Source organism: Lynx canadensis, chromosome F1 (genome assembly GCF_007474595.2).
Source record: "Lynx canadensis isolate LIC74 chromosome F1, mLynCan4.pri.v2, whole genome shotgun sequence".
Classification (NCBI taxonomy): Eukaryota; Metazoa; Chordata; class Mammalia; order Carnivora; family Felidae; genus Lynx; species Lynx canadensis.
This window is the reverse complement of record NC_044319.2, coordinates 37,539,693-37,683,871: the sequence shown is the minus strand read 5'-3', so window position 1 is coordinate 37,683,871 and position 144,179 is coordinate 37,539,693. Positions and strand designations below refer to the sequence as shown.

The following is a 144,179-nucleotide window of genomic DNA, read 5'->3' as shown; positions in this document are numbered from 1 at the left end:
AGCAAAAATGAAATGAATCAAGGCTAGTATGTGGGTAAAGCAAATTTATTTAAGTAAGGATGGACTTTAAAGGAAACACGACTTCAAGCAAAATTATCATTTTGCATCACAGATCCTACTATTGCTGAATATTCAGCATGTTTGACCAACATTCAGTAGTACATAATGCAAAGAAAGGCCTGTGCAATTGTTTTATGAAATATTTATTTAGGAAATGAAAGGATAGTTCAATTTACTAATTATATTCTTCAAGTAAGTCATTTGGAAATATTCAAATTTTATTATTTTATCCAAGCAGTCCTGTTCTTTGATCTCACATCTTGAACTATGCCCATATGCGGTACACAATGCTTTTGTTACTACAGACTCATTAGGCTTGTTCTCAAAGTATAATCTACACGGATCTTAGAGATAGCAGATTCCTATTTCTCATCTAGAACCCAAGGTTACCAGGTACCAAATGAGTAAGTTCACGCAATACTGTGCACAGGAACTTGCTGCCAATAATGGAGAGAGTAGTAAGCAGATCAAACGGGTCAGCTGAAAGAACAACCAGAAAAAGGAAGTCCATAAAGTCAGAAAGACATGACCCAGGTTCAAGTCCCCGCTCCAGTACTTACTACCTTTACCCATATTGGAGTGTTAGGAATTATTGTCATTTTAAGACTGTACTAGAGTAAAAGTTGTTAAAGGGACTCTGCACGTGGAGTAAATCTATAAGGGAGGACAGGGCCAAGCGAGGCTGGTTCTCATGATAGGACTCTGGAGCCATCTGTTCTGGATGCCATGCAGAAAATGAGAAGTGAATGCAGGGATCCTGACCAAACACTGTAGTTGAGAGAGTGGGGTTGATAGCAGGTGATGAGAAAGTAGCAAGCTTGTCTTGAAATAGAACTCAATCAAGTATTGACAAAGTCTACAAGGAAGACAGATGGATAGAAACATCTTTGTGAAGAAAGTGTCTAAAAGCAATAATTAGTTACAACTTCTAAAACAATGTAAGAATTCTCACCTAATTAAAATGTTGGCAGGGATAAATCTTATGAACTATTATTGATGCATAAATAAAACAGCAGTAGCTTTTATCATAGAATGAATTTGTTTCCTGTGTATTAGGGGCAAGATATACTCATCCCAGAGTGTTAAAATTTGCAACAAAAAAATGTATAATGTGTGTGCATATGGTTTTATTTTATTTTTCTAAAGTTCTTTACAATTGTGTTAATATTTCACATACTTGTTCACTATATTTCCTGTAATAAATATCCATACAGTCGATACTCTACACCAAACACCATATTAAGTAATAGGGATGAGAAAGCCCATTAACATTGGCTCTTGAGAATCTATGTTTAGCAGAAAGAGTTCACATACAAACATAGACGTATACTGTAATATACTAAGTACTCATAGATTTTTTTTTTGTTTAACATTTATTTATTATTGGGAAACAGCATGAGCATGGGAGGGGCAGAGAGAAGGGGAGACACACAATCTGAAGCAGGCTCCTGGCTCTGAGCTGTCAGCATAGAGCCTGACTCACCGCTCAAACTCACAAACCGCGAGATCATGACCTGAGCCGAAGTCAGACGCTTAACCGCTTAACGGACTGAACCACCCAAGCGTCCCATAGATTTATAAACAAAATTCTATAGGAACACAAATGAGGAAATAATCCTTAAGGAAATAATCCTGATTGGGCAAGAGGGGAAAGAGTTTTAAAACAAATACACAGAGAACTTTTGGTGTGGGCATCGAAGAACGGAGAGTATTCTATTCATTCTAGAGTATAAAATATTACTAGCAAAAATGTTTTAGCAATTGTCTAGTTCAATTGCCTCATTTTAAAGATGGAGACTTGGATCTGTTAAGTGATTTTCTGAGTCATCAAAATAAAAGGCAAAGAGGAGTAAGAATCCAGGAGTTTTGGTTTCCAGGTTACTGGACTTTCTATTTCATACAGGACTCTGTTTCCAAATCAGTGTCTCCTTCACAAATTCCACCCCTATGTCCACTTCAGGTCACTAACTTGCATTCATTATTGAAAAATAAAATGCTTAAACTAAAATCTCTACTTAAAAGAGGCAATGAATGATTGGGGTTCCCCGGGTGGCTCAGTTGGGTAGGCATTGGACTCTTGGTTTTGGCTCAGGTCATGATCTCGGGGTCCTGAGTTCGAGCTCCACTTTGGGCTCGAAACAGTGCAACACCTGCTTGGGATGCTCTCTCTCCCTCTTCCTCTGTTCCTCCCTTGCTCCTCCTCTCTCTCTCTCTCCCAAAATAAATAAACTTTAAAAAAAATAAAGGAGGCAATGATTAAAGCAAAAATCTGGAAGTAATAATTTTAATCACTGTTTTAAGATACTCCTATTTATTTACTTCACTTGCTAGGAAATTTGATATTGTTTCTCTAGACAGTATTTAGTTTGGAACAAAAAGAAGTATAATTACTATTTACCTTTTTATTGACTGCCAGAAATCCTTAAATGAGTATTGCTTATTATTTAAAACATCCCTTGAAGCCCATAACCATCTGATGCCCACTTGCTAGGTCTGGCAACTTTGAATTGGGCCTTTTGCCATTTTGACAGATGTTCAGAAATATAAGTAGCCAAAATACCATATATGTGCACTGATTGTGAAAGTTTTGGGTGTGATTCTAAGCTTAATCACCCACATGGTTTTCAGTGCTGATTTACACAATCATGATGAAAGAGGGGAGCGTGGTAAAAATGTCTCTTCGCTTGGTGGCTAGTTCTAGATGTTCCAAATCTTCTGCTGTTTTGTAGGTCTCTTTATGGATAATCCCATCCAGTTTTAAAACTACAGAAAATTGCATTTTGCATATTTGTAGACTTCCACATATTTTAAGCATGTGCTTCTATTTGGATGTACCTGAATCCCAGAGCAGCCAGACAACAAATTTGGCACTCAAGTATGGAATGGAGCCATGTTCGGCTCTCAGATTGAGTGAGCAGCACATTTACATCATTTAGATTTCTATTTTTCTTACAAGAAATAGGTATTATTGCCAGCTTGAATTTGAAGTTTAAGATCCAGTTGATTGCATTATTGATCAAATTTATACATAAGGTTTTAGCAGAGTAACAAAATGGAGAGATGACTCCTCATATTATTTTGGCCATTTGAAATAATGAAATTAATTTGGCCATATGGTGACCAAATGGCAATTATTAACTGCTCATTAATTAGCTGTTATAATAGCATAAATATAACCATATATGGGTCAATTTGGTGAAGCTATTGAGGCTGCTTCTTCATAATATCACGTATACAGTCTTTTTTAAAGAAGCTGCAAAGTGAACTCAATTTCATCCTCACTTTCAAAATAACTAATATGAATATAGTTAGCCCATTAAGTAAATGCTGATATGGTCATTGGTAGCATTGGATACATTTTAATGTATACTAATCATGTAATGCATACTAATATAATTTTAATGCATGTAAAATGTGTATTTATATTATGAAAATTGTCAATTTTATAAATGCTTCTTCTGGGTTCCATTAAGTATGGTTTTAATTTTTTTTCCTTTTCAACCATTAATGAAAAATGATTTAACGTTTGTTTCAACAATTATTCTGACAGAGAGCACAACAAAATGTCTGGGTTTTTTTCCTACTTAATTCTAGTGCATTGATTATGATTAATGCTAAAATTGTTTTTAGGTTTATTTATTGATTTTTGAGAGAGAGAGAATGGAGGAAGGGGAGAGAGAGAGAGAGAGAGAGAGAGAGAGAGAGAGAGAGAGAGAGAGAATCCCAAGCAGGCTCCATGCTGTCAGCACAGAGCCAGATGCAGCATGCAATCTCATAACCTGTGAGAACATGACCTAAGCAGAAATCAAGAGTCAGAAGCTTAACTGACTGAGCTACCCAGACACCCCTAAATGTTGAATTTTAATTTTAATGTTTGAAATGTTAGGGGATCTGATGAGAAACAAATCTTAGAGTCTTTTATATTTTCTTATTAAACAAGAATTATGTAGTTTTATGATGCATATTACTGCAGAATCTTGTGGGATAATATGTGGTACACATTTAGACAAATGACATGAATCATTAATACTTTCTGTAAAATTACCATACACCAAAGAAAATAACCATACTAATTGATCTTTCCCTTCAGGGAGATGAAGTAGGAAAAATGATTGGTATGGCTATTTCCTTGTCTTCCAAATGCAAGGACAGTAATAATCGCTCACCTCTTCCATTCTTTTCCTAGTTTGAAAAATAGTATAGGGGGAAAGATCTGGTACCTCCTGTGGAATATAAATTATATTTACTAATCTTTCTTCCCACCACCTGCCCTTCAAAATGATCCATTTCTTGATTGGTTATTTGAGTAGAATGGCAATTCAAATGCAAATAGAGATCCTATTTTGCACTTGAACTCACAATGACCCACCTCAGAGCTCTTAATAAATAGATCATAATGTAAATTCTTTAGAACCAAACAAAGAAAAGCATAGACAATCTAGATTTTTGTACACAGCTCAAGTCTTTACAAGCATATACAGTTCAGCCTCCCACTAGTTAGGTGGGAAACAGGATTACAGGAAGACTATTTCATGTTTCAGTCTTTTTGCCTTTGGTTCAGTAGAGGCTACTCTGAAAGGAACACTGGAATAAAACAATTCTTTCATTTATTTTCCTACTAGTGTGTTTTCTTAACCCACTCCATACATCCACTGTGGTGTATAATATGACGTACACTAGACGAGTTTCAAAGATTGACTGGGTTCTCTTGAGAGAAATGAAATAATTTCTCAAAAGAGATATGTATAATATTAATATACATATTAATGTTAATTATATATACATATATCAATTTATATGTTCTCTGTAGTTTGGTCATTTTACTGTTTGAGGGTATAAAAACAAAGGATTTCGAAGCACTGAGAAAGTTTTAAATCTGATCAAGGAAACTTAAGAGTAGTTTTCATAATAAATTTTGCAGCAGAATTGTTGATATATCCTTGTGGGAGTTAATATATATTAAAAAAAAAACAAGAGAAGTACAAAACTAATTATCACGCTAGACCACAATAATACTGTGCTATATTTTATGACAGTTTTCAAGTGGAGGATCTTCAGCTAGTTGCTTTCCAGACAAATAACAAAATAAAGACCTTCTTATTGGATACTGGATAAAACAGAAAAGAAAATGCTTAGTATGAACATTTCCTATTTATTTGCAGATGATCTCTTATGTACTAAGTTTGACTATTTTTCTTATAACGAAAAGGAATAAAGGTAGGGATTTTCAAGGGCCATGGTTTGTATCAGCACAACGAATAACACAGCTCTAAAATCTACATACAAATTTTGCATCTGTGGGATGTTACTTTAGAGTAAAAAGAGAAAATGGAGTATTAATTGGTGATCTTTTAAAAAATCATTCCATTATAGCTTATAACTGTCACATTCACTAGTATTACTAAAATGCCACTCGATAATTTTACCAAGAAAAAAAATGTTAAACCTAGAATAAAAATATTTTTCCTAGCTGGTAAACTGTTTTTTTCCCTCTATTTCCCTATGCTAGAGAAAGCCTTAGATTGCTAACATTAATGCATAACATAGGATAGATATTATTATGAACTTCCAAATAACTGATCTTTGAGACAAGAGGCTTATGGTGTTTCCACAATATATTCCCAGCAGTGAATAACACACACACACACACACACACACACACACACACACACACTTACTTTAAAGAAACAGGTTAGCAGGCTCCCTAAGTTGTATCACAAATCCTAGTTGACTATAAATAGAAAGACAAGTATAGGGGAGGGGGATTACAAAAACCTTGAAAGCCAAACCACCCCATGTTCCCTGATGTCTCCCCATACATTTTTATTCCTTGGATACTCATGTTTTATAACTTAACCAACAGATCTGCCTCTGCTGTCTCAATAACATAACAGGAAAGGCAACCAAAATTTTAAATAAATGAATGGGGGCACCTGGGTGGCTCAGTGGGTTAAACATCCCACTCTTGACTGTGGCTCGGGTCATGATCTCATGGTTCTTGAGTTCAAGCCTCATGTCGGGCTTGAACATGGATTCTCATGGGAGAATTCTCATGGGATTCTCTCTCTGTCTCCTTGTTTTCTGTGCCTCACCCCCTTGTGCTCTTTCTCTCTCTCAAAAATCCAAATAAACTTTAAAAAAGAAAAAAAGAAAATAAATGAATGAATTTAAGATTCTTAACAATCTTAAAACAATTAACAACTTAAATTTATCAATTTAATATTCTAGTCTATTAACTTAAAGTCCAGAGATGAATAATTTTTCATGTTATTGGGTCTTATCTGATAGAGTAACACAATTTAGGGACATCTTACTGTAGATTCAGCATGTCCTTCTTCATAACCCTCTGTATGTATATCTAATCTTGTGTTAGGTCATGCAGTTCCCTGGTCATAGCACAGTATTTTCTATTGATTGGCTAGAGCTCACTGTCACCTGTGACTGGTTGTTAATCTTCTACTAATTAACATCTCATTGTTTGCAGATTCTTGTTTATTGAATTCTCTGTGAAAGTATAACTCCATTTGTACTTGAGTGTATTAATTATTCATTATACTGCCTAATGGGTCTATCATTCCAAATTTTACCATATATTTATGTAGTGATAAAACTCTTCAGCTAAGCTCTTTAATTAAGGTGCAATAGTACAAAGTAATTATCAATTTAGCTGTTGATTTCCCTTTTTCCAAATGTCTTATGTATAAAGAATATGTGCATTGATAATTCCTCTTTCTTTTAAATATTTTATTTAAAAAAAAAGCATTTTGCATCATGGCTCCTGGATGAATTTTATTTATTCTTTCATTGGTTACTTTGTCCTGTGCCACATGTGATTATTCCGTAAGCAAAATTTCTTAAATTTACCTTTAAATAGGTACTGGTATTTTAAACATTTAGATTCAGGAAAAATCCTGATGCCTATGAAAGTGTGCTGTTATGAGAATTGGCAGACATAACTTACATCTAATCAATTTTTAACAAATTCATTTGGAAAACAAGTATGAGTAAATTAACTTTAATCCATGGTTCTCATGCACACTAGACATTTCTGCTACAATGAGATCTTTTGAATTGAACCCCAAACACTAAAACTATGTTTGCTTCTTTTATCATTGTGATGCTGTCCATTGGATGATACACTAGCAAATAGACACTGTCTTTCAGAATCTGGTAGAACGCTTGTGTCAACTTGTAGAATTAATAAATTAAGAAATGTCTTAAATTTTACATAGCATTTCAGGGACTTAACCACAGCTTTTACACAGAAGAGTTGATTTCAAAAGCATGTTGAGAATTAGTCAAACTATTGTGTCTCTTCCTCATTGCCAGCTTTGCCACATTTGGAGGCAAATTTGCCACATTTGGTCCTTTCTGATTGTCCTTGAAGGACATGCATGCACCCATGCCCTGTCTGATTATTTATCAGCTTCCATGGAAAACACACATAATGCTATGTGTATGGGCAAATTTGGCATGAATACTTACATGTACATATAAAGACACATCTGTAGTTTTAACATTCATGAACACAACTGTAAAGCATGAAAAATCATACTCCCATAATATTGAACCTGAAGCAGAAATGGCTTTATATTTTAATACTTGTTTTCCTATCAGTGGGAAGAATCCATATGCAGAGAATTAAACTGCAGAAAGGATTCACATTAATACTGAATTTAATCTTCTTTTAAATGTAGCAAATGGGAGTGAAGGGCACTCATAGAAGAAGAGGGAATGATGAGGCATGTAAAGAGCTTTACAGGCCTTCCAGAAAACCCTTGGCTTTATTTCTTTTAAAGAAGTAAAGACAATCGTTGAGTTTTCTAATGTCCATGCAATGCTTGTAACTACTGTTTTTTGAACCCCTGTCATGTAATCCTAATCAACACTGCAAGGGAAATGCTATTCCTATTTTACAGATGAAAAAACTCAAGCTTGAAGATTTTTCATGATTTGCAAATCTAATACATTAGATAAGGGACATCTCCAGGAAACAAAGCCAGTTTAACTGGGTTCAAAGCACATGCTTGGCCTTCTTCTCCATAATGTCTGTTTAAGAACTATTGTGTTTAAGTCTTTCAGGCTAACCTCGTCCGTGATGTTTTTCCAAACCTCATATTTTTTTCTTGTTTAGATTCTCTTAAGACATTACTCATTCAACACATAATGAATGATTGATCACCTGATATATGCTAGACACTGTGCTGGACCTGTTCTTCTGGCTTGGAAAATGCGTTCTATTTTTAATTCTCCGTAAGAAAATACTAAAGTTAACTTTTGTCGGTCGCAAATTCCTGTTCTTTCAGTATTTTTTGAAATATAGCAATATGAGATAATGAACATAATTTGAGAATACTCTGAATATTTATGACAAAGTCTAAAGAGTACATTTTACATTCCTAGTTGCCCAATTGTGATGCCATAAATCACAATTATATCAAATATTTTAGCCATAAAAAGGGATATATTTGTGTCTATAAGAAGGTAGCTTGTTTCTTCTAATAGAATGATCCTGACAATTTTATTATAAGCTTAGTTACATAAATGACTTTACCCCCCTTTTTCTGCTAATAAAATGCTTTTAGAAATAAATTACTTCAATTTGTGTGTAATGGATGAGGACATTAAGCACAATCTTGTGAACTGTTAATCATGCCTGCATGTCACTTATTTTTACCTAGGAATTATCTCATAAATTTTGAAATTGGGCACTGGCTACTAAATTTAGCTATATTTCTCACTGTAAATCCATAATAAATGGATGTAGTATGCTAAATTAAATGATGAAAAATTGCTGCTTCTAAGGATCTCCTCTATCAACAGTTTTATAGTGTTTCATCCCAGTTGATACCCTGCTTAACCCAGAATCAAACTGGACTATGGATCTTGTTTCAATGAAGGAGACAGGACTGGTTGTAGGTATTTTTGTGGAGACAGAGGTTTAAAAACTATTGCAAGTATTGGAATAATGGGTGTTATGGGGGCCTTCCCAAAGTGATTGACAAAATACTGTGATTTACTGGATGAATTACTTCCAACAGAGCCAGGAAGGTGGGGAATCAGGAGGCTATGGACTACAGCTATTGAATGTGAGGATACACGGACTTTTTGCCATGATATGGGGATTAGAAAGCCAGAATCGGGTCCCAACCTCCACAACTGTTTAGGTCTTGGAAACAGAGTCTAGTCATTGCTGCTAAAATACCATTAACACCCAAGAAGATGGGCACTAGATTGATATGACAAAAATCCTGACCACCACTGTGGTCTCTCTCAACTTCCACAAAATTGACATTGGCATCTCCATGACTTGGCAACAGAAAACAGCCAAAACCATCAGTAAGTTGACTTCAGCCTCTTGGTGCATCTGAGTGGAGGAATCTAATTTTCACTACTAATACTGTTTTGTAGGGAGATGGGAAGGGTAAGTTTTATTCCATACTTTACAGAAAAGGCAAATACAGAGGGAGTGTTGAATACCAATTAACCCCATCTAGCAGAGATCCTGGTAACTAGTAAATCCTTCTAAGTAGTGAATGGAATAGTTTTTAAATAGCACTAATTAGAATAGTGTAGTTATTGAAAAACAGTGTTATAAATTAGACAGGCTCCTTCAATGGCCCAGCCTCTGAGAAGTAGCCAAAAGTTTCTAAACTATTATATATGATTTGAAGAATGTGTGCTTTCATATACATAGGCTGGAATGTATTTAAAACCTTTAGGATTTTTTTGAAGATTTTTCTATTATACGTAAATGTTAGAATGGAAATAAGATCTTTTATTTTGTTTTAACTACAAAATACACGACTGTCTTGCTGCCAGGTTCTCTTCTGTCTCCCCATTTATTCCCCTTGCTTGAAATAACATTTATATATTTTGATTCCAAAATTAATATCTCCATCCCAGATCTCTCCTTTGCATATCAAATGTACAGGCCCAAATCATATTCAGCGTTTCTTCTTATGTCATAGTCATGCCCTGAAAATAAAGATCTGATAATCTCACCAATTTAGGGTAAGAACCAGACCTATTCCTTTTATCTCAGTAACCATCTCAGTAAATGGTACCCCCTTCCATTCAATTGCAAAAGACAGAAACCCTGAATTTCTGTCTTATACACTACATTAAACTCATCACCAATACACTATCCTCATCTGGCTAAAGGGTACTCTTGATTTACTATTCTAAACATACTTTTCCCCAAATTTTCCTCACCGCAATGAATGTAGAGCCAACTACATATGTTTGATTGCTCAGGTCAAAAGCTTAGGAGTCATCCCTGACACCTCTCTTTTTCTTATATCACACATCCAATCCATCTGCACATCCAGAATGTTCTATCTCCAGAATATACTTCAAATCCCTTCATCATACCCAATTCTATGCCTTCTTCTAAGCATTCGTCATTTACCCCATGACCTAAAGAAATGGCCTCCAAACGTGTTTTCCATTTTCTGCTTTTGATCCCTCCAAACCATTCTCCATGCAACCATTGCAAAGCCCTTGCCCCTACATGAACATTAAACTTAAAATCCATTAAATGGTCTTCGAAGCCTGGTATAATCCAACTTTGCCTACCTCTCTCATGCCTTCTCAGTCTTCTCTTCTCTTTCTCTACACCACAGTCACATTGGACTTGGAAAGTTCCTTAAAATGCATCCTTCTCTTTTCCAACTCCTTCTGTTCCCTTGACTTATGGCATCTAATCTTTCAGGGCCCAACCTTAACACTAGCTCCTCTTTGAGAACTTTCTTGACCTTCTTGTTTAAATTAGTTTCCGTCCCATTATTATATTCTTTTATTTCTTTCTGCTTAACTGTTCAGCATCTAGTTTCCTCATCTGACTTTATAAGTGCATATGGACAACTGCATAATATTAATCTTTTATCATTTATCCCTAGTGTCTATCATAGCGGCTAGAACAGAGTAACGACTCAATAATTATTTACCACAGTTTTTCTCTTTTTAAGTTTCTTGATTTATTTTGAGAGGGCATGAGTGGGGGAGGGGTGGAGAGAGAGAGAGAATCTCAAGCAGGTACCACGCTATCAATGCAGAGCCCACAATGGGGCTTGAACTCACAAAACTGAAATCCTGACCTGAGCCAAAATCAAGTGTCAAATGCTTACAGAACTGAGACACCCAGGGGCCCCCATCACAGTATTTTCTAAAATGAAATACCCACATCTGAAAGTATAAGCCTGATTTTCTATTGTTTTCTTAAGAATTAATATATCTATGTATATGCATGTGTGTGTGTGTATATATATATGTACATTTATCATAAAATTCATCATAAAATTCATGCATGTTTACCAGAAATATAAAAATATTGATAAATAGAATAAACTAAAAATCACCTATAATCTCATCATCTAGAGATAACTTCCATCAAACATTATTGTCCTCACACATATACTTTAAGTACATCTTACAAAAATGAGATGACTTCAAATTGATTAATAAATGTTCACGCCTATCTAGAATATCTGTCAAAAAAGCAAGGAAGACACAAATGATAAAAGATAAGTTTAATTTCATCCATTTTAAGTAGCCAATATTTACTAAGATAAGTAACTTTATTAAATGCTTGTTATAGCAGGCATTGTGCTAAATGCTCTACAAACATGTTTCCCTTTAATCCTTAGAATTAACCCATGAAGTAGCTGTCCTTGATTATTCTTGTTTCGCTAGTGAAGAAATTGAGGCTTGGCGTATTGACAGAACTTGCTGAGATCACAGGGCAGGAATAAAAATGTTCATCTTCTTCCATGAATGCAACTTTTCACTTTTTGGACTAGACTTATCTAGAATGAATGTGATTCACATTTGCATTTTCTCAGGTGATAGGCATTTTAATCATCTAGAGTCTCAGAGTCTAGGTGTTCTTACAGAACTTATTTAGAAACTAAAGCAAGTTTTTAAAACAAAATTATTTCAGTCCCATTCAGTTAGTTAACATACAGTGTTATATTAGTTTCAAGTGTACCATATAGTAATTCAACACTTCAGCACATCACCCTGTGCTTGTCACAACATGTGCACTCCTTCACTGATTTCACCCACCCCCCTGCCCCTAGTAACCATCAGATTGTTCTCAGTCGTTCAGAGTCTGAGGAACTGAAACAAGTTTTGGTCTCCTCTATGTCTCAATTCCCTCATCTGCAAACTGGCATGATGTTTTTTACACTTAAGTGTTACTGTGAAGGCAAAATGAGATAATACATGAGAGCCCCTAGAAATGGATAGAAGAACCACAAAATAGGGTTTTTATGTCAAGGGAAGGAAAAGGGAAAAAAAAAAACCACATTCATTTGTGAGCCTGTGGTATAAAAAAAAATTGTCTTGAGAAACTTAAGTTAATTTTTTAATCCTCAAAACGACTCTGTTGGATATGTTTGAGTTGTTGCATTTTAATAGATGAGGAAATTGAGGCTTACAAAAGGAAACTGCACATAGTCAAAATGCTAACCAACAAGGCAGAATCAGTATTCTACACAGGCTCAGCTGACTCTAAGCTCTAGGGATGCCTGATGCTCTTTTGTTTATGAAAATGATTTGATGACAAATCCTAAAATTAATAATAATAATCAATAATACTTAATTTAAAAAATATCTGCCAATTAATTAACACTAACATGCATGCCCATAAACATGCATGCCTACCAGCCCCGCTCAGACCCATTCACGTTTGTAAATTATGTATTTTGTTTATATACTTTTAAAGTCAAGCTATCTTATAAGTCTTGCAGTATAAAATGTTTAAATTTTACATTTTAAAAAGTTATTTAAAAATGTATAAGTTTAGACTTACTCTACTTCAAGGAAAAAAAACACCCTATTTTGTGCAACACAGTTTCAGAGTTGTGAATATCACAAGGGCTGTGATGTGCCACACATACGTATAATTTGAAATCTTCCAAGAAGGGAATATGACTTCATTGTAAATATTTTAAAACACTGTTCATACCAAAATGCAAGTATTATGACCTGGAATGCAAAATTAATATATATTTGAGAGCACAAGACTCTAAAGAACTTCTGGACTTCTGACTACCCAGTTGATTTTATGACCTGGAGAGAAAGGGGTACCCACTCACTTGCCTTCATGGTTAAGGCACTGAATTAGTCAGATTTCACAAGCTCACGCTGCATTACAAACAAGCTCAAAAACTCAGTGCTTTTCCGCAGTAGCTATTTATTGTTCACATTAGACACTGGCAGCTGCAGGTAGGCTGCTGTGTTTTTGCTTCTGGCTGTGAGTAAGGTTCAAGTTTGCTTTTCCCTTCACTTTCTGCTTTGGTAATTAGGCTGCAGGAGTAGCTTTGCTTAGCACATGGTAGAGGTATGTGACTTACTCTGCTTTGATAAACTCCTGCAGCCAGTGCCTGTGTATGAGGAGAATATCCCACCCGCTCCCATTCATTGGCCAAAACAAGCCACCAACACTGGTGGGAAAGAGATGCATAATTCTCTTGTAAGGAGAGGAGGGAGTGAAAAGTTGGGAAAAACAATTCAATCTCCTACAGGTACTTAGGAGGAAAATTTTTGGAAGTCATAACATACATTGTTTAATATTCACGGAAGCTGGTGAGACTTAATAAGAGATTAAGGAACAGAGTCTCAAGTATGTTTAGTGGCTTCCTAAATGCCAGGGTCTCCAACTGTCCATTTTCATAAGAATGTTCTTTCTAGTATACCATAGAGTAAATGGAATACTCATTTTTGTCTACCTTTTAGTACTTAGCACAGTTGCATGCCTATGATATTGGTTAGATTTGATAAAATATAGCTCATTCATTCATTTAGCCATCAAATATTTATTGACAGTTCATCTGTCAATAAAGTGAATGAAGTACTATGCTAGGTGCTGAGGATAAATCTGTGAATAAAAGAAAAGCGCTCTGCTTTTGTTGAACTTTACATGAAGTGGGAAATATTCCATTTTTAAAATACAGGATTTTATCACTTTTTTAAACTCATATTTGAAATTTTCTGATGGATTTACATTAACATAAGTCTCTTTATCAATGGAAAGGAGTAGGAATGTTGTATACCATTGAATCGTAGGGAGTGATGAACTGGGATAAGAGCAGGATGTAGAATATGAGGCTTACGAAAAGAGCATCATGTTCTAGGATCCTTGGGGGTTCAGCCTTCAGAGTCATTTTCATAACTTATAGTATTTCCCCTGTCATTCTATCCCCTTCTATGTGAACCTTTAAAGTTTTAGTCTTTCCAGGAAAGGTGATTAGTATTTACTTTCAGATTCGTACACTTAAAATGGAAGATTAATGATCAATAAAGTAGTTAAATGTTGGTTGTGGTTTGCCTAGAAATGTCTTGTATGTCCTCAGGGAGGCAGCCTGAATCAATGGCTAAGAGCAAAGTGGAAACTCAGGTACTAATCACCACCTTGTTACTAAGGTGCCTTAGGGTCACTTGCTCCGTTGTGGAATCTTTAAATTGGGAAGTAAAGGATGGAGCATTTGTTAAAAGTTCTTAGGTAGTATTGCTAAGGATTATAGGTAAAACAAATGGTCTTTGCGTGTTTCTACCTTTTTGTATGTCTTTTGCACTTTCTTTTCACCACACATTTGCTCTTTCTATATATTTCTTTGTACTGCCACTTGACCTCATACTTTTTTGTGGAGTCAAATTTTGGAAATAAATTACTCATGCTACTTGGTTCTGATGGTCATTAGTCAAACCAGTCATATTCAAAAATTTTACTAGGAATATTTCTAATAAATACTCAACTTAAGATAAAAATAATACAAAAATTTTTTCAAACTTTGAGTAATAAAATCATTTTTTATCTAAAAATCAAAATTTCAGGCAACTTTCAACTTAAGAGGATTTGGAGAAAGGGAGAGGGCAATAAGATTGTCTGACATTTATTGCCGAAGTATCCCCTATGTCACCTGCATATATCTGCATCCATGCTCATCTTTCCCTCTTGTCTGAGAGGAAACATTTCCTCTCCCCCTACTCAAGGTCAAGTCCTCTTAGTGTTCATGCCATGCTGGCCAGCCCCTCCATTAACATTTCCTCTTTGCACGGGCCATTCTCCTCCTCTATAAGAAAATAAATGTAGGGGCGCCCAGGTGGCTCAGTCGGTTAAGCGTCTGACTTCGACTCAGGTCATGATCTCATGGTTCATGAGTTTGAGCCCCGCGATGGGCTCTGTGCTGACAGCTCAGAGCCTGGAGCCTGCTTCAGATTCTGTCTCCCTCTCTCTCTCTCTGCCCCTCCCACACTCGTGATCTGCCTGTCTTTCTCAAAAATAAATAAACATTATAAAAACAAGAAAAGAAATGCAATCAAATCACTATCATCTTTTTTAAAAATATCACATAAAACCAGGAAAATGTCAATACTGTCTATACTTCTATTCTCCGTATATTCCTTTTACAGCCAATCTTCCGTAACAGATCTTACCAATGTCAACAATGATCTGCTCCAGGGGCCTTCTCTGTTTCCCACATGGTGGAAAGCATAAGTGCGCAGGTATCCCCAGTATTAGAAGAGAGTATCTGACGTTGTCTTCCTGTAAGGTAGAAAGCTCTTGCTTTATATTTCACCTGAGAAATAAATGGAACTTTTGCATCATATTTGCACAGGTATCTATGTTTACTTAACTACAAAGATGATTCATACTTGTTATAGAATAGAAAAATGCTGTTAATATTATTCATCATGTCTTAAGATATATTTTGAAAACCAATTTTGAACACTCCACTGGAGATTAAATAGAGAGCAAAATCCAACATGGTCTTTGCCTTCGTGAAGTTTACAGTCAATAGTGGGGGCAGAAATTAGCTAAGTATACACATGCAAAATTACATTTGTAAGTACACGAAGTGCTATGCACAATGCTATAAAAGCATTGTAGATCGGGACACCTGAGTGGCTCAGTTGGTTGAATGTCTGACTTGGTTCAGGTCATGATATCACGCTTGTGAGTTCGAGCCCCACATGGGGCTCTGTGCTGACAGCTCAGAGCCTGGAGCCTGCTTCGGATTCTGTCTCCGTCTCTTTCTCTGCCCCTCCCCTGCTCATGCATGGTTTCTCTCTCTCTCTCTCTCTCTCAAATATAAGTAAACATTAAAAAAAAGTAAAAAAGTAAAAAGTAAAAAAAAAAAAGCATTGTGGATCGAATTTTAAACATCCTTGGTGGCAGATTCTGTGCACCAAAGAGTATTAACGTGATTAATGCTGTTTAAGAATATAATTTGCTATTAGTTATTACTTAAGCTTTTTAAGTTCATCTTTCAAATTTTACTCCTATTTCTATATCTAGCTAATTTGAAGAGTAATTTAAATAGGGCCTCAATTGTTTGGTTTAATTTTTAGTCTTAATTAATTACACTCATCTAAACATTTTAAGCTCCATTTATGTTTATTATATTCTATTTCCTTTTAAAGTATTTCAAGGACACCTGGGTAGCTCAGTCAATTAAGCGCCTGACTCTTGATTTCATCTCAGGTCATGATCTCATGGTTCATCAGAGTCAGATTCGAGCCCCATATGGGCTCTGCACTAACAGCACAGAACCTACTTGGGATTCTCTCTCTCTCTCTCTCTCTCTCTCTCTCTCTCTCTCTTTCCCTCTCTGTCTGGCCCTCCCCTGCTCTCTCTCTCTCTCTCTCTCAAAATAAATAAACATTAAAAAATAATAAAGTATTTCAATTGTGGAGTGCCTGGGTGGCTCAGTCAGTTGAGCATCTGACTCTTGGTTTCGGCTCAGGTTATGATCCCAGGGTTGTGGGATTGAGCCCTGAATCAGGCTCTATGCTGAGGGTGGAGCCTGCTTAAGATTCTGTCTCTCTGTCTTTCTGTCTCTCTCTCTCTCTCTCTCTCTCTCACTCTCCCTCCCCTTCTTCTCCTTTCACACACACGATCTCTCTTTAAAATTAAATAAAAAATCTTTAAAGTATTTGTTGTATAACCAGCAAACCACAAACAAAATCTACAAGCAGTGAATATTTTTTAAATATAATGAAAAGAGCCTATAAATGCGGTGAACCTTATGTTTTCTTAAATGTTTTTTTTTTTTTTTAATTTTTTTTTTCAACGTTTTATTATTTATTTTTGGGACAGAGAGAGACAGAGCATGAACGGGGGAGGGGCAGAAAGAGAGGGAGACACAGAATCAGAAACAGGCTCCAGGCTCTGAGCCATCAGCCCAGAGCCCGACGCGGGGCTCGAACCCACGGACCGCGAGATCGTGACCTGGCTGAAGTCGGATGCTTAACCGACTGCGCCACCCAGGCGCCCCTCTTAAATGTTTTTATATTAAATATGCACTAACACAATTTAATTTTAAAATCCTAAGTCTAAACCAATATTCAATGATACCTTTGAAACTGGTACCACAAGTTTGACTTGTTATAACAATAGGTTGAAAATTCTAAAATGGTATAAATACGTAAGAACATGTTTAGATTTTTTTCTTTTAATATTTTATTGCCAAAAATTAACACCCTCAGTTGTACTATATTCAATTATTTCTAGGCTAACTGGTGAGGGGAAAAAATTATTTCTACAGATACTGAATGCTCTCACCTAGAAGAACTAACAATGTAGCTTTAATGCTTCCCCAACCTTTATAACCTATCTGTTCTTTCTTCTTTGTCTACATGTATATATTTTAATTAATTTCTTGTTTCTTATCCTTTATTGTGTTTCTTTATCCATTCACAGTTTTCTTTATATTACTTATAATTTTTCTTACCAATATTATCTTACAGCCCTGATGGTGATTGCCTTTATAATTCTGTATTTATTTTCTGGAATATTGAAAGAGCATCTCAATAGAGTGAGAAAAAGCAAGCTATGAGATGGATTGAGAATGCAGGGCAGGATACACAATAGAAGAAAGCTGTTAGAAGTGATCTAGAAATCTGCCTAGGAGTTTCTGTTGTTTTGGTCCACATGTTAACTGTGCATGAGCAGAGGGAGATAATGTAAGGTCTGACAAAAGACAAGGGAGCTGTGAGCTGAACAGAGACCTTAGAGACCTCACCATGTTGGGAGGCGTAAGATTTCCAATGATCCAGAGTGTAGAGGACACATGGAACCATCCAAGCATTTAACTGGGTCCCAGAATAGTTACATATTAGAAATAAGGCTACTGTAGTCCTAGGATGAAGTCTACTATAAAAAAACAACTGGCAAGCCTCAAAAAGATCAAGCTTATCTGCAAGTATAGTACCTGCCTTCCAGAACTAAATTCTTGGTGTCTTGAAAAGAAGATAATAATAATCAGACTTTCAACAGTGTATCCATAATACCTGCAAACAGTTTGAAATTACTAGACACGAGAAGAAATGGTAAAATGTGAGTCGCTAGCAGGCAATGGCTTTAAACCTTTTATTAAAATAAGTTTAAAATATAAAGAAGAAGATATACATAACAAGTGAAAAGATAAGGACTCTAAGTAAAGTCATGGAAACTATAAAAATGAGCCAAATGCAAATCCTAGCACTGCAAAACACAATAACTGAAATGAAAAATTCACTAGGTGTGCTTAACAGCAGATTGACACTACAGAAGAAGAGATCACAATAGTAATTACGCAGTGCAGTAGTAATTATTCAAATTGAAACTCAGTGAGAAAAAAAGGCTAAAAAAAGAAAATGAGCAGAGCCTTAATAACCTGTGGGACAATAACAAGCAGTTTAACGTATATGAAATTGAATTCACAAAAGGGAAGAGAAGAGAGACTGGGGCAGAAAAAATTCAAAATATATAAAATATTCCACTTTTGGAATAGTAGTTGCAATAAAAGTCACTTACCACTTCCTCTCTTGTTCTGTCCATTTTTCTTGGAATATTGCCTCCCCTCCCCCCTCAATAGAAAGCTTCCCCCTCTAGTTATTGTGGATAAAGAATTGCCAGAGAGTGTAATAGTTTTTCTTTTCCCTTCTTTCCCTTTCTCTTTTGTTTCTTATCATGTAGGGCCTCCTCTCTGGCTCATGTGATAATCTTTACCGAACTCCTGTTTTAATATGTCTAAGGCCAACATCCGACATGGCAACAGCAATTGAGGTTGCCATCTGATTAAATTTAAAATAGTCCATGACCCATTGCCATTTTCCAAAACTCATCTGCCTTTTGTGTTGGTTAAATTGGAGCAATCAAAGCCAATGTGACAGGAATCCCCACCTGTGCATTTTGCAAGTCTCTGATAGTGTCACTAATCCCTGTGATTTCCCTAGCTGCATAAAACTACTGTTGGTTTAATAGTTTGGTGAAGAGTGGGAGTTCCGGAAGCTTCCCTTTAGACTTGCATAATCAATCTATTGGTTGGAGAGCCAACATGAGGATTCTGCCAATTGCTGAAAATATCTATTTCAACTAAACACTGAGGAACTGAGGATGGGGCTATGAAATGAGTTTCAGGACCCAATGAGCTACTATAATGTGAGCTCAAATAAAAAGGCCATTATTAAAGGACCTTCAGAAGCACTGACATGTGACTGAGAGCCCATGGAGACATTCTGGATCCTCAGGAATCAAAACTACCTCAAATTCAGGGTCCTATAATATCTGAAATTTTTGATATTTTTGTTTTCCCAGTGCAAAATTGTGTGGTGACAAAAGCCAGTTTATTTGGGGGATAGTTGGTGGAAAATTTAGAATATGCACTTTGAATATTATTTCTGGGTCTTTCTTCAGGGTATTTAATTGAAGGAACCATGAATTGATCTGGAAATGGGGTGAGGGGTCAACAATTCTCTATTTTGGCATCTGATCCCGGGCTCTTTTACCAAGCGAATTTTTCCCTAATAAATTAAAAAAAAGAATATTTTTGTGGATTGCCTATTTCTTTCAACCCAAAAGGCCCTCTAATCAGTTATTCTATGCCAATGAGACCACTTTGGTGAGCAGGCTCATCCTGATGCCTATCCTGGTTACCAATCTCACCTGGTGTTAGTGTCTCACTGTCGCTACTTGGCATGATTAACCTCTGTCTTCATGTTGAAATCAACTACGGACTCTACCGTCAACATCTTTGGTATGTAAAACAAATTATTTTTCTAACATGATAATACACCCCTCTTTTCTCTTCTTTCTTTCTTTCTTTCTTTCTTTCTTTCTCTCTTTCTTTTTAGTGTCTGGATGAAGGAAAGGGTATCTAGGTCTTTTAAGAAGGAATACCTTCTAAAATCTTGGGTTTCTTTTCTACATTATTCAGGAAGTTTCTGGCATCTCAACTGTATTGGTCCACTTTTGAATCAAACCAAACTAGCAAACAATTCAAACTGGTCACAACTGCTTGTGCTATTATAAATAGATTCCCTGGTAAGTATATCAAAGTTTCTAAATGCAGCCTCCTTTAAAATTATTTCTCCCTTCTTTACTCTGTCAACTAAGAATTCATTCTCACATGTATTCCTCTAAGATTTCCCTATATAAATCAGCAAATTCTTGCATGTTTTTCCAAGAAGAGCTGGAGATCTGGCATTGCCTGTCTGCTTTAGTATCCATCCAAGTTCTTCTAGGTCTTCAAGTCATGGTTTATCAAAACCCCCAGATTCACACAAATATGTAGCTATAAATGGCAACCATGTTTATGCACACTGTTTTATGTGCTTTGTCTTGAAACCTAAGGACTGATGCTGTAGCCACTGCCAAATACACGGTCTGATGCAACATTTATAGCTTCCTCTTTATAGTTATCAATTAAATATTTGACCTTGTCGCTGTAAGGCATTTTAGAACCCATTATTCATCACTATATAAACAGTATAATCACCATTTCTAGTTTTCTTCATGTTTTTATCACCCCTGGTGTAACGAACGGTTTAATCCTGAGTTAAATTGCTGCAGCCTTTTCTTGCTCAGAAAGCAGAATCTTTCTGACCCGCAGAACAAGCTTTCAAAGTAGCTACTTCTCCCTTAACTCTCACTCTTTTCTTCATCTTATTTGAAAATATAAAATCCAACTTCACTTTTAAGACACATGAGTTTGTGTCATTTAGAGAAGGCCGTCCTTCTCCAAATCTCCATTACATCACATTCTTACCCTGTGCTCCAGTGCATACTTGCTGATTTAGGAAAGTACCATGCTGCTTCCTTCTTCCTTACCTTTGAACATGCTGCCTCAGCTCTCTTGGGATGGTGGATGCCTGCTCACCTTTAATAATCTTACATAATGACATCCCCTGACCACCTTTTAATAGGCAAGCAGCATTGAACACACTCCTTTTAGGTAATGCCATGCTGTATTTCAATTATTTTGTTTATATCTTTGATCTCTCCCGGGTAAGTGCCTATAGTGCACTCGAAATATAGGTATAGAAGGAAATGGCTCAAAGGAAGTGGGTAAATAAGGATTAAGTAAACTTAAATAAGAAAATGAGGATTACACCTTTGTGAGATTTTAGCATTATTACAATAAACATTTTTTTTTTAAATTCAAGTAGAGCTTATTTAACTTCTGCTTACTTTCAAATTCTGAGATATGTTTTAGTCACTTCTGAAATCTAATTCAGTAGGGCACAAGAATGTTGGTAATGTCTTTTTATTATGATGGTTACTCTGTTTGGTATAGCCCCAGAGCCAGACTCCTTTTTCCGTGGAGGGCTTCAGGAAGTTGGCCTCTCTGTAATGCATAGAGGCTTTGTTGCTTTATGTGGGATAGCACATGTATCTATCCCCTTGTTGGCTGCTCCCTGTGGGATTTAGCCAATGGGGTCCACTGGGCAGAGATTGGAAACAGGAGCAGAAATCAGGGTGTTTTCTTGCCCTCTCTCTTCCTGATCCAGGCCACATTCCAGCAGTGGCTGGATCCTCCAAGATTACAGCTCTTGTCCAGTAGCCTTTACCCCTCCACATCAAAGTTCTCTGGGATGTTAACATAATGTCTTCTCTTTAACCCTTGAGGCCAAGGGTGATGAAGTCTTCTCACTTTTGCTAATCTCTGGCTGCTTCAACAAATACTGTTGGTTGTTTTAATTCTGCTCATATCATTTATTAGAGTCTTTTTAAACAATTTCAGTTATGTTCTGTTTCTAGCGTAAGCTGTCACTGACAGAGTTGCCAGTCTGCTTACTGGTTTGTGGTTCACCTTAGGCTAATAGAAAGGCTAATATAAGCCTTTACTTGTACTTCTTTAACACTAAAACACATTATTAATTTATCTCTTTGCTCCTAAAATGGGAGCAAATCTTAATGCAATTAATTTATTTATGACCTGGGGAGATATGAAAATAATTTATAACTCTTCCCCAAAAAATCATGACATCTTTCTCGGGATAGGCGAAAATGTAGATGAGGCTTTTTTCAAAATAATAAATCATAACTTTAGAATATATCTTTCAAAGCTTAAATTATGCTTCCTAAATTACTTTTTTTTCAGTGTTCAATTATGGCATATTTTCCAATTAAACATGATCAGTGAAAACTGTATATGCTCTATTACCCTTGTTGATGCTGATCAGTAGCAGGGTCAGTTAATATTCATGTTTAAAGGTTTATACCAGTAACTGTCTTTAATTTTAGAATATTAATAATTTCCAAAGCATATCAAAACTGTACTTTCTTTAACTGTACTTTCTTTCAAATAAGTGGGATTAGTGATCATTTGGAAACCACTCAGTACCTATGACCTGATAAAATGTACTGAACTTGGTTTTTGATCACTTAGATCAGGAAAGAAATTAATACAGTCAGTCCTTGCTTTTCATGGTAGTGTGGGACTGTAAATAGGACACACAAACAAAATGCACAAAATGATCCTAATAACCAATTGGATAATTGTGACTTTTCCATGATATTTAAAGTTTCTTTTTTCTAAAACATTAAGACCTCTTAGTATTAGTGATTAACATATGGGGAAATGAAAATAGTAAAGTCAATATTTATTTAGAACACTGTAACGCAAAACATTAGAAATATTGATAAAGTGTTTAGCTTTATGGTAAACATCTTATGAAGAGTAGTTTAGATAGTGCGTGCCTCTTTCTTGTAATGTAATGTATCACATAACATAATATACAGAGTGAGCATCTTTTCTATGACTTAGTGATTTGTCATATTCCTTCCTCAGTTTGGATCCACCTCCTGCATTTTATCTTTTGCATGTTCAAAGTCATGAACTACCTCCAAGAATCCCTTTGTTTTGCTGTTGTGGCTTCCTTGGGACATCTTTATCTTCTTTTGCCATCCTTCTCCTCCTTTTCAATTATGTTGATAAATTCATCCTCATGAAGCCCCTCTGGATGCACGGGTGGAGTCTCTTCCCATAGTCAGCTATTTCTTGTATTCTTCCATCTATTCAAATTTCACTGCAAGCATTATCGGTTTTCTTGTTTCTTTCTCTCTTTTTCTTTTTTAGTGCAATTCCATCTTTGTTGTCCAATTCCCTTTATTGCTTATTTGTTTCGTAAAACGTCACCTAGGTTTATCACTAGGAGACAAGGAGGCAACACCACTTCACACTTTCCTGTCTGTGTGTGAACAGGATAACGAGCGCACAGTGACCCATCACTGACGGACTCTGGAAGAGGTAGCAAGCAGGTTTGGTCACTGGACATGATTCGCCTCCATTGTTTACACGGGGATATTTGTGAACTAAAGAGCCAGCAGCAAAGAGTGTACTTTATGCAATCATTCACAGTGAATATGCTGTGGCAACTGAAATTTAAACCATGTCATTTGGAGGTGGGTGTTACATAACTAAACCACGGTAACTGAGACCGGTGCAGAGTGGAACCTTGAGGAATGAGGACTGCCTACATCAGTGTTTGAATTTTGATATGAGAAGACTCTTTTTCATTACTTAACACTGTTGAAGTCCTATTACCTACTGGATCTAGTTTGGTACAAAAGTCACAATGATTTGTGATTTCAGAGAAAATTTGTTCTGAAATGAAAACTAATTAATACCTTTTTCCTTCCTCCAACCAGATATTTTAGCAGGCTATACAACAGCTATTCCAACAAATATTTTTAACCCCAGAACAAAAGACTGGCCTCATTTCCTCAATCCTTGTTTTGGACATTAATATAAATTTTATGTAGAAACTAGATGTGAAAATTGGAGGTAGTTTAGGATTTGCTCTCCAATCATACTTTATTCTGTTCCTTAATGATAATAAACTCAAACTAAAGTTGGAATTCTCAAGTCACTCACTAGAACCCAGAGAACAATTGCTTTCTAAATTCTGAATGGAGCAGAGAAATTTAGTAAGTTGTGAAATTAGAATCACATTCAGACTAGATTAAGCCAATTACTGTTCTTTATTAGTTGGACATAAATTGTTTAAAATAAAAGCAAATTTCTAAATCAATTAAAGTATAAATGTATTAACCATACTTCCAAACATAATTTAAAACCAAAAGCCTAAATCAAGTATCAAAACATCAAAATCCAGGAACAGATGTTGTAATGACATTTTACTTACTGGAGTAAGACTATTAAATTTTATAGCTTCACATACGTCAGAAAGAAGTTGATTGCCTGAACCCTACTATTGTTGCTAGTGGTTTGTGTTCACGCACTAAAAAACCAAATGTTAATAGAAAGTTTCTTCCTCTGTTTATTAATTCATTCACTTGCTCACTCACTAATTCACTCATTTATTCATGTATTTATTCATTCCTTTAGTAAGTATTGCTAATGTTAACATCCCGTATGCTAAATACTGGAGATACAATAATTTCTTAAAAATCTGCAATTCTTTCCCTTAAGGGAGTTAATGCACTGAAGGATAGACAGATGTCTAGCAAGCAAATATATAGTAGGAAATATATTGTTTCTAACTCATGTGGGGAAAAAAGGAACAAAATGAGCTGAGAGAATAAAAGAGGGGAACAATTTAAATAGGATGGTCGGTAATGCCCCTCTGAGAAAGAGACATTTACACTTATGCTGAAACCTGAGGAAAAGATAGCACCTGCCTTACCAGTAGGGTGAAGTGCATTCTGCGCACATCAGAACCAAGTAAAATTACTGAGGTTAGATTTTAGTGCATCTACAAGTACGAAAGGCCAGTTGGCCAGAGGACAATAGGTAAGAGGTAGAAGGGAAAGTGGGTCAAGAAACTGAACATTAAGAACCTTGGAGTCATGGATTTTATTATATGTTCAAAAGGAATCCCTTGGAGGGGTTTCATAAGGAGCATGATATGAACTGATTTACCCTTACCTCATTAACTGGAGTGCATTGTAGGAGTAATCAAGAAGTGTAACAAGCATGTCCATAGTGAGGAAAGAGGGGACCGTGGAGTATAGCACTATGTGATGTGCACTTGGGTCAATGTTGAGCTCCACATGCCAGTGTGATTTTAATAGGGACGATTCTAAAGCTGTTGAACTCAGAACTGGTGACAGTGACCCTGTGCTGAGTTCCTGGGTACAGCTTGCATCCTCGCGAGAAGGGAGAATCACTCAAGGTTTGGTTCCTCTTATTCATCTGTAGCTGCACATGGACCGTCAAATGTAACATTCTCTTACTGTGCTGCACCAGTTACAATCTATTGCTGACTTCCGTTAGTGACGTCCCTGACTCTGATTTGTTGGCCTGTTCTTGTTTGTGTGCATGGATATGTGTGCCTCCTCCACTGCGGATCTTGCTTCCTGCAGCTGAGTCATGTCTCCCAGTTCCAAGTCCATCCCAGCCTAGTCTTCTTAACCCTTGCTAAACTCGGTCCCAAATATTAGAATTCACATGTTTTCCTGGATCCATTCAGAAGCGTCTGGGTAAGAAGTTCAGCTGTTGCCATTGAATGCTTGGGCACATTTGTGCTCCTTTCTCTGATTAGACCCCTTTAAAGAAAACGTAAACTAGCCTTGTCTATCTATCTGTTTATAGGTCAGTCTCCATTTCTCTCATTTTCTCTCTAAACTCTCCTTGATGATTTTATACTTTTCTGTAGCTTTAAATAACACATAAATATAGATTTTTCAATTTGTTATCTCCAGCCGAGATAATTCTAAGTGCCAGACTCATGCATCTCACTTGACATATCCTCATAAATGCCTCATAAGCATCTAAAAATTCACATGTTTATATTTGATCTTTCTCTCCCTCCAGTCTACCACTAAAAAAGCACCCACTTGCTCCCTCTTGAATGTTCTGTTTCAGAAATGACATCAACACAAGCCTGGAGGTTTGGAAGTCAGTTCTGACTCTTATTCACCTTCAGATCCATCAAAGAAAAATCTGAAAAATCTTTTGGTAGTATTGTCACAAATGATCTAGAATTTGTCCATTTTTATCCTTCTTACACCTACTGTCCCCATAATCTTCCATGGAATCTTACTTTGTCACAGTAACTTGCTAATTGATTTACCTGATTACACAGTTGCTTCCCTCCTATAAACCAAAGAAGAGACCTTACCTATGGGGCCTGATCTCCAGAGGCATAAGCAATCAAACACAGCAGGATTTCTATTTACATGGAATGCTTTCCTTTAGTTGATTCAAAATGTATTCAATGCTATAATTAATTCAGAAAGGAAGGAGCCACAAGGAGCCAAACTTGAAATTTCAACCATGTGGCCAGACATCCTGTGAGCCTATGAACATATAAACACTTTTACTTTTATTTTTTCCTTGAGTCTATCCAATACTGGCTGAAAGAGTTTCAAGCCTGAGCATAAAAATATCCTTATAATTATTGCATTTCAATTCTCACATTTGTTACATTTTTGTGTATTTTCAGAGCAGAAAGTGATAAAGTTGAGTATTTTCATTTCCTATGTTCATAGTTTGCGTGAACAACGTGAATCTCTAGATAAATAGCCAACATCAACAAAAAAAAAAAAGATACCTTTTATCTGGAGGCATTATTTGTGAAGATACAGAAATCCAATTATTTATTCTTTACCTGTTAAGTCATAATCTAAGCCTAGTAAACTTAAAATCTTGCCATCAAAGCTACATTACTGTAAATAAACTTTTAAGGAACAAATTATATTTGATTAAAAAATGAGATAATAGGATTGTTTTATGGAGATAGAAGAAACAGACATGCATTCAAATAAGAACTTTAGAAGTCATCTCCCTCATCTGACACAATACAGGAAGCTGTTTGTTTGTTTGTTTCTTTCCCCTGGGGGTGGAGGTTGTTTTATTATTATTTTAAAACATGTGCAGTAGTTTTCAAACTTCTGCTTAAACTCCAAGTGACTTGATAATCATTACTGTTATAGTCCATTACATTTGCAAATCATTCAGATTACGGGAAAATCTATCACTCTCCCCCCCCCCCCCCCGAGTTTGGCCACTGACCTGCCCTTTAGAGCCATGTTGCAATCTGATTTCTCTTTCACATGATCTCTCTCTTTTTCTTTAATGTTTATTTATTTTTGATATAGAGAGAGCATGAGTAGGGGAGGGGCAGAGAGGGAGACACAGAATCTGAAGAAGGCTCCAGGCTCAGAGCTGTCAGCACAGAGCCCAACGTGGGGCTTGAACCCGCAAACCGCAAGATCATGACCTGAGCCGAAGTCGGACACTTAACCGACTGAGCCACCCAGGCACCCCAACACATGAACGCTTTTGAGGAAAGCTCTTATTCTGTGTCTTATTGTGCAACTTTTTTTACTTCAACATAAGTTTTTGAGCTTCTTTTCAATCATTCCTCCTATGATTCTTCATCACTGTGTTCAACATTTTCTAGATATTTATTCTTGGCTACTATAAGAAATTCATATCAAATTTGCAAGTCTACAGTTTCCAGAATCCTTTCATGATCTACCCTTCAAAAAATTGTACAGGGGCGCCTGGGTGGCTCAACTGGTTAAGCATCTGGCTCTTGATTTCAGCTCAGGTCCTGATCTTATGGTTTGTGGGTTTTAGCCCTGCGTAGGGATTTGCGCTGACAATGCAAAGCCTGTTTGGGATTCTCTCTCTCTCCCCAGCCCTCTCTCTGATCCTTCCTTGCTTGTGCTCTTTCTCAAAATAAATAAACTTAAAAAAATATTTAAAAAAAATCTGTTCAATTACATTTCTTCATTTGTATAGCAACATTTCCACCTTCTCTAATTTTTTCTAAAGTTTATGGAGTCATGTTTGAAAGTTATTTCAATGCCTTTGTGTATAATCCTTTTGATCATAAAAATTTGAACTTGTTTCAAACAAGAAGAAATTTCTTACTTCTGTCATAATGCGAGTTCCAATTCTCCTTTAATGGTATTCATCAGTCCTCTCCAGATTAAAGATTAAGTTTAGATGGATGAAAATCTGAAAAAGCACACTGAAACAAAACACACACACACACACACACACACACACACGCACAGCCCAAACCTTTTGACAGGATCACTGTCTACATGCCTTTTGCTCAGCTGAATGAAATGTAAAGTATCCAGACAATCATTTTTTCTATTATTTTATAAGTTGTTTTGCTAATTTGTTCTGCATGAAAATTACACAAGAAAGCTGCCATATTCCAAGTAAAGCTGATCCCATTATTATACATTGTTCTCTCTCCAGAAACAAGTGTATGATTTCATAAAATGCATAACCAGATTTTCAAGTAGTTTAAGTTAATCCATATTTGCATGGCCTCAACTGTATACCATTAACAGAGGAAAAGGGGAAAGGCTATGAAATACATATTAATCTGTAATTTATGACCCTTTCCCATCCTCCACATAATGAAAACCTGAGATTTATTTTCTTCCATAGTTGCAAGAGGTAAGGGAAGCGGCACCCCACAAGTGCAAGCTCACAGTGAATGTTTCACATCACTGGTTAGTAATGCTACATATTAAATTTAACCACCTCATCTTCTTGGTACAGTTACTACGTGATAGTTTCAACAGTTTCTTTTTTCTTCCCCGTGCTCATTATGGAACAGATATTACAAGGGCTAAAAGGGGTCATACATTAACTGGATGAGATCCAATTATGGGAAAAACCAGAGCAGTACTCTTGGGCAAACTGAAAGCTGTACTAAAGTGATCACATGACTACACATTAAAAAGCATGAAAATGTTCACTTTTTTTCAAGATAATTTAATATATGTATGTCAGTAAAATTATGATTAAAGAATCCACTCAGTCAGCTATAGATATCAGGTGACTGAATTCCTAGAAAAAAGAATCCTTGCAATTAAAAAAAAACCTTTTCATTTTCTATATTTGCTATAGAAATGCACATTTGGGAAATATATAATTATTTGAAAATAATTGAAGTATGGTTTTTTACTTTCCACCTATATTTAAAATATTTTAAAATTGAAGTTGCTATTGCTAGCTTTATAGGAAGACCATGTTTTCACACAAACTGCTAGATAGCTGTATTCATAGAATTTGAATTTAAAAATCATATATTGTTTTGGATAATTGCCACTAGCTGAGTAGCAAATGATTATCGCCAAAAGTATATTGATATAAAGCTGTATCCACTTTTGGTAGCAGAAACCAAACATTATATTTTAGATTGGAAGATAACATATGTAGACACTATTATCTCAAGTATAACTTTTCTGAAGTAATTTATTATTTGAAAAAAAATCTCAGCAAGAGGTTAGTCAGAATCCTTTTATTACCTTTGATATTTCATAATTTTTTCCCAGAGTTTTATATACAATTAAACAAAACAAGTAGATATTTTCTGGCAGAAAAATGACACGTTTATTTTCAGTACTGCTTTTGTTATATGTCAGAGTACTATAAATAATACCAAAAAAAGTATCATAATATTTACCTCCAAATTATTTCATTATAAACCTTTTTTTTACAAGGAAATCAGAAAGTATTAGGTTGCAACTCCAAGACTGTTGGAAATACTACCTGGTATGATAAGTGAGTACCCATAGCCAGATGCACCAAAGCACTTGAATAAAGCATCTGAGAATAGATGCACCTGGAAAATAGCCAAGTGACGAGTGGAATTCTCAAGCAACACTAGGGAAATAAAGTAAACATGGGTCTGGTAGACTTGGTAACCACAAACTCATCCAAGAGTAGTCAGAGAAGATAAAGACATTCGATTACAAATGGAAATTCAGTTGGAGCAATCAGTATTATCAGCTACGTACACGGGCAGACTCACACTACCCTGAGGGTAGTGTCTGTTTTCGAAGAATGCGACACCCGGTTCTGATTCTGCTGGTTAACCTGAACACCTTTGCGTGAGCAAGGGCCCTTCTGGGTATGAAAAGTTGGCCACGTTCCACAGTGGGACTCATACCGTGTAGGGAAGGACACCTGCTCAGCCGTTCAGTTCTAGTTGAAATCACCTGTGACAGTGTACAACCACATTGCCCCCAGGTCCGTCGTTTTGGCTAAAATTAAACGCGAATAGCTGGAGAACATTACAATATGCTTCTAATTAGAACAATATTGTGATCTCTAGACAAAAGTGGCCCCAGAGGGGCAGTATCCTAACCTGGGTCATTGGCCTCCTCCCTAGGGGCAGTTATGTCATCACCTTTTAGAGTTTGGATTTAAGATCTAGGGATGGGGCAACGAGGGCAACAGATCTTGATTTTTTTGTCCCTTCATATTTTCTTGGTATTTCCTAACTGGGTGTCAGTGGGGTTAAGATCAATTTTAGCTTTTTGAACTCATATTTTAAAAGCCAGATAATTCTGAATTTTTTCTCTTTTGCTTTGTTTTATTCTCTCCATTCTTTTTGGTTATGAATGAGCTGGAGTCCCTGGGGTCTCCCCCGTGTTCCTCCTTCAGATATCCTCCTTTCTAGATGCTACTCAGGCTTTTCAAAAAAGCCTTACTTGGGTTTTTTGCAATAGAGGAACCCCGACAGTGTCTCAATTATACTAGTGCCTGTCACAACAAAGTAGAGCAAAGAGGAAGTGTGTCAGGCCATCATACTTTCCTCCTTTATAAGTTCTGTGTCTCTGTGCCCCTCACCACTGCTGTGTGTGAACTTCTGGTTTCTGGTTCTTCACGGGAGGAGCTTGGGGGTCACCACTCTATCCAAGCAAGAAATAAAAAAGCTGAACAGACTGAAAAGTCAACAACTCTTCTTGGACCTATAAGAGGTCCAAGGTAGGTCTACCTTCTGGGAGCTAGAGCTGGGGTAGGAAGCTCCATACTGCAATTGACGAATTGCTAGCAGCTCAGTGCAGACAACTTTGAGAATCAAAAACTCCAGGGGGACTTACTCATGCAGAGGGCCCTCAAAACATTGTGTGATTTAGGGGCGCCTGGGCGGCTCAGTCAGTTAAGTGTCTGACTTTGGCTTGGGTCATGATCTCACAGTTCGTGGGTTCATGGGTTTGGGCCCCACACTGGGCTCTATGCTGACAGCTCAGAGCCTGGAGCTTGCTTCGGATTCTGTGACTCCCCTCTCTCTTCCCTTCCTCCACTCATGTTCTTTCTTTATCTCTCAAAAATAAATAAAACATTAAAAATTAAAATATATATATATATATATATATATATATATATATATATATATTTGTGCGATTTAACTCCTGGAGTTCCCCCAGGTTCCTACAGTGAATATGGAACAGAAATACCCTTAGACTTCTGGCAGAGGGAAGGGGAAAGGAAACCATTTGAGGTACATCAGTGTAACTTATTCTCAACAAGAACTGCCCTCATGGGAATCTCCTTAACCAGAGCTTAACCTGCTGGCGGTTATAGGTGCCTAACTGACCCGGGAAGTGAAATGAAAACCTCTAGCTCATTCTAGCCATCCTGTTTCACCTAAGTGCTGGGGAGGAAGAGGAAAAAAACAAAACAAAACAAATAAAACTCTTGTGAAGTTCACAGTCCAGAAGTACAGTTTCACTAAAAGGCTGAGACCTATTCAGAGGACCAGAGAAAGCTTTCTCTCCTCTCATACCTCACTACCACATTACTAAGGACCTATTCACAGACACAATTTATGTCCATTATGTCTGCTTGTCAAGAATAAAAAAAAATTACAAGGCATACCAAAGGCAAACAACACAATTTGAAGAGACAGAGCAAGCATTAGAAACAGGCATGGCAGGGATGTTAAAAGCAGACCAGGAATTTAAAACAACTATGATTAACAAGGGATCTAATGGATAAAGGAGACAGCATGTAAGAACAGACAATGGAAGCAGAGAGCTGAGATCCCAAGAAAGAACAAAAAATGCTAGAGACAAAAACATTGTAACAGAAACGAAGGATGCTTCTGATGGACTTGTTAGTAGACAGGACACAGGGGAGGGAAAATCTCTTCCCCAGGTGCTTAAAGACACATCAGGACAAACCTCCAGGAATAAAGAGCAAAGAGAAGAGTGAGGAAAACAGAAGACCCAAGGACTGTGGGACAGCTACAAAATGTATAATGTATGCCTGATGGGGACACAGGAAAGAAGAGAAAGAAAGAAAAGAACAGGAGAAGTATTTGAGACAATGACTGAGAATTTCCCCCAAATTAATGTCAGACACCAAACCACAGATCTACAAAGCTCATAGAGCATGAAGCAGGATAAATGCAAACAAACAAACAAAAAAAAAAACAAAAAAAAAACCACCTCAGCATATAATTTTCGGGTTACAGAACATCAAACATACAGAAAAAAAATCCTGAAAGAAGGTAGAAGGGGAAAAGGCCCACCTTACTTATAGAAGAACAAAGATAAGAGTTACATCTACCTTCTTGGAAATCCTGCAGTCAAGAAAATAGTACAGTGAGATATTTAAAGCTTTGGGAGAACGAACGCATCAACCTAGAATTCTGTATGCTGCAAAATTATCTTTCAAAAGCGAAGGAGAAATAAAAACTCAGACAAACAAAAATTGAGGGAATTTGTTGCTAGTGGATCTGCTTTATAAGAAATCATATAAATTTGCTTTATAAGATCTGCTTTTTAAGAAATCTTAGAACTTTCTAAAAGCAGTCCTTTAGAAAGAAGGAAAATGAGACAAGTCAGAAACTTAGATCTACAAAAAGAAAGGAAGAACATTGAAAACAGAACAAGTGAAGGCAAAATAAGCTTTCATTCTTATTTTTAATTAATCTAACACAACAGTTCAGAATAATTGCAACAAGTGTTTAGTATGTATGCTTCTGTATATATCTTATAATAAATGTGTATGATATATATGTATTTATCCATGTTTATGTTTACTTATATATAAGAGAAATGAGTGAGAGCAGTGATACGAAGGGAGAGGAAGAAGGAAGTAGGATTATTTGGTTGTTACAAGGTACTCACACTATCCATGAAGTAGCACTGTGTTATTTGAAAGTGGACTTGGATTAGTTGTAAATGCATATTGAAAGCTCTAGGATAACCACTAAAAAAAGTAAAAAAAAAGGTATTAATGATATGCTAAGAAAAAAATGGAATCATATAAAATGCCCGATTAAAGCCACGAAAGTCAGGAAAAGAGTGAGAGAAGCACTGTTGCTGGCAGGGAGTGTTTGGTTATTCCTCAGCTATCAGAAATGCACGGATTTTGTTGGCTCAAGTGACTCTATCCAATAATCTGGAAATTAATGACAGAACCCAATTTGTGAAACTCTGATGGGTGTACCTCTTCTGTCTTTACTGTCTGTGTCCTCAATAGCCCAGTGGTAAGGGGTACTTCTGCTTATTGGAAGTCCTGTTCCTAAAATTGGCCCAACTCCTTCCCATAGTAAATCTATGACTTCTGTCTTTACTGCAGGATTACCAGAATGTCTGTGTGGGCAGACTTCTGCAAAACTGCAGGATGGACCTAACAGTCCCTTACATGAGGAGGATTGGGCACGCTACATGGATGGAAGAGGGACATGTGACTCCTTCCTCTTAGATTCATGTGACTAGGACTTTACCTTAGAAAGAGGGAGAAGCTTCACAAGTGGCCTCATCCCTGCTCTTGTTAGCCTAGTTTTCTTTCCTCATTTTGTCTAGAATGGCTCACACATTCTGCTCACGGACTTGGGTGTTCTTCTTGTCATCTTTAGGGCACTTGAGAGCTTCCCAGAGCTTCTCCAGTGCCTTTTCCACTCTGCTTATATATCACCACTCTCTTCCTTCAGCAAAGAATTTCCTCTGCCACCTTCTCCATTGAAATAAACGAAAGCCAGACTTCAACTATCCCCTCCCATTCTCTCCCTTTCTAATCCACCTTTGGTTCAATTGATAAACTTGCTTTATCTCACTTATTCCCACATCTCCTATACCACCGTATGCCCCAGCAGATCATAGCATTTCCTGTCCTTGTTTTTTTCCTTACCCAGGCACTTGAATCTGTACTTTTTGCCCCGCCCATTCAAAGTATAGGCTGTATTGCTGCACACTCACCATGGTTGTATTGAGTTATCACAGAAAAAAGATGAATTCAACCAGTTGAGGCAATGTATTCATCACACAAAAACAAACGTTCATGTGTGGTTATGCAGGCAGTAGGGGGTATCTGGCCAGCTCAAGGGACCTCCAAGTTTCCTTGATTTAAATTTTTTATTTTAAACCAGTTCCAGGGGCCATTTAGTCAACATTTAATGTATGAAATATCCACCATGTCACCATACTTAGGAACTCTTTAACTTAAGGCTTCTAATCAGAGGTAGTTTTCCAAGTAGAGACTACAATTTTTCATAGTAGGCCTGGCAATGTCTATACTGCTCTCACAACCACTCATCCTAATCCAAATCTTCTCCCTACATCAGTTTAATCCCCACATTGCCACCAGAGTTATTTCCCTAAAAATAAATCAGTAAATTTGGTTTAAATGTCCCATTTTTGCTCAAGGCTCCATGCCCTTCAGGCTCTACATAAACTGTTATAACCTTCTTCTCTTTGAATTTTTATTCTACAGACCTAACTCAGACATGTCACTTACATGAAACCTTCTGCTAACCTGCTTGGAAACTAGTCATTCTTCCCTCTGTGGTGTCTTTTCAGAAAAAAAAAAAAAATACAAAGTTTATTTATTGAGTTGTTTTGAGATGTAACTGTCTCTGCAAGGCTATATTTGGCCATACACATTTCTGGAAATTTTTATAGCATATAGATAATTACTCATAAAAACAGATAACTTGTAGGAAAATAAACCCTGAATGTAAGCAACCACAGTAAGCACATTTGCAGAAATCTGTTTTGAAAGTCTAGTGCAAATGTGAAAACTACCTAGTGGTTGGAATTGAAACCCCGCTGGATAGGCTTGTAGCAGCCAGTTGTACACATCTTCTCCTCATGTGTTCAGTGATGTCACATCAGCCACATTAGGTGCATTTACATCATGGAAATCAGCAAATGCTACAAATCAGGACTCTTTCCTACCTCCTCTGTACCCCTCCCCAAATCAAACATTTTTCAACACTCCACTGAGTAACGTTCCTTTTTACAAAACCATCCCGCATCTGTGGTTTGTAATCAAACCTTCTTTATTATCCTTATTTAAAAATTCTTAGTCTTATCATCAGATTTTATTTTAAAAAGCATGCTTTTGCTTACTAATACATTTCATGGCAGTATGAATTTATCTTTTGAGGTTATTTCCACAAACACTTGACTAGTTAAGCTCTATAGTTGACTCAATCAGCTTGATAAAATAATTCTGAATTTTAAAATCAATATTTTATATCGTTATTATGGGAGAATATTACATAAAAATACAAATGATGTCACCAAAGTTAAAAATTATTTATAAGAATGAATGATTTAAACAAACTATGAAGTATAATGTGATTCTTCTATTATATTTAGCTTGTTTTCATTTTTCCTTGATACTTACATTCTGTTCCTTGCGGCTTGTAGCCTCTGGTGTCTGCTGGCATTCCTTGGGTTCTGGCCACATCATTCCCGTCTCTACCTCCGTCATCATCGTACCTTCACGTGTGTGTGTGTGTGTGTGTGTGTGTGTGTGTCTTTTCTGCTTGTGTCAAATCTCCCTGTGCCTCTCTCTTATAAGGTGACTTATAAATGTGATTACATTATACCCACCTGGAAAATCTCAAGATATTACCCATCTCCAAATATTTAATTACATCTTTTACCATTTAAGGTAATATTTACAGGTTCCAGAGATGAGATTAGAACTCAATATCATCCCACTACATCATTGATCATATTTTAAAAAACCACTAAGTATTTGTAAAAACCTATTCCAAGGGAGCCTAAGTGTTTCAACCATTTTTTTCAGAGGCTTGAACAAAGTTGTCTAGTATTGCCAAGCATTCACTGAACACTCAGGAGTGGCAAAAATAAAGACACAAAAGATCTATCTTATTAATATTTATGGATTATTTTGGTTATTTTTGAACTTCATTCTATGCATGTCATTTTAAAGTTTATTATGTATGAAATACCTTGCTTTCCGCCCCCCCCCCCCTTCATAGGTATGGTACAATCCCGTGTTCATTTTTAAAGTTGGGTTGTTTATTCATGAACAAATATTTTTCAATACTCACCTTGTATTAAGTACTTTTTAATTTCTTACCTGAACATTTTATGACAGGTGTTACCAATGATGTATTTTTTCATAAGTCCCAGCATACATGAATCAAACTGATTTGCCAAGATTCCTTATAATCATGACTTGAATTATAACATTCCCATTGAAAATGTTTTTATTGAATGCCAAGTATGTCTACAGTGCTTTATCATCTTCTCAGAAAAAGAAAAAAACCACAAGCTACTGTTAAGGAATTACAGAGTTTTAAAGGCAACAGAGAGAAGTGAACTAGTGCAGCAAGATCGAGACCTTCAGCCATTTCAGCTGGTTTAAAACAATGTATGAGAGTATTGATTCATATGATCTTATTCTGCCAGGGTTTCATGTTTACTACCTCCTGTATTACATGGAATTTAACAATGGAGAAATCACTCATGAGTTATAGATAGCTTAGAAGGGTGATGGGGGATGTTTTTGGATTCAGACTTGGTTGGTTTCTTGATTCTGGCTCATATGTGGACAAATCATAAAACTAAACAAATCATTACCTTGCTGTATTCATTTATACTAAATGAATAGACATAGTGAGCCTCCCAATATATGATAATGCCTACTAGAATAAATAATGAGAAGACTTATATTATGTGGTTAGAGACTACATGTGCTTATGTGTATGGGATTTTTTTAATGACAATTATTTTTTGAGAGAATAAGAGAAGGCTTTAGGAAGGAAGGTCTTCAACCTTGAAAGATTGAGGAAAGGGATGAGGAGAAAAACGCATTACACACACACACACACACACACACACACACACACGAAGGAGGAATAAGATCAGGAGGAAGAGGATAAAGTTGTGGCAGATGAAACTAACATGGTATGTTTATATGACAGCTGGAAGCATCCCTGACTGCATTAGGGAGAATGTTAGGTAATACTAGGAAATAACGTTCCACAGCTAGAAGACACAGACACTATAGATCTTGAAAATCAGGGGGAAAAATTGGTTACATATGATGAGACAAGAGATAGAGAACCATTGAAGGTTTTTGAGCAGAAGAGTGACATAATGGAAATAGTTGATAATTTGCATATATAGTGAAAGAGTTTAAAGAATACTAATCAAATGAAATTGGGAACTGAGAAAAATATTTCTTCTGAAATAGACAATTTAATGGAAAATTGTGACAGTATCCAAGTAAATAACATAACAAGAAAAAGACTTTGCAGAATATTGATTTAATGCATCACTTAAGCAAGAGAATATCTCAAACCTGCATTATCTATGCTCTATTTCCTTGTACCTTGGACAGCTTATCTATTTACCTCCCTCCAAAGAACAGGCACATTTTTCTACATGAATTGTTTGCTTATGATGTATAGTATTTAACAGTATGATAAACTGCATCTCAAAGAGTATTCAGCACTTTTAGAAGTTATGTATTTGTTAATATGCCATGGGTTAGAATATCATAATAAAAATGACTAAAATTAAATTCAGACCAGCAGAGAATAACTGCCATCATCATCATCTGTTGAAAACATATCACTGCCAAAGAAATCACTTTCAATATGCACAAAAGTTTGTAAATTGCAATTTGACCTCATTGTATAAATTTCAATAGTCATCTGAAACATCAAAAGAACCCATTTAAAATAATTATGTTGATTCTAAATTGTACATTCAAATGATATGTTCAGTTCACAGATTGATGAAATGACAAGAACATATGCCATAAAACCAAGATGAAAAGTTGAAGTTAGTTATCAAGCCTGTTAATTTTTAGATGCAGGTATGGAAAATCTACCTCTTTAAATTAAGAGGTCTAATCTGAAAAAAAAAAAAGAGAAATTGTGTGGTTATATCTATGTAGTTACCATATTAGAGATAAAATTAGCCTTTATTACAAGGAAAACTCTGGAATTCTTTTGGGATAGGAAAATAAATGTCATTCCCCATTAGAATGAAGCAAATGCCTTATTTGGTCAAGGCAGCATGCATAATTTAATTAGATGCCTTAATATTCTGGAAAATGGCATGAAAGGGCAGCTCAAATATATTTAGCAGTTCTGAATTTTAGAGACACAGTAGCTAAAAGAAAGTAGTTACAGAACACTTTATGATAGCATCATTTCTGCTCATGGGTGCAAAGGGTCTTAGTACATTTCTACTTCCCTGAAACAGCAGGGAACAATGGGAACAGGAATGAATGAATGTGAAAGTTGAGAGCCAGAGAGCTTTATGAATTTCATAACAAGGATCTGAAGAGATCAAGGTTTGCAGCAATCTGGAACTGGTAAGAGCTACAAAGGATGTGGCTTTAGGGAGCAGAGGGTAGAGAGAGGAAAGTCCTTGTAATTGAAATTCTTTGGGGGGATGAGAAGTTTGATCTCACTTTTGTTTTCATGAATATAAGCAAATAAGAAAAGTGATATCTTATTATTTATAAAACCCTGAATATTTTGACAAACCCTAATTTAGGGTTGGAAATCAGAATCGAATGAAATACATCAGTGTCATTTGAGTTTCCCTCCCCTGGGAGTTGATTTGACTCTAGTTCAATGAGAGAATCAGTAAACGTGAAATGATGGAGATGAACTCAAAACATTGATAAAAAGCTCTCTCAAAGAGCTTAATGAAAATCGTACCATTTACAGGCACTACAGAACACTCCAAATCAGAAGGAAAGAGTTGTAAGAGATATTTGCAGAGCAATGCTCTTAGTGTTGACTGGACTTTTACTTCCTTAATGTCAAGATTAGTTTTTATATTTTTGGATTATATATAATACATTACATATAATTCAATATATCAAAAGAAGCCTAGAAGTCAATGCCACATTTATTATTTTAGGTGCATTTCAATGATTCTATACCTTATCGCTTCCTGTGAGGTAAGAAAAGTCATTCTCCTCATTTTCATTTTCTCAACTAATGATAGTGCTGGGTAATAGTACATTGTCAATAAATATTTATTGGCTGACTGATTTAATCTTACTATGCATATTATAAGTGGAGAAAATGTTTAGGCCTCATATGGTGCTTGAGGCAAACTTAAGGGCAATTTTGCAGTCACTCCATGGGACTTGAAGTGACTGATAAAAGGGATATGTGTTTTTCTATTCAAATGCCATTTATTACACAAGTTAGAAGGAAAGTGAGGTTAATTTACATATTATACGATGGTTGTGATCAGAAGTTGCACCACACCTGTACGGAATGGATGTCTGTTTCTGTAACCGAACTTTGTCTCGTCTGAATCAAAGGAACGTATGTCTTTGGGGGTTGAAGGAAAGATGGCAGGAAATCCGAGGGTCAGAACATAACCAACTCTTGGGACCGAGACCAGACTATGGCATTATAGAAAATTCAAGAACTGTACTGTCCACATCTGTCAGCTCCTGTGCATCACTCCTAATTCTTGCTGATGATTTGCTTTACTTCCTAGTCTATGGTCTTGCTGAAAATGGACCCTCAATCCTGTATAGTCTATCGACTAACGCTAAAATCTTTTAGTCACAAGTTCAAATTCCTAGTTAGCTGGGCTTAGATGAAGTCCCATCTCTGGACCAACACGTGGTGGGCTAGGTAATAGGAGACAACTGCTCCAGTTGCAGTGTGTGGATGAAACGCTGTGATGAGACTTTCTAGAAAGTATCCAAGAGGCATTTCTGTCTACCTGTAGCTGCTGGCAGGAATTCTCTCAATAAGAAATACCTGACAGTGGGACTTAAATACCTTTTCTCCCTGCCATGCCTCCATATCCTCCCAGGTGTTCTTGGCTAGATATTGGCCACTGCATTTTTATTTGATCTAGTAGCTATCAACCTAAGGACCAGTCTACAATCATCTTAGTATGCTCCATCCATTCCTGCTTTCTTTTACTCATGCCCGGATCTGCAGCTCATATTCTAGCATGCTTCACAGCCGATTGTGCCCACTGTAGAGTCCTTTCTGTCCTCACTAAGAAGCATATTTTTATCACTTGCTTTCCATTCCATGAGCCCATTTCTAGTGCTAAAGCTCAACCCAGAAATTTCCAACATAACAATCATCTGTTAAAGCAGCCCAGTGATGTTACTATCCCCCCTCACCTCCCAAATCCGTACAAGTGGAAAAAATAATCCATTTGGGGAAGGCAGCAGAATGATTCCATTTTCTTTTTAACCTTTCTTTCAATAATTTTTATATAGACAAGAAGGATTTATATATTCAAAGTTTTATATAGACAAGAAGGATTTTTTTCCTGTTTTCAAAGTATTTTAAAATAATATTGAGAAGCACATCCAACAACCCATTTTTCTAACTGAAAATTTCATTGCTTATTCTGAAACTTTAAAATTTCAAGCTTCACTGATAAAACTTTCAGCATAAATTATTAATCCAATTTAATTTAAATTTTCATAAGTTATTAAAGAAGATTGCATGTGAGTAACCAATTTTCAGATTTGGTAAGTTCTAATTCAAGACAGCGCTAATGTGCAGCCTTTGGGTATTAACTTTCCTTAAGTAAAGCATGAAATAATTTCTTTCATCCAAGACAAAATGTGCATGGCAGATGCTTTTCAAAGGGTTTAATTAATTATCTCAATTTTAGACCACCCAAGAGTTGGAAGTAGACTTGGAATTGAGTATATAGATACAACTCAAAAGTAATGTGATGTCTGGTAAGGCTAACAATTTTCATAATTGAAGATCTTAATAGATAATTTGGTGTGTCTGTGAAAGCCATGCACTTACGTAGGTTAAGAAACTAGAGTTGTGGAGTGAATTATTATTCTTTGTGACTTCTTTATTTTATTTTCTAGGGTCAATAAGATAATTTCTTAAAGTTAATTGCCTAGAAGACACTTTCACTAAATACAGTTATCCATTCAGTCATTATCATAGCCTGAGGATTATTTTTGAAGATAAGTAAGAAATAACAGAAAAGAAATTTTCGTGAAAGAGTCCTAGGAAGACTAAATGAGCATTCTTCAGAAGTTTCCATAAATATTTACAACTCCCTAAATAGGGCTGAAAGTACTTCAACCTTGGCATTTCACTGCGTTACTACCATATGGATACTCAATTTATACCAAGGAAGCTAGAACAGCTTAAGTTACTCATATGTGTGATATTAGAAAAAACAAATGCCAAACCCAGAATGCAGTAGATAGCACATCACTTAATGGTGTTATTTAAGGATCATAAAATAATCTCACCTCTTACCAAAATGTTTCCTCTCCAAGTAGTCATTGCCTAAAATTTTCACCACTGGATATCCAAATGGATAAATATCTTATCTAATTATATTTATTCATGCAGGTGCTGTCTCGTGGAACAACACCACTGGAGAATGCTCTTTAACAAAATCAGTCCAACAATAAATTTCATATATTAAAAAAATAATAAATAAAATTAAAAATAAAAAAAAAAAAAGAAGATTAAAAATAAATAAATAAATAAATCTTACCTCTTATAAGGGCACTAATCCCATCCATGAAGACTCCAGCCATATGACCTAATTACCTTCCAAACGCCCTATGTTTTAATATCATTACAGTGGGTGTTAAGGGTTTCAACATATGGATTTTGGGGGGACAGAAGCATTTAGTCTGTAACTGCTATAAATTATATTGGGACTACAGTAGGTATATAGATTAATTTGTGGGGACTTGATAGCCTAAAAATTCATGAACATGGTATATCTCTTAAAGCTTTAATTTCTCTCAGTAATGTTAATTAGTTTTTGGTACATAAGTTTTAACACATCTTTCATTAGATTCCTCAAATATTTTGATTATTTTGGTGCTATCATAAATGATCTTTCTAAAATTTTATTTTCTACTTTTTGTTGCTTACTAGCCACAAATACAATTATTTTGTTTTATAAAAATATAATTATTCTTGTATATTGATTTTTCTTGTACTCAGCAACTTTGCTACATTTATTGTCAATTCTAAAAGTTTACAGATTCTTTTGTATGTTGTCATTCCACAATCATGTAAACAATATCAGTTTTATCCATTTCTTTTCTATCCTTAGTGCTTTTTATTTCTTTTTGTTTGTTAATGTTTTGTTGTATCTGTTAGGGCAACCAGTAGAATATTGAATAGAAATAATGGAAGTGGGCATTTCTGACTTCAAATAAAGTTTTCAATATTTGTAAAAAAAAATCAGTCCAGCAAAATGTTGAGCAAGCATTTCAGGAAAAAAAAATATATTATTTTAAAATTTATTTTGGCATAAAAATATAACAAAAACTAGGCAAAAATTAGTTTTCACAGTTTTAAGTCCCCCCCCCAAAAAAAATTCAAGGACTAAGTGAGATCATACCAGAGTGCAAATCTGGATTAAAGATGACTGTAATATCTCAAATGGAGAAATAGAGTAGCAGTACTCTGAGCAGGAGCTGTGGCATGGCTCAGCAGACATTTTATAGATTCTGCTTGGCTGCCGTGTGGCTGAGGATCAGATAAGAATGTTGTGCCCCTTTTTTAAAGGCATCACCTGGAGTTCAGCAACTGCATGAAACATCATATGCCAAGTGATAGCAAGGTGTGACAAAATGTGGAGGGTGAGGGAGAAAATGGACAGCTGAGGAGAAAGGGGGGAAAAGAAAATGAGAGAAACTCTCCCACTGGAGATAATTAGTAAGCCGTATTGAGTAGTTGGTCCCTAATGCTATGTTCTAATCTAATACTTCTAAGTGGCTTCCAGAGCCTTGCTAATAAAAGTGTCCTCAGCTGACCAGCATCATCAGCATCACAAGGGAGATTGCTAGACAGACATGCTGAATCTAAAACCATGCTCCCCACCTACGGAACCAGCTTTAAACCAAGTCCAAGGTAATTCATGGGCACATTAGTGTTAGAAAAGCATTGCCGTGTGGTAGGTAGATATAAACACTCAAAAGATGTACTGATAAGTGAAAGTAAGACTCTAATGAAATCATTGTTCTTTCACATAAATGTAATTGTGTTATATTAATCTGAGACAAGCTAATGATGATACCTTGTTTTGGTGACTTTTGTTCTAAAAATTAGAGTCTCTGTTTATAGATTGTATGCTGTCCACATAGCTGTTTCCTTCTGATTGGAAGAAACAGAAAATGCACTTTGCTTTTGATCATCGAAGGCATTAGAAGTCGGGAGATTTAAGACAACAGTAGGTCAGCCTACTTCTCTCGCTTGTTCACTTTATGCCAACACAGCCACATGAAAAGTGACAAGCCAAAATAGTGGGGTTTTTACTGTGTTCTACATTAATCATGTGCATATTTGGGAAATCCTCTATGTCTGGATATTAATTTTTACTTGTAGGAAATGTGAACATCACACTCAAGAGAGGGTAATAAACTGAGAAAAATCAAAAGCATTTCAGTCACTTAAAGGTAAACATCTAAGTTCATAAAAGGTTTGTCTTTTACGAAGTTCAAAAAAAAGAAAAAGAAAAAAAAAGAGTAAGAAGCAAACTCTTCAGTATGTTTGGCCCAACTCCCTGAGATCTGACCACACATCCCAATATGTGCTCATTATAAATTCAGAACAGTTGAGAGACTTCCTGCTCAGATATCTCTCATTTTCGTCTGATCCCAATTTTCCCACCCAAGTCTCAGACCACCCATGACAAACAAACAAAATTACTACCAACAGCTAATTTTATAACAAAAAACATTTTGTATGTAAATGTGTGAGAAGCAGAAATTTCTATGTGTCCTTTATTTCAGAATACAAAGTTGAGGCCAAGTTAGAAGGCTTAACATAATCCAATAATTTAATACTTGCATATTTGAGCTACGGAACTCTTAACCTCCTGCCCTCGTATAGCCCACATCTCATGACATCATACCTTGTGTTGCGAGTGCAGAGACATGGTACTGATTCTATGTTGCATTGTTTCTATAAATCATGTAATTTTCCACATCTTAGTCTCTCTGTACATAGTCAAGGGGATAGCAATACTTTTCTCACTGAGTCATTGTAAATATCAAATATAACAGTGGGCCTTAAAGAGCTTTGAAATATAAGATATATCAAGTACATATCAAGTACTGTACATATAAAAGACAGTTACTGGTAAATGTGTTTCTTAAAGACATTTTAGGATTTGTAATATGGTATGTATTCTGGGATTATTTAATAATATGCAATTTAGAAGGTCCAATTCTTCCATCAATGACATTTCATTCTTTAATAGATTTTCCTTCAGAAAGTTGAAAGTATAAATTGAGCTTTTTAATGTAGAAAGAGTATCTTTATTTTTTGTAAATATTTATTTATTTTTGAGAGACAGAGAAAGCCAGGGAGAGACAGAGAGTTCCAAGCAGGCTCTATGCTGTCAGCACAGAGCCTGACATGGGGTTTGAACTCATGAACCTTGAGATCATGACCTGAGCCGAAATCAAGAGTCAGATTCTTAACTGACTGAGCCACCCAGGCACCCTAGAAAGAGTATCTTTATGTAACAAAAATATAGATATACTCTTTTTATTTATTTACTGGACTTAAATAATTATAAAAGCACATAGATACAAATTTTAAAGAATCAGCAAAACATATAAACACAAAACTAATTTATTGGTGTTATTTTAATTTTATTTCCATCACCACTGCATTGGACATTTTATTCAGTTTCATTTTCTCAACCAGTCCTTTGCAGCTGAACATACTGAATGGCTGTTATATAGGATATTTGGAATTTTTTAGCTCAAAGTGTGAACAATAAACACAACAAACTTCAGAAAACAAGGCTCATATTCAGGTGGGGAGAGACATGTGGCAGACAAGTACATTTGGAAAATGATATATTTTCTGGTGATAATAAGTTCAATGGGCAAAAAACAAATCCAGGCAATAAATTAGATTGGATAATAGGTGGGTGTCATTCTATGAAGAAAAGTTTGCCTGAGCAGTAACATGTGAAGAGAAACAGATGATGAGGGAGCCAACAGGTAAAGATCTAGGACAAAGGTGTTCCAGGCAGTGGGGACAATGAATCAAACAGCTTGAGGAAAGTCTGATATATATATATATATATATATATATATATATATATATATGGCAAGGACACAAGCCAGATTGCATAAGTAGAGAAGTGAGAAAAAAGAAACTACAAACAGTGACTGTCACTAAATCATTTAAGAGGTTTACCCAGGAAAGACACAATACAGGATGGGGGACCTGGTACCTAAGGCAAGGATTTTTAAATATCGAAGACCCTTGAGCATCTTAAAATGCTAGTAAAAAAACTTTGTAGGCAAGGAGCTGCTGACAATTTGAGAAAGGTAGAGACATTTAAGAAAAGTTTTCTGAAAAGAGCAGGAGGAGTTATCTAGGAACACTGTAATTGATTTGCCTTAGGTAGGTTGAAAAACTTTTCCATTGTAATGGGAAAGAATAAGAAAAGGATGAATCTGCATTTTGGCAAGTTAGTTAGTTCCTCTAAGGATGGGAAGGCAATGCAATCTAGGGAGAAAGAGTAGAGAGAGAAAAAAAGAGTGGATAGCATTGTGGAAAATGAGAAAAGCTGAGTGAGCAACCATAAGTTTTATACAGCATTGAGTAGTCAAATCTGGAGACTCTGAACTTATAGTCACGTCTTTTATAGATGGATTTGATTTTTATCTAGCATCCCTTGGAAGCCCAGAATAGAGGAGATTATCCTCTTATTTACCCTAAATTGGATTTTGCCTGGTGGAACTGATGGGACATCAAAAGGCAAACCAGGCAAGAAAGTTGGGTATCTTGACCAGATGTGGTATGATGTCATGAAATATGGCTATACTAGGGCAAGGCGTATGAAAGGAAAGGGAATGGAACATGGAAGAGAACGATAGATAAAGAGACAATGGAGGAGCCAGAGAATTGAAGGTATCAGAAAAGGTTGAAAAAGAGGTGTAGAAGGGTGGAAATGGTAGATAGAGAGTAGGTGACTTGGCTTTGCAGTATTAACAGTACACTTTTCCAATCTACAGTTTGTGTGGAGTGATTGTGGTGGGAGTGGAGGCGGCCCCATCATCAGAATTGAGATCAGTGAAGTCAGATATTAGAGTGTTGATTAGATTGCCTGTATGAGCATTGAACTCAACCAGGGTGATGGCAGAACTAGAGATGAAGGGGGAATCTGAGACCCAGAAGCCTTGTGTCCAGTGAATAAGGACTGAAGACAACAAGGAGGAGTTAGGTAACTGTGTGCCAATCTTGCGACCATTAGTTTAAATCAGTGTAAGTGTCCTGTATGATTAATTTAGACCAAAATTGGTGAGAATCTGTGGTCTCAAAATAGTTTCCCTATTTGTCCTCCAGTGTCTGATTCATTTATTTGGACTTTATTTTAAAATATTCTTTTTAACACACTAGCATTATTTATCAGATTTTTTTTTGTGATCTGTTGGCCACCAATGAATAGGTCACTGCAAAACAAACAAACAGCAAAAATTAGTGTCATCTCTACTATGATAGGAATTAAGAGGGATTAAAAATAGTGAAATACAATTCAGCCCTTGAAATATTTACACTATAGTAGAGAAACTTAACAAAAATAGGATAACATAATATTATCACTTGAGTGTTGTATGAGAAGACAGAACTAGCAAAATTCTGGATGGGGTGGCAACAATTTATGGGAAACTAAGCACCACTCAATGAAAAAAAATATTCAAAAAAGAAGAGGACTAAAAATTATCTTCTAATTCTACTTAGGACCTGCATAACCTATTCTAGCTACAACACACTCTAGGAGATAGCAGTGTGTACTTTAGATTGCATAGGTGGTGAGGATGCAGTCATATTTCCTTCAGGAATTGCCTCCAGTCTACAAATAGGCCACATGGAGATGAGGAGGAGTGAATGCAAGTTCCTTAGGCTGGAGGAGGGACACATTCAAAAAACTCCAGGAGGACTCTTGATATTTCCCTAGCAGAAATGGAATTTTTGATGCCATTTTGGAAAGGATCCATGACTTGTCTGATCCTATTAATTCATGGGTTTCAAGCTCCAAACCAGTTGCAGGACTCCTTAAACTCCAGACTAATGTTCTGGGAAAATGCATTCCTTCAACAAATATGGAAGCTTCTATTGTTACAAGATGCTATGGAGGGGCTCTCTTGTGAGGCCCAAAGAAAATATGGCTCCATGCCTGCTACGCTAATGCCTATTTATAGTCACATTAGGGTCACTTTTAATGGTATGGTCTAGGTCTGATCTAAGCACACTTACATGACTGTATATTCTCTGTTTATGCCGAAACATTCAAATGTATTATACCAGAAAGAAAAAGGAAGGAAGGAAGGAAGGAAGGGAGGAAGGAAAGGAGGAAGGGAAAAAAGATCATCTTATTCAACATCATGATGACAATCTCTATACAATGCGTAGTAAAATGGATGAGAATTGGTTTGAATCAAGTGCCACCAACTACCAACTTTATGACACTGGGTAGTATAAACCCCATTTTCTCATCTACAAAGTGGGGATAACAGAATAACTAACCTATTAATAGTTGTAAGGATTGAGCAAGATGATGTGAAGTGCTGTGCACATTACCTCGCATACACAAAAGGAAGATACCTATAAGAGATAACCATTATTGTTTTAGAAGGGAACATATCTATTTGAAAAACAAGGACATGAAATCAGTCAAATATGGGTTCAAAACATGGTAGCAAATTATCTGTCTTTGCCACAGAGAAATGAAAGTAATAAAAGGGACCCTATGGATTGTTGTAATGATTGAATTAAACAAGAGTGATTATGTCTCGGTAGGCACACAAGAAAGAGCGAATTCCTATTCACTTCGCTATCCATTTATTTTGCGTAACTCTGCGGATCAGTGTGAATGGATAGAGTTAGTATTTGTCAGAGACCGCCTTCCTCACCTTCAACCCTAGAAATATGGGATTTGATCATCTCTTGGGTAACTTGTACCCCTAAATCTTTACAAATGCACCAGTGATTTTTAGGAATCGGGTGAATGAAATCATCCTGAAGTGACTGAAAAATAAATTCTGGCTGTCAGTATTATTACAGTTTTGCATTACCGTAAGTGCTAAATTAAAGAATGACTTTAGAAAAGTTATACTTCCTCTCCAGCCCTGCTTAGCTGAAGCCCTTATTTTGATTTCTTTGACATTGTTGCCTTTTAATGTTTTCCAGAGTTATTTTTCCCCCTGCTTTCAGCAGCAACTCAAAAAAGTTAATTCTATTTCTGGGTCACTATTGAATAATTTAGTCTGCTAGTTTAGAACTGCATAAAGCTTGTGTATCAAAATAAAATCTGAAAATTCATGATTGACAAAAAGAAAATGATTTTGTGCTTCCAAATGTGATTGAGTTCCACAAAGGAATGAGATGAGAATTTACTTTCTGTCACCTCCAAAGTTAACTGGGAAAACACACACACACACACACACACACACACACACACACACGTTTTTCTGACAGGCAACCAGGCAAATCACAGACAAAACTGCAGGGCAGGGGGATAAAAAGGAAAGAAAAATCTTGAAAAAGCTGAGCTTCCAGTCTCCTCCCACTGGTTTCTGTGAAGGATGACTTCAGTCCCTTTCTTAACTAATTCTGTCACTGTAAAATCCTACAGTCATTCTTCCACACATAAAGGACAAATAAACTCAAGAGGAGGATCCAGATGCTTTCAGTTTTAACTATTCACCAATGGTGGAAAAGGCAGAATGCCTAAGCTATGTCTTGGTGGCCAATAGGATGGCTGTGTATCTCCCACATGACTCGCTGCCTCTGTCTTTCACATGGGCTGTAATTTAGTTCAATTCAGAACTGCAGATAGTACAGCTTTCACAGGAGCAAGGATGCCTGAGCACAAGTGGCTGAGTTCCGAGTGACTTTATGAAGCACTTTCCTACCTCCCTCCGTCATGAAAACGGGGATTCTGCACCTGCATCAGGGACAGTCTGGCAAAAGCCTCTGCTATGCCTCCGGGGACAAGGAACTAGCACAAATAACCATTTTGAAATTGTAAGTATACATTTCTTTCCGTCAAGTGTACTGATTAAAATAGTTTTATGTCATAAGCATCAAATATTTGAAGATTTTTTTTAGGGTACTCTTTTATACGTGTACGGAAAGGTATTCAGCAGGCAGGAAAATGTTTCAGGGACAATTGTTGCATGCTTTATTACGTTAAAGATAAAGAATTAAAAATAAAAGTCAGGCATTCCAAAGAGTAGCTGCAGGAAGCTGCACCCCGGAACATTGCTCCAGTATGCTGCTTTGTTCATAAGAAAAAATGAAGGCACACACATATGTACTTACTTCACTTCTTTTCATTCTTTATGTCTAATCAGATCTGATCTGTCCCCAAGAAAAATAAAAGACAAACTTTGCTGACTCCACTGACAAGGGTACCATAGACTTTCCAGACATCTGACAGTTATTATAATTAGCTATGAAAGACTGCTAAGACACTTGGGGGCAAATAGCTCTGAAATTCTGAACAATGGCTTCAAGCCAGAGCTTTCTTTTTATTTATGTTTTTTAACTACCACTTTTCATTTCATAATAATGATAGAGACTGAACTGGTTTCAGCATTTTAGTCCACAAAATGTGACATAAAGTCCCGGCAGAAGTGAAAGGTGACCGTGTAAAGTGGTCAGTGTAAAGACAGAAGGAAAAGACAGCTTTCTGTATCAGGATCCAGCCTTCCATGTATAAAGATTTTTTTTTTTTGAAATTCCTAATAGGGTGGAGTGAGGATGTGGGGGTGGGGAGGAAGCATGCGGAAGCTTCTTTATAGAAGAATGCTGGAAGAATAAAATAATTTGGGATTTCTTCTTACTAGAAGGCAAAAGATATGCTTAGCATCTCACATTCTTGGTAAGGTTTTTTTGATGGAGTTTCAAACAGAAGCGACGTACAAACCAGTTTTTTTTAATTTATTTATAAAATAATTGGAAACAAATGGGGGAGAATGATCCTGTATTATTGCTTTCTTTTTACATTCAGCTAGGGTAATCTAGCAATGCATTATGCCTTTACTTCTAGAATCATCCAAATTCTTAAAAAGTTATAAGCTAAGTCTCATAAGAAATTAAAAGGCAAATCAAATCGACGTGATTGTGACTGATGAAGATTTTGAACGACAAAGCCTCCAACAAAAAGAGAGTTTGTAAGAAAACATTGCCCTCCTTATTTTTAAAAGAGAGTATCAACTCCATCAATTATTGAAAGGAATTATTCAAAGGCTCCAGACATAACTAATTATGGCTTAAAGAGATCTTCCAGAGCAGAGCTTGCGTTCTAATTATAAAAGTCCAAGACGGTAGGATTCATTTTTTAAAGAGGACTTGGACACAAATTTTCGCATAATCTTTTTAAAATACACCATTTTTTTTTCTTTGTCTGCTCTCATGTTATCTACACCTCCCCCACCGCCGCCCACTGTGTGCTGAGACACCTGAAGGCTAGACATAATGATCAACAGAGCTCCAGCCTGTCTGGACTCCAGCCAGGTTTTTTTCCCCCCTCTACAATCAAGGAGCTTGCACGCAATGCATGCCGAGCCTATTCCGCTGCTATGTGCAGATCCGGGATGGAAGTCTTACACATACTGCGGAAAGATTAAAGACAACAATATCCCCTTTCTTTTACCCCAGACAGCCTCAATTTTTAACCCTTTCATTACCTTTACAACCAAGACGTCTTATCCTTTCAAAGGCAGGTCTCAAGGGACCCTGCAAGTCCTGCATCATATTATACAGATACACATGCCTCATTTGGTATAGAAATCTCATCTCAGCAGACCCATCGGGGGGATATTTTAGGATTAACAGTGTGCTAACTAAACAAAACATAATTTGCCTGTGCGGGAAATGCATTTTTGAATGAACTTAAGCTGTAAGAAATCTGGAAAAAGTCAAAGGTCTGTGGAAAGATTCTTGCAAACCTTGCAGAAGGTTATAGCATTTCTGATGATGCTGTTCTTTAAGGCTCTCTGGTCTCTCTCTCTCTCCCCACCCCCCCCTCTCTCTCACACACACACACACACACACACACACACACTCAAGAGACACACTCAGCCAGGCAATTATATCATTATATCACAGAGAAACCCGGGTTTGCTGGTGATGTCATCACATATAAAATTTCGCCTTTGTGGGCAACATTTTCAATCACCTAATCGCCAATGTCTGTTGGGTGTGTGCCCATAGGAAGTTCACATGTTTGTGGGGTTAACCAACACCCACAGGAAAGGACTATTTTATTTGTAGCTATCTCTTTCTTGAAGATGTGTTTGTGGGGCAGCATGGGCATGTTTATAAAGATATATGTAGTCAGGCAGAGTTTTTTCGTTCTGGGAAGCGTTACTAATATGCTGGTTGAACGTTTCAGAGGTGTTTGATTTTCAATGATATGAATAGGAGGTAAAACTCCAGAACATTTTGCAATCACTTGGATAAAAATGTTATAATGCTGATAGATGTTATGACTTGGTGATTCGTATTTGCCATTTAAATTTTTGCAAATATTAAATCGTTTCACTCTCAACTTATTGGTTAAAGAATATATGCAAATGATTTAAATATAATGCTTATTTCATGTGCTCTGGGTTAGATGTTAATTTGGTTAAAATTTTGTGGGCCGGTGTAGAGCTTATATCTGTTTTCAAGTTTATTTTGTGGGTTTTACACTAGACAGTTATCCACCAAAGGAGTGTCCAGATTGTTAATAATGTGTGTATTTACTTGTACTATTTTATTTTACTCAAATAGAACAAAGTTGAATAATTTTACTGAAACATATTGCCATATCTGAGACATCAATACAGAACAACTTTGCATACATAATGTTTCTTCATTACTAAGTTTTTATATGTAATTTAAATTAATCTCTATTATTCTAGAATGGCCAGGTATACTTAACCAGTTCTTATATGCCAAACATTCGATAAATTCTGTTTTAAATTTTGGAAGTTGAACTTAATACTCCCTTCTTGCACACTTGGAAAAGGATTAATTTTGAAAGGATTTGTAAGACACATGTATATGAACAGCACTATTTATACACCAACATACAAATTAATGAGATGAACCTTGCTGATGTATTGTGTGATTGTTTTAAAACAAGAGAAAAAGTGTTTTGTTCTTTTTTTGCTTTCATGTTACTTTTGTTGAGAAAAGTATATAGCTCAAAGAATGGACACATTTTGTACTTAGAAAAAAACAAGCCACACAAGTTAGGTGACATTCTGTGGGGTAAAGACTCCAGTGTGAACTAATAAATAACTTTTTTGAGAAATTTTTGGGCCTGACTCCATAATTTTTACATAAATAGTTTTTCCAGCGTATAGTGGAGTTCTTGCCTGAGGATGAGTTAAGAATTGTTTTATCAAACATAAAAAATTAAAAATTGTTGGATTTAAATTTCACCTACTTTCTAAAAACAAAACATGACATTGCCCACTGGGAATACAGGTTACTAAAGAGGCATCTTTCAAAGAGAAGAAGATAATGGACTTGATTGAAATAGTTGAACTACGTAACGCCAATTCAAGAACAAATGGTTTTTCAGAGCATAAAGGAGAAAGAACAATTTACTATAGTACAGTTTATTCTTCTTACACAATAGTAATGATTTATTTGAAATGGCAGAACAAACATAGTAAATATACAAAAACAACCAATGATATCTTATGTCAGAGATCTGTCAAGATTGTTGTGTTTCATATATGAGAATATTCTTAATTCAATTATTTTTCTGAAGACTTTAGTGAAAACCTACACTCTTGCTTAGCATATATGTTGATATTATAATCGTGTATTCTTGCACATGTGTGTAGATACAGTATATATAAAATGTATTTGAAGAGAGTCTGATGACCAAATATAATTGTTGGTATTTTATTATAACCAGAGTTATTTTTAAATGCTGTTGCATTAGGATATTAACATATTTTAACACAATGAAATTTACATGGGGAGGTCAACTAGCTATGTCTATGCTAGCAGAAGGGCATAGTCAGATAATGGCCAAATTAATGTGTTGATGATGTAATTATTGCAAACGCCTCATATCAAACTATATTTCAATCATGTCCAAATAGAGACGACTCTAATGTGGCAAGAGGTATACAATGTTATTTAAAGAAACTTTGTTTCTTTACATTATGAAGATGGTTTCTAAAAGTAGACTCACACTCAGTTTCTCTTATGAAAAGACAGATTGGGTTTTTAAAAAAAAAAAAAAACAAAAAACTTAGCCTTTAGGCTTTGAGGCCTGAAGTTATTTTGAGTGGATGTCTGAGCACCGCAAAGAGAATGCCCAGGAACCTCAAGTCACAATGAGAAAAGAAGGAAAATTGGTTTGGCTGCTTCATGCCTCAGATTTTATTCTGTCAAATCTACCTGCAGACAGCCCTCAAAATTAATTTGAGTGAAAACTATCCAAGTTATTTTCACAATTTTCGAAAGACCCACGGTCCTGTTGATATCCCATTAAGGAATAGTATTCTAAGAGTGATTGAATGTTCCACTGCCTGAAACTCAGTCAAGCTCAGTGAGGCGCTGGGGTCAAATGGGCTCATGAATCACAGATAGGAAATGATCTGTGTATTGCATATTTGGAGGTTTAAAAAGAAACATTTGGGATATTTTACCGTAAACAGATTTGGGGTTGGTTTTTGGCACATCTTTTTAAACACCAAGTCTGCAGTTCAGCTGAAATAACTTTTTATATGTATAGCTAAGACCAGATGGCCACGTGCTCCTTTCTTATTTAGATGAGACTTTTCCTTTCAATAACATCTTTCTTCCTGACCTGCTTAAAAATTCCAGCGAATGAAATCAGCTCAGGATTTTCAATTCTAATTGACCATGTGCAAAGGAAGGGCCAGTGGAGAAATCAGTGGAGGCATTGTGAGGCTCACTGCCTCAGTTTTGTCTTTGTGTTTTCCCCTTACTAGTCAATCTAAACTAATTGAAAACATTTAATATTTAGTCATATTAATATAGCTACAAGATTATTGCTCAATGCAAATTATTTGAGTCGGGTGTTTCTGCCATTTCATAAGTAATCAACAAAAGTTATCACACACCTCCATAGTCTCTCAACTACCTGGTAAGCAATTTATGGGTTAAAAAAACATTACAACATTGGCATAATGATTGAATTAAGATGAAAGAATTATGATACTAAACTTATTTGAACACATCATTATTATTGAAACACATATATACTGTTAAATTTACCTTGAAAGTATCTACTATATAAAATTCCTGGTCCATTACATGTGAAGTCATTATATTTATAATTTTTTTTTCTGGAGATTTCATTTGGACTTGGATTTGTAAAAGATACCAAACATTGAAGATGATCTATAGGGTCAATGGCTAAGTAGCAAATCATATATGCTGGTAAAGTGGGCATGTGAATTTTTAGGGTGTTTTTCTTCTTGACAAGTTCTTGACTCAAATAATTTTCTTCATAGTTTATTACTTCAAAAAGTCAAAGATGTTCCCTTTTTAAAAATGTAATTTTAGAATGGCAAAAGTGTTAGATGAAAACAAATTATCCTCCTGATACAGACATTATTTTGACTAATAAAGACAGAAACCCGTACCAAAGGTGCAGATTTTTAAAATACATGCTAGAGATAAGAAAAACTCTGAATTAATTATCATTGTTATTGAGAAAACACTGGCCTCACAGCAACACTGTCTCAAATTTGGAATTCCTTGCTCATTCTTATCCAGGTAACCTTTTATCCACTAGTTATCAAAAATGGGATGCCTAATCAAAAGCCACACTAGTGCAATTGTTTGAAAAATGCTTTTTATGAGTGATAAGATCAAAACGAATTTCTTTGTGTCAAAAGTACACAAAAATTGACATGCAGTTGGTCATGGGATTCACATCTATGAAGGCATGTTCTATGCCACCAACGTATAAAGTCAATTCTTTATGCACCTTGTAAAACTTAAATTTCTGAGATTTTCATATATGTATATTATATACATATATATATATGAGTCAATTTGTATTAACAAAATATTAAAACTCCCATTGCATCAAATATATGTGTTAGTTAAGGTGTCTCATATTTTATAAATTTTCCTCCTGATTTGTGAATCATAAAAATCAATTAGAAAAAATATATATGGCAGGGATTTAGCACATTTTTGTTCTACTACCCGAAATGAATAAAATATATTTAGGGACTTGAGACATCAAAATATAAACAGAAAACCTAAGAAACACAAAGTCTAAAAATTATACATATTTTTAGCTTAGTTTTACTTTTAAAAATAACAGATTCCAAATGAAAGTGAATGTGGCTCTTATGTAGGAGATAATGGATAATGGGATCTTGAGAAAAATAGTGAAAATTATATTGGCGGAGTAATTTCAGATGGTTGAAGCTAAGATGGTCAAAACAGATAGGTAAAAACAAGGAATACAACTGGGAGTTACTCCCACTTTCTCTTCTTCCATGTTATTCTGAAAAATAGACCTCGATTCTGCAGGATCATAGATAATCACGCATTTTAAATGAGCTTTACTCTTTTTATTTATATGGGGTCATGATTGAGACTTGCTACTCTGTTTTCCTGTATATCCTAACTCTTTAGATGAAGAGCACAGGAGAAACTATAATCAGTTTTGGGAGCTTTGCAGCTGTGTAAGATGTCTGCCCCTCACTATATCCCCTCTGCTGTTCTGTAAGCCTGTGATCATCAGTCAGAAACAGAGATCCTTGAGAAACCCAGGCCCCTTTAATTCTCTGGGGGCACCATTTGTATCTGTTTTCACGTTCCTTCTGAAGAATCTTTCCCCAGACTATAGCACACATCTGAACACTTGCTTCCCACCCAGTTTGCTATGTTCACAGCCATTTCTGCTTAGGTAAGACTTTGCCTCATCCTTAATTATGCAGCTACGGTTCACACTCAGAGCTGTATTTTTTTTTTAATTTTATATTTTTAAACTGTGAAGGAAGTGGGGCCAACCGGGTCTATGTGACCTCAAAAGAATAAGTGTAGGAGCAGACGCAGATGTCTTTGGCATTCTGAAGGTCTGCAGTGTGGTAAACAGAACAACAAGATTGCACTGAATTTGATTGGACAGCTCTCACTTCCAGCAAGTGGACTATGCCCACTTTGGAGTGGAAGTTTTCTCTTAAGTAAGGCACTTGTGGTGGACTCTTCATTCCTGCAACTCATACTTGATTTGGTGTATTTCCTGCAGGGAAATTTACTGTTTTAATTTAAAGGGCCTAACCTCTCCCTCAGCAAATGCTGAATAGGACAACGGTATGAAAAGAGATTATGTCCATAACATATGAGAGAGCAAACTGCACCAGGTGATCCAAAACGAGGCGAATATGTCAAAAAGTTGATTCGCGTTAATTATATGTTTATCATGCATATGGGTTATCTAGTAATCTGTAGGTAAATGCAACCTCTCTGTGTGATGGGAAGCCAGAACTGAACCAAAATTCTATTTAAGGTTTTAAGTATTATGTTTATCGTTTGGAAGCATTCGTAAAAGAGACATATTTCACTGATTTGTACAGTCGTCTGATTGCCTTGGTACTATCAGCCATCGCTAGGATATTCGTCCACGTTAAATGGGAGAAAATGCCAATGCTCTGGTTGTTGTAAGCACTTCACAATGTGTTCCCCTCACCCTGAAAGGACGTAAAGATTTAAGCTGACAACAGTGACCGGGAAGAAATTCGTTCTTTGGTTAGTCTGAGGACAGAAAAGGGTTAATTTTTCAAATCTCTGTGAAGAGGTGGGGAACAAGCCCTGGAAGATAAAAATCAAACCAAAGCCTAAGCTGCTAGTGATTTGGTTGTATTTATGGATTATACTACATCTTGAAAAGAAGAAAATCAGAGCTGTAAGATGACGCTGCAGGGGTCGTCTGGACTTTTCACTGAGTCTAAAGTCTGTGTAGTCAATGCTTATTAAGGCCTGGATTTGACCTTTGCTCTCCTCACTCCTCCCTGTCCCAGGTGCAACATTTTTGCAAGTGCTTTACCATTATTGGACACTATGTGCAAGCTTCAAATTGTGAATGAACAGAGTGCTCTTAGCATAAAAAGCAATCCAGTAGTCACCATGCCCGCGTTTAAAAAAAAAAAAAAAAACAACGTTAAGATCTGTAAACTTACATCCACTTTCTTTTATAATTAATAAACAATGACTGTAGGTGTTCTTCGAGATAATAACGAAGCGCAACTGACATTTAAACCAGCTGGGTACGTTTGCTGTTATGGTGAAGTTTTTTTACGATAAATTTTTGTAAGAATATTTAAGATAGTGATTTCTATCTAAACAAATTATCTTTGAAGTTAACATAGAAAAACATATATAATGATTTTGTTTAAATTTTTACATAGACACTCTTATAATACCTGAAGCTCTTATGGTCTAGGTTTTGTTTTTGGTTTTGTCTGTTTTCCTAGAGGATGAATTTTACTTCTAAAAACTGCATTAGCTAAGAGAAGAGGACAGAAATGCCTTAGTATTCGCTCCTGGGATATAGTATAACTTGTTTACTTCAACATTTCTATGAAGTATATTTCTGTATTTGCACAGTGTTTGATAACTATAAGAGAAAATCCATTTATACTATTCATTAATCGATATTTTGAATAAAATAGCCAGGTTTATGCCTCTGGAATGATAGCTAACATGCTTAAAGCATATAAAATGACTCAAAATTAATTATATAAACATAAAAGGAGAAAATAGAACTATTCACCTATAGAATACACTAAAAGATTTACACTTTTATTTTATCTTTCTGCTGAGTGTTTTGTTTAATTGACAATTCTTTAAATGGCATAAATTTACTGTTGAAAACCCCAGCCCCCTTTCCATTTTTTGATGTCCCTGTGGATTTGGAAGTAATCACTATTTTTTACTTGCTAGGCTATCTTTTATATATTCATTTTTAATCACCTAGTTATGTACCACAAGCAGTACAAAATGGATGAAATATCAAATATGAAGTTCCTAAATTCGCTGCTTCTAAATTTACCTTAAAATTATTGAGAATTTTTCAAGTGAACATATTTGTTGGAAATAGCATTTATCCATTTGTAGTTAAAAAACTGTAATGATGATTTAATATAAAGACTTAACAGATTTCTTTACCCCACGTCGACTAACTCCCTTGGTTGCAGAAATTGAGAAAATGGCTGTCTCCCTTTTATTCAAACTCTGTAGAATCGAGTCCTGCACACTTTACTATTTTCACTTTACATAAAGGATTGGCAATATGGTTAAAGCTTTATACTTTAACACGACCTCTATTGCTCTCATTGTATTGTTTTTATAAAGGAGCATGCATTATAGACAACTTCATGCGTGGATGTTAATTTTCATACTTTACACTTATAGCATCTCATAAGGATGCTTATTTTAAAATATTCTAAGGAGCCACAAAGTTATGTTTGGTTTGATTTGATAAGAAAATATCAACAGTATCATAGGTAAAGAAATGAGCATTGACTTTAGGATTGTTCTTTGTCTCTTCATGTGGAGCCAGATTTCCCTCTAAAGAGGAGCAAATGCATTTCTGAAAAATGGATTGAAACTGAGATCCTTATTTGGAGACAGTGTTGCTACAGATTTGCATAAACTATTTGGTAATGCCTTGCCATATAGACCTTTTAATGCTACGTACCCCCCTGTGAGGGCATCAGAGTGGAAATCTGCTTCCAAATTTTAATGGTGCCTGTTCCCTTAAACATAACCTTCAGAGAAAAAATTTCAGAATTACATTAGGGTGAGTTTAAATATATTTTTCCCTGTAGATCCCTTACTAATTATTTAGGTAGCGGTGTATCAAGAGATACCTAAAGTCAATTTAAAACCATAAGAGACTCTTAAATACAGAGAACAAACTGAGGGTTGATGCGGGTGGAGGGGGAGAGGGGCAAATGAGTGATGGGCATTGAGGAGGGCATTTGTTGGAATGACCACTGGGTGTTGTATGTAAGCGATGAATCATGGGAATCTACCCCCAAAACCAAGAGCACACTGTACTCACTGTATGTTAGCCAACTTGACAATAAATTATATTTAAAATAATAATAAATACATACATACATATATACATAAATATTGGGACAGACACGTACACGCACAAAATTAAGTCAAGATCTTAGTGCCTAAAGGGAAAACATGCAAAGAAGTCCCTAGGTTAGATAACTTGAGCTTGCTCTCCAACCAAACTCAGTTTTTTGAACTTTCATTTATGAACTACATGTTATTTCAAGATTGGACCATATTAACCACTAGTAAATATTTACTCCAGGCAGTATGTAGGCTAAGATAGTTTAAAGATGGTAAGAGATGAGTACGTAGGATTCCATCTTTTTTTCTGGCTCAAGCCAGAGTATCCTGTAAGCTTCAATAAATGTGACCTTTAATATTTTATGTTAGGGGTAAATAATAATAATAATTATGATAATAATCATAATACAATGATTTTGACTGCACCATTTCTTAAAAGAATAAATTAATATACAGTGTATTTAAAATTTATCTCTTCTATAATTTTTGTACAGCAAAGTGATTCTAAGATATCACTCTATTTCTATAAAATGAATTCAAGAGTATGGAAAACTGTTTTTTTTAAGTTTATTTATTTATTTTGAGAGAGAGAGAGAGACAGAGAGAGAGAGAGAGAGAGAGAGAGAGAGAGAGAGAATGAGTGGGGAAGGGGCAGAGAAAGGGAGAGAGAGATAATCCCAAGCAGGCTCTGCATTTAGCCGGATGCAGGGCTCTATCTCATGACAGTGAGATCATGACCTGAGCCAAAATCAAGTGTCGGATGCTTAACCAACTGAAACACTCAAACACCCCGGGAAAACTGATTTTTAAAAGCTCTTTTCCTATAACATGGCCCAAAGAACAGCAAACATATTTACTAAATATCTATGGAACTTTTTTTCTTTTCTCTCTCTCAGCTGCCTATCATCTTCCTTAGCCTTTTAGCTGCCAATATCCTTTTCCTCCAGATAACTTCTTCTTTTTTTTAATTTCTTTAAATGTTTACTTATTTTTGAGAGAGAGGGAGAGAGAGAGAGACAGAGTGTGAGCAGGGAGGGGCAGAGAGAGAGGGAGACACAGAATTTGAATCAGGCTCCAGGCTCTGAGCTGTCAGCACAGAGCCCAATGCGGTGCTCGAACCCACTAACTGAAATCATGACCTGAGCCGAAGTCAAGACGCTTAACGGACTGAGCCACCCAGGCACCCCTCCTTCCAAATAATTTCATAGTCAGTGCCATTCATTGAGGTCTTTTTTATTCTCATTTCTCCAGAACTCTGGTCAATTTATTAACATCTCTCAGTATTTTGATGTCAGTTTCTCATTAGAGTCACACAGCAAATAGAAAGAACACTAGGTATGGAGTAAGAAGATATGTTACTAAATAACTGAGTGACTCATCTGGGACCTCAATTTCCCTGTCAGTAGTTTAGGGAATTAGGGACACAAGACCTCCAAGGTCCCAGGACATACCTCTGCATGATTAGCTGAAATTGAGACTATTAACAGATTAATGAATTCTGTGCTTGCAAAATAATCTCAATGTGGTATACATGTGCCAAGTGGTCCAGCCTATTGGAAACACAGTCATATTTACACTTTCTCAAAACTATTCCTTTTAAATGTTTAATTTTCACTTGTTAAATCCCTTTGTATGTAAACTTTGATTCTTGAATGTGCCTTCTGATGGATATTCTTCATGTGAATCTGCTAATATCCTGCATGAAGTATCATATGTAAAATCATATAGTGTAAGGAAAGCCTAGATAATTCAGACAGTGCATTTTACTGTTGAGCCAAGTCAAGTCAGGAAACAACATGGTCACTTTTTCATAAAAATTTTTTTAAGTAGACTAGTCTTTACAAACTCCATAATAATCTGGAACCACTGGGTTGTACAACCAAAGAAGGAATTCACTGAAGGGTAGATCTTAACTGTTATTACTGCAATCATGTGATATGACTGTGGGGGTTTCCCAGATGCTGATCTAGACTTTAGTACTAAGAGTTACAAAATAGACATCTTCAAAGTATTACCAAAGTTGTATTTCAAGTTAGCACTACCACTATTTTTATTATAGGGAAGTTGATCATTGAAAGACTGTTGAGGAACTCTGACAACATTTTTACCCTGGATTTTAGCAATGCAAATTTGTTCAAGTTTCTTGTTTACGAACAACTTAAGCAAGTTATAAATTCTCTTGCTAATTTAGGCTATGCTTTAGGTTTAAACTAGTTTATGACTGTGGTGTATGTATATTGAACTCCCACAGGGGTTAAATATACAGAACCGAATTTTCAGATTCAAATGTCAGAAGCAAAGGTAATACTAAAAGTCCAAAAATCAAGAGTACAGCATGAGTGATGGGAGTCCATGGAAGAAAATATGTCAAGTGCGTTAACTAATAAACATAAAGTGAATTACAAAAATGCACTTGAAATATAAAGAGCTATAATTATATTGAGTTTTTTTCTACTAAAGTCTATGTAAGAGATTTAATTTACCCTTTTAGGAAATTGTGATCAACAATCTAACAGCTATTCAGATTGTGTCATCAATCAGACAATTACAGATTAATTTCTTAAGCTTATTTGTCCACCAAAATGATCTCTGCCTTCAGAATATTGTAAAAACACAAAAGAGATCCAAATTAAAGTGCCTGGTAGATATCCACAGAATACAAAAATCAAGTGTTATCAAATTATTTATAATATGAAATTGTAGAAATGTCTGTGATTTCCTTTATCCTTCTTTTAAAAAATATTTTGGGACACCTGGGTGGCTCAGTTGGTTAGATGTCTGACTTCAGTTGAGGTCATGATCTCACAAGCCTCATATAGGGCTCTGTGTTGACAGCTCAGAGCCTGGAGCCTGCTTTGGATTCTGTGTCTCCTTCTCTCTCTGCCCCTCCCCTGCTCATGATCTGTCTCTCTCCGTGTCTCAAAAATAAATAAATGTTTAAAAAGTTTTTTTAAATAATAAAAATATCATTTTATCCAAATAGTCATATAAGCTTAATCTTTAGAAAGAAGGAATGAAGAAGAAAAATAAAAGTATCATATTAAATCTAGAAAGTAGTTTCTTAACTTAAAATGTGAAGTTAATGATTTAATGAAAATCATGTCCACTTTCAGAAATATTTACTTATATCAGGTTTGAATTTTCTCTATCGTTATGTAAAGCCGTGACACATTATACATGTGCGCACGTTGGCACACGATACATTATTAACGATCACATTTGGACTTGGTAGGGAAAAGTTTAATTCCATAATTGCTGTCAATACTTAGTTGATTTTATGCATCTGAATTTCCATTATACCTATTTCTGAAATGGGATGTTAAACAAAAGGAAGTAGGAAACATCAGTGCCTGAATAACACGTATAAAATGAAATGCAACATTTTTTTATGATCACAACGTGGATTTCTTTTCTTTTAACTTGAGAAATTTATTTATTAGAGTCAAATCTCAAAAACTCAAGACTTTATCTGGTTTGTGAAATAATATTATTTTCACTGTTGCCAGTAGACAACAGAAACCGAGCCTTGAAAAAAGAAGTGAGTAATCCAGATTCAGGGAGTAAATTATCTAGAATGATAAGGTAGAATTCTTTCAGTTTCTCAGGTGTCTCTCTAAAAATGACTGGATAAAAGAAAACATATAGAGATGAAAGCACCACATTTCCATTTGCCTAATAACATCAGTTCTGATAAAAGTCCAGGTAAAGATAAAGCTGAGTCAATTTGCTTTAATGAAAGGCATCAAACCTCCTACAGAAGCACTTAAAGCCTTTGTTATTCAGCTCTTCATTTGTGAATAGTCTAACACATACCCCATACATCCCATGACACTAAGCATGTTTATTAAGTGTTTACAGCCTCTTAAATCATGGTACTATGTACAGTGTGCATCTAATTCCTATTAAAATTTCCGTGATGTGAGTCCCATTATCATCCCTTCTTTGGAAGTGAAGAAATTTAGAAACAGGATGGCCAAGTCAGTAAGCCCGAGCTGCCACAATGCCTGTCATGGTGGGGTAGCATTTGAACCCAAAGACCAGACATCACATGTGCATCTAACTGCTTTTCTTCCATTATTGTCCTAAACTATGGAATAATAAGTGATGGTGGTGGTGGGGAGGGGGGGAACATCAATGTAATAAAGCATTTTATAAATGCAAGATGGTATTAATTCTAGAAAGGATGCCTGCCCGATCTCACATTATCATGGGTAATCAATTCTTAGATGTGCAGGTCAAATCTCTCTAATGAGTTCCATTACAAGGAAGATTGAGACAGAACATATATTAGCACCATGGAAAAGCCCATTTATTTTACTTATTTATTTAAAATTCCTCTATACTGAGTTCTCTTGAAAGTCACTATAATAGGATTTGACCTGTGTGGATAATACACCTTTTATTTTCACACCAATTATATTTGTTTTATGAAATCAATTTGTTCTCAGTCATATTTCCCTGTGGCTCATCAGTTTCTTGTTTTTATCTGCTTTACCTAATCAACAATTATATTCTGCTATTCCATCTAAATAGCACTAATGCTGTTTCAGACAAAAATGTATATCAGTAATGGTTGCAAACTTAAAAAAAAAATTAATCTCAAAGCACTTTAGTAAATGCACTGAACTTGGCTTTAAGACAATTTACAGTAGCACAGAAGTCCAGTCTGTAATGGCCTTCGTCCAAATGAATGTAGCCACCAGTGATCCTTACAAAAGGACAAAATTACACCCACAGACAGTGCTATCAAATTGTTACAGGGTGGCCATTTAATAATCAATCTAAAATGTTTACTGAATGTTAGCTCTAGGGAAGATATTGGACATCAACATAGTTCTTGTTCTCATGCTTTAAAAAAGAAAATCTGTAAACAATCTCAATCTTGGATCAGGGTTAATGGAGTCTGTCAAGAAATAAAAATATGTACTTAGAAATTCTAAAATCTCACACCTCTCATTTTTTTTTCTGTCATTTTCTAAAATTTCTATAAACAGCTAAAATTTGGTTTAGTTGGAGGCTTGGCTGGACTCACAAGACTTTCTCTCTCATGATTTTTTAAGTGTTATTCAACTGGATGTTTCTAGATGTGAAACTCTGACTCAAATCAACTTCTCTCTTGGAGAAGAAATGTCAGTCATTGCCCGAAAATTTTCTTGTTGCTTCTCAGCTTTCTAAAAAAAAAAAAAGTTCTTGATTTCACGGCAGGTAGTGAAACTCATTACAGAAACTCATTCATTCCATAAACAACAGTAGAGCATTTTTTAAAAATACGCTACATCTGAAAGAGTTTTTACTATATGTATTTTTAATTCACTTGAAAATATCTTTGAAGGTACTCACTATTTTAAAAGATGTATCTAGTGTGTCTATGTGTAATTTCAGCCTACTATGGTAAAACTTGTGAAAGGTCAAAGGCAACATCCTAGCAAGGGACTGGAGGCTATTTTGGCATTTTCCTGTCTGCAATATTGCTCTAAATTCTGAGAAGTTCTACAATAAATTTGAAATTGTCTTCTAAATTTATGTTGACCATCCTGAAGAAGTTCCATTAATTTGTCTCTGGGAAATAACCACTCTAATCAGTCTTTCAAGTGGTACTGAGTAGTTATTACAAAAGTCTCTTAGAAAACTCTTATTAGAAAGTTTTCTATTTAAATACTTGTTCATAATTTCCATTCAGTTTTCTCTTAAACATTCATATTCATAAGTGATTTTCAAATCATTCGATGAAATATCCATGTGTTATCATGAGTTTGTTACCAAGTACATAAAGAGTCAAGTTAAACTAACATGGTGTCCATGAAAAGTAGAAAGAAAAAGAGATGTTGACCAAATTGCATAGATTCTGGTCATAGCGAAAAGATAGAGCCTGGATCACTGTGCTACTTTAGTTCAGTGCCTATTTATCAAGCTCTTGTTAATATAAATACTAGGCTACACAGGTAAGAAGGTATCCAAAACATGAGAAAAACTTATTCTCCATCCTCAAAGTGTTCATAATCAAGTTTGTTAAAAATAAAAGTGCTGAAAGTAATTAACTTTTATTCAAATATATGCTAAAGTTAAGAGACAACGACCTTTCTGCATGGTTGTAGGAAATTTTATCATAAAATCTTAAATGTGAAGATAGCAACCTCTTAAGTATGCACAATCCAAAACAAGCAGAAATTGCAAAGAATTGCATTTTCTTTAAAAAAAATTAATGTTTATTCATTTTTGAGAGACAGAGCACCAGTGGTGGAGGGGCAGAGAGAGAGAGAGAGAGAGAGAGAGAGAGAGAATCTGAAACAGGCTCCAAGCTCTGAGCTGTCGGCACAGAGCCCAATGCGGGGCTTGAACTCACTAAGTGTGAGGTTATGACCTGAGCTGAAGTCAGATGCTCAACTGGCTGAGCCACCCAGGAGCCCCAAAGAATTACATTTTCAAAATTATCCTTCTTTCAATAATTTTCAGATAATGGATGTTCACAATAAAGACCAGAGAAATATCCTAAACTCAGAATTATAAAAGTAAACATTGGATTATATACAGTTTAATTTTGGGATAACGTCTATGTTTTAATACCTACAATATTTGAAAATGGCAATCTAAGGATTAATCAAATGTATCAGTTCATTTTCAGAAAAAAAGAGACAGATCTGTATTAATGTTCCTTGTTTTGTGTAATTTGAAAGAGTATTTTTAATCAGATAACTACCACTTGTTCTGATAGTGATGTCAGGTCATTATTATTTGACTATAATCCCATTCTCCCCAGTTATGAGAACATGTACATATTTTGAAAGGAAACACTAAGCAGGATACCTTCAATGTGATCAAACAAGTACCTTCTGCTGGAGGACATTTGTTCCAATAAATCTACAGGCATTTGGAAGAACTCAGATACATTTCAAGTAACACTTTGGATCTTAAAATTCATTCATGTTATTCTCTGTGTTCTCGGGGTCACATTCATCAAATCAGTGATATCATTGAGGATGTAGATGGCACAGCATTAGCACAGTGGGCATAAGCGTTGACCACATGTTTTGGGTCAACTTAGTCCTACCTGTAGCTGCTTCAAGAATCTTCAAAATTAGAGCTGGTCTATTACTTTTTAAAAATTTGTTTTAAGTTTATGTATTTGTTTTGAAAGAAATGTAAACAGCACAAGTGGGGAAGGGTCAGAGAGAGAGAGGGAAAGACAGAATCCTAAGCAAGCTCCACACTGCCAGTGCAGAGCCTGATGTGGGACTCGAACCCATGAAACCTTGAGATCATGACCTGAGCCAAAACCAAGAGTCAGACGCTTAAATGACAGAGCCACCCTGGCGCCCCAGAGCTAGTCTATTCGTATGGCTTAAATGTGTTATAGTATGTAATCTTTACAGCAGACTTGAAAACCAAAAAAGAAAAAAAAAATGTGGTCTCAAAGTCATTTCAGAGCAGTGCAATTGATGGAATACCATAATGCTTAGGGAGCTAGAGAGATGGAAACAAAATATTCCCATCAAACTGTAATTTCTAGAATAATTTGGAGTCTCATAACAAGAGTAGCTCATGGGATCATTGATTATAGAGCCATTGGTCCAATTTACAAGTGAGTTCTTGCCACTTGTCGTCTTGAAACTTGGGCCTTTATTTCTTAGATCCTAATATGAATCCTCATATTATTTCTGTCCCACTCAACATCACCGTGATGACCTTTCTACTCCTTTCTTTATGCAAGGAAAATGAGGAGGGGCTTATTTTGATGTTGGCTCATCCCCAATTAACCTTCAGAAGATTTGAGCCAGATGACAGAATCCTCCTTTCTAGGAAGGGCCATATCAACATCAGGGGTTTTGATTCATTCTGGAGAGGGACCTGGAGGGATCTATGCCAAATGGAACTGCTAAACAGATTTTAAGCTAAGATAGGTTGCAGGATGGCATAGAATGGTTCCACGAAGAAAAGAAAATGTCAGGAAAATAGCAAGGGAACATATTGCGAAGACTACAGGGAGGCCATGGGACACTACACTCTGACCGGGGAATCGGCATGAAACTTGTGAGGCATTCAGAAGCAACGGCCACATTTCTCGTTTGGTCATAGAGACTCAGGTGCACGGGGCTACTTCCAAAGAGATTTCAAGTGTCACGAATGGTAGCCCCTGCCATTCTTCTCTCACCTCTCATTTTTGTGGGAATGACACTCTGGTGTAGGATTCCAAGCACCTATGATAACAGCTACCATGTGCTCCCCCAGAAAGGCCCTCTCTTTCTGTTTACTCAGGTCGTGGTCTCCAGTGAGCCTGTCAGTATGAATATTGTTCTTTGTCAGCCGCCTCTGAAATGCTGACTGTGACATACATGTGGTCTCAGATTGTGTCCTTTGGTTTACTACTGTGTCTTTTTGCCCCCAATGCAGCCACTTTCAAGAGTTTTGACTAAATTGTCATCGCTTTCATATGGTTAAGCATTCTGATGCTAGAGTGGCATCCTACCTCTACTGACACCTCTATGGTTCCAATTGCTGAGAAAGTAAATGAGAAGGGAGACTTTTACTTAGCTCTTAGCTTTCACGGATTTTCTCAATGGAGAGAAATGCTCCCTCTAAATTATTAGGAACACCCAAGAAAAGAATAAAGAAATCATCATACGGTAACAGGGCAGGCATCATACTCTATCTTGGCTCTTTGTATGTCTAAAAGTAGTAAAGAATTAAGAGGTTTGTAACAGCAGTACACATCAGTTCTGAAAAATAGCAAAGCCTGTGGTAAAACTTAAAAAAAAAGAAAAGAAAATTGTTAAAGCGATTTGTTTTGGGTCAAATTTACATAATCTAATAGAGCAAAAGGCATAATACAGGTGTTTGCCATCAAAAGTTTTCATTTGTATTCGCTGGACTTATCCTAAAATAGGTACAGGTTATGATTTCTCCTCAGAGAAAATGAAGTGTCAACACAACTAATTGAAGATATTGAGTTAAGGCTTTTTTTAAGAGAAAAATAAGAATATGTCACGTTGGGCCCTATTACACACACAGTTCTGAGTCAAAATTAAAAAAGAACAGGGATTATCATAATAGCAGTATGACATATAGGTAAATATATGCTGGTAGTGCTTTGTTTCCTGCAGAGGACAAGGATTTTGTTTGTCTCAAACAATGCTTGCATAGTTCAGATTCTCAAGGCACTCAATAAATAGTACCCTTCTTTCCTGCTCAAGTTCTGAAATAAAAAAAGTAAGACAGATGGAGAGAGGATATCACCTTTATTACTGCTGCAGCTAATCATTTTGAAAAAAAAATATGGCTTATACCTTTGAGCATGCGGGCATTATGGCATGAAGGTCATCCAAGAGTATATACATTCTGCAGGCAGACCAGTTCTTCAGGGAGAGAAACAGAGAGAACAAAAGACAGACAGAAACACACACACACACGCACACGCACACACACACAGATGCATGTATGCTGGCTCACATACCCAGTTTGTCCTTCCAAACTTTCCAATTAACTGCCTGTCGGAGTAGAATGAATAAGAGTGAAGGTGTGCCGGTAGAGTCACTGCCCACAGAAAATGAAGAGCAAGAGAAGGAACCTTTCCCCATAAAGATATACACAAAAGAAATAAAAGGAAGTAGAATATACAGAAAAAAAAATAATAAAATATAGCTTTAGAGTAAAAAAAAATCCCATCTTCAATGATCTAAATTTTCTTTTTTATTTAAAATTTTTTTTAATGTTTATTTATTTTTGAGAGAGAGAGAGTGTGTGAGTGGGGGAAGAGCAGAAAGAGAGGGAGACACAGCATCAGAAGCAGGCTCCAGGCTCTGAGCTGTCAGCACAGAGCCCCACGCGGGGCTCAAACCCACAAACCGTGAGATTGTGACCTGAGCTGAAGTCGGACAGTTAACGACTGAGCCACCCAGGCGCCCCTAAATTAATATTCTTAAAAACAGCTAACAAATAACATATGTGTGTGTGTGTGTGTGTGTGTGTGTGTGTGTGTGTAGAGAGAGAGAGAGAGAGAGTCAAAAGGAAAAAAAATTCTCCATAAGGAAGAGTTGTGACCAAAGGTTGAAGTGATGGCCAAAAATCTCCTTTTAGAGCTGTAGGTAAAGAGCCCGTGGAGATTTGCACCAAAGGCATATTCCCTTTATTTTCCCCAGGACTAAGATATAGGGTTCCAAACTGTAAAGGGCAGAGTAAATTGATCCTTCGCCCAAGGCCGCCCGAAGAAAATTGCTTCTCAACCTTCTGTCCACTTTTCTAGCAACCATTCAACTCTGGTTTCACTATCAAATTAAACATGCTTTTAAATAAAGGATTCCATTCAATGTTTCTACAAAGGCTCCTTCTAAAAGCACCTCACTATCCTAATAAGAGGGCATTGCAAATATCTGGAAAAAAGTATTTTGTCATATGAAAAATTTTGTTGCCTGTGATTCGTGTTTGATAAAACTTCTTCCACAGATACTTAAAATTGTAATCACAGGAAGAGAACTTCTGTAACCAAGTCATTTCACTGTGCAGAATGAATTAATTTTTGCAGATACTGGAAACCATTTTGCTCAAAATATTGATGGAGGCATGGAATTCTCTCATTTTTCTCCCTCGCTGTCTTCTGTTCTCAGCCTTTCCACTGATATCAACTCTTTGCCTCCTGGAGCAGCTAACAGCAGGATGTGGCATACAAGAGAAATAACCTTCACAGTTGCTGCCTTTCAGCACAGACGTTCTAGAGATGTAATAGTGACTCTCAGAATAGCCGGTCTTGAATGTTGGAATAATTCTAGTAGAAAGGTGAAGCCAACGCATCCAACTGATCTCTACTGACCTAGTTCTAAAATTATTCCAAGAGGGAGTCTGTGACAGGATTTGCCAAGGAGTTATACAGCAAAACCTACCTGAAGAGGCTAACTGGTGTTTAGATAGCTATTTTTTCTAATTTTTTAACATTTATTTATTTTTGAGAGAGAGTCACACACAGAGCACAAGCACGGGGGGGCAGAGAGAGGGAGACACAGAATCCGAAGCAGGCCCCAGGCTCCAAGCTGTCAGCACAGAGCCTGCCAGGAGGCTCAAACCCACGAACTGTGAGATCATGACCTGAGCTGAAGTGAGCCACCCAGACGCCCCTAGATAGCTATTTTTAAGACATCCAACCTTTCTGTATCAGTGGTGTTCTCCATACAAACAACCAGTAGTGTGCATCAGCACATGCGCATGCGTGCATGTGTGTGTGTGTGTGTGTGTGTGTGTGTAGATAGAAGGAAAGAGAAAGACTGACTTTAAGGAATTGCTCATGCAATTGAGAAGGGTAACAAGTCCAAACTCTGTAATATAGTCTAACAGGCTGGAGACCAAGAGAGGAGTCGCAATTTCAGTCTGAAGGCAGTCTGCTACCTAATTCCCACAAAACACCTTGGGTTTACAGAGGCATTTATTCAATAGGTACATGTGGAGTTCTTTATTCTGGAAGTCCCATGTAGCCCTTATGTAAACACCTGGCTCATTCACGCAACCATGAAGCACTTGCTATGCATCAGGTAATCAGGGGTCACTCAGTCTTTCCAGGATTATGAACAGAGAGTATGGCAGGATCAAATCTGCATTTTGGAAGAATAACTCAGGCATCAGTTCAGATGAGGTAACATCATATTTGCCAAAAATAAAATAATGATCCAAACATGAACTATAACTTGTGTTTGTCCCAAACAGTTTATTCTCTAAACAAAATACTAAAAACACACAGCCGTTTATTTTCTTCTTTATTGTGTCCTCATTTACACATTTGGAGCACATGCTGAAGTCAGTGTAGGTAATTTCAGGCTAGATATAATTTTATTCTTGGAAGTATAAAAAGCAAATGCAGCCCACGTAAGGAAGGACTCTAGCTTGTTAATCCTAAGAGCATGTGCCTGGCTCCTAAAGGGGCTGATGGTACCTTGGGCCTCCCAATGCCCGTGTAACTGCTCTGCCTTGCTCAATATCCACTTTGTACAGGAACATTGACAGTTTGCACTTGAAAATGATGCTATATAAAGTGTAAGATGCTTTCAGATGTGGAAAGTGCACAATGCTGACATTCTAACTGGAAGTAATATTCTCTTCCTTTGCCACTTATTTGCTAGTAATGCGATGGAACATGAAAGTTATACTGAAATTATAAATCGTTTGTTCTCACTAGAAATACAAAAATGGAAGAACGGTATTACCCTAAGTCCTCCCAACAAGTTTGCCATATTTGTATTCATTGGGTATACAAAACAGGGAAACAACCTCCATGTGCCTATGAAGGCATGCATCTTGCCACATAAGCAAATACCTGATCACTTACGATGTAACCTAATATATGTGGCACATTTCCTAATGGCTTGAAAATTTATATTATTTTTTCTTTTTTTTCCTTCAAGTGCTCAAAGCTAAATATGAGTACATTACCTGTGATAATGTATCATTATTGTGTACAGAATTCTCCAATCTACTGTGATCATTGAAAATTTATTTTTGCTTCAAAATATAAAACTAGGAAAAACAATGGAGATGTTTTAGTTTTTGAAATGAATATTTTCAAGTGTATACACAAGTGCATTTAAATTTAGGCCTTACTGTATATTGGAGTTAGTATATTTTTATACAGAGAACTTAAGTGTATAAACAGTCATAGTCCAAGATTTCCCATTATTATGGGAAGCTATTGTTTTCTTTTCCATATACCTCCCTAGTTTGCTTATGCTATTTCCTCCTATTGAAATGATTTTTCCCCGCTCTTCTCTGAATGTCCAAATGTGGCCCAACTCAAATGCCACCTTCTCCAATACGCCTCCCTATCTATCACTGCTGGACTTAATCTCTTCTTTAAACTCTAATAACCTTTCAGCTCTATCCCTTTCAAGGCACTTAACACTTTGTTTCTTGTGTTATTGTCTTTCATCCTTAGAAGACCAATCCTTGAAGGCAGGATCTCAATCACTCAGCAGAGTGCTCTTAATCTAGTAGGTGCAAAGTGAATATTTGTTGAAATACTGAATGGGTGGGTAAAGGACTTAGAAAAACTCCTGCGGAAATCTGAGAATTGGTTCTAAGAATGAAATAGCTCTAGCAATTTTAAGAGTACTAAATTTTCTCTGTCTAAATTGTAATAATCAAATAGTTGCAATTTCTGTATAAGCTGAATATAAAAACCTTAGAAATTGAGGGAATCAGGTAGGAGTTGTATCATTTTATCATATAGATTGCATTTAATTCTCATGACTACAAATCTGTGATCAGTAATGGCCAGCATGGAACACAATGGTGACTTCTCCAGATTTTAATGAGAGTATACCCTAAGTGTTAATCATTAAAAAGTACAGATAAAGAACTCGTCAAAGAATAAACCTTGAGAAATCAGTGAATCACATAAACAGACATACTACAGCAAGATTAGAAGAGGTGACTGGGGTGTGCAAAAATAGATGTAATCTGAAGAGATTTTTATGGCTTATATACCTCTAAAACTGATTGCTAGTCATTAGTTCTGTTATTCCATATGTATTACGCACCTATATTTTAAGTCTGACACTCCTTTAGTTACTGAAAAGACAACGATAAGCAAATACATTCTCTGCTTACAGTAAATACATGTATAAAATCAGTAAGGTGACAGGCAAGAAGTGTGGTATGAAATTTTATATAAAGCTCTCAGGGAAGACCTCTATGATAAGATCATATTTGAGCTAAGGTTTGAATAAAAAAGTAGTGGGAACAATATGAATATTCAAAGAAAGCTTTTGAGACCAGGCCACAGCAAGTGCAAATGCCCTGGGGAAGGAATGTGCGTAAGGTGCTTGAGGAAGAGTAAGGTGACCATTAGAGTTAAAACAGAGTGAACAAGGGAACAGTGGCGGGAGATAATGTGAAGGTATGGGGTGGGGGAGATTCTGCAGAGCCCTTGCAAGACCTGGTTAAGCTTTGGACTCTTATTCTGAGCAGTGGACTTAATGTGATTTGGCTCTAGACTTAAAAGGTCCACTATGATTTCTGGGTGAAGAGCATGTTAGGCTAGGTTGGTGGTGATGTGTAAGGATAAAGGATGGAGACCAGTCAGGACATTATGGTGATAATCCAGGCAAGAGATGCAGGTGCCTTGTATGAAGACGGTAGCAGTGGGGTGGTGAGGAATGGCTGGATTCTGGATATATTTTAAATAGTACCAAGGTCAAATTATTCATTCAGATTTTTACTAAGTAGAATTCTACCAGATGTTGATTAAAGAAAAGTCCCTTTTCTAAGAGACCCCATGATATCGTATTTATCATGGCAATTATTTTCCCACTTACTCTTTGGGGGGGGGCTCATCTGTTAGGATGAACCCACTTCTCAAAGATTCCTGGTGACATGCTTTGTGTCAGAAGTGAGGCCAGATCCCAGATCCCAGAGCTCCAAAGCTACTGTTCTTTCCACTTTTCACATTTTCCCAGGTTTTTTCTGCATAACCAGGAAGAGTTTTGAGCTAAAAGGTCATATGTAAAATATTTTTGGCATTAAGAAAAATTCTGAATATTAACTACATGGTTAGTTTCATAAAAAATCATGAGCATTTTATGGGGCGCCTGGGTGGCTCAGTTAGTTGAGCGTCCGACTTCAGCTCAGGTCATGATCTCACAGCTTGTGAGTTCCAGCCCCATGTCAGGCTCTGTGCTGACAGCTCGGAGCCTGGAGCCCGCTTCAGATTCTGTGCCTCCCTCTCTCTCTGCCCCAACCCACTCACATTCTGTCTCTGTCTCTCTCAAAAATAAATAAACATTAAAAAATTTTTTTAAAAAGTCATGAGCATTTTATTTTCAAAAGATTGTTGTAGTGATTTTTTAAAATTAATTAATTTATTTTGAGGGGAGGGGAGGGGCAGAGAGAAGGAGAGACAGAATCCCAAGCGGGCTCCGTGCTGCCAGTGCAGAGCCAGACAGGGGGTTCAAACTCACAAACCGTGAGATCATGACCTGAGCAGAGATCAAGATGGGATGCTTAACCAACTGAGCCACCCAGGGGCTCCTGTATGATTTTTTTATCAACGTTTTGAATTTGATAGGCCTCAAACAATAATGCAATAATTCATATTTGAGTGATTTTTAACTCTATGTGGGAGAATGCTGACATTTGATTAGTGATATTTTCTTTGTTGCCTTGTTTTTAAATATGTGTGTTTAAAAATTAAATGTTATTAAAAGCAGGCCTGAAGATACCATTTAACAAACTATTTTTAAACGTAAAAATTTAAGGTTCTCTCTATTGACTAATTCATAATTAGTCAATATTGACATATTGACTATGGACATAATTCTTTATTGTGGAATGTTAGCCAAAGACCTGTCTATTTTAATTCTAAAAAATTTCTCAATCATCTATTCATTTACTTTAAAATATTAACTAATCAGCTAACAGGTTTTATTGTAATGGTAGTACATTTTACTGGACCATTAAGGGTCTACCCAGTTCGTTTTTTCCTGTTCTTGAATAAGGATTGAAGCAATTAAGACTCTTGAAGAGTCTTAGTTGCTATTATATTTAGACTGCTAAAGCATGATGCAAATGTCCGTATTTTAATCAGGAAATATGGACATTGACATTAAAAAATCTTCCCCCTCACATTCTTATGAGTCATTTTTCCTCCATAAGAATCCTTTCTGCATATTTCTACTAGACCCACACCTGACTCAAATAAACTCTCAGCCTCTTGAGTCAAGCATTCATTTCTCTCTCTTCCCCATCTCATTCCTCTGAAAATTCAAAGAGAATTTAATGCATTGTGCATCTACAGATGGTCCCTAAAATGCTTGCCATCCAGGCTAGAAGATAGGAAGAATAACAGAGAATTGGACACAGCCCTTGCTTTCTGAAGACTTGACTCCTAAGTAATTGTTTTAAATGATCTGAGGAAAATCCCGCCATTAGCCTTGAGAAGCTAAATAATATCTGGTGACTCCTACCAGTTGCTTCTTCTTAAAGAGGGCAAAAAGGCATTTTGTTCAGTATCCAAAGAGAATTTTTATTTGGAGAATTCTCCAAAGAGAATTTTTAACCTCTTTCTGTCCCATCAAAGATAAGTTTCATCATCTCTCTTAAGATAGTTTCCCTTTGGATCCCTCTTTTTATTTTTTTTTCCTCAATGATTGTGCTAATTAATCTTTGACCATAGGAGAATTTGCAGATGTGAGTATAGAAGATGTGGAGCATAAGAAATAGGAAACATCAACCATCTTCTACCAGGGCTACTCATTCCATGCATATTTACTGGACTGAGAATATATTAAAATACAGAAAGGAACAGTGTTTAAACATGTATAGTCACCAAGGGCATTCAAGATGGCACTCTATATTTGTTATGTAGAGTATCGTTGGGTCCAAGGATGCTTCCAATGCAAATCTTTCATGTTCCCATACAGATGTTAAGAGGAACAAGTGATTTTTCCTGTCTTAGGAGATGCTATAATGGATGCATGTAGATTCACTATAAGTAGGATAGAATAATTTATTCTCTTAGAGCCACTGATGCTCAACCCTATCTTTCTAAAAATTGGTTTGATTGAAAGCCAGGCATGCTTAAACCCTGATTGCATATTTTAGATGTTTTCAAAAGATTATGTAAGAGTAGAAATTGGAGTGTATTATCCTCTGTGTCTTCTATTTAACGTTCTGTTCTGTTTTCAATGAGCATACTAAGTATGATGAAAGAGTATAATGAAATAGCTATTTGGTAGTTTTGTTAGGTTCCAGGGCCCAAAATTTTCTAATCCCATTAACAAAAAAATACATTGCCCCTCAAAACCACAAATATCTCAAATATTTAAGTTTCTGAAACTAATAATTAGCATTAGGAATATTTTCTCATAGAGCCTTACAACATAACCAAATAATTCTTCTTGAAATTATACATGGAAATGTAGTAACAAAATATAAAAAATAAGGAAGTTTTCTTTTCATACTGTATTGACAATAAATTTCATAATCTACATGTTAACTTTGTAAGAGCTAATTATTAAAAAAAAGATATTGCTGCATTATATATAATTAACATTGTACGCTATGCTGAAAGAAAAATAAATGTTGAATGGTTTTGCTTCAGAAGCATTGTTAAAAGAAGAATTTTTATTTTCTGAAATTGTAATTTAAACTCGTGTAGCAAGTTTGGCTTGATCACTATATGCGGCCGTGGAATTTACAAGAGAAAGTGCAAGGCATACCAGAAAGAAAAAAAATCTGTGGTTTTCCTATTCAATACACCCCTTTCCTAGATGTGCAAATGGCTGTTGGTTCTATTCCCATCCTGTGAAATGTGGACCACAAGGAAGAAATCCGGGCTGCCAAATAAAAGGGCACGCCCCCTGTTTATATGAGCAATAAATACTTATTTAGGGAACGAAAAAAAAAAAACAGAAACAAGAAGAGCTGATTTGTGTCCCATTCTCTGTGCACAATTTGACATGCCTATTCATCACTCTTCAATAAAAGTGAGCCGAAAACTTCAGGGATATTGTATCCCATGCAGAATAGAAATGTAGGATTGAACAGCATCGGTCCCCAAAAGTTGTGCACACATTGTTCCAGTTTCCTTTCATGGAGAATTTATGTACCATGTTTTTAAAGTTTCAATAAACCTTTTATCTGGAAGCAAATAAAATTTAACAAAATTCGTAATGCATCCTTAGGTTTTCTAAGCAATCTTTAAGTAAATCACAGCCTCTTAAAACTTCAGGAATTCTCTTTAAGCAATGTCATTCAAATTTTTCATTTACATTTAAAAACTGCAAATTATACTTTAAAGTTATTTTTATTCTTAAGTTCCCACAGATTTTGTAAAGCAGAACTAGATCAGCTTCCGAATATATTTTGGATGTAATATATTGTACCTGTTAAGCTACCAAGACAAACTTTATGCTTTTGCTTTCTAAAATTAAAACTTATACACACAGTTTCCCTTCTAGCAAAGCAAATTTGGTTTTCTTTGAAGGAGTACTACACAAAACTGGTAGGAAAAGAAAATGAAAGAAGAATAATATTAATTAATGGCAGTAATAGTTTGCCATTTGCCCTGATTGTAAGGCAAAAAATAGAAAGGGTGATGTTTATATCTTAGACATGTTCTATTGTTCATTACAGAAGAATCAGCATTCCTGGTATTTATAGACCACGTACATGTCCAGTCCTGATCTATATTTATACTACAAATAAAATTTTAATTGTTACTCCAAAGTAAGTGCCACCAAAACCACCATTTATTCATGCTTGGGTATTTAAAAACTGGTCTTCAATCTCAATAGTTTCTGCTGCTAGCACATTATTAACCAAATAACATGTTTTCCATCAATAGGTTTGGTATATTGCAGGTTGCATTGTTTAGAAGGATGACAATAACAGGAAATATATTGAAATGTGCTAACTCAAGCACACAAAAATGCAAGACAAAAAGAGCTGCAGAAACCTGGTTGAAGTTTGGAAGAATCTCCTCGTTTTGAGAAGTGTGGAATAGTTTTTAGAGTTTTGTTTGATGATAACAATGAAGCTCAAAGGGGAGCAGGGTGGGGGGTATTGAAACTGCTACATTCCCTGTTAGAGAGTTGGACCAATACCCCAACTGTTTCCTAGCTCTTCAGTCAATGGTGTAAATGGAAATTGCCCACCTTGCACCTGACAGTCATAGCAGAAATTTCCAGCTTATATTGGGAATTTGCTAGGTGCCGGGTAGACCACAGGAGCTACTAATGATGTTAGAAGGCAAGAGTCATCATGCAGTGAAGAAATAATTTTGCCGGCTTCCATTCATATCCAAGTTGTACCTATTTGAAATACCCTTTAGAGAAAATTTACAAAGGGCTAAGTATATAAATACACACGTACATAAATAAAAATAAAAAAGGGAAAGGCAGAAGTCAGGTGATAGATTTTCAGTGTTTCCTGGGGCAGTTTCCTAAAACACAAATGAAAACTAGAAAACAGTGCCATCAAACAAGAAACCATCAAACCTAGATTTATGTGATGGACAAACAGAAGAGTGAAATTCATATGCCGTACACAAGCCACTTGAACCCAAAGGTGTCACCATTAGAAAATTTACACAAGTCTAACTTTGCTTTACCTGTTTTAGCTCTTAGATCAAAATATTGTTCCAAGCCCAATGTAATACTGAGATTCATGTCCATTATATTTTTTTCTTTCCAGACTGCATTTTTAGGAAACGAAATTGTAGTTAGTACTTTCCTACATAAACAAGATGATTTACTGACTCTGTGGCAATTATGTGCAGAGCTCATTGTTATTCTCTTGATAAATGCACCGAAATTTCCCCATCAGGTTCATCTAAAAACTAGTACATCGCGCTCTGATGGAGTCAAAGGAAAGAGGGGAGGTATCCTTGCCAGGCATTGGTGACCCTATTCAACCCACCTGAGAAATAAGTGTAACCAGATCTTGAGTGGCTCTGGGATCATTTCACTGAACAATGTAACTCATATCATCTATATCATCTTTAGGAAGAACCATTTCCAAGAACAACTTTAAATACTCTGACATGAGTGCATACAATAATGAGTCTGCCTGTGAAGACACATATTTTTAAGTGTATCTTCATTGCTTCCATATAAATTTATGGTTAATAATTAATAGATTTTAGCTTATACTTAAAGTCTTTCAAGAAAATCCTTTACCTAAGAATTTTGGAAAAATATTTTATGTATTTCAAAGCATCAATTTGCAAATGGCATAATCCTAGGACTAAACCTGCTGGGCTTTACTTTTCTTTAAGGATCTAACAAAAGAGAAGTGTGATGACATTTCTTGTAATTTAGGATTTATTAATTTATGTTTTTCTTACAAAAATTATTCTGAATAACTGCCATATTCTTCATAATCAATGTGTGTAGTTCATCCCCTACTTCAAAAAAATCCAAATAAGTATGCTTTAAATTTAATCATTTAAAATTTTACACACTTTTCTTGCTCTTCTACAAACTTATTACATTTTACAGCTTAGAAAATATTTTACTTGCACTTTCAATTAACAAAGATTTATCCTTATATTTTTCCAATTCATTTTTTATTTAAATTGAAGATATTCATTTTGTGGGTTTCAAAATCCACAATGACTAAAAGATTCTGGAGATAAAGTGGGTCACATTTACTTTTCCTTACCCACACATATATATAATATGAAAATTCACATTTATTTTTAATTAGACTTACTCTGCTTTAAATTTATACTTATTGCAGATTTTGCTAGTTCAGTTACATGTATGTATATTACACATGGACAAATACCACTGCCCCTAGTACCCAGAATACATTCTATTCTCATTGCTCTAGTGTTCAGATGTGACTTACTAGGAGCTCATCAGGAAAACACATAGCTCTGGCTGTGTAACACAGTTTAGATTTCTCCTTACTACACTAGAATCATCAAAACACATCCTTTAATTTGCAATGTAGTCCATCATAAAACAAAAACATTTCCTCACTTTTGCCATAATTTTTTATTTCCCTATTCATCCTCTAAAACCAGAAATAAACATTTGCTAAAGCTTCATTTTGCACTTAGCAGTTCTTGGATGGATAATTACCTTTAAAATGTAGTAAGACAGTGTCGCTTAAAGGATTGCCATTTATACCTAAAAATTAACTGCAAATTAAGTGGCTACTGATGTAAAAAAAAAAAAAAGAATTAGACAAACAAATTCAAATCGAATTCAGTGTTTCTAAGAAGCAGGGAAACCACATATCACATCAATTTGCTGCTTCCGAGGTCAGTACTAAGATCAGAGAGCCCCACTGTATGATACAATTGGAAGATAAAGACACATTACTTCCCAGGGAAGCTTTGTCTGAAACTTTAGCACAAGTGGGTCAAGTTCCCAGTGATCCTTTGCGCCTGTCTAATTAATGACTGTTGCATTTAGTTTGCCTGAGACTTTATGATTATATACCCCCTCCCACTCCAAATAAAACAATCTTACACACACCAAAATTATCCTATTAAGTGTTCTCATTTCCAGAGTTTGCAGTAAGAATAGGCTTTAAAAATCTCATAATAATGGTAAAAAAAAAAAAAAGATTGTCCCTCTTCATATTTATTTGATTGTCTAGAAATTCTGTTTTCCAGAAATAAGGCTTTTCTGCCTAAATGTTAAGCACACAAATAACCTGAGATCACTTCAAATACTAACCAGTGGGAGAAAGGATTACACTCTACAAGCGTGTGTTTGAATGGTCAGAAATTGACTTGAAATGTAAAATTAATGATCATTTACTCTGGAGTTTTATGTGAGTATTGCATAAGTCCGTGGTAATGGAGCCACTGTGGTGTAACCGTACAATGATGCATTGTTTCATTTCCCACGTTTCTGTGTATATGTTACTGTTTTCAGTTTCATTTGTCAGCAAATGTCTGTTTACCCCGCTTCCTGTTATTAATTATGGGAAACAGGTTTTCTTGAAATATATTAGAGACTCTTTTAACTCTTGTCCAGACACTTCCAAGGCAAGATATTGATGATTCCTTTAATGTCTGTACAAAGCCGGAAACTGAGTTAAAATACATTGTTGTCTCACATAGCTTACAACTTCTTATCTCTCCCAGAAAAAAAAAAAAGGACAAAAATAATAAACAAATCACAGCAGCTTCTATTCCTAAGACTAGACACTGAGATAACAGAGTTGGATACTTTCTTCATTGGCCACAACAATTAATTAACATTTCACACTGTGAATTCTGAACTCAACCCACAAAAATGTTTCAATGATCAACTCATAGTCAAGTGCTAAAACACAATAAGATATATTCTAACGTAAGTGAATCCATAAAGAGACAAAAATACTGATCATATTATTGGTGTATTACAAAGCTTTTTATGTAGAAACATATGGTCAGTCCATCTAGCTCTGTGTCTTTGAAATAGGAGCAAATATTCTTGCATGCATTAAAATCATAAAGGAGCCAAAACATCTGGAAGTTTTAGAAGAAAAGCAAAATAGTTACGGGAGGAAAGTCCAGATTAAAAAATGCAGATGTTTAATTGGGCTGTCAGTTATGTTACGAGGAAATAAGGGCAGAAATAACCAGAAGCCACTGGTGGAAAATTAAAATAGTTTCATGAGCCATTGCCAAGCTACAAGCAATGAAATCGGTAACATAATATGGACAGGGGCTTTCTAAACTGAGATCTGAAAATGTTACCATGTGCAATTTTGTAAATTAGCCATCTCCCCAAAAAAATCTTTTTCATTAAAGCACAATAAAAGTTTTTCAGACTCTCCTTTCTCTCTTCAGTCATTAACATCGGGCAGTTATTTGGAGTTTGGCTTTCATCAATGACAAGCTCTCCCCCCACTCTCCTCACCCCGTTTGTGAGACCCTCTAATACTGCTGAGTGGCCAGAAATTACAGATGCAAGAAAAGCTGACAAATGACTGCCAGGCCCCTCCCCCAGTGCCTCGATAGTCAAAGCCCCTGCCAGAACATGCCTGAGAGCAGTACACGGAGAGACAAAGACACAAAGATTCCATTTTCTCAGTGAAAATAGATTTCATGTGTAAAACACTAGTGAGAAAAAATTGAAAGCTGACACATATGTGCAATTTTAGAGAGGCAGGGCTGAATATTTCAAGAAGATTGAAATTGCATTTGATTGCATCAAAGCCTAACAAATGTTGTTTAACCTAAAAGTCTTTTCAGTCTGTAAAAAGACATTCAGTGGCAAGATATTTTATTTTTTTAAGCACATGGTTAAAAAAGAAAAAAGAATCTTGAGCTCAGTAGAGAGATGTTGATTACATACTACTGTTGCATAAAGAATTAACACTGGCTCACATCACTGGGTCTACAAAATAAAGGGGGAAAGTTAAAAAAAAAACCTATTGAATCAAAGGGTTCAGAAAGATAATATTAAATCCTTATGAGTATGTTTCCTATAAAAAGAATCCCCTCCCAGCAGCCCCAGGGTATCATTACTGGAGAGGCAGCGAGTGGTTTATTAGAGATTCAAACCTTGGCATCTGAGCCTTGCCAAGCATGCAAGTTTCAGCTTGTGAGCCCAGGGCCCTTGGCTTACACAGTCCCTTCTGACATCTAACAGTGAGGGCCGTCTGGTTGGTCTCCACACGCCAGGCAGTGTGTGGGTGCAGGGGCTCCGCCTGGGAGACAAAGGAAGATCATCACTTGCTATGGAAGGTCATGCTTTGTGTTTTTCTTCCTACCTAGATTCATACAGGCCAGGGTAACATTTAGAGATGAAAAGAGAAATATGTGAAAAAGGAAGAAATAACAAAATGAATCAGGGAATCCATCCATAACGTTATCTTCAAGTGATATTATAAATAAATACACAGAGAAAGAGGGGAAGAGAGAGAGAGAGAGAAAGAGAAAGAGAGAGAGAAATGGAGAGAAAGAGAGAGAGGTCAAAGGTTTGATTTAAAATAATCTTTTCAGGGGCGCCTGGGTGGCTCGGTCGGTTAAGCGCCAACTTCTGCTCAGGTCATGTTCTTGCACTCTGTGAGGAGCATGGAGCCTGTTTCAGATTCCGTGTCTCCCTCTCTCCCTCTCTCTGCTCCTTCCCCGCTCATTCTCTCTCTCTCTCTCTCTCTCTCTCTCTCCTCTCTCTCTCTCTTTCAAAAGTAAAATAAACATCTAAAATTTAAAAAACTAATAATCTTTTCAGGGCTGCTTGGGTGGTTCAGTCGGTTAAGTGTCCGACTTCAATTCAGGTCATGATCTCCTGGTTTGTGGGTTCAAGCTCCACGCCGGGCTCTGTGCTGACAGCTCCGAGCCTGGAGCCTGTTTTGGATTCTGTGTCTCCCTCTTTCTCTACCCCTCCTCTGTTTGCTCTCTGTGTCTCTCAAAAATAAATAAACATGAAAAAAATTGAAAAAAAAATCTTTTCATGCAAGGAAGGGATTTCTCCCACCTGCCTTCTTAGATTTTTAACTTTGGTTTGTGTTTGTAACTCTTTAACTTCATATACCATGCAAAGCAAATTCATTATATGAAAAGTGACTGAGGTCATTTTTGTTTATTTTTTAAAAGTTTGTATTGAAGTATAATTGATATGCAATATTCTGTTAGGTTCAGGTGTACATCATAGTCATTTGCTATGTTTAGTTACTGTCACCATAGAAAGTTATTACAATGTTATTGACTATATTCCCGATGCTGTACATTATATACCCATGACTTACTTATTTTGTAACTGTAAATTTGTGTCTCTTAATCCCCTTCACTATTTTTGCAAACCTCCTAAACCCTCCTCACTCTGGTACCCAATAGCTTATTTCCTGCATCAGTGAATCTATTTCTGTTTTTTTTATTTGTTTTGTTTTTTTCGATTCACACATACGTGAAATCATACAGTATTTGTCTTTCTCTACCTGACTTATTTCACTTTGCATAATACCCTGAAGGTCCATCCATGTTGTCACAAATGGCAAGATTCCACTCTTTTTATGGCTGAGTAATATTTTATTGTACATATACACCGCATCTTCTTTATCTGTTCATTTATGGATGGACACAAGTTGCTTCGATATTTTGGCTATTGTAAATAATGTTGCAAGGAAGAAAGAGGTACATGTATATATATTTTAATTGGTGCTTTTATTTTCTTAGATACTTACTCAGAAATGGAATTGCTGGATCATATGGTATATATGTTTTTTAATTTTTTGACGAATCTCCGTGCTGTTGACCAGCGTGGCTCTACCAATTTACATTTTTACCAACAGTGTATGAGGGTTTCCTTTTCTCCGCATCCTCACCAACACTTGTTATTTTTTGTCTTCTTGATGATAGCCATTCTGACAGGTGTGAGGTGATGTCTCATTGTGGCTTTGATTTGCATTTCCCTGATAATTAGTGATGTTGAGCATCTTTTTGTGTGTCTGCTGGGTATCTGTATGTCTTCTTTGGAATAATGTTCTGTTTAGGTCTTCTGCCCTTTTTAAAATCAGGTTGTGGGAGGTTTATATTAAGCTGTGTACATTCTTTATAATTTTGAATATTAACCTCTTATCAGATGTATGATTTGCAAATATCTTCTTCCAATCAGTAGGTTGCTCTTTTGTTTTGTTGATGGTTTCCTTAGCTGTGTAAAAAATGTTTTAGTTTGATGTCATCCCATTGGTTTATTTTAGCTTTTTTTTTTTGCCCTTGTCTGAGGAGACTGGTTGCCCCCAAATATTTCTAAGACCGATGTCCAAGAGCTCACTGCTTACGTTTTCTTCTCTCTCAATCCTGACCCAATCCATTCAATAGCATGCTGTCCTTCATAGATAGGCTCAATATTTGCCGAATAGTTGGAATTTACTTAATATGTGTTGAAAGTGTTAGACCATTAACAGGTTAAAATGTAGTTAATACCAGCTGTCAAGGGTTATAGACCAAAGAAGTGTGCTGGGAATATTTTAATTAAAAAAAATTACAATAAAGTTTTTAAAAATTGAGGACACATTTTGTACTCTGCCACTCCCTTTGAAGCCCCTATAGTTCTTAAATCCCTTTCATCAATAGGAATATCCGAGAGAGAGAGAGAGACAGAGAGAGGGAGAGAGAGAGAGAGAGAGAGAGAGAGAGAGAGAGAGACAGGGAGAGAGAGAGAGAGAGGAAACTAATTACTTCATAGTCTCATAAGAGACGGCTGGGGGGAAATGAGGATATTAGATAATTCCTATGACCACTAAAATGCTTTGCACAAACTCTTTATTCCCACAATATTCATATCAGGATGCATTCTAGCTATCCTTTCCCATCAAATGAAAATACTAGACAGCATTTTGAACAAGATATTTATAACATTAATAAAACTGATATTTCAATTAGGATATTAAAAATAATCTAAGAGTTAAAAGTGTTCACCTATTTGCCATCAAAAAGGAGTGGAATATATATTTGGGAGTTTGGGAGCATAATTTATTATGCATATTCAACCCTCTGTAATTTTAGTGAGTTTCTGAGTCTCAGTTTCCCTGTGTATAATATGAGGAATTTTGTCAGTCATAGGAAATTGGGGATTAATCTTCTAAGCCGGTGTTGGCTCCAAAGTGCTAACATGCAGTGTGCTCAGCGGGACGGGAGTACAAAACTTTTACTGCGTTTTTATTTATTTGTTACTGTTTATTTTTGAGAGAGAGAGCGAGAGCGAGAGAGTGAGAGCTTGTGCATATGAGCAGGGGGAGGGGAAGAGAGAGGGGAGAAAGAGAATCTCAAAACAAGCTCCACATTGAGTATGGAGCCCTACGTGGGGCTTGAACCCACCAACTGTGAGATCGTGACCTGAGCTGAAATGAAGAATAGGGCACCTAGGGGCACCAGGGTGGCTCAGTCAGTTGGGCATCAGACTTTGGCTCAGGTCATGATCTCACAGCTTGTGTGTTCCAGCCCATGTCTGTGCTGGAAGCTGGGAGCCTGGGGCCTACTTCAGATTCTGTGTCTCCTTCTCTCTCTGCCCCGCCCCCACTCGCACTCTATCTCTCCCTCAAGAATAAGTAAACATTAAAAATAAAAAATTAAAAAAAAAAAAAAGAATAGGGCACTTAACCTACTGAACCACCCAGGCACCCACTGTTGTATTTCAATTTTTAAGGTTTAATATGAAGAGAAACCTCATGTCATTAATAGAGATAGGAAGCCCCCGGTGAATTCAGTAAAATAAATCAGGCAAAAACTATGTAATTACCACACCACAGACCGGTTAATTGATGTCTTGGTACACATTTCAGAATGTTTCTGTAACTTGGAATCTGATACTCTGTGATTTCAAATTTCTTGAAGTACATGTCACATATTTACATTAACTTTCTCCCCCGGTAGTCATTTTTCTGCTAAGTGGATATGCACAGAGTAGCTGAGTGAGCCAAAATGAATCAGCATAAGGTCCAAAACTCTGAACAGAAAGAACTAGTTATCTTAGGCCCCGCCCCTCCCTGCCAAGCCCACCGCCTCAGAAGACTTGGGAATAGCAGCGGAGGATGTGCAAAGTGGTTCAATACACGTCCTAGCGGTCCCAGCCCAGGACAGTGTCATCCACACTTCTTAAGTTGTGCTTCCTCAGTCCCCAGCGCATGACCTCAGGTGCCGATGAACCCAGAAGAAAATTATGAAAATGAAGCATGTTGTTATATGGAGGATATTGGGGAAACTATTGATAATCTTTTAACAGAAATCTATTCTTGAAGACAGAATATGTATGTCTAACCTGAAAAGGTCAACAAACTTATTAATTCTAAACAGTGTTTCCCAGAATAATTTTTTAACCAAATAACAGGATTCCCTAATTCAGTAGTAAAAAGGAAAATAATACAAGTTCTTGTCCTCATTTAACCTGATTGAAAGGGAGAACACCACTTTGCTTCGTCACATTCAATATTTGCCTTTTGGAAAATTCAACTGCTATCATAGACTAGAATAATGATATAAAATAGCATTATATTATTTAGACAAATTAGTCTCTTTAGAGAAATTAGATGATGAAAACAAAGCAAAGATATTTAATATGTCTGGGAATAAAATCTAGATTATCTATCAATTGTACTAATAGTAGGTAATATTATAAAAACCTTTTGAAACATGGAGATTACATCCAAAGGAAAATGAACCCTTATAATTAATTAGCATATTGAAGGTAGCCAAAAGTGTTTGTTTTATATTTTCAGGGGTTTCTGGTTTTTACTTGACATTTTATGGGGAAACCCAGACAATGGTTTCTAGGGCCAAATTAGTAGCCTTAGAAAAGAAAAAAAAAAAAAAACTTAGGCTATGAAAAGTTGGTAGATCTCTGTGGATTGTTGGATTGGAAAACATCCCCATAAGAGGATAAAAATCAATTTTAGCTAATTTGCTTAGCATGGCTTGAGTTTCACATAATATTTCTTTTTGTTTTGTACAGGGATCTTGGCAAAATTAGCAACAAATCCATAAAGGAAACTGAAAGCAATTGGATCTCCATCTTCAGTGGAGTCCCACAAAAGTTGGAGAAATACGTTGTCTCTAAAGAGGATACAGCTGTACCCTAAAATTAGGACATAATTAAGGTATGAAATTTCTTTTAGTTCATTTCTTTAGTTTGGTTGCAATGCTTTGTTCTTTCCATTAGAGATAATTTTTTCTTTTTTTTTCCCCCAGTCTCTCTCTCTCTCTCTTCCTTTTCTTCCTCTCATTAGCAAATGTCTTTTATAATTGATCTTGTTTACTGTCCTTTCATCAAATATATGCCACATCACTCAGGCGAGCCATCTGACAGGGCACCTAAATACACATTAGAAAGTACTGGGAGCCATGCGTCACTTTGACTGTCTCATCAGGGCAGTTATAATAAGCATCTTGATGCCACTGAAGGCAATGCTGTATTCAGATAATAGCCTTCATTTTTACCCTTTTTAAATATAAAAGTAAACCTTGAAGCATTTGAAGGACCTAACTAAACAACACACATGTGGAAACAGACCAGGGAGCCTTTGAAAAAAAAATCTCTATGTAAAATCTGTAAAGAATCTTAGCAGTTTTTCAAAAAGACCTCCAGATACATGATGCCTGTGAATAAGACACATGACCACCTTAATTATGAGAATCATTATTGTAGGCCCTCTGGGCCATTTTTGCTCCCAGCAGGATTTTTCTTTCCTCATCCAGAGTTTCCGGGGATGTCTACTATTCTCTGTGTGTAAAGCACATTTAAGTGGTCCCACAAAGCTGCACTAATTAAACACACACATACACACACACACATACACACACACACACACACACCAATAACAACCAAAAAAAAAATACAAAACACTTTGTCAAGTGGTCAGACAGACTGGAACTAGAGGATTATAGGTAAGAGGGATAAAATGAAGGGTTGAAAGCCATAATTTCTATTTTTGTGGTGGTAACCGCATCAGCTGTTGGAGTCAGGCAGTTTAAAGATATGGCTACTTAAGCATAGAGTCTGGGAAGAATGCCCTTCAAAATGTAACAGTAAATCAGGCCTTCAGTGGTAAATATGCAGTAAATGTTGGGGATTCCTTGCTGGATCCCTTTTCCAGTTGTCCCGGCTTCTTTCCTCTTTCCCACACCCGTGTCTTCCACTTCCCATTTGATTCCATGCCTATCTTTGACAATTCCATCTATTACTTTCTTTCATATATATATATGTATGTATTTATATATATTTATATTTTATATTTATATGTATTTATACATATTTATATTATTTATATGTATTTATATTTATATGCATTTATATTTTTTATTTATATATTTATATATGTTTTTAAGCCTTCTATTTTAACCTTAGTTGCGTGGCCTTTAACTACCAATCCCATTCTCTGTGCTGCTAGAAAACAGAGAACATGTTATAAAAGGAGACACTGCATCTCAAAGGGTTCCTTCATTTGGCCAGAGACTAGTTCATTCTTGAACATGATGTGGCTTTAGATTTTCAGAAAAACCCCCTTCCTTGGGGTGGTTTTGAAGAACGTGTAGGTACATATGGGTGTCAGGCAATCAAATTTGTAGATGCAGTAATTTGAAGAATGAATTATTATAGTGACAGGATAGCCCATAAAATGATAAGAAATATAGAGGTCTTTCTAGCTTACATAATACTGACTATGATCTTGAGAGTTTCATTCCATAATTTGGCTTTATCCTTATTTTTATTGGAATTAACAGAATCAGAGAGTTGGTAGAAAGCATAGAAATTTTGTAATACAGCTCTCATATTGAAATGAAGAAAATGAAGCCCAGAAAATAATCTGTTCTAAGTCATTCTGTTTGTCTATAAATGTCATTGGTTTAATTTTAGTTTTGCATATATTTAGACAAAGAAAATATTTTCCCAGAAACTGGTTACAAATCTTTGAGATGAGATATAACCATTAAAATACATATGCAGTAAAATAAAACTATCATTCAGTAGTCGATAACATACATTGAAATTGCCTGGGGATATTATTCATATAATAAAACTTACTTTCATTGTTAATATACTATCTGACTTCTATGTATGTATAATATGTAAGCCAGCTCAAATTATCTATATAAATGAACATTATTTTTGTATACAAATATAATCCCCTTTTGATGTTTTTATGTTCTGATTATATATTACTCACAGTTTTGTAATTTTAACCAGAAAAAAAAAAAAAAAGGATTGCCCAGAAGAAAAGAAGGTAAGTTATTTCATAAGTTGGGTTGGAAATTCAGAAGTTCTTTTTCCATTACTAACATTGTGTTCTTAAAAAAATAAGACAAATTCTCATTTTTTCACTTATAAGTATTCCTATAAGAAGTGGCAGAAGTGGGGGTGAGGAGGAAATCCACTGTAGACAGTTAGACCTTATTATTAGAAGCAGTTGGTGGTATCCTGTAGAAAAAATAGTATATTCTTGAAGACATAACTACTTAATGTTTAAAAAAACTCTAAGGTATCATGCATACAAAAAACATTTATAAAACAAAGCTTTTAAATTTTTAATTATACCCCTAAGCTGATTTTCTAGTTCTCTAGGATATCAAGGCATAAAGAAAGAAAGAAAGAAAGAAAGACAGAAAGACAGAAAGAAAGACAGAAAGAAAGAAAGAAAGAAAGAAAGAAAGAAAGAAAGAAAGATTTACTCAGATTAGTGTTGGAAACATCACATAGAAATATGTGTGGTGATGTTACTGGAAATGAGTATTTTTGTAAAGTAAACAAGTAGACTGTCTGAGCTTTAAAAAGCCTGCCACGCTGCCTTAAGGTTAAAAATGCAAGTCTAGATATATCTAAGAAATTGTACTGTTTAACTTTTTAGTTCTAAGTATGTTTTGATGAAAATAATTAAAAGATGCCTATGTCTTCAGTTAACAATGAACATTTTGCTGAAGTGGTAATACTTAGGTTGTTTTCAGTTTCCATAATTAAATGCTACTTGCTACTTATTTAGGGCGTATGTTTCAGTCCCAGAACACCGAGGACAGATCTAAGTGACATCAAATTTTAAAAAAAAAAGTTACACAAAAATTTTGTGGTAGCTTTCAGGTTTAATTTTAACTTGTGTTTTAGGGACTTCAGATTTAGTTAAACAGCATCACGATCTGTATTGTCTCTATGATTGTCATACTTTAAGTAATGATATATAAAATATGGAGCACTATAGTATAATGAATGCAGACTTACGGAAATATTGCATTCTCTTAGCCAAAAAAGTGGGGGAAATCAGAACAAATGAGGATGAACGTGATTAATTTTCCTAGCTCTTTCATAAACTCATCTGTAAGAATTGGGTTTGATATGTCTTGTCTTAATGGTGTATGAAGAAACCCAGGGCTGACATCAGAGTTTGTAGGTATGTGGTATGTGTATTCTTAATAATGATATCTATGATCAAACACTGCAGAGATCATTAGGCTTGACATAAAACTACCTCTTCTAGAATCTTCAGGGACAAGGAAATTCAGCTGTGTGTCATGCCCCCCTTGCGTAGATAGTGGCAACGGATCTAACTCAATGAAAATTCAAATCAGAATGCACGAAAACACAATATTCCCAATCTGCTATTTATATTGCCAGATAAATTACATATGCACGACATTTTTCCATTGTTAATTTTTATGTTGCACAATTATACTAAATTTTGAATGGCGTCTTTAGCAAAAGAAGCCAAGAAACATCCTTTGGCTAACAAAGGAAAAAGCCATCACATATGCTGGAGGGAACTTCTTCAGAACCATTGTAGGGGTTGCTGAACTACACAGTGAAAGATGTTTATGAATCAAAAATGGATTTCATTTAGAAACTGAGCTGTGCTTTAGTATTTATCAGCTCCATAAAACACTTGATTTATAGTGCTCAGTCATAAAAGAAATGTAGAAAGAGAAGAAATGTAAACGAAAATCTTGTTAGAAGCAGTATTTATATAGATTGTGAAGTGACTGCTCATTTTTTCAAGTTGAAGTCCCATTTTAAGTAAATAACATTTTTAGGACAAGAATTGGTTAACAGAATTGAACATTCACACAAGGCAATGTGCCATATAACTCAAAACACCAGTGCCAAAATATTAGCTTGTAAGAGGGGATTCAGTGCTGGTCTGTAATAATTAGCCATGGTTTCTCCACCGAGAAGAAAAGCTCTCTTCAGATCTTAAGGGCTAGTGTGGATGTGGACATTTTAAGTATAAGAAAAGGAAATTTAATTCATGTTCCATAGTTATATGGCTATGATGGAAGGCTTTGATTTCTCAAGTGGGTATCATGGAAATGATAATAACTATGATGAAATTATATTGTCTAAATAGGACTTAATTTCTTTCTAGGCCAGGGTTCCTCAACAGAGGCACTACTGATGTTTTGAACCAGATAATTCTTTGGCATGGGGGATTGTACATTGTAGCATTTTTAATCAGCATCCTTGGCTCTACTCACCAGATGCTAGTAGCATCCCTCTCTCACCACAATATTACTAGGCAATGCCCTTGGTTGAGAACCACATGTCTAGACATTTCTTATTTCTTCTCTTATCTCGATGGAAAAGGAGTTATGTTGGTTTTGTATTATTTTTAATAGACATTTTCTGTAGAGAACTCTTATGTACTAAGTGAAGAAGCAGTCTATAATGAAATGTTTCTGCAGGATATAAAAATATAGGAATCTCAATGGTACATTCATTGCTTGAAATACTAATTTAAAAAAAATTTGGTAATGTTTCTTCATTTTTGAGAGAGAGAGAGAGAGAGAACGAGCTGGGGAGGGGCAGAGAGAGAGAGAGACACAGAATCCCAAGCAGGCTCCAGGCTCTGAGCTGTCAGCACAGAGCCTGATGTGGGGTTCGAACTCACAAAGGGTGAGATCATGACTTGAGGCAAAGTGGGGCATTTAACCAACTGAACCACCCAGGTGCCCCTGAAATATTAAATATCATGTTAAAAATACATGAATTTGAATGGATATTGAATGTGAGCTCATACTTCGTACCATAGCTGAAAACTTGTGATGTAAGCCATGTAAATTAATAAAAAATATGTTTGCCTTTGATTGGACATGAAAATTAATTCTGTGTATTATAGTTAAATATAGCAATACATTTTCAAAGGGGAATCATCATCTAAATGGACTGATAATCATGTATCTAAAATGTGAATTCATCAATTATTTTTTTAACTAACAGCAATGAGATGGTATAGAAGTTATTAACTTGATATGTCTTTGGTATTTGAGGGGTTTTGGTGGAAATACATCAATAGAAGAGGAAAAAAATAACCTGCATGGAAGTCTAAGAAGCACTTCCTCAAAAAGAAATATTCAGGAAGCAAGGAATCCTGTTTTAGTCCATAGGAAAAAAATATGTTGATGGTATTGATCCATTGGTCTTCTGAAAACTGTGGAAGTCATGAAACCACGAAGTCTTAGCTTGGTTCAGCTTTAACAAAAAGCCACATGAATGATTTCAATACATTAAATGACATTTTATTTAGCTTTTGTATACAATGATAAATGTATTATGAGTGTGTGTGGCCTCTCCCGTGAGTTCTTGAAAACACTGGGATGATTTGCCCTTCCTTCTTAATGGCACTCATGAACTTTTTCAAAAGCTCTTTAAGATCACTGACCTAAAGACCTTATACTAGATGATGTGGAGGCATTAAAATTTAAATATACCAATACTTACTTTTTATTACATTTTTCAGACTTGAGATTTAAAAAAATCTCTGGATCTATGGAAGATAAAATAACAAGTTTGCCTTTTACAGACCTTGAGTTCTACACTAAGAATAGATATGGGCTGAGTTCCTTTCTAGTATGAATTGGATTATCACTGAACATATAGCCATGAATCTATAATGCCAAGAGTTAGACACAAAACTTGGAAGGGCTTATAGCTCCAACTTGTAGTAATGAAATTAGAAGATACAGTTATGCTTATAGCTTTTTTTTTCTTTATGAAAATCTCAGAGTAATGATGCTTTATTTCTGTATGTGCCATTTCCCTGGTAACATATAAGAGGAAAAGTGGATATGAGGACTTAGCATTGCTAGTGAATTTTAAAAGTAATAAAGCATTTTTATAAAAAAAATATGTAGAAATTGAAAATACAATTTCCTTTACCAGTGCACTATGTCACCATTTCTTGCAATTTAATTACTGAAGAATGATTTTGATGATCACACATTTTCTAGGTCAAAAGTTCCAAAACTTTTACTGTATCAGAACTACTTGGAAGGTGTGTTAAAATATAGTTTGCTGAGTTTCCTGCCCAGGATTTCTGACTGAATCGTTGAGGCCTGAGAACCTGGTAATTTCTTGCAGATAATCCAGGTAATCCAGGACCAAAAAGGCCACTGCTCCAGAGACACGTATAATTTCAAGTACAGTTTCTTAGTGTGACTTGATGCCTTCCTCTTTATGGAAAATTGAAAAGGCTGCAAAATATAAATACATTAAAAGAGTTGTATAAATTTTAGTTTATTCATTTGCAATAGACCAAATTAGCTTTGTCACTGGGAAGAATGATTTATGAGAGTGGATGTTTTCAATGTCTATTTATTTTTGAGAGGGAGAGACAGAGTGCAAGTGGGGGAGGGGCAGAGAGAGAGGGAGACACAGAATCCCAAGCAGGCTCCAGGTTCTGAGCCGTCAGCACAGAGCCCAGCGCAGGGTCGAACTCTGGAACAGCGAGATCATGACCTGAGCTGAAGTTGGATGCTTAACCGACTGAGCCACTCAGAGTGGAGGTTTTTAGTAAAATAGCCTTCACATTGCATTGAAAGACAGGAAACCTTAAAAGGAAAAGACAGCCAATAAACCACTCCCAAACAAAGATTTAAATTAGCTAAGAACATTAAAAAAAATAAAATAAAAGTTTGCTTACAAGTAAAGTTTCATTTTCCCACACTAGCAAACACTTAGTTATCATTATAATATATCAAACATAGTATCAATCATATTTTTCCTTAGTCATCCTTTTTCCACCTTCCAGGAAAGAATTAATCATTCTCACCACTCAGTGTCCACCGTCCCAAAGTATGCAATAGCTCTTGTCCTTATAAATTTTATAGCTTAAATGTACAGCAAGGCCCTATTAATTCAATACTTTTATTTAAATTTTGACAAGGTCCTACTATATTTAAGATGTCATTAAACTACAGAACATCAGGGGCACGTAGGTGGTTCAGTTGGTTAAGCTCTGACTTCACTCAGGTCATGACCTCATGGTTTGTGGGTTCAAGCCCTGCGTCAGGCTCTGAACTGACAGTGTGGAGCCTGCTTGGGATTCTTTCTCTCTGCCCCTCTTCAACTTGCTCTTTCTCTCTCTCTCAAAACAAATAAGCTTAAAAAATTTAAACTACGGAACATCTAATACATTGAATAAAGTATTCAGGATTCAAAAAAAAATCCTCTCCAAAGGTATTTAGAGCTATCACCTATGGCTATAATGGTTGTGCCCTGCAGAAGTCTGGGAGGGACCATTGATATGGATGATGATGTAAATGGTACTCTCTGGAATTGTGCAATCAGGTGTTCCTTAGTCAGAAGTAATAGGGCAGGTTTAATAATGCAGACATAATGTTCTTGTCTTAATTCCAAAATTCTACAGAATGGGGGAGACGTGGCTTAAGAATTGCACGTGTGATTTATTTCTATTTAGTTGACTGCTATTAGCTCAGTGTGAGTCAATGGTAACATACAACTGCCCACAAAAACCATGAAAAACTTAGTGTTTCGGTGGGTTGGGTTTCTGAGGGAAAAGAAAAGTGTCTTATCTTCCCAGCTGGTAGAATGAATCCAGAAATGACCATTTCTCAGACACTATTTTCCATCCTGCCTTCTTTGTAGGTAAACCAAGGCACCAACTGTTAATGTTCATTTACAAAGAACCCTAATGACCTACACTCAGCATGATAATTGAGAACGTTAGACAGAAAAGCATGAAATTGTTAAGCTGAATTTTTTCAATTAATCCCAATGACCTGTGAACAAATATGTACTGGTTTTGCCAGTGAAATATGCCAAAATTGTGGAGTCTTTAATAGAAATATGACAACACAGCAGGGGAAGCTGAGAAGGGAGTTATTTTAGCTGAATACTGGAAAATCATCATCCAGTTTCCTCTGCTCAATCACTAATAATCACAGGCAGCCATAAAAGAGTTGTTGATTAATTAATCTGTGTCCAAACATTTTATTTTTTTCTTAATGCAGTGCACAATCTGTAGTTCAGGAACACTTACAGTTAAAACTTGTTTGGTTCCATGCCTTGTAAGACCGACTTTATCTGGTAATACCTATTAACCCTTACAGATGCTTTGTAAAACAAGCAATATAATGCTTTGAGAGTTCTCACCCTTTGTTTCTCCCACATTTTAATAATTCTGGCCCATCCTTTCCTCCGAAGCAAGATGTGGAGACACTTGTACATGAAGACCTAGTTTCTAATGTGCATATCCAAAGCACTGACATTGATGCTGTATCCATGGTTTTCAAAGGGGAGGGTAATCTGTGATAACAAAATTGTATCCCTTCCTTCCTGCAATTACCTCACTATCCTTACAGCCTTGACATCTGGAAACCCACTGCTACAGTAGCAGCTGTGATTCCTGTTCTACAGCAGGAAGTTAACTACACATTCCAAAGTGCCCTAATTGTTTTGATATTTTCTGGCTGCTTAAGAATTTTGGGTGTTGGAGAACACACTATTTTGCACCAACCACATTTTGGAACCAGACACCAAAGTATATCTTGTCACAATCTAAACCACTTAGAAGTGATGAAGGCTGTCGTTCTCTTCACAATATATAACTGTACGTTGTGATCAGATTCCAGATTTGGCCACGTTAAACACAGCACACTTTAGTAGAGAATTAAACCTGATTTTGTTCATAATCACTGTATTTTCCATAGTTTATGTGATGGTTTCACCTCTGCCACAATTTTCTCAAGTAATCAGCGTGGAAGAAGGCTTATCCAAAGACGTGTTCTTATATAAATATTTGGAAGAGGATTGATTAATTTAAGTTAAAAATTGATTCCCATAGTATTGTGAGAATCATGGTGCTTTACATTTGCTCACATAGTGCCCCAGTTAACAGAGATTTGCAGATACTTATCGATTTGCTAGAAATCAAGAGATCTCCAAAAGAAGTGCACAATTATTAAGTGTTGGGCGAACACACTTGTATTTTGGCTTCATTAAATGTCCAAAGCTATTTTGTGTTTTGAGCCAATGAAATCTATATATTGTTTATTCAGAATGCTTTTATTCCTTAGAAAGAATCGAAAGGAATATCTTCTGTGTCATTTTACTGTTAATTTAACATTAAAATGGCTACAAATAATAGTTGTCTTTATTATAAAAGAATTAGTACTTTTTTATTCATCAGATGAAGAATGAAATGGATTTTAGTAACACCCTACAATTACCTTATTAATCGAAATTATCACCAGTGATCTCTTAAAGCTAAACTCATTGGCTGCAAAACAGGTTGAGGATTGCTGTGATTCTAAGCATAACTCTGAACATAAAATATATCGATATATGACTTTTATTTAAATTACAAATTTTATTAAGATTTTCCTCTTTCCTATATTTCCTCCAGAATATGACGCTACCTCCCATTGTATATTTTTATTTGCGTTAATCTCCAATTTAGTCTTTCTTTTTGCTTAATTGCTTCTTCTGGAATTTTACACTCAGAAGTGATTAAATTCCAATCTCAATCTCTCTCTCTCTCTCTCTCTTTCGTAATTAAATAGTTGATATTAAATAATTATTTATGCTGTCTATTCTAGTGACTACAATCTCTGATATTCCCTTGTGGTTAGAAATGTTTTTATACTGTATTTATAATTTTTTTTCTGTGATATTGATTCTATGGATGCTTAGGCATCTTGTCAGTTTTATCCAACTGTTCTGATGATAACCAGTAGATTTTGTGCCTTCTCCTACTATTTTAATACTCCAATGTATACTGAGTGGTTAAACAACCATAAAAGCAATATTTGTTTGCATAGCTATTGGTTTGTTTATCTTCACTGCTCCAGAAAATCTTGCTAAGCAATCTGCCTGGGGCTGATACTTGTAACCATTAGCAATTATGGATTCCAGAAAATTGTTGACATGAATTTTTTTAAAAACCATTTCAAAATCAGATACAAAATACGCAGTGTTTTCCTAGGATAGTTTTCTTTTGTTGCCATTCACACTCTTGCCCTTCTTGCTATCTTCACCGTACTTCACTTTTCATCAACCTGCACCCAGTAATAGGAAATTCTCTATCAACCTTGGGTTCTTCCTTGACATTCATAGGCAGATGCATTATTTGCCAAAATTAATAAAGCAGAATTACTTTTATATGATGGTGTGTTTACACACCATTTATGTTTTGCAGGGCTTTGGGTAAAATAGTGATGTACTTTTCATCGTCAAGGAATCCATCTACACAAAAGAGGCATGCGGGTGCACCAGCTAGCAGGTGGGGATCTGTCATCTGACAGCCATATTGAGCTCTGGGGGAGACACAGAAAAGAGTGCATGGGGTACTCTCTCAGGGAGGTTACACTCTAGAGTCTGTACTAATAATATGCCCCCGGTGGGCAACAAGAAAAGCTACGCAATGACTTTTCAACAGAAACCTCTCCACTAGTCCTCACACTGGGACAGTGTGGACAAAAGAAGCCCCCATTTCTGCTGAATGCAAACCACTCTCTGAAATATTTAGAACAGCATTAATGAAGAGTTCAATTATAGGCTTTGTTTTTTATTTTGTTTGCTTGTTGACGGATGTTTTGCAGAAAAGCCTGATGCATTTGAATTGTTTTACTTGGAGCATGATTTGCGCCAGAAATAGCACTGAATACGATTTTTCCTTTTTCTTTCATTTTTAAAATAACTTCTATTTTTCTAAAAAAAAAACCTGTCAATCAAAAAGTTGACTTCTAGAATTTTGTTATGTCACGATATAACAAAAGGTATCAAGGAAGAAATAAATAAAAGAATCACTATTTATGCATAAGATGCTTCACCTTTAAACTATATCAAACCTGACTTTAGTAGTTGATTATCAAGATTTTAGTGGTTTATTGTCAGGATGGTATAAATTTGACAGCATAAAAATGTGATTTTTTTGACCACTAAAAATCTGCTTCAATCATCCCAAAATTTTCACCCAGAAGAGAAACTGGAAATAGTTCCTAAGCATGAGAATAGAAAATAGAAAAAAAAATGACATTTATGTAATATTAGATTCAATCTTGGCAAAAATACTCTTTTTTAAGTTTCTTTTAATGTTTATTCACTTTTGAGAGAGAAAGAGAGACAGAGTGTGAGCAGGGGAGGGGCAGGGAGAGAAGGAGACACAGAATCAGAAGCAGCCTCCAGGCTCTGAGCTTTCAGCACAGAGCCCGACGCAGGATTGAACTCACCAACCGCAGGAAGGTGACCTGAGCTGAAGTTGGATTGAGCCACACACCTGCTTCTGGGCAAAAATATCTATTTTTAATTAATTATTTCTCATTATTTAAAATAAAAAGAAAACCAAAATATAAATACTTAAGACCTAAAGTTTACTTTAGGTTCTGGGAACTATCACTGGCACATTGTGGTCTAAAAATAATATTTATTTTTGACATGAATTTATTTACAATGAGCTACCAAGACTATGTACAAATCACAATGAGTGATTACTTTTGTCAGATTTTCCAAAGAATAAGATACAATGAATCTATTATGAAAATCTCCCACATCATACTTTCCCTTAAAATGTAACATACACATTAAAGCCCCCCAAATTGTTAACATATCACAAGTTTTACAATAATTAAGAGTCTTACTCAGCAGAGAATTCACTGTGATTTTGCAAATGACTGTAGCATAAATTTTGTTGTAGATTATTAGCTACTGATTTTCCTCATGGAGGTCAAACGTGTGTTTATGTTCTGCTGAGTCTTATATGCAAAATATGTCCTTACTCTTTAAGAAGAAAAATGTATAGAAGAAACTACAATGTACTTAATTCCTAAGATACAATTGCCAGTAAACTGTACACATCAAGACATTTGGAATTAGAGTCTAGTCACTTTAAACCCAGATGTGTGTATTTTGAGCACATTTTTTGAGCCCTACATAGTCATAAAGTAACCTAAAATAACAATGAAAGAAAACTGAGCTCTGCTGATAAAATACACTTTACTTTTTATGTGGTGTTAACAAAATGACTTAGATGGAAAATGAAATCTGTCTTAGCTTAAGACAGAAGCACAAAGACATTTCCCTTCTGGACAGCAGACTTTGGCATTGAAAGATCAAAGGAACAATTTTATCTGCATTGTGACTACAGACCCAAAAATTTTACAGTATTCCTGTCTCCATGCTAGAGCTTATGTGTCTTTAATGGCATTTAAATTATAGCCCTTCTGCAGTCAAGCAGTCAAAACACCACGTCATCTGATGAGACACCATATTATAATCTGTCAGTATGTCTCATTTAAAAATTCTCCTATACTGTACTTGTCCTCATTTTTCTCTTTTGCTAGAAAAATTGAGCAAATTGTTTTTTAAACTGGGTTTATGAGTTGACCTAATCAAGCTAGATAAAAGGCATACTTTGGTTTATGTTATTTTAATTTAATTAATTTAGACCAATTTGTAACTTTTTTCTTCCTTTTTATTATGATAACCCCTCACCATATTTTTTGGTTGTTTGTTTTTAGGGTTTTAATCTTACATGTGAAATGATATATGGTTTACTATATACAAATATTAAATGAAAATAAAGAATGAGGGTCCATTAGAGAATAATAGCTAAAATATTTTTTTCTTAAAGCAAAGTATTTTATGTTAAGCTAAAATATAATAGAGTGACTATTATATATAAATGAAAGGAGCTGTTGTCTGAATTTTTGTGTAGCACACAATATAGATGGTGTTTCAAATGTCACTGGAGAGACAAGTTTTGAATGTGTAGCTTTAAGGTAATGTTTATTATAGTTATTAATAATCAAAACTTTCTGCAAATGACTATTTCACTTAGAATATTCCTGCTGACAGGTAAATAAAATGTTACATTTTCTACAAAAACAGTAATTTTTTTCTCAAAAATATAAAAATTTTAAGAATTTTATTAAAAAGATAGCAGGAATATGTAATCAATTATCTTATACCTTAATTAATGCTATACAATATTTTATATATTTACAGAAATAAATTGATTCTGAGGTTTCCAAACAATTTTGAACTTTTATTGCTAATATTTTTTTCATGTGGAAAATCACAGAAGCGTATGCTATCTGCTGCATATTGAGTAGGAATTAAGGGAATCACCAGACATACAAGAGGTTTGAAGAGTTAGGTCTCTTTCCCAACCTGGAAATGCCACAGATGCTTCCATATTTTACTTACATGAGGAATTGCACAAGATGCTTACTGAGCATGGGACAAAGTAATACATCACTTTTTCACGGAATCAGGAATGGATGTCTCTACGCTTAGCTGACATTTGACAAGAACTCTGGACAAGCATTTTATTTTCAGAATTTGGTGTAGGCTAAATGGAGTCATTTGGTACAATATTTTGATTTAAAATATGTATTTTTTCTCAGGTAGCAAAAAATAGTGATTTTTAGGGGTGAAAGAAAAGAGTAAAATAAAAATGTTTCCATGTATGGAAAACAGTTGACTTTATATCCCCATTCTCTTCTACTCTGAAACCCAAGATATATCCTAGAATTATTCTGGGAGTCTATTAATTGATAAATACAAAAAATTATATGCAACATAATGAATACCTATAAATCTACTACCCAATTAAAGAACTAGAACGGTACCCAAACTAGAACAGTACAAGCAGTATTCTCTCTCCCTTCTTCCCCGGAAGTTACAGTTATCAAGGCCATTGTATACAGTTGTACAAAATGTGTACTTTACAAATATGCAAGATGTGTACTTTCATATCCATCTGGGCCTGATATGAATGACGTCCTTTGAAGTATGCAGTGTAACCTACACATATTCCTACAATGGCTTTGCCACTTTTGTGGCTTGTTTTGTTATTATCTTTTCATATATGTAAGATAATTGTGCTTGTTTAAAACTTTGCAAAAATGACAACATTTTCTATAGAAAATGTTCATAGAACTAGCTTTTTTCACTTAAAATTATGTTGTTAAGGGTAATCTACATTGTTGCATATAATTATATGTTTGTTTACTTCACTGCTGTATAGTATTCAATTATGCAAATACCCTCAATTTATTTCTCTATTCTCTTCTTTGACATTTGAGTTACTGTCTGCTTTTCAATTGTATATGCTGTTGCCATAAATATCTGTGTATACGTCCTTTGTTGCACATGGGCAAGAAATGTTCTAATAGACAAGAATAGAAATTTCTGAGTCTTAAAACTTTTGGATAGAGCAAAGGCGTATGTGAAAAGTAAAACTTAAAAGTTTTACACTGATGAGTGTATATAGAGAATATTATGATACTTGGCTGTACTTTGTATGAATACTCTTTATGTATAGGCATCAGTTTCATTCATAGGTAGCTATTTGGGTGTTCTATAAAATGCCTGCCTTGCTAATCAATCAATTATTCTAGTCCAAATCCATTATCTAGAAGAGGAAGCAAATCCAAAAGCCATTTTGATTATCTTAATATGGATTAAATTAATTTATTTTAAACTCAGAAAATGGGGATTAGAATGAGATGATTCAATCAAAGCAAAAATGATCAATTATACTCCCCTTTCCACATCCCATTCAAATTATTTTTGGAAATACTGAATACACACCAAAAACTGAAGAATGTGATTATAATTCTAAGTATAAGGAGGCAGAAAACTATACAGACAGTTAGGGGTGCCTGGGTGGCTCAGTTGGTTAAGCGACTGACTACAGCTCAGGTCATGATCCTGTAGTCTGTGAATTCAAGCCCCGCGTCAGGCTCTGTGCTGACAGCTCAGAGCCTGGAGTCCTGCTTCCGATTCTGTGTCTTCCCCTCTCTCTGCTCCTCCCCTGCTCACTTTCTGTGTCTCTCTGTCTCTCAATAATAAATAAACGTTAAAAAATATAAAAAATATATAGACAGTTAATAGATGGGAGATACCTTATGGCGTAAAATGTATATAACGTAAAACTTAGATGACATTTAAGTGTACATTTCAGTGGCATCAAATGCATTCCCATCATTGAGCAGCCATCACCACTGTCCATTTCCAGAACTTTTTTCATCCTCCTAAACTGAAACTCTATACCCATTAAACAACAACCCTCCATGCCATCCTCCCCCAGCCCTGTCAATCGCCATTCTACTCTGTCTGTGTGAATTTGACTACTCCAGGTACCGCAAGTGGAATCATATGTGTTTGTCCTTCTGTGATTGACTTATTTTACTTAGCATATTCAAGGTTCATCAGTGTTATAACAGAACCTCCTCACCTTTTAAAGCTGAATAATATTCCACTGTATGTACACACCACATTTTGTTAATTCATCCATCTACTGATGGACAGTAGGTTGCTCCTACCTTTTGGTCTTTCGCATGCTACTTACATTAATAATGGAATACTAATCTGCAAAATGCTTTCTTATACTTTATTAATATTTGCCAGCACTCACAATGTGATGATTACTTGGTAGATGAGTACATATGTAGATAGAAAGATTGATAGATGATAGATAGGTACATAGGTAGATAGGTAGAAAAATAGATAGTGGGTAGATAAATAGATAGATAATAGAGAAACATATAACTAGTCATTCTGGCTCAACTTTTTTATACCCATTTTATAGAAGGGGAAACTGAGATTTTGAAAGGTTCTTCAATTAGCAAGTGGCAAAAGTCAAAGTTCAAACTTGGTCTTCTTAGTACCAAAGCCCGTTTTAACCGTTATAGATTCTGTCTTCCCTTAGCTAAGCTAATGCTCACCACAATACCATGAAGTCCATTGGGAAGTTGAGAGCTATTCATTTTCTCTTGAGGAACGGAGCTCTGAGAGATTAAATCATTTGTTTAAGATTTCATAGCTGATAGGTGATACAGCAAAAAGGTCTTCTGTTCCATCCTTTACATTTCTTTCTCCACCCCCTTAACCTATGCAGCCCATGACTGGCATTAGTTTTTGTTGAAATTAACGTATTATATCCCAAAAGTTAAAGTCTGGGCCACCTACCTTAAATATACATTTTTAAAAATAGGCAAAGTATGTAACTTGTCCTATGCCATACTACTTTTCAGTGGAAGGAGCATCTTATTTTAGATTTGTTGAGGTTTTTTTTTTTTTTTTTTAGTTTATTTATTTATTTTGAGAGACAGAGAGAGCACAAGCATGGGAGGATCAGAGAGAGAGCAAGAGAGAGAGAGAAAGAGAGAATCCCAAGCAGGCTCCACACTGCCAGCACAGAGCCTGATGCAGGGCTCAAACTCACGAACCATGAGATCATGACCTGTGCCGAAGTCAAACGCTTAACAGACTCAGACACCCAGGTGCCCCAGATTTGTTGGTTAAGGTCCATTGTATGAATTTGTTTTTCACATTTATTTGTTTATTTTGAGAGAGAGAGAGAGAGAGAGAGACAGTGAGTGAGCAGGGAGGAGCAGAGAGATAGAGGGAGAGAGAGAGAATCCCAAACAGGCTCCACACTGTCAGTGCAGAGCCTGACACAAGGCTCAAACTCACAAACTGCGAGATTATGACCTGAGCTTAAACCAAGAGTTAGATGCCCAACAGACTGAGCCCACCCAGGCATTATCTGGACTTTTATTTCATCACACTTAGGAAGAATTACTGTGAGAAATTTTATTAAATATAAATTTAGGGTACATTTATGCTTTGGTAGTATTAAAAATACTTTTAAGCTTTGATGCAAATCCTACTAGTCCTGAGCTGATATGATAGGTGTTTCAAAACTGGATCCTTCAAAGGGTTCCCACAAAACTTGTCTTCACAGGTAACTCTGTATAACTGACACTATTCAGGATCTTCCCATGTGCTAGTTTTTAATCCATGGAAAAAATCAGTGATTACTGCTAGAACTATTTGTAACTTCGCTATCTTTGAATTTTAGTAAATAGAAATGTTATTTGTGCATTAACACACAGGGAGGGAGGTATCCCCTAAAGGTCCTTACTCATTATTTTGAGTTAATCCAGTTTTTTGTCAAAGAACTGGGCTATAATTTCCACACATTCATATGCAAATGAAGAAGTACAAATGTAATGAATTTACCTTCTTTTTATATAGCCTAAAAATTCCCCCTCTAGTCATTTTATCAAAATATCTGTGTCCTTTTCATTGTAACGTCTTTTCAAAAAGAAGGGAGAGAAGCTCATTGTAAATGTTAAAATACAAAACTATATGAATGAAGTGCTTTTTTTTTTCCTGAATCCAGACCCAAACCCTCTTAGGTTTCTATTAAGAAAACAGATATTTCATCATCTTATTACAAGTGTGTTCGTTATTACCTCTCCCACTGCTGGGTTTCATTTCCACCTAGAGACATCTGTATATGAATCCTAACAGTAATGCCTATGCTATAACAAGTCAAAGTTCACATGGCCCCTCTTTCCTGGAGAATGTATTATTATTATTATTATTATGTTTAAAAAATTTTTTTAATGTTTATTTATTTTTGAGAGAGACAGAGACAGAATGTGAGTGGGTTAGGGGCAGAGAGAGAGGGAGACACAGAATCCGAAGCAGGCTCCAGGCTCTGAGCTGTCAGCACAGAGCCCAACGCAGGGCTCGAACTTATGAGCTGTGAGATCATGACCTGAGCTAAAGTCGGACGCTCAACCAACTGAGCCACCCAGGCGCCCCGAATTATTATTATTTAATGAATTATTAAAGTAATCTCTACTTTTATCCAATTGATTTCACTTCCTCCACATTTTGATTTCATTAGCATAAAACAGAACAGGTCTTAATGATTACTTAAAACTAAAATCAAGGAAAGGAAAAAAAATATTTTGTTGGTAAGAGATGGTTGGTAATCATATTAAAATGTTTTCAGATGCAAGCAAAGTAGATATACTAGAGAAAGATGGAAACATACCTCTGTTTACACTGTCAATATAGACACTACTTTAAAAATACAAACATTCTGAAATATTTGTATAACACATTTAATTTCCAAAGGAGAATAGTTATGTGTTCTTGTTTTTCCCCATTTAAATAGATTTTTTCCCACACAAAGTATAAATAGTTGTCTTCCAGACATCAACTTTACAAAAAGCCTGCCATCGACAGCTAATATGGTTATGCATGGTTGGAAGAGGTAGGTTCTGATCCCCAGGAGATACTTTACTCAACTCCATTTGTTTTCAAGTTTGTGAAGTGGCCCTTCCTTTATAATGGTACTCCTTCAGTCCTTTCCAAATATTCGCTGTACAAAGGTACACAAAAAATGAAACCCAGAATGTGTTTCCAACTTTGAGCAATTTGAAGGTGTGGCATATTCTAAATATATACATATACATATATATATATATATACATATACATATATATATATATGTGTGTGTATATATATATGTGTGTGTGTATATATATATATATATATATGGACAGATGAGTAAAAGAAGACATTAATTAAAACAAAATATGGATGGTAGTCAAGAAGGCAGAGAAAGGGAAATAATATGGGGAACTAATGGGGGGGTTTCTGTGGTCACTGCTTAGGAAATATCAGGATCTACTGGGAAGGGGAACATAAAGTTTACAGATGACCTATTAGTTTACTTCTATAAAGCTCACTACTTAAAGCAAGGCAATAATACTGTTTAAAAAATATATACAAAGTATGTTACAGAAATATAGATACATGTGATATACACATAAACGCATCAAAACCATCAGTGCAACAATCCCTTTTTTCTCAGAAACAATGACTAAGATATACATGAATGCCATTTTCTGGACCCAGTGTATTAATTAGTAAGCACTGTAGTAATTTCTAGAACTTGGTCACTCTTCATGGTGATAACTTGGTTTGGCTTAGGCTTTATTGATTCAATATGTGTTAACTACTTAGATATGAAAGTGGCTGGAATTTTCTAATACAATCAAAGTCCAGCGTACCTATGCTTTTTTTTTTTTTGTATCTGTGTTATATGTATTCTTTTCTTTTTGATTTATCTGTCCAGAAATGGATTTCTACTAAACTTTCTTAGGTGTATTTTACAAGCTATTGCTGAAAAATACATATTAATTTTGTATTGGCCTATACTGTAGATGTACTAATGTGCTAATGGCCATGTGAATTATATACAACAACTCCAGGAGACAAACACGATCTCCGGTTACAAGTGAAGGGCGCACATGGGGTATCCAACATGTGAGTCATCAAGAAATGCAATACTGTGCAAATACTGGCAAATCACATAGCCTGTAAAGGCAGCTTTTGAGCTTTTCACACAGATGGCTGTTGTGAAGCATAACAAGGAGTAAGGAAGAGGAGGACGTAGGGGAAAGGAAGGGAGGGGAAAATAACATGGTGGTGGGGGGCTCTCTGGAAGCAGTTTTCATTGTTCCTTAATTTCTTGACCACTGAACCAACCACAGAAGGGAAACTTGCAACCCTTTTTTTTTATAATTACCATTCTCATATACATAATGCCACTTGAAAATTCAAAAATTGATCTTTTCAATTTAGAATGATTCCTTTAAGTTGTACACTCTCTACACTATAAGGTGATTTGGGGTGTAAGTTTCTGTGTTGCTTATTTAATGTTGTCCTCCACTCTGTGATAAGCTACATGAGAGCATGGACCATATGACTCACAGTTTACAACGACCTGGTGCAGGAAAGAAAGAAGGGAGGAAGGAAGGTCTTCTAATGGTATTTTAACATCTGTGAAATGTATTCACTTTTTAAAGCTCAGTCTCTTCCTTGTCCTCATCTTGAAACAATTCATGTCAAAGAAAGCATCTTAGCACACACAAACACACACACACACAAATAGTAATTGTTGCTGTAGCCCATAATGTAGATGTACCAGTGGTCATATGGAAATATATACAACAACGCTGGCAATTCTGTGTAGAAACTGCCCGTACATTCAACTACCTGTAAAATAGGGTCCAAACTCCTTATTAAGATGCTGAAAGCTCTTCATACTCATAAACTGAGCATCTTCAAACATCCTCTTGACCTCTGTCCTCACCCTGTGATCCAGCCATATTGGCCTAATATCTGTACACTATTTCCCTAACACATAAATTGTTAAACCCTGTTGCCTTCTCTTCAAAACTCTTCAAAACTTTTGGAATGCCTCTGTTTGTAAACTTTTCTTTGCAGGTAATTTCTACTCACCTCTTAGTGAACAAGAATTGTTCAAAACTTCCCAGAGCATTTTCAGGGACTTTATACTTAGAGAAAAGAGAACATTAAAACAGAAAAGCATTTAGGGACTTTCTAGCCCAGCTGTTCCATTTTGCAGCTGAGGAAACTGAGACACAGTGAGAGGATACTGCCCCAGATCACACACTAATGAATGATATGGCCGAGACTACCTACTGGTCCCTTGCCAATCTCTTCAGTGGTGATCACAACTGCCTCCAATTCAGACAATTCTGGAATTAACCTTGAGAAAAGTGTTAATCTTTCTGAGTCTAAATTTAAAATTGGAAATGAATAGGTAATCCAAATAGTTCCTTTCTTTCTTTTCATAGTCTTTTATGGTTCCAAGTTCAGCCATTTAATCTACGTGCCACTTAGACTTTCTAACTTTCAAAGAGAACTGGGTTATAGCAGCAGAAGACAGTAGTTAGCACATAGACCGTAGGGTTAGGGGGTTTTGTTGTTGTTTTTTTTTTGTTGTTGTTGTTGTTTGTTTGTTTTTGGTTCGACTCTTAATCCACCTGGGTACTTTGGGCAGGTTACTTAACTGCTGTGCCCTGGATTTCTCATTTGCAAACAGAGAGCAGTTAGCTAATCCATTCAAACATGCTTAGTTATAGCTTTCTGTTCTAGGCTTTGGGGGTTTGGCAGGGAACCACACAGAGAGAAGCCCTGCCCTAATAAAGCTGCCACTCCAGAGGAGAGATAATCCACTGAAAACTATTCCTGCCCTTATCTTCCTCCAGCCCAGAGTGTTCTTTCTTCGGCCTGGGGTTTCCTTTCTGCAGCTGTCTTAAGGGCTAGCTTCATCCCAGCATTCAGGTTCTTATTTACAAATCACTTTCACTGTCCACCTGCTTTACATTTCAATCCCACTCTTGTCCAGTAGTTCAATTCCCTTTCCTCCTCTATTTTTAAAATTAATGATTCCTTATTGCTAACATACCATATATATATATATATATATATATACACACACACACACATATCTATATCTATATCTATATCTATATATATCTATATATCTATATATATATATATATATATATATATAATTTATTTGCCTAGTTTTGCCTTACTCAAATATAAACTCCACAAAGGCAGGGGCTTTTGTCTACTTTATTCTCCGCTACATCCCAAGACCCTAGGCCCATCTTAGTATGGGCCTAGTGTGGGCCTGGTATCTATCAGGTATTCATTATCTATTTATCAATAGCTGCATTAATATCTAGCCTAACTTCCTATGGTGACATATGCAATTAAGCAAAATAAAACACAGTAAGTGTGCAGAGAGATCCGGGCACTATTTTAGAGAGAGTAGTGAGGGAAGGCCTTACTAAGAGGGTAACCTTTGACAAGACACATGAAGGAACTGAGAAAAATAAGCCATGGGAATAACTGATGGTCCAACATTCCAGAGAGCAAGAACAGCCTGCACAAAGGTCCTGAGGCTAATTCATATTTGACATGCTCTATTAATGACAAGGAGACACAAGTGACTAGGGCAGAGTGAGCAAGGAGAAGAGAAGTAGGAGACAAAGTGAGAGAGACCATTTAGACCATTCATGTAACCCCCAGTGAGGACTGTGGATCTGATGACAAGAGAGTCAACCAAATTGAGGTGCAGAGATATGCTGAGAGTTGAAGCAAAATCTTTGATGTATACACGTATTCAATACAAGTTATTTGCTGTATCCCAGGGATGGATTCACACTTATAAGTTACAAATGAAGGCAACGTAAAGAACAAAGAAATGAACATTCAATTCCTTCCCAATTTCTACCCTTTATGACAACAACAACAACAAAACACACAGAAGGCAACTTAGGATAGAAAGGAAAGGGACATGTGGAAAGTTTTATATATATATATATATATATATATATATATATATATATACTGGGTCTATATATATACCAGGTGGGTTATAGCTTTATTTTTAAAAAGGCGTATCACATGTAGCAGTCACACTCATAGAGCCTGAAACATTTTAGTTCTAGTCGGTGTTGTGGATTTTTCTACACTTACATTACACTCTTATAATATACAGCTGTATTTTGTCAAATAATCAGTTAATGAAATGACAATAGTTTTCCATCACAGAATTTGTTTATCCCAAACTACTGTTTGATCTCACAAACACACCAAAACATTACCAGCCAGACCATTAATCTCTTTAAAATATCCTCCCTTGGAGGAAATGATTTTTTACTGTTGGTAATGTCAGTCCAAATTCAGTATATGTTAATATGCATCCTAAAGCAAGAAAGTATGTGGTAACACTAAAAGCTGTGCTTTACTATATGCCTTATTGATCAAGATTTTGTATTAATTAGTTTTTACCCTCAGCACATTCTCTGGAATTTTCAATAAATCTGATGGCATTTATGAAGAGATAATTTTCAAATCGCATAATACTTAATTCATTGTCAAGGTGGCAACAGATTCAGCGTAACACCAAAGCGTGTTCTTTCAACCTCGCCAGAGAAAGAAGAAACCGCTTTCTTAAAAGACTCAAACTCGGAGTCTTTGGGGGTTTTTAAAATTAAGGGCCATACTTATACTTCATTATTTAGTCCAATTCTTGTGTAATAGCGAGCATCTAATACATTTAGCAGATTATATTTGTCAAGCTATAAAAGCATATGCTATATTTAGTTCCAACAAGATTTGTAGAAATCAGTTGAGATAATTCACATAGAGTTAGTAGAACACGTAGGCTTTTAATTATTTTCCTTTTGTCCAAAGGGCACAGCAATTGGGCAGACTGCCTACTATACATTATAAATTAATTCCATTTGTCCTGAAACCTTGTTCATTATTTCAGTACTTTGAATTTTGGCTGCCTTAATTAATCTCTGTGTTATAATTCAGGCGCTTGAACCTCTAGAAGGGCTGCGTTCTCCCAGCCTATAATCACACCCTCAGACAGCCAAGTGCTACGAACAATGGCTCCTTCAGCCTCTCGGCTGTACCTCGGCTTCCGTGGAGACAGACTTTCTGTCTCTGATTTGTGTGCTGAGGCCTCCTTGAGAGAAATGCCTGGGTGAGGAAATGCACAGCCTTAAGGCAGATTACTTGCCTTGGTCTTTGGTGCTATCACCTGAACGCTGTCACTTGAGCACTGGTGGAGAACTAAAGAGGAGCCTTAGAATGGCCCCTGAAAGACACAACCCCCGCCCCCATCGGCCGCTTCAGGTTACATCTGCTTTTGAAAAAATCCAAGTGCTGTGAAACTGTTGTTCTCAGGGATCTTGCTGCCGTTTCCTTACCGCAGCCAAGGAGCCTGGAGCAAAGGGACGTGGGTAGGTGCACCCTGCCTCCTCTGACTCTTCAGAGTAAAGGGTCAGAAGTTTCCATCTCGCAATTCATTCTCAGAGTTCTCTCACTGCATGTAAGTCCTTTTCAAATGAATGGAAAAGTATTTTTAACTTCAGTTGTTGTTCACATAGAATGGGAAAAAAATGTGTTTCATCTGACCTCTTCTGATTAGTTTCCTTCTACTTCATATAATGATGCAGAGAAATGCCTTACAATGAATTCTGTGTTCAAACAAACAGACAACAATTTACTTGTCACCTAGTGCTTCATTTATTTCTGGAAAATCTATTTCGTAAATCTTGTCAAGAAATCATAGAGAAAAGCTGGCACATTGTTTTGCTTATTGATTCTTCTGGTGATTGTACAGGTAAGAAGAGGGCCATGACTCTGTCACAGAAAAGGACAGGAGTCCAGGATGGCTCTTGATGCCTGATGTTATAGAGGACTGCAGACCTCTGAAATGAGTTTTGTTCTTGGTCAGACAAAGCTACAGAAAAATTGTTATTTTCCCATTTTTATGGACATCCCCCTTTTCTCCTATTCTGTTTTTCTATATCTTTAGAAGAGTTTTATATTTTAAGAATCCAATTATCTATATTTTGGTGTGTTTAGATTGGGTTGATGGGAAAAGGCAAGAGACAAAGCATAAATAGCAAAATGCAAACTAGTGTAATATAACAGCTAGCCCATAACCTAAATATCGATATTGATAATACAGATTGGTAAATGTCTCTCACAATATATTTTCAAATTATCTCCCATATAGAGCTAGTAGACCTTGAGCTTTATAGTATTTTTTTTAGAAAATCAATAGAATAATGGGAAAATATACAGGGAAAATTCAATTTTAAGGTCCAATGTATAATTCTGTGGGTACTGTATTCTTTTGTTTCCAAGTTATGCCTCACCCTTCTTTATTTCAAATGTTGAAAACTAATGTAACTATTTTTTGAAGAAGAAGAAGAAGAAGAAGAAGAAGAAGAAGAAGAAGAAGGGGAGGAAGGAGGAGGAGGTAGAGGAGGGAAGGAGGTGGGAGGGGAGAGGGGAGGAAGAAAGAGGGAGAGGAAGAAGGAGAAGAGGAGGAAGAAAGAAGACAAAGTATCCAAGGATTTAAGAATTAGATAAAAAAAGTGTTTTATTATTATTATTATTTTCTTTTTTGAGAGAGAGACACAGAATCTGAAGAAGGCTCCAGGCACCGAGCTGCCAGCACAGACCCCAACGCAGGGCTCGAACCCATGAACCATGAGATCATGACCTGCATCGAAGTTGGACGCATAACCGACTCAGACACCCAGGCTCCCTGATAAAAAGTTTTTATTTATTATAAAACATAAAGCATTCAACTTCTTGCCCCAAAGAAAAATACCAAAGGAACAAGTCCATTAAATATCCTTGCTCTTCTAAAGCAAACTGAATGGAAGTTGGTTTTATGACATTTTGAGGTCAAATGTATTTCCTAGTGGCTTTTGGGAGATGGGAGGGAAGGGCTGAAGGGAGAGACTGGCTGTCCATGTGGCATGTGACACCAGTGTGATGACACTAATGTGAAGGAACTGCAAAGTTCTAGATTCTTTTTTTTTATTTTTTTTAAAGTTTATTTACTCTTGAGAGACAGAGAGAGAGACAGAGCATGAGCAGGGGAGGGGCAGAGAGAGAGGGGGACACAGAATCTGAAGCAGGCTCCAGGCTCCGAGCTGTCAGCACAGACCCCGACGCGGGGCTCGAACTTAGGAACCGTGAGGTCATGACCTGAGCCGAAGTCAGACGGAGCCATGCAGGCGCCCCAAGGTTCTAGATTCTTAAATGCGTTTTTTTTTTTTTTTAAAGAAGGGCTTAAAAAACAATTTGAGTAGGAGATAAATGATATTAGAATTAAAGATGATAAAACTCTAGGTGTTATCTTTTGATAAAAAGATATTTTATGAGACTGTATGTTTGTGTTTTTAAGCGAATATGAGATCACCCAAATTTATACTCACTTTCAGCTAAAAATCTATAATCAAAGAAGCAGTACATTTCTGTTTACTTAAAGTATAATATATATTGTATATGATGTCAAGTCCTCATATTAGTTTTCTCTGAAATTAAATCATAGACTTTTATAATTTTAAATTTTATGAAGGAAAGCCAAGATAAAGCACTTTTAAAAGGATTTTTTGTTTTCCTTTTTGTTAAGATAAAGTTGTTGTTAGAACATGCCAGTTAAACATCTTTCCTTTTCCTCCCTCCCTCCCTCCCTCCTTCTTTCCCTTCCTTCCTTTCTTTTTGGTTTTGTGTTTCATTTTAGTAAGAAAAATTTTAAGTTATGGTAACTTTACATGGAAAAAATATTTTTATTTATTTGTATTTGAGGCTTTTGCATGCAATTACTAAATTAGTAGTAGAAGTAGATTGTTAGAATTTGATGTTTCCTTCTAAATATAAGAAAAAATGGGTTGTTCTTGTTTGGGATTTTGAACTTCAGTTTCCTGCAGACTTTCTTTATGTTTGTACAGTCTTGTCACAGCTACCTGAGCCTACTCTACTGAGAATTCTAAAACAAACTTTGTAAAACCGTAAAGTAAGAAAATTGATGCAGCCTCCAAATTCAGCCTTGTTCTTGCAGAAAGATATTTGAAAACAGCTCTGGCATATATTTTTATGCACCAAGTTCTGAAATCGTTAAAAATATAAAAACAAAGGAATGAGCGCTGAGCAAATACTTTATAGACATGTACAAAAGCATGAAAATAAGTCAGCTTGAAGCAAATTACCGATCTTTAGTCTCTGGAATATTCCTGCAAATGGAAATGTTCTGTTGCACTTCAAATAATTGTGAAGACTCAACTTTATGAAGCTTTCATTAAGTATAGAACTTTGAACAAAATGTGTCTTTCCTCTCTCCCCTGCCCACCATCCCATAGGCATACAAGTTGTCCTAAAGAAGAAATGTCATGTTTTGGGAAAACACACTGTTTATAAGCATGCAAATATACTGAATTTCAGGAGACATCTGTTATGAATTTCTCTGTGTGCTACATATATATATTTTTTTTATTCCATTATTTCTCCTAAAGTATTCCAAATTTGTGATAATGGATGTACATCTAATTTTAGATTTTACTATCCATTCCAATAAGATATCTTTAGCAACTATAGAAGCTTATGAAAACTGTACTTTCAATGTAATATTGGTTTTAACTAAAATAAAAGTTTTATTTAAAGACCGTAGGAAAATTGAAGCCCCTTCCCATTCCTTCTGCCATGTGCCTCAGGCTATTTCCCATAATAGAAAGGAAACCTTATTTTTTATCTTTTGTTTCCAATTGGCCTTTTATTTTTGCTTTTTGATACTTATTTTGTATCCCAAAGAAAAGATAATATTTATTTGGAGTGCCTTCCAGTATTTTCAGTGTGGGATGGGAAAACTGGTAAGCTTAAAAGTGCTCATGGAAAGATATTTCATGAAGCTAATCTTGTTTATTAGAGTTAGAGTCTTGTACTTTGTACCCATAGAATTGTGTGCTTTTATGGTTGTTTTTAAGTCAGTATAAGCAAACATTTTATATCATTCAGGTGATCTTAACAAAACTGGGCAGAGTATGGAATTGAGAGTGTGAAACAACCTATTTTTAAATGAATATTGAGGTCAAAAACTCCATTTTGTTAACCTAAAACAACAAAAAGAATTGAAGGGACTCTTTGACAAGTTATTGCCAAAATTATTTTTTTTGCCAGAAAATAAAAGCTGAAAATAGACTGAAGCATAATATATTTTTATAGCTCTCTCTCCAGAATGACAGAATTTTCTGTAAATCTCATTATATAAAATACGCCTTCCCTGTGGTAAGTATGAGGTATGGGGAGAAGCTAATTGGATTGCTCAAATTAGTCAATATGTTTGAGACTATTTTGGGGACTAGAAACTATAGTTACCCTTTTGGGTAACTATGTAATACAATTTGTTGCTTTCTTGTGAGAACTCTTCTTTTGAGCAACAAGGAGATATCCAAGGTAAACATGAAGAAATGCAATTTTTTTCACTGTTGCTGATACACTTAATTTTTTATTTTTTTAATATAACTTATTGTCAGGTTGGCTAACATACAGAGTAGACAGTGTGCTCTTGGTGTTGGGGGTAGATTCCCATGATACAACACCCAGTGCTCATCCCAGCAAGTGCCCCCCTTAATGCCCATCACCCATTTTCCCCTCTCCCCCAATCCCCGCCTCCCCCTGCCTGGGTCATCAACCCTCAGTTTGTTCTCAAGAGTCTCTTATGGTTTTTCTCCCTCCCTCTTTGTTTGTAACTATTTTCTTTTCTCCTTCTTTTCCCCCATAGTCTTCTGTTAACTTTCTCAAGTTCCACTTATGAGTGAGAACATATTTTGGGGATGATATGATGACTGCAGATGACCACAAAGTCAATAGGCATCTCAAAGAGAAAACTGTACTGAAAGATAAAGAGTGGTACTATGACAATGGAAAGATTATCAACTTTTCAGACATACATGTAGGCTGAATTTAATAAAAACAAAAGAAATGTTAGAGAAAGAACACTTTAGAATAACTTAACTTGTGATTTGTTAAGGTCTTTCTAATGGTATCTTCTGGAGAAATATCTTCTAGCTAAAATGATTTTAATTAAAAGAAAACCCCAAAAGGATGAATATTTTCCTTTAAGAATATTATAATTGATAGCATCTTAACTATTAGTAAATAACCTTCTGTGTTTCTTTAAAACAGCTGTGGATGTGTGCCTGGGTGGCTCAGTTGGTTAAGCTTCCTTTTGGCCTAGGTCATGATCTCACCGTTCCTGAGTTTGAGCCCCGCGACAGGCTCTGTGCTAACAGCTCACAGACTGGATCCTGTTTCAGATTCTGTGTCTCCCTCTCTCTCTCTCTCTCTCTGCCCGTCCCCAACTCGCCCTCTATCTCTATCTCTCAAAAAATAAATACATATTAAAAAATTTTTAAACACCTTTGGAATAAATATTCCACTCACTGAGATTTTTTAAATAAACATCAGTATTTATGTTAATGTGAATGATTCTTGGATAAACACAGTCCTATATACACCTCAGAACTCCATTGACCCCTTGGAGTTAACTGTGTTGGAAGATGGCACCACAGACCAGGGAATCTGCTCAGCAATCACAACTTTTTGAGAATTGTCTTTAAATCTAACCCCACTTATTCTTTATTTTATTTTTCTTGTGGCTTAAACAACATAAATTTATTTTCTCACGATACTGGAGGCTGGAAGACTTGATCAAGGTGTTACCCAGTAGTTTCTTCTGAGTCTTTTCTCCTTGGCTTGTAGATGGCTGACTGCTTCCTCTGTGTGTGTGTGTGTGTGTGTGTGTGTGTGTGTGTGTTTTAAATGCAAGTTAGTTGACATGGAGTAATCATTGGTTTCAGGAGTAGAATTTAGTGATTTATCACTTACATATAACACCCCGTGCTCACCCAACAAGTACCCTCCTTAATGCCCATCACCCATTTAGTCCATTTCCCCGACCCAACACCCCTCAGTTTGTTCTCTGTATTTAAGGGTCTCTTATGGTCTGCTGCCCTCTGTTTTTATCTGACTTTCCTTCCCTTCCCTTATGTTCATCTGTTTTGTTTCTTACATTCCACATATGAGTGAAATAATATGATAATTACCTTTCTCTGGATGACTAATTTCACTTAGCGTAATATATTCTAGTTCTATCTATGTTGTTGCAAATGACAAGATTTCATTCTTTTTGATCACCGAGTAATATTCCAGCATGTATATGCACCACATCTTCATTTTCCATTAAGCCCCATTTTTTAAATATTGAAAGAGGAAGACAGTTCTCCACCATTTGAGTGTGATTCAATTTTTAAGACTAGGTGGAAAACCCATAATGTTACAATATTTTGTGCATAAAGTAGTTTGGTCATTGACTCACAAAGACTAGAATAAAACAACAAATCTAATTTTCATCTGTGCTGAACAAAATATTTCTGAACTTCATTTTGGTGAACAGAACCAGATTAGCTGCATATTTTTCTTGAACACCCATCTAGAGAGAATACTAAAAAAGTAATGAAATGGGAAAATAAGTTTTATCGTATGTCAAGGAGGGAACAGTATGTGGTTAATATGTTTAGATAGAGGGCATGAAACTCACTTATACTGAAGGTATGTTTTGGTAAGAACAGATGAAGGTAAGAAGAACTTTGGTCTAACCAGAGCAGATCACTACCTCTTTGCTTTCCTTTATACAGTTTTTCACTACACAAAACTTGGGAACAGTTAAAGAATAGGTTTGAAAGAGTCCCCCAAATATTATACTGTCCATAGTATCCACATGTCTTGTTCAAATTAGAAAATATATAAATGTTTTCGAAAATGAAAATATTAACAGAAGTATACCTTCTCTCAAGAGGTATTTTACGGCTAGAAAAATGGTTATGATTGCAAGGTTTACAAATATGATTTTCTTTGTTCATGTCATTTGAAGAAAATATATGGTCCATTGCACAGAAGAGTAAAATTCTTAATTTTATGTGTACTTTATTAAAGAAAAAGAAAAACATTATTTGTCTGAAATTTAGCCCTGTGCAATGCTTTATATCAAGGATCCTGGTGGTGGCCAAGATCTCTGATGAGCATTAACCTGTTTGAATTTTTCCATGTCAGAATCTTTGAGGATGATTAGCTTCTGTGACTTAGATTGTAGATCCCAGACCATCCAAATGCCTAGGGCCCCAACATGGAAGTTAGCTGCTCTACACTGCTTTGTATAAAGTCAGAAAAATGAGGGATAGACAGGACGTAGACTGTGTCTGACTGAGCAGCTAGATATAGATGTGTGCCAGAGAATTAAGGAAGAGGCAACAAGTGCACACTGAACACCTACTGCATTCAAGGAAATACATTAGGTCCTCAGGGTCCAAAGATGATTAAGAAACAATCCCTGACCTCAAGGATCTCACTGTCTGGTGGGGGGAAATAGACAAAGAAAGAGAGAATACAAAAAGTACTACCGTAAAATTATTTGTAAATCTATTTTTAATTTTTAGAATCCATTTTACAGAGAAAATATATGAAGTATAGATACTAGAATTCTGTGTCTTCTTGGTGTACATGTTTTTAATCCATTATATTTCCCCATTCTCCCGTCATTTTAAAGTTCAACAGGAAACATCAGATGTCCTTTAGAAGTCTGAGTATATATATGGAACATTATATTGTCTTATTGTACAATTAAAATAATTCTTAGTTAATAATTATGTAACAAAAAAAGTGTTAAAAATAGATGCTAAGTGGGGTGCCTAGGTGGCTCAGTTGGTTAAGAGTTTGACTTCGGCTTAGGTCATGATCTCACAGTTTGTGAGTTCGAACTCCACGTCAGGCTCTGTGCTGACAGCTCAGAGCCTGGAGTCTGCTTCAGATTCTGTGTCTTCCTCTCTCTCAGACTGTCCCCTGCTCACACTCTCTCTTGCTTTCTCAAAAATAAATAAAACATTTAAAAAATAATAATAATAAAATAAAATAAATAGATGCTAAGTAATTATATACAGAGAATTTGATAAGGAGGTGAGGTGGGCAGTAACCATAGAATTCTGTCACTGTCTGATTGCTTGTCTGAAATCATTCAATGCTTTTGAGTCTCAGTGAGTATATAATTTAATATTTTTTAGAGAATAAATATTTTTCTTTATTCTACGGTTATATGATGTGTTTGTTTATTTGTACAATAATCATCATCTGTTTTATAAAGTGTTTAAGGTACTTGTGGGTATATCTATAGTCTTATGTCTGAAATTCTTTGACTTCTAAGCCTGTTTTTTCCCCCCAAACCCATGCCCTTATAGACTCTTACGCAGAAGAAATGTAACAGTATTTGCATCTGTGTAACTTACTCATCGCTAGCTTCATGATTGGAATGTTGCAGCTGTTTTAACAGCTTCCAGGCAACACTAAAAACCAGTTTTAAGACGGGAAACTGGGGAGAGTAGTGTATTTAATTGGAGTTTCAGAGGGGATATATATAAAAAATTGACTTTGATCCAAGATTAAATGATTAATACCTTCACTGATTAAAAATTATAAGCTACAAAGCCACTTAATTATTAATAGTAAATAACTGTTAAAAACAATTCCAAAGACATGTCATTGTGTCAGTTTCCCTCAGTATTAATCTCTAATAACCATTTATGATTAATACAGGAGAGACGTTGCTCATAAATTAAGTCCAAAAAGGATAATTTCAAAAAGTATACTACAATTACATCATATCTTTACCAGAAACTAAGAGTTTGATAGCAGGATTAGTGGTGGTGGGAGGGTGTCTTCTCCGAGTTGCAAATTCATAAAGATAGCTTAAATCAAATCACAATTTTCCACTAACCTAATAACATCAAAGATGGCTTACTTCCATTTCTGATAGACTTTCATATATTTCATGGTACTTTTCTGCAAATTTAAGCCATTCAATTTTCTGCAAATATGTAAATATAAAACGAAAGCATCCCCAAAGTGAAGATTTGAAGATTTGGATGGAAGGAAACTTTCTTACCATGAGGTCACTTTCTCATCTCTCTCTCTCTCTCAATCTCAAAATGTATTTTAACATATAATAATTTCCATGTGACTTTTTTGAAGAATAAATAGTTATAAAGAATATAATTAGTAATATAAACTTATCAACATATCTGGATTATTGCTACATTTTTAATAAGGAAGATTCTTACATTGGTACAAACATAAAGCAATTCTGAAAGAGGTTTTTGTCTTTTCTCTCTTAGTTATGATTTCAGTGATTGAGTTGCCATGACATTTTTAATAAGGAAGATTCTTACATTGGTACAAACATAAAGCAATTCTGAAAGAGGTTTTTGTCTTTTCTCTCTTAGTTATGATTTCAGTGATTGAGTTGCCATGTGGTCCTATTGTTCAAGAAACAAACTAATCTATTAATATTTCCTAGGAGAGAAAAATACTGTGAAGTTTTAACTGAATATTGGAGTTTTATCTGTTTATTCTTTTAAAATGTAGAGTGGAGGAAATGTTAATTAAGCCCTATAGGAATTGTTCTCTTTGACTAAGAAAAATTAAAAAAATAGAGTAAAAACTCTAAAAATCACAGAATCTCAGGTCTTGACAAGGTCATTTTTCAGGGTTCACATCAATGCATAAATCCTTTAGACAATTAATCCAAATATGTCATATGGCATATATTTGATGAATAACTTGTGCTAAAGCATTTCATTTTCATAAGATTTATTGAGCAATCTGATACTTAACTGTAAGGGACTCTTGACTTTTGGCCGGAATCCTTTCTCAGCCCAAAAGTCACCTGTGGAGAGAACATAGCAACCTGCTGGTTATATTTGGTAAGGTTCTTACACATCCAATTTTACTTTAGATTATTCATTCTTAAAGGATAAATTCTTATAAAGGTGGTGTTGATGGAGTAAAACAAAATCCATGTAATGCATATCAGAACTCAATATCAGAAATTTTTAGAATCTTCTATATTTTCCAAATACAGTATTTTACATAATATAGGAGCCATAAGAAATAAACTTTTATTAGAGATGCAGCTTTGTAGTTAAAATTGTCAAATTCTGCTAATCTCATTAATTTTTAAATCTCTATGTAGAACAGAAACCTAGAAAGGTATTATAGCTACATTTAGACCATAAATTCTTTTTTTAATTTTCTATATTTATTCTATTTATTCCATTGTACTTTTGTTCTGTTTTCTTTTTTTTCAATTTTCTCAGATTGTACTTTGTAATACATTTCTAGTTTACAATATTTCATCCCCCTTCTACTATCTAATCATTCAAACATTTTTATTTTTTTACTACCAAGTCAGTGTTTACTAAAAACTCATGGGAAATAAAATGGTATTATATACATTGTTTCACACAGATTGATGTAAAAAACATTTGGTATCCTGTTGATTGAAAGAACAGATGCCTGTATAATTTATGAAGCCAGAAATACCTTCACAATATCTTCCAAAAATAGTAAGGTATTTTAATAACAAAGTTAGTGGGGAATGAAGTCAAAAAACTTGGAAGAATTTAAATTGTAAGCTGAATTTTGAAAGGAACCTAGACAATTTTAAAGATGTTACCAATATTCAAAAAAATATTATTGTAATCATTCATGTATAATGTAACAAAATAAATCACAAATTAATATTTGATTGTTTCACATGAAAAATAAAAAAGCCTGGCATTTTGGGGGGATTATGCATCTCTGGTCTCCTCCACTGACAAATTTTAAGCAAGAGGTCTGCCTCTTTTCAAAAACTGATATGTTTTTCCTAGAAAAATATTTATTTTCTGTAATACATCCGTTACTCTTAATTTTCCACAATTAATTTACATGATTAATAATATCGGCATGCTAAGATAAGTTGTATAACTAACATGGTATGTTTACTGGGGGTTAATTCTCAAATTATTTTAAATATCGGTCAATATGTCCATTCTTTACAAACTGAGGGATTAATCAGCCATTCCTGCAAGTCTTAGATCAAGGGCACTATATTTCCTTGCCAAAAATAAACACTGCTGACCATGGCGTTGACACAGTTTGTGACAGTCATGATGGTTATCCTGTTGTCACGATGAATCTTCATTATGAAAAAAAAATTTAGTTTCACCTACAACTTGAATTTTTCATTTTATTCAGTTCACTCCAAATTTCATGTTATCATTGTGCCTTTACTATAAAAAAGAGGTTTGATTCTAGTCAAAAAAAAAAAGACATTCTCCAGTAAATTGTTTATTTACATAATTAATTACTCATAAAGGGATAGTTTAAAAGCCCAATATAATTTAATTACAAAATATGCCCATGAGTTTTGGAAAAATGTAGTAATGTATATATTTTCTTTTCTTTTTTTCATTTGCTTCAGAAAGAAGGTTAAATTTCATAGCAAAGAAATACTGAACTATTTTTCCATAGACAAACCTTCAAACATTACAAAATATGAAGATTTGATGAATGTTTAAAGATACAGTGATACTTAAACACAAATCTGATTCTATGCATAGCCAATTACATACTGATTTAATTTAAAATAATTTAGGACATCAGCTCAAAAACAAGAAACTATATTGAAAGATGAAAAATCGTCCTGAATACACTGTAGTCCCCACACCATGCTCATGTTGGAGATTAAGACAGGGATGCATTAGGTTAGTCAAGGGTTCCCAACTTCAGGAGAGCTTACGATTAATTGTCACTTTTAAAGTAGACATCAATCCTCTTTAAAACTAACCTACGAGGTAAGGAAGTAACACAGAGAATGCTGATCTTACTGGGAATGTTATTATGCTGCTTTTTTTTTTTTAGATCATATATCTTGAGGCTATTAAGAAAAGAAATCTAACATTTCTCTCTTTTTCATCTTAGAAGTGGGAAAGCAGCTGTTTTTAAGGGGAAGAAGCATTAGAATCTTAGAAGACCTAGATAGAAATCTCTATCCCTTAACTAAAAAGGAATGTTATGCTACCCTTTGCAGAATATCTATTATAAAAGACTATTTGTAAATAAGTTAAACTAGTGTAGTGAGGATGACTTTATTATCTAGATTTTATGTACGAAATTAAAGCTCGGAGAATTATGTAACCAAACCCAGTGAGGGGCAAATCCCAGGCCATTGACCCGATTCTTTTGCTTTTGGTTATCATACTGTGCCGTCCAATGAAGTATGTCTTTCAAACTGCTGCAATTCACATACATGGCAAGCCTTTATAGATATATAAACATAGTTCGTATACATTCTCTGCAAAAGCAACAAGAAAAAAGTTTTAATCCAGCTTGTGATAATAAATGGTTACTATAAGGAAAGTAAGAAACATGAAAAATATCACTAATTTTAGACTTTTATTAAAAGTGACATTCGTGTTGGAGTTATGCGGATTCTTTTTTTTAACCTTCTTTTCTAGATTAAACTTTGGTTTGAGATAGTATATAGTCTTTAAATAAACACACAATATTTATGTATGAACACTTCCAAGAACAAATACCACAAAGATGGCTAGTCTATAGATTTCCAAATCTTCCCAGAAAATAAAATTTTCTTATAAAATTATAAGGGCTCAATAAGTGTTAGTTGGACTGATTTGTCTGTGAAAAATATTTTAAAATCATTCACAGTTTATTTTGGAACATACATACTATATGGGTTACTTATATATAAATCCAGTTAATATGTATATTAAAAGGCAATCATTTTTTATTCAATTGTTAGTAACATTGCCAAATAGTACAAAGGTTGTGCTGGAAATGTTTCTCTTCTCCAAAGCAAATTCATAAGACATTTTACAAAGTGAGTAGTAGTGTCGAAGTATTTCCAGTTTTTCAGGGGGAAGGAAAACCAGAAATGTTCAGGCCCTTTGCTGCCACCGGGGGTAAGGGCTATCAGGAATTAGAAAGCTGTTGGAAAACAGAATTATAGGCCCCTCTGGGGTGTCAGTATTTCAGTAGTAAAGATGTTTAATCTGAGCCAAGTTCTGGCTTGACTTGCCCTGAGTTTTCTGCTTTCTCAGGGAAGAACCAGGTCCAAGTATTCAACTTGGCTCTCTGTGCATTGAGTCAGTTTCTGACCTCTTTGATGCTTTCACTCTTCCTGCCGAAGTGACCAGAAGTCCCAACAATTGCAATTATAATTACCAAGAATGAGCATTTCTGCAACAGGCACTTTACCTGTATAATTGGTAAGGTGAAAATATGAGTGCTAAAACATTTTATGAGATTTCGTATCCTGAATAGAGAAAGAAATCTTCCGAGAAAAAGGATAGGAACACAGAAAAGGAATCTAGCCCCCAGCCCCCTGCAAAATAACACATAAACTGACATCTCATTCGTTATGGGTGTCAGAAATAGTGTTATTTTCTTCACGGGGAACCGGGAGGGAACTGCAATGGCTATTTTTCTAATGCAACATTTTTACTTGTTACGTTTTGAAAAGATTCGTTTCCATAGACAGAAAATACAACTGATTAAAATATGAATCTATTCATGGCTCTATGCTGTCCCTAAAATGTTCAAACCAACGAGAATTAATAAAACTCATGTGGTAGCAAAAATCTCATTCTCTTTCATTTGTCCAGATCAATGCCCACATGCTCAATTTAGGTCAAGGCATCGGGCAGAGGAAAGGACTGGAGGCTGACAGTGAGATGCTCTATTTCACACACTTGCCCTCTGGAAGGACTGGCAGAGGCAGTCACTTAAATTAAATACAGGTCATCAGACAAGATATATAATCTATTCTTAAAACAGACAACTTCAGCATCCCAAATCCCTATGGCCTTTTACTGAGGCACATCACACTACTTCTTCCTGTTCCTCTGTCAATTCATGTTAGGGTTTGCTGTGTTTAAAAGTGGTATTTCATGTATTCTGTGACCCTCTTGCTCAAAGCAAAGAAATTGCTTTGGTTTATTTATGACCTCCTAACCTCAAGCAAAACTGAAATTTTTAATGTTCTCACAAGCCTCCAGATGAGAAATAAAGGCTAAAATAAATCTGGCCTTGTGCAAGTTGGTCTTATTCTGTCCACACAGCCCTCCAAAATCATGAGAAGATGGGTAGAAATATATTGATCCATAAGTGACCTAATGCTGTGTCTCCTTTCATTCAAGGACAACTATGCAAGAATGCAGATTGCTACCATCAACTTAGAATCCAGGAATTATGAACAAAGTGTTCTAAAAACAAATGACACTGCCCATTTTCTTCCAGAAAATGTAAAATTTGGTGCTGTTGAATCTCACTATTTTAAAGATCAATGTTTTATAGCCAAGGTTTAAGTCATGAAAATAAAGATGTGGAAGACGGAGAATTAGAAGATATGAGATAATAATTAGAAGCACACGTGAATTAGCAGAAAATTAAGTTGACCAGCAAGTAGAACACTTTTTCCATATGGCACAAAAATAATCTAAACTGTTGGACCCTAAAATTTATTCTCTTGCCTGACAGTAGGGAACCTGCAAGCAAGAACACAGACATCGTATTTCCAGTCTTGGAACATTTACACAGCTCATAGATGAAATTGTACTTTCCGCAAACTATAACCATATGAAGCATGCATCTAATTTATCTTAGGGAAAGAAGAAATTAATCACTGTACTTATCATTGCTATTTTATGTGTGTATGACAAGATATCTAATGTAATTTCTTATTGTTATAAGTGAATCATTTTTATAGTCAGAAATCTTAAGTTTAAGCTAATTGTATTATGTAAGGTACTTATGGGAAAATATTTTAGAAAACAAATAAAAACATAGCAATGCATCACAAGTAATTTTAACTGCCTTAGAGTTTTGCGTAAGCCCAACACATATTTTGTGTTAATGCAAAATACATAATTTAGAGTCTTTTATCATAGAATCCCTATTATACAAATATTAGCAGATGTAGCAAGAGAGGGATAGGCATGACTGAAAATGGTTGTATGTTGACCTCACACTAATATCACAATACACAGGCAACAGAACAGGAGTGATATGCCTTCAGTTGTAATTGATAACGCAAACAAATGAATCCCCAATCCCTTCACAATACTCTTTCCAGCAGCAACACAGAAATACTTACTGATAAAGCATTCTCCTAAAAAGTTTTATTCTGTAGGAAAAATTTGGTTATTTCAAAAGAATTAAACATTGCCAAAGTTCAAATTAATCACTGCTTTATATTTTAACATTGTGACCTCAGTACATATTCCCAGTAGATCACTAATCCCTCTTCCCCTAAAAAATCAGTTTCCACATAAACATTTTATCTAGAAGGCATTAAACAACCTGTGACTATAAAATGTTCTACGTAAGTGAAATATTAGAATGTATAATCATTCAGAGTAGATCCCTCATTTACATTTCAGCAGCAATTGCCTTGGTTGAACAGACCGTAGTCACCTTCAAAGCAGTATTCCAAGTTGTGGTGGGGCGTCTCACCCACAGATATTTGTAACCACACAGGGTGCCAGTTAAGTGCATGAAGTGGTGATTTCTATCTTGGTTTTGATACATCCAAAGCGACTTTTTTTTTAAAATTGATGATAGAAAACTATTGAAAGTGATTCTAAAAATGTATTCTACCGGGTTTGCAATAATTTAAAAATAAGCATAAGTCACAAAGCACTCTTAGACAAAGGGAATACGAAAAAAGCCAAACGAAGGTGTTAGGATTTCCATCTCCTAAGTAATTAGAAATGAATGGTGTTGGAGCATACCTGGATGGTTTCACCTTTCACAGTTTTAATGTAGTTTTGTGCCATAAGCTAAGAAAAATGTGTTGAGCTGGTCTCTTCACTTATTTTTTGCTCGGTAGTTTCTAAATAAGTATTTTTAAGAAATTGCAGTAAGTTTTGTAACCTTATTTTAGAAAAAAAATATTACAGATAAAAGGATAACGCTAACATTAATCTAACATTAATGTGATTTTTGGAAATTTAAGAAAATTTGGTTAAATCTGTGTAACCTAAATACCTCATATGTAAACATGATACTATAAGCATAGCAATATTTAAATTATAAGATATTGTTTTGATTTGATACTTCAAGCTACTTTGAATAACAAATTCTCACTGTCATTAAGAGTGAGATAATTTCTCTGGAACTAAGCCAAGATAGGCATTTTTTTTTAGCTCAATGAAACAGATCCTTTCCTCTCACACAGTGTGATGTGGAGGTTTGCCAAACTCTTGGTTGGAAGAATCCCATTCTTCTTGCAGATTTTTAAAAAATGGCTTAAAATGCATAAAATGTATGACTCAAGTTACTCTATTGTTTCTGTCTCCCACCCCCTTCAGACACTTATAGACACTATAAAGTCAGCAGGATTCGGGGTTGAGGTTGCTTCAGTGAACATTCAACGCTGTCGGTGAGTTTGGAATTAAAATCAAAACCATCGACCGTTGATTGTACCCTATGGCTAACCATCATCTACTACAGCATGGCCGTCAGCGTCTGCTGAAGACAGGAAACCAAAGCAGGACAGACCAGGATGTTCTCTTCCCTGCGCAGAGATTATTTTTTAAAAGGTCACAATCAACATTCATTGCTGTCGGTGGGTTGAACTGTGTGGACAAGCTCACTGAACAATGAATGCAACTGTGGCCCCGCTTTTTGCCAGCACAATCAAGGGATCTTCCATCTTTGAAAGACGTATTGAACGTAGTAATGTTTTTCTTTAACTTTTCTAATCTGCAGCACCTTCAGGCTTATGTATTCAGTTTTTACCATCTGGTCAGATTTAAATGAAAAAGGCACTGGTTTAAATGAGAATGATGCTTCGCTACATCTCTGAATGGTACAAACAGCACTTTTTAAATAAAGGTAACCCATTTTATTCGTGGAATCTAGATGATAACCATACAAGTTAGCACACCTTCCTACTGTCGAGGTGTGGGTGGAAAAGAAGACAGGAGGAAGCACATCAGCACCCATGGCATCTGCCACCCATGCCCTTAAAAATATCATTCTATCTTTTATTAGATGTCCTGGTCAGATGAGGACAGAAACGCCAGGTAATTTTATATTTCTGCTGCTCTGGATGGGGACTGACTCAAACAATCCTTTCTCTTGTTATGGATTTGTCAAGGAGGGGGAAAATGCATGACTAACTATGTAACTATCAGAATACTTGTGCTTGTCATATGGTAGATTTCTGTGTCTAATTAAATCTAACTTTAAGATAAACCTTTAACCACTTGTCTGTGTTTTGCCTTCCAAATTGCTTACCTGTATTATTAGACTTACAACTGGGGACTATGAATTGCTTCATATTACTCATCTGACGTTTCCACAAAAAGACTCTGGATGTCATGGTTTTTCTGAACTAGTTTGGCTGTATGTTTTTGTATTGAACAAATGTCATTCAATTCTACCACGGCAGTGGTAAGATTATCATTTGAAATAACAGTTACTGGGGCGCTTGGTTAAGCATCCAACTCTTGGTTTCAGCTCAGGTCGTGATCTCACAGTTTGTGAATGAGAGCCCTGCCTTGAGCTCTGTGCTGACAGTGTGGATCCTGCTTGGGACTCTCTCTCTCCCTCCCTCTCTCTGCCCCTCCCCTGCTTTCTCATTCTCTCTCTCTCTCTCTCTCAAAATAAATAAATAAACTTACAAAATATTTCGAAATAATATGTTATTTGCAATCATAGTAATAATAATATAAATACTTCGAGAGTGCCTACATTTGGAATATTTGGAAGGCTTGAATACTCATATTTTAAAATCTGTCAGATACATTATTTGTTTCATCCCTTACCCTTTTCAATTCTATTTTCCATCAAGTCTCATTGCAGAAACCCATTCCTGGGACCCTGCTCCAGATCTCATCATGACCATAAAATATTTCACCACATCCAAGATTGAAACTGTGATACCTCACTCCCTTCCTATCATTTCCTGCCAGTCTAGTTTCTCACTGTCTTATCCACAACTGTCTTTTCAGTTTTAGTGTTGCTGGAAAAAAAAATTCCCATAATCATATGGATGTGTGTTAGTACATATCCATGGGCTTCCAAATTCCTTGGTCCCCCAACTCTGACCTAGCAACCTCCCACCCCACTCCCCCATTGTCAGCCCAAATGTCTGCCTCCTTCACCAACTGCTTCTCTCCTCCATTCCATTTCCAACAAATGAACTCACTTCTGGTTTTCACTGAGTAGCTTTAGTGTCCATCTAATTACTCCCTACAATTCCTCAGTCACAGTTTACAAACCTATAGGCTTCTGCCCCATAGTTATCTTATTTCCTCCTGCTTGGTTCAGTACCTGCCTTCCTCCATGGTATCCCTCTCCTCATTGTATTGGCGCTTTCCATTTAACATGTGACAAGTTTTAGTTTTCTCTTTTCTCAAACAAAAATCAAAAGAAGTTTAAGAAAAATCTTCTCTGTGCTTGCTTTATCCCATTTGTTATCTCCTCTTTAAAGCTGAGACTTTGAAAATAGTGTACAGGACTGTCAAAGTTGTTGACTTCCTGTTTTCACCTCAACTCTCTGTAATTTGTCTTCTTCTCCCATTCATCTCTCCCACTTGTGTATGATATTATTCTACTGAAACTGCTCTTGACCAAATCACCAGTAATCTCCATATTGCCAAAAACAAACCTTCTTTCCTGCTTAGACTCCCTCTGTCACTACTGACACTTCCTTCTTTTTTAAGCTCCAATCTCCATTGACTTTTGTGACCCTATTCTCATTTGAATTTCTTTCTGTCTTTATAAAAGTGATGTCCTTTTTTCTTTTTTAGAGGCCTATCTTAGTTTGCTTAGTCTACCATTATGTTCCCTTGTTATTGTTCAGAGTTTCTTCTCTTCTCATGCTTCACAGTCTTTGAAGGAATCTCAGCACATGCATGATGTTTATATCTACTTAGAGGTGCTGACGCTCAAATCTTTACCTCCCGTCTAGATATTCCAAATCTGCATATCTAATTGTCTTCTGCTCTTCCCATAGACACAGTCCCATCCATGACCACAGCAAACTCATCGTCTTTTCCCCAAGGGATAACAACACCCTTCCTCTACTTAATAACCAGCAATCTGTATATCATTGCATCTCATGCCTTTTCCTTTTTGTTCTCGTCTGCACATATGAGCACAATGTCTTAAAATGCTCATTTCTTATTATCCTGCTAAGATTCCAGTTTTTCTGTGTACTTCTACTACATAGTTTAGAAACTCATACTTCTTCCTTGGACCATTCTAATAGTGTCCTAACTAATTCCTGTCTACAGTCAAACATCTGTTCAGTATTTTCTCCACAGTACTTTTTTAATTAAAAACTTGATTATGTTGTGGAACTCTTTAATTGTTCTCTAAATAAAGTTTTCTCATATGTTTAATAGATGGATTTTTCTGATGGGAAAAAACGTGAATATTAGCTAAGTAGGGAGAAAATGAAATCTTACCTGGAATTTCACACAGTCTCTCAAGGTTTAGTTCAGAAAATTAAGGAATTAATTGAAATTGTAAAAATGGGCCTAAATTAAATGCAGTTGAACATTTACTAATCGTGAAATGGTGAAGAACTTCTTCAATATTAACATAAAGCAAAAAGAAAAAAAATTATGGGAAGATCTTAATCTTCAATCTGTATGTAGCATGTCAAAAAGTACAATAAAAGACAAATGCCCAAAGGCAAAAGAACATAATCAATAAATAAGACAAATGAATAATATGCTTAATATATAAAATTTTTAAAATATTCTTAATATAGAAAAAACTATGAAGGAAAAATTAACACCTAAAGAGTTAAATGAACAGATCTGGACAGAGAAGTCACAGAAGAAATGCAAATGGGTGAAATAAATTTTGCAAGCATTATGTAAAACTTTACAATTAAAAATTCAACTTGAAATACTCAGAAGTAACTTATCTTTAGTAAAGCTAATTGATAAAGAAAATGACACAAGCTATTCATGCTGAAATGAATGTTCTCATATCCTAAATACGATTATCTTGGTTTCTCCTGATACTTCCAAGCTTGTTCTTACTGCTTCTTTTAAACATGTGATCTCCCCAGCAATGCCTCATTGGACCAGGGGTATTTACCTGTCCCAACAGAAACCAATTCATAGGCTTTGCAGAAACTTTTATGCCATTTTTTTTTTTTTCGGTTTGAGCTAAAATATACTAAATCAGCCAAGGGTTAGTAGGTGTGTACAAGATGCATAATGTCACAACGATATGGGGTGGACTGACCTTTTACCCTGCTTATAGGTCCACAAGTCAGAAGGAGAAAGTGATCAATGAAGAGCAACAGTAAAAAAAAGGTATGAGATGTTGTGCCGTTCCCTGGAAGATAGAGCAATGTCAGTCCACAAAGTCCCAGGTCTAAACTCATTTTCCCAGCTGTCTCTGATGGTTTTTAGTGGCTTTTGGATGTCTATAAAATGACTGAAGCCTTGAAATAACCCTACTTTATGTGTTAGCTAATGCTGGTATTTATTCTTTGCCTCCTGAACCAAGCATTACTCATGTGAGTGTGGACTGATGCCAGCTTTATGGAAACAATTTGGCATTATTTATCAAGCATTGGAAAATGTTTTTAACTTTGAATCAATAATTATATTTCCAGGATTCTCTTTAATGTATGTACATATGAAGATATACAAAGCAACATTATTTTTAGAAATGTAATAATGCTGTATGCCCAGCAGTAGAGAATGGAGCAATGAAGTATGATAGGAGTATGACAGGAAGTAATAATAAACCAAAGCTGGTTCAATGAGTGGAGAGTCTGCTTGTAATTAAGTAAAATTCAGACTGAGCATTCAATCCCAGCTTACTCAAGGAGAAACCATGAGGAAATTAGTGAGCTTTCCTAATTCTCAATTTTCTCAGCTGTATAGTTGGTATAATATTTTTTTACCTGACAGTGTTGTTTCGAGGGTAAATAAAATTATTCATGTAATGACTTTAGCATAATTCCTGCCATTTAACAAATAGTAATAGTAGGAGTAAGTAATAACAGTAAACTCTATCCTATGTATTACACTTATTATTTTTATTTATTTCAGTGTTGAAATTTTGATCATTTTTCCTTCTCTCCAAATGCATTACATCTTTTCTTCTCCTTGTTTTGCTTTGTTATTGTTTGCTTTGTTATTTTTTTGTTTTGTTTTATTTTGTTTTGTTTGAAGCTGATAACACATATGTCTTTATTGTCCTAAAAGACACTAGGTCTTGGTCAATTGCAAAAAATAAATACAGTTAAATACAATTATCACTTACTTGAGTGAATTTACACAATGATCTAGGTATACTGTGTCCTTTAATCTTCGTAAGAACCATTTGAGGAAGGAAATACTATTTGGAAGATGGGGATAAGACAGTAAGTCATATGACTGCTGTCACAGAACTAGTTGAGGGATGACTCTAAACTATACACCTAGTTTAAATTCAAATTTTGAGAATCTAGCCTTCAATGAATAACTATTTCTGAGAAAGAATAGTGTATGCCTTTGAAAATGACAGCTTGGCCAAAATTAATTTTTGTTGGGATTTACATAAAATACAAAGACATGATCTGAGAACAAGGTATATACTCCCAGACGCCATATTTGGAAAGATACTATAATTTAAGTGATTTAAGATCTGGCTTTTCTCGTTCATCAGAGAAAACAATCCCCATAAGTCAGAGCCTTAACCTATTTTGTTTGGTGCTCCAATCTGGCACCGAGAGCAATGTCAAACACATAATAAGAGCTCTATAAATATTAGTTGAATGAATGAGTCATAAACACAACTACTCAGCAAGCAGTATTTGCAATGACTGACTCATAAAATATAATACTTCAGACTAGATGCTGTGAGTCAAAATTGAGTCTCTTTGAAAAGTAGTTTTTTTTTTTTTTTTTCAGAAAACTATATACAGAAGCAACATTTATTTGTAGCCTCTGGAATGGAGTCTTAACATTTTACTTATATATTTACCACGTATGAATTTAACTATTATATTTCTTCCAATCTAATAGACGTTTAATGACAAGACAAGCTATCATTATCTAAAGTAACAAGAAGGGGAAGAAAGAAAGAGAATAGATAAGAAAAAGAAGAAAAAGAAAAGAAAAAAGAGGAGAAAAGAGGAGAAGCAAGGAGAGGAGGAGGGGAGGGGAGGGGAGGAGAGGAGAGAGGAGGAGAGGAGAGGAGGAGAGAGGAGAGGAGAAGAGAGGAGAGGAGAGGAGAGGAAGAGAAAAGAAAAGAAAAGAAAAAAGAAAAGAAAAGAAAAGAGAAACCTTATGGAATGCCCTAACTTCTTTCATCATGTAAGGACACAATAAGAAAGCACTGACTTGAACTAGGAAGAAGGCTCTGATCAGAAGGAACCCTGCTGGCACCTTGATCTTGGACTCCCCAGCCTCCAGAACCATGAGAAATAAATTTCTGTTGTTTATAAGCAACTCAGTATTTGTATTTTGTTGCAGAAACCTAAATGAAGTAAGACAGACAGATGATTCTAACAAGATTAATAAAATAATGCAGAGAATCCAGTTATCAGGACATAAAATTGAGTAGAACCTAAAATTTAAGCAAGATTTCAATTAGTGTATTAAAGCTGTTCCCTGATTCAAATGAAAATTCAGAAAACGGAGGATAAAGCAAACATTCTTAAGTCTGCCAGAGAAAAATTAGCGGACATATAGGGATCTAGAATTTGAGTGACATCAAACTTCTCAACAACAGTTCTGAAAGTCAGAAAACAGTGGAAAATTGTTCTTAAAACCTTGAAGAGGGGCGCCTGGGTGGCGCAGTCGGTTGAGCGTCCGACTTCAGCCAGGTCACGATCTCGCGGTCCGTGAGTTCGAGCCCCGCGTCAGGCTCTGGGCTGATGGCTCAGAGCCTGCAGCCTGCTTCCGGTTCTGTGTCTCCCTCTCTCTCTGCCCCTCCCCCGTTCATGCTCTGTCTCTCTCTCTCCCAAAAATAAATAAACGTTGAAAAAAAAAAAAAATCTTAAAAAAAAAAAAAAAAAAAAAAAAAAAACCTTGAAGAAAAGTGATCCATTCCAGAATTCTATACTCATAAAACTATAATTAAGTAGAGGGACAAATAATGATACATAGTATAAACCAGCCTCTTTGTAAGCAGTCCAATTGCCCTGAGGGTATCATGCTGTGAAGAAGATCAAACTAGATCACATAAAGAGACCAAACACACAGGCCCTAAAAATACAGAGAGATGCCTGATCAGCACCCAGCGACTAGAAACCTCCAGTGGTTCCAACCCCAATCTAAATGCAACTACAGTGAGAGACCCCAGGCAAAAAGTGCCCAGCTGGGTTTTTCCTAAATTCTTATCTTACAGAAAACAAGAGATAATAAACGGACGTTGCAGCATAATGCCACTACTTTTGGAGGTGGTTTGTAACATAGCGATAGCAATTAGAAGAGTAACTCAAAATTTTTACAATGTATAAATTGTGATCCACCATAAGGAGGAACTAAACCAAGAAAAAGAAAAGCTTTAGAGACAGGAAACAGAAGACTGGAAAGCTGGGCCTGCAGGCCTAGAGGGCTGCTGGTCCAGATTGGAGTAAGAGGACAGAAGATTCTAGGAGAGAGCAGGATGAGGAGGAAACAAAGCTAATAGAATACCTGCTACATTCACTCTTCCGATGAGGATTTAAGTGCCTTCTCTCTGCCAGGAACTATTCTAGACACTGGAGATATAACAGAGAACAAGCCTCTGTTCTCAGAAACGTGCATTTTGGTGGAGGGTGAGACACAGTAAAGGAATGCACTCATAAATTTATAAGTATATCAGAAAAAAGAACGAAGGAAGGAACAAACCCTGACTGTTATAATCTTCAAATGCAATCGATCATCTCATGCATCTTATGTATTTTCAGATACATAAAAATAAAAAAAAAGAAAAAGATGCATCTTGGAGTCAATGAAATACAGTATTTATCCTCAGGACTCCACCATTGATGGATTGTATTCCTTATATTAAACAATAAATACAAATAAATCTGAAGAGATAATGCAAGTAAGAAAATGGTAGAGAAAATGGTGGAGAAATCTTGGGGATGATGTTAATTTTTCTCCACTAATGATCACAAATGACATGCATGGTTTGAACTTTACACATAGTTTAAGGATTTTCAAGGGTTATTTGAGCTATATATGATTGTTATTATAGGTGCTAACTTTCCCCTTGACCTTCAGGTAAAAATAGCTCCTGGGTATATAAACTTTTCTTTTTCTTAATTTCTCAGACTATAAATTACAGTCTAGTAAGAAGAGATTGCATTTGTTTAGCAGCCAAATTTGTATTTTATGAATCCTTTCTTTTACTTTACACAATGCCATCACAATTCAGTACGATTTTAACAGGTCTTTATCACATTTTCCAAGTCATTCCCCATCCTTTTTAGACAAATTCACTTATTGTTCCTTCTCCTTCTAAGAAAGCAATTGTGAATGCCTTCAGACTTCTTTAAACCACCCCTCCCTATGCCAATTTTCCTGAAAAATCAACACCAAGTAATAAGAATAAAAGATTCCACTATATTCACTGCCTGCATCTCTCTCAACCCCGGACAGACAGATTGGACCCATGCACGCAAAGCCTTAGTGGTGCCAAATCACACAAAGCCATTTTTAAGATGCCTGGTCTATGCTATCAATCCTCTTACCTTAGGCAACCCCCTCCTGCTGGTTAAGTGCTAACACATGCTTTACAGCTGCAGGAAGGGATATGGTTTACAGATTAAAATTAGATGCAGAATTAAATTGCTTGAACACAGCAAAAAAGAAGGGAGTAGTAGAAGGGGTGGAGAAGACAATTTGGGCATGCCAATACTCACACACACTTAATTCCAAGACTTGTATTTCCATGAATTTCCATTAGAATTCTTGGGTTCAGGTTCTACTTTCATTACCGAGAGTCACTTTCAGAGAAATAATACATAGGATCTGTCAAAGAATATGCAGCCCCGTGAAAACGCATGGTCAAAATGTGGAATTTACAGTCATAAGAGATCTCTGAGTCAAATACCAGAGCTCCTTTTAGAAAGCCAAGTTGAGTAATTTAATGACTACTAATGACATTTGTAACTTTTCAGGCTACTATAATAAGAGTAATCAGATCTCAGGCTTCAGGGTGTAATATGATCACCTGTGCTTTTCAGAAAGGAATTTCTGTACAGATGGACAGCACCGCACAGCTGGCCAAGCACATTATTGGTAACGGCAGAAGGAAGGGGAAGAGAGATCACCTTCTCCACATCATTACATGCCTTTTGCAACTGGTAAACACAAACTAACAAGCAGTTATGATCGATGTGTCTTTATTAAATTAAAAAAAAAAGCCAGTTGTTGCTTGAAAATTTAAGACCTGGACAACTAATTAAAAAAAAAAAAGAAAGAAAGAAGTTCATAATATGTACTTTCTTGGTTTAAAATATAAGGTCATAAAATGTAAGTTATTTACTCATCCACTAAACAAATATGTGTTGAGAGCCTAATTATTTACTAACATTTTGCTAAGTGCTGGGGGATACCACAATAAGCACAATTATTTCCTAGGAACCTGAAGTCTAGTGGCAGAGAAAGATATTCATCACATAGTTGCATATTTAGAGGGCTCTAAAGGAAAGGGCTAGAGAATAAAAGGAAGACCACCAGAACTTAAAAAAAAAAAGACAGAAATAAAAAAAAGATCAAAGTTGGGGCGCCTGGGTGGCGCAGTCGGTTAAGCGTCCGACTTCAGCCAGGTCACGATCTCGCGGTCCGTGAGTTCGAGCCCCGCGTCGGGCTCTGGGCTGATGGCTCGGAGCCTGGAGCCTGTTTCCGATTCTGTGTCTCCCTCTCTCTCTGCCCCTCCCCCGTTCATGCTCTGTCTCTCTCTGTCCCAAAAATAAATAAACGTTGGAAAAAAAAATATATATATATACATATATATATATATATGTATATATATATATATATATATATATATATATATATATATAAATCAAAGTTGCATCTTATTTAACTTACAACATAAGGCAACACTTACCGGTGAAGAAATTCACTAGGTCATTCACCAACACAGAAAAGTTACAGGTTTTTAAGTGCTAGAGAGTGGTATTCTTGGTGATGGGCCAAGTAAGGCTTGAAAACTAGCTCTCTGGATAAGAAGATGAATGAATCCAAGGTCTATACCCATGTTGGGTAAGAAAAATTGTCATAGTTTGTTGGTCAGTAATGGGTCCTCAGGTCAAGTAAGGGTTTGGTATACCAAGGTAATTCAGGGTTTATGGTTTTTACAAGCTTCAGCTGGTTTGAGCTAGTTATGATTAAATTTAATTTTGGTGTTTTTCAGGAAAGTGCTGCTTTAGTGGAAAAATTTCCATTTACAGATGTAAAAGATAATTGGTAAAGGAGTTAGAGATAGGGGGTCAGGGAAGGAAGACAGAGCATCCCAGGCAGAGGGAATAACATGTGCAGACATCAATTGTGGGATAAGAAGGACAGTTCAAGGAAAGGTTAGGGGCCAGTATTATGTGACTGCAGGGAAACTGCTGTCACTCGAGGCTGAGGAGGTTGGCTATGGAAAGGCCATATAGGATGGATAAGCCATGTTAAAAATCTTGGTCTACTGTCCTAAGAGCAATAGGAGTCTACTGAAGGATTTTAAAACAAGGGTAGGAGTGGGGATTAGAGGGTAGTGGATGATCTGATTTGTGTTTCAAAAAAACCCACTAGTTACAATGTGAAAGATGAACTGAAGGGTTTCCTAATTGAGCAAATTCATGAGCAAGTCACTGCTTATGTCATGAGCAAGTCACTGCTTATGACTACCTGGGAAGAAGTCATCATTGTCTACAACAGAGATGACAACTTAAAAGAGAGGGTTCTGGTAAATCTGGATGATTTCAACAATGAAAGAAAGTGATAGTGTGAGGGGAAAGGATAATTAGGGCACCCAGATCTCAAGCTGCCCAATTATTCATCAACATAATGCTTAACCCCTGATCCAACCACTTCCCTGTCTTAGAGACTGTGGTTGGCAGCTTCTAAAAATGGGCCCCAAGGATCCTCATCAACTGGTATTTTCACTCTTGTGTATAAACATACACAAAGCCTCCTCTCGAGTGTGGGTTGGACCTAGTGACTTAATTCTAATGAATTAAATGTGGTGTAGGTGATGGAGTCGCTTCCAAGATTAGGTTACAAAAAAAAATGTGGTTTCCATCTTGGTTGCTCTCTTTTGCTTCCTCCTGGATCATTCCCTGTGGGAAAAACTATCTGCCATATCATGAAACAGTCTCATGGAAAGGTTCCTGTGGCAAGGGACTGAGGCCTGCCAATAGCCACTTGAGTGAACTTGCAAGTGGATCCTCCTGTAGTCAAACTCAACATGACTGAAGCTGACTCAACATCTTAATTGCATCCAAGAAGCACCAAGAGGAACCCAGCCAAGCCATGTCAGATCCCTGATTCCAGAAAATGTGAGCCAGATAATGACTTTATTCTTTTAAGCTGCAAAGGTTTGGGGTGGTTTGTTACACAGCAATAGTTGGCCAACATTAAGCAACCAATTTGCCCTTCTTATGTCACATTCATAAAAAAGAAAAACAAAACCCTCCAGGCACACTTCTTTATACTTTTTCACTATTTTATCTATTTTATTTACCACTTTTCTTCCTGAATCTTTTCTTAAAATGTTATTTTTACTGAAATCAATGTACAGAGACGATATGATAGAAGATGTGAATAGTTTAAGTTTTAATGATTTAAAGAGTGGTTAAAAGAGAAAAGAATAGGAATGTGATGTATTTATAAACTCAACTCTATTATAAGGCTAGGAGGTATTCTGCTTCAATAAATTTGGCATTTTTAAAGAATAGATAAGCTAAAAGAACTCAAAGTATATTTATCTTCTCTCTTTTGTTAAATTTGAGTTATTTTTAGCAAAAACCCTAGTTGTACTAATTCCATAAAAATAACTGCTTTCCATTTTCTGCTGTAATTATACAATGAGAGGAGAAAGACCTTTTTCGTATCTCATTCATGCTCTTTGGCTACTACAAAATACGAATGAACTTTGGGCATTTATAAAATATGAAATTAGCTTATTTCCATAAAATGCTTGCCCTCTGGATACTGCAGGAATTTAGTCTTCAGTAATTCCCTCCCTATCTCCAGCCCTACCTTAAATATTTCATGGAGTTTATAGGAGATTTGACAAACCTGATCAAACTTTACGTTGTACTAGGCCACCTTCTTCCACGTCTTTCTGTTGAAGTATAACCATTCCCATTTAGCATCACTGTTCTTTTGGCTGCATACAGTCACACCCAGCAGACGCTGATTTCTCCTGCTGACAGAGCAATCTCATTGGGTAACAAAAACATGGCTGCCAAGTTCTGCCACTTCTGGGTACCACCTCTCCCCTGCAGTGCTGACTCAAGCTGTCAAACCTTCACAATATGGAAAGTTAGAGAATTGCTTTCATTTCTCAATGTAACCCTCCAGTAAAATGTTACCAAAGAACTGCGTTTTTTTCAATACCACTTAAAGCTTTAATGGAGTAGTTCTTTATGTTTATTCAGAGAATTAAGCATAAATCCATAAGATGAAGCCAACAGACTCATCTACATACATGTCAAGCACCTTGCTAAATTCAGAATTGCTCTTCATGTTCAGGCCAAGGCTGAGGCTGAGGCTTTATAATTGGGCCAAGCCTAAAAATATTTTTTTTTCCTCCTTCTTAGAATGAAGCTCTGAAAGGAAGTCCCTCAGTTTTTCATACAAAAGATTCCTGGGAAGGCATCTGAATTACAGCAAAAGCAACTACTTGGCCTCAAACTGGTCTGCAAAGGTGACTGACTTCAAAGTGGTTCCACACATCACCCAAGTAAAATAATCCTTTACTTTTTAATTTTCTCTTAACAGCAATTGTTATAACCGCTACAGTGACAACAGAAATAATAAATGTCTCAAGATTTCCTGGTAAGAGCACTGAATTAAGAAATTTGGAGATTTGCGTAAGCCCTGTTCTACCATGAACTACTTCCTTGATGCAAATCAGACTGACAACTTTTGCAGAATCTTCCATGCCAAATGATTTCCTCATCTCTAAATAAAATCTCTGGAATAGTAGGTCGTGAAAGTCCCTTGCAACTCTAAATCTCTACAATTGAGAAAGAAAAAAAAAAGAAAAATTTAGAAAAATTATTCAGGCAAACAAATATATATCTTGGAAACTTTGTTTTGCGTTTGTCTTTATCGATATCAGGACTTTTAAAAAATATTGTAAATTTTCAATCATTTGTGCCATTTGTTCAATTGAAACATAGAGTAGAAAGTATTTGCTGGTTTGCAGCAATAAGCAGATTGATCACTTATAAATATATAGATGAGATTTTTCAAAAAACAAAAACTTCAAAGAAAATCAAATAGAAAATACATATTAAGGCAGGGCAAATATAAGGAAATATGAAAACAATGACAATAAGAGCAAAGGGAACAAAGGGTAATCCCAAAGTCTCCATTTTGGGATCCATTTCATTTCAACACTGAGGAAGTCCGTAGCAGGTTATAGGTTTTTGTTGTTTTCTTCACACTTGTAATTCCCAATGTGGTTGAAATCTCATTCCAGGCTAATTGAGAAAAGAGGAATGATTCAGATTCTTGATTTCGAACACAGGCATCCAATCTGACTTACAATGCTTTTATTACTAACTAACTTATATCCTACCAAGGGCACCCCCAACGCAATTAAACATGCCAAATAATTATACATGTAAACTATCAAGAAGCACATTTCTTTGTTAAATATTTACTTGATCTTGTATGGTATTTGCATGGGTACCCAAGCTCTCCCTGGGTAATAGAAACACTACGGGTCTTCTATTCTATTTGACTCAGGGCCATCAAAAGGAAATGTCAGGCACTGGGGAAAAAATTGGCCTTTGATTCCACAAGAATAACTTGCTCCCCTTGCAAATCTTTACTGAAATGTCCAAAAGAAACTAAGAGTAGAGCACAATTGAAAAAAGAGGAAATAGGAAATTTTCATACTCCAAAATTTTTGAAAAATTCTTTCATTAAAATAGTAATATAGGCCAATGAGTTTAGACTGACAGAAAGATTGACACCCTCATATTTTACAGATGGGAGGGAACGCAAAATACTGCAACCCCAATGAAACAATTTGTCAACGCCTAATAGAATGATATATGCATTAAATATAATTAAAATATTTAAGAAAGTTTATAAAATTAAAAGTGAACTGAAATGGATGAAGCTAACTGCATATCCAATTGGTATAAAAATAATTATTTCTTACTGACTTTACATAATGCATGATACTTGGATGGTACCACCTTTGTGGAATATGTTCCACACAGAATTACAGAGCTCTAAATAGGTGTTAAATTTCACCCAATAGTTTAATTTTTTATTATTTCATATTAGAAAACTATTTTATATAAATTATAGGATAATATAAGTAATTTACAATAATACATAATGTTATTATAACCAAGATTTCCAGTATAAAAGGAAAGAGATACAAATATAAAATCAAAGAATTTAATTAAAATTATTTAATGCTATATTTTAATTGGAACTATTGATATAAAAAAGTCTTAAGAGCCAAACATATTCTTTCAAATTTTATCCACAGCAAAACCTAGAAGCAACAACAATCTTGATAAATTGCATTATTTGTTCAAACCATTATCTGTCCTTTTCTACTAAATCTATTCCTGCAGGACACCCTCAGGCACCCCTTCCTATTGGAGAAGCAGACTTTCAAGGAAAAGCACAACCATAGCTTGGAGAAATGCCCACATAATGTGCAAGGTATTCAACTGAAAAGCAGTAGGCAATGTCAGTAGACCACCCCCAACAAATTAGGGACCTAATTTACATGTGAAGGGATAGTTTGGGGTTCAAATATGTAAAGGAGAAAAGAAGAACTAGGAAAGACATTTTAAATTTTTCAAGGAAAAACTGTTTTTTTTTTTTCCTCTAATTATAGTTTCTGAGGAAAGAGTGCGTACGTAGAACGGGCTTGCTCTCAAGGTGTGGGAAAGATGAGAATCATCTCATCATCATCCCTTGATCAGAGTTTTTCTGGCTGAGTTTATGATTGTAGCTGGTAAACGCTGATCAAAAGACATTGATTTTCTCTTTTCTCAGTTTCCTCTTCCTTACCATTTATTTGTATATAACACTAGTTCTCCTCAGGGACTATGACTAGATTTAAGTTGTACTGAATTGTGTACTGGTGTTATGTGTAGCATAGCAAAGCATATTCACTTGATCCCTGGGCATATAGCATGTTTACTTGATAAATATTACTGAGGGAATTGGTAGTTAAATTTTCGATAGTTGCCATGGCATCTTTGTCACAAAGATTTGAATGTTTTTTCTAAATGTTGGGCAAACAGGAAGGGTTCCATGGATCTTTGGAGGCTCTGGAACACAAGGGATACCTGAGAGATGAAAAGATGCTGAAGGAACAACTCCTATCCCAGTGGAAGGTAATTGTGGCTGTAGCTGCTGAAGAAGATACCGGAAATCACTTAGGCACCTCAAATAAGATTTTTTTGATGAAGACAAAGTGAGAGTAAGAATAAATTAATGAGAGATGATTTTACACATATTATTGTATTTTCACATCTTGGCTATAAAAATAAAGATAAATTAATTTTATCAGATATTTAGACTTTATTAAAATAAGAAATACATCCCCAATATAAGTTGATCCTGAACTCCTTTTTGTCAGCAAAACAATCCTCAAGATGTCTTTGAACTACATTAAATATTAAAAGAATTTTTAAGTGACTAAAAAAAGGATCTATGAAAAATATGTAAGTTATTTTTTTAATCGCATATCCTATATTTTCGCAAAACATTTATTGACATTCTAAGACACAGGTGTCCTGAAAACAAGTTTAGGAAATGTCTTTCTAGAGGAATTTCTTCTGCCTGGGGTGGACTATGGGTCTCCAGTGAGCTGTTAGCATCCAAAGACACACCAGCCTGGCACCTTCGCATGTCATGTTATGAAACTTCATAATTTGCAAACTAAAGGACGATCATGGTGAAGGCTTGCAAGAAGACAATCCCTGCTTGGTAATTATTTTTAACTATATTGAAACATTCCATATTTTAAATTAGGGTAAGATTTCGATAAGGTAGACTGGGCACAGACCTTAAATGGTATTGGAACAACCAGAGCCACAGGCAAAGCAGTGAATCCAGACATAGACCTGACATCCTTCACAAAAATTAACTTAAAATGCAACACAGGTCTAAATGTAAAATGAAAAACTATTACGCTCCTAGCAGATAACATGGGAGATAATCTGATGATCTGATAATCTTGGGTAATCTGATAATCTTGGATAATGACCTTGGGTTTGGTAATGACATTTTAGATACAACACCAAAAGCATGATCCGTGAAAGAAACAATTAATAAGCTGGACTTCGTGACAATTAAAAATTTCATAAAAATTAAAGATTTTTGCTTTGCAAAATTTGCTGTCAAGGAATGGAAAGATAAGCCACAGGCTGGGAGAAAATATTTGCAAAAAAAAACCCATATCTGATAAGAACTGTTATCCAAAATAAACAAAGAACTTAAAACTCAATTGTTAAGAAAAAAGACACACATTAAAAAATAGGCCTCACCGAAGACACATATGGGTGACAAATAAGCATTTGGAAAGATGCTCCATGACATATGTCATCAGGAAAATGCAAATTAAAACAATAATGACATGTCACATCATACCTATAAGAACGGCAGAAGTCCAGAACACTGACAGTACCAAATGCTGGCAAGGATATGGAGCAATAGGAACTCTAACTTACTGCTGATGGAAATGCAAACTGGTGCAGCTACTTTGGAAGACAGTTTGGCAGTTTCTTATCCTAAACATACTTTTCCCATACAATCCAGCAATCAAGCTCCTTGGTATCACCCAAAGAAGCTAAAACTGTAAAACCACACAAAACCCTACACATGGACGTTTATTCATATGAATGAAATTTGGCACATGCAGACAATGGAATATTAGAACTGAAAATGAATGAGCTATCAAGCCATGAAAATCCATATAAGTGAAAGAAACCAATCTGAAAGGCCGGCATACCATACGATCCAACTATATGACATTCTGGAAAAGGCAAAGCTATGGACACAGTAAAAAGTTCAGTGAAGAGGGCATCTTTTGGGATGAGCACTGGGTGTTGTATGGAAACCAATTTGACAATAAATTTCATATATTAAAAAAAAAAAGTTCATTGATAGCCAGGGGTTAGGGGTTGAAAGGGTGAATAGGTAGAACACGGAGGATTTTTAGGGCAGTGAAAATGCTCTGTATTATAATTATGGATACGTATCATTACACATTTGTCCAAACCTATAGAATGTATAACACCAAGAGTGAACTGTAATGTAAACTATGGTCTTTGGGTGGTAATGATTATCAACGTAGGCTCATCAATTGAACAACTGCACTATTCTGGTGGGGGATGTTGGTAATGAGGGAGGCTGTGCATGTGTGTGGGCAGGGATTATATGGGATAGCTCTGTGCCTACCTTTCATTTTTGCTTTGAACATAAAACTTATCTGAAAAAAAGTCTTAAAGAAAAAGCATAATAATCAATCTATCATTCAATTTCTTATCAATACAAGATCCTAGAAAAGAATGGGAACAAAACTTTCATGATATGAGAG

The 144,179-nt window shown here is 35.7% G+C and overlaps 1 long non-coding RNA gene across 1 annotated transcript; it reads left to right on the top strand.

Annotated features, from left to right (window-relative positions):
- Window positions 1-49,146: 49,146 nt before the first annotated feature.
- Window positions 49,147-127,783, top strand: LOC115505240. Its single transcript, XR_003965957.1, has 3 exons — window positions 49,147-49,326; window positions 87,264-87,408; window positions 126,794-127,783. It is a non-coding gene; the product is annotated as an uncharacterized LOC115505240 (long non-coding RNA).
- The last annotated feature ends 16,396 nt before the right edge of the window (window positions 127,784-144,179 follow it).